The 106,823-nt window shown below is 26.0% G+C and overlaps 10 protein-coding genes across 13 annotated transcripts in view; 6 read left to right on the plus strand and 4 right to left on the minus strand.

Annotated features, from left to right (window-relative positions):
* Positions 1-174: 174 nt before the first annotated feature.
* On the plus strand, positions 175-3,485 carry RNaseZ (ribonuclease Z). 2 transcript variants are annotated; one of them, XM_017902444.1, is made up of 7 exons: positions 175-232; positions 557-656; positions 772-1,477; positions 1,773-2,086; positions 2,212-2,610; positions 2,708-3,051; positions 3,137-3,485. In XM_017902444.1, exons 2-7 carry the CDS (start codon positions 591-593, stop codon positions 3,483-3,485), a joined length of 2,178 nt encoding a protein of 725 aa, XP_017757933.1. In that variant the 5' UTR covers positions 175-232; positions 557-590. The 2 variants fall into 2 exon arrangements, with proteins under 2 accessions (XP_017757933.1, XP_017757931.1); XM_017902442.1 differs by lacking the exon at positions 175-232 and having other exon boundaries at positions 431-656.
* Positions 3,486-5,404: 1,919 nt separating this feature from the next.
* singed (fascin domain-containing protein singed) lies at positions 5,405-10,131 on the minus strand. The gene is made up of 7 exons (XM_017902465.1): positions 10,066-10,131; positions 9,466-9,709; positions 7,703-7,836; positions 7,008-7,297; positions 6,513-6,673; positions 5,828-6,298; positions 5,405-5,610 (listed from the first exon to the last, which is right to left on the minus strand). The coding sequence occupies exons 1-7, from the start codon at positions 10,126-10,128 to the stop codon at positions 5,405-5,407; spliced, it is 1,569 nt and encodes a 522-aa protein (XP_017757954.1). The 5' UTR covers positions 10,129-10,131.
* A 9,335-nt stretch (positions 10,132-19,466) lies between these two features.
* FucTB (alpha-(1,3)-fucosyltransferase 10) lies at positions 19,467-22,286 on the plus strand. The gene is made up of 7 exons (XM_017902427.1): positions 19,467-19,544; positions 20,040-20,079; positions 20,166-20,284; positions 20,707-20,926; positions 21,067-21,256; positions 21,337-21,514; positions 21,813-22,286. Exons 1-7 carry the CDS (start codon positions 19,467-19,469, stop codon positions 22,284-22,286), a joined length of 1,299 nt encoding a protein of 432 aa, XP_017757916.1.
* TBCD (tubulin folding cofactor D) lies at positions 20,829-33,390 on the minus strand. Its single transcript, XM_017902426.1, has 9 exons — positions 32,944-33,390; positions 31,187-32,870; positions 30,819-31,022; positions 30,421-30,585; positions 29,403-29,527; positions 28,974-29,327; positions 28,597-28,899; positions 28,202-28,520; positions 20,829-20,905 (listed from the first exon to the last, which is right to left on the minus strand). The coding sequence occupies exons 1-8, from the start codon at positions 33,283-33,285 to the stop codon at positions 28,239-28,241; spliced, it is 3,459 nt and encodes a 1,152-aa protein (XP_017757915.1). The 5' UTR covers positions 33,286-33,390; the 3' UTR covers positions 20,829-20,905; positions 28,202-28,238.
* A 2,688-nt stretch (positions 33,391-36,078) lies between these two features.
* LOC108549136 (zinc finger protein 800) lies at positions 36,079-40,520 on the plus strand. Its single transcript, XM_017902393.1, is given in 9 exon segments — positions 36,079-36,092; positions 36,421-36,452; positions 36,455-36,807; positions 37,524-37,799; positions 37,925-38,081; positions 38,164-38,304; positions 38,511-38,662; positions 38,736-39,282; positions 39,436-40,520. Coding segments are annotated over 9 exon segments (2,757 nt in total).
* Positions 40,521-75,728: 35,208 nt separating this feature from the next.
* On the plus strand, positions 75,729-80,804 carry Tsp66E (Tetraspanin 66E). 3 transcript variants are annotated; one of them, XM_017902467.1, is made up of 9 exons: positions 75,729-75,815; positions 76,821-76,919; positions 78,831-78,959; positions 79,028-79,102; positions 79,191-79,298; positions 79,385-79,549; positions 79,669-79,810; positions 79,998-80,065; positions 80,561-80,597. In XM_017902467.1, exons 1-8 carry the CDS (start codon positions 75,756-75,758, stop codon positions 80,030-80,032), a joined length of 813 nt encoding a protein of 270 aa, XP_017757956.1. In that variant the 5' UTR covers positions 75,729-75,755; the 3' UTR covers positions 80,033-80,065; positions 80,561-80,597. The 3 variants fall into 3 exon arrangements, with proteins under 3 accessions (XP_017757956.1, XP_017757957.1, XP_017757955.1); XM_017902468.1 differs by lacking the exon at positions 79,998-80,065 and having other exon boundaries at positions 80,561-80,804; XM_017902466.1 differs by lacking the exon at positions 80,561-80,597 and having other exon boundaries at positions 79,998-80,121.
* A 1,656-nt stretch (positions 80,805-82,460) lies between these two features.
* MED14 (mediator complex subunit 14) lies at positions 82,461-91,109 on the minus strand. Its single transcript, XM_017902404.1, has 16 exons — positions 91,054-91,109; positions 90,658-90,963; positions 89,912-90,570; positions 89,457-89,824; positions 88,936-89,358; positions 88,703-88,846; positions 88,470-88,613; positions 87,982-88,154; positions 87,669-87,863; positions 87,259-87,522; positions 86,937-87,183; positions 86,227-86,597; positions 85,986-86,144; positions 85,645-85,914; positions 85,266-85,529; positions 82,461-82,907 (listed from the first exon to the last, which is right to left on the minus strand). Exons 2-16 carry the CDS (start codon positions 90,850-90,852, stop codon positions 82,743-82,745), a joined length of 4,041 nt encoding a protein of 1,346 aa, XP_017757893.1. The 5' UTR covers positions 90,853-90,963; positions 91,054-91,109; the 3' UTR covers positions 82,461-82,742.
* On the minus strand, positions 91,039-92,024 carry LOC108549137 (mediator of RNA polymerase II transcription subunit 14). The gene is made up of 4 exons (XM_017902394.1): positions 91,970-92,024; positions 91,693-91,873; positions 91,282-91,414; positions 91,039-91,173 (listed from the first exon to the last, which is right to left on the minus strand). The coding sequence occupies exons 2-4, from the start codon at positions 91,839-91,841 to the stop codon at positions 91,039-91,041; spliced, it is 417 nt and encodes a 138-aa protein (XP_017757883.1). The 5' UTR covers positions 91,842-91,873; positions 91,970-92,024.
* An 892-nt stretch (positions 92,025-92,916) lies between these two features.
* Positions 92,917-96,348, plus strand: Nmd3 (60S ribosomal export protein NMD3). Its single transcript, XM_017902463.1, has 11 exons — positions 92,917-92,971; positions 93,202-93,336; positions 94,008-94,158; positions 94,220-94,354; positions 94,447-94,555; positions 94,653-94,803; positions 95,056-95,198; positions 95,289-95,440; positions 95,667-95,782; positions 95,859-96,041; positions 96,153-96,348. Exons 1-11 carry the CDS (start codon positions 92,931-92,933, stop codon positions 96,346-96,348), a joined length of 1,512 nt encoding a protein of 503 aa, XP_017757952.1. The 5' UTR covers positions 92,917-92,930.
* A 10,344-nt stretch (positions 96,349-106,692) lies between these two features.
* LOC108549138 (sphingomyelin phosphodiesterase 1) overlaps positions 106,693-106,823 on the plus strand; it is a 4,754-nt gene continuing 4,623 nt past the window's right edge. The window contains exon 1 of the mRNA XM_017902395.1: positions 106,693-106,768. Coding sequence (XP_017757884.1) covers positions 106,699-106,768 — 70 coding nt within the window. The 5' untranslated portion in view covers positions 106,693-106,698. The remainder of the gene's footprint in view (positions 106,769-106,823) is intronic.

Genomic DNA, 106,823 nt, shown 5'->3' on the forward strand with positions numbered 1-106,823 from the left:
CATTTCAATTTTTGTAGCAATTTACAAACCAAAACGTGTTTGCTACAACTAAATATAAAATTAGTTAATCTATAAAGAAATTAAAATTATTTGATTTAATATTCTAGACAAGTAGTTCGATTTAAAAATAAATTCTAAAATCGTGGTTGGTAATACTTTTTTATCTGCGAGATACTATAATCAGTGCACGTGTAACTACGTATGTTGCATATGATGAATAACATCATAAAATGTAGTTATATGATAAAATTTTTATTTTAGTTTTCAATTCTTGGTATATCTATAAATAATTTTGTAATTATTGATAAATATTTATGAATTCATATTAATGCGATTTTGTAATTTGTAAATAATGAGGTTATAATAAAAATTTCTTATATTTTCTAATGAAATTATTAATAAAAATATTATTTGGAAATATTGATACAATTTTATTTTATTTCAAATAGTGTTAGTAAAGTGTAAACTTAATTTAAGTAATGTTTTTTTCTTTTTAATTATGTATTATTTTATGTACGTTACTATTCATATTCATGAGAACAAATATGTATTCAAGTATCAAGTATCCATGTTATATTAATCAACGAACAATGGCATTAATGAAACAAAGGAAACAGGTGATCAAATCCCAGATAAACTTTCAATCAAAATTAAAGGTATATTAAAACAAAGAAGTTATAGATAAAACAAGTAAATGTTATACATATAAATGATATAGTTAGTTTTATGATATCATTAATGATTTTACTAAAGTTTAATATTTTAAAATAGGTAGTAGGAAGTGGTGCACTTGGAACTCCATCTGCTATATACCTTCTAACTGATCACATTAATCATTTATTTAATTGTGGAGAAAGTATTCAACGTTTAAGTCAAGAACATCAATGTAAAATATCTAAATTACATCATATTTTTATAACAAGCTCTTCTTGGAGAAATGTTGGAGGTCTTCCAGGCATGCTTTTAACAGCACAAGCTGGTGGTTTAACAGAAATAAATATTCATGGTCCTGTGGGACTTGATAGTTTTGTGAAAACAACAAAATTATTTATAAACTTACCAGATCTAAAAATCAATTTTAATTCTATTACTGAATTTAAGACATATAGGAATAAAGTAATGCAAGTTACATATGTTCCTATAGTAAAATCTGCAGAAGATATTAAAGACAGTTCTTCAAATTTAGTAGATACAAATTATATAAATGTAAATGGTAAAAGAGTTATTGATAACAAAGAAGAAGAAAACATGCAAGGAGGAAAAAAAATAAAAATCAATCCACGTGTAATATGTTATATTTGTGATATTCATCCGAAACAAGGAAAATTATTGATAGACAAGTGTATAGATTTTGGTATACCACCTGGACCACTTTTGCATAAATTAAAATCTGGACAAGATGTAACTAAAGAAGATGGAACAATTGTTTATAGTAAAGATGTAGTAGATCCAGAAAAACCCATAACCACCTTTATAGGTATTCTTAAAAATTAATTGTATGTTTAAAACATTTTCAGTTTAAATATCATTTTATAGATATCAAACTATTAAATGATTTTGATTGCACGTTTTTATTTATTGAATTTATTTTTAATAATTTATAGACTTTATCAAGAAGAAAAATAAAATTCATTTTGTAGAAAAGAAAGATAACTAAAATTTCTAAGATTTTTAAGACTTAACATATTTATTGTATATTATAAAAGAGATTATAATATATAAGCTTTTCTAATACTAAAATTTTTATTATTATTATTAAAGACGTTTTTTAGTTGTAGAATGTCCTACACGAGAATATTTAGATTCTCTTGTAAATGATCCTACCCTTTTAATGTATCAGCGGAAAGAATTAATGAAAGAAGATGTATTTTGTATATTTCATTTTACTCCTGAAAAAGTATTTACTGAACAACGTTATCAAGATTGGTTAAATGCATTTGGGTCAAACACTCAACATATAATATTAAATGATGAAAATACTTGTATGGGTAGTGAAGCTGTTTATAAGAATCAATATCTGTTAAACATGTTACATTCTGAATTATTTCCTTTACTGAAAGTAGATAATTTTCAAAAGGATAAAGAGGTAAAATATTTATAGAAAAAAATAATAACAAAAGTACTTAAAGATATAACATATATTTAATAGCTTAAAGAATAGTATATAAAAAATATTATGAACCTAAATAGCTGAAAAACTTTTTATTTTAGACTAACAATGATGCTATCCACCGTGCTAGAGGAGGACAAGTACTATGCATACGTCCAACAACAAGTCATTTAATATATGATAGATTTTATAATAAACCACAAATATATATTGATGAAATTTTAAAAATTCCCACCTTTCCGGACGTTTTAAAAGAATTAAAAACAAATATTGAAGAAAAATCAAGAGAACTTAATTTGAGTAATAATCTAGATTATCCTCGAATTGTGATGTTAGGTACTGGTTGTAGTGTACCAAATAAAGTTAGAAATACTAGTGGTATTCTTGTAAGAGTTAATAAAGATACTAGTATTCTATTGGATTGCGGAGAAGGTACCCTTAGTCAAATTATTAGATTTTATGGAATTTCAGAAGGTATCAACATATTATGTACTATTAAGGTATATTATTTATATTTTAAAAGGAAAATTAAATATTTCTTTTTCGTTTCTATCATTATTTTTTAATATAAAAATAAAAAATTAATTCTCTTTTTAGGCTATTTATATATCACACATACATGCAGATCATCATCTAGGTCTTATTGGTTTGTTACTAAAAAGAAAAATGGTCACAGATGAAGTATTGTACTTATTAACACCAAAATGTATAATGCCATGGTTCAATTTCTACAATGATCGGTTTGAATCTATCACAGAACAATATACCATAGTGGACAATAATTCTTTCTATCAAAACTATCATACATTTTCTTTAATATCTGAAATTGAACTTTACCATAAATTGGATATTAAAGAAATAAATACAATATTTGTTAAGCACTGTAACCAATCATATGGTATTGCTATTACTCTTAAAGATAACAAAAAAATTGTTTATAGGTAAGATGACTGAAATATATAACATGAAGAATCAGTTAATTGTATGTGTTAACAACTTCACGAACAAAACTGTGTTTTATTTTAGTGGTGATACTGTATTTAGTAAAAATCTTATACAATTAGGACAAAATTGTGATTTATTAATTCACGAAGCAACCATGGAAAATGGTCTTGAAGACTTAGCAAATCGAAAATTTCATTCAACAACTTCGGGAGCAATAAAAGCTGGAAAACTAATGAATGCAAAATTTATTTTATTAACACATTTTAGTCAGCGTTATGCGAAAATTCCTTCTATTCCGGAAAACGAAACAGCTGTTGGAGTTGCTTATGATTTTATGGAACTTACATTGTCGAATTTACAATTATTACCTCTATTAAATCCATGTTTAAAAGTAATGTTTAATGAATATAATAAAGTAATGAACGATTAAATATACAAAACTTTATTTTAATATTTATTATTAATGACTCTATATTTTATTTCTCTTAAATCAAATAAGTTATAGTCTTTATAACTCAAAATTAATCCTTTTCTTATTTATATAATTCATATAAATATATTCAAATAAAAAAAAACTTTTTGTTATAACTTTGGAAAAATGGTAATGTTAGAAAAATTTTAATAAACAAATGTTTAATAGCAGAATTTATTGCTTACATAATGCATTTAGTTTATCCCGCTTTCCTCAGTATGATAAATAACGTAAATTACAGATAGTTTCGTCGAGATAACGACCTTAATATCAATCTTGTTTATATATAAAAAATAGAGAGCAGATAAAAAATTATCATATAAAAGATAAAAAGCACATCAAAAAATAATTTTTCTTTTTTGTCGAATCAAAATATCAATATGTTCCAAAAATATTGAAATTCGACAAAGAAAAGAAAAATTTGACTTATAAGCTAATCGATAAATTACACGCCCACAAAATTAGTACTAATTGATAATGTTTTAATGTTTCCTAAGCGGGCTATGACATAGTATCGTCATTATTGTTTGTAGAATTAGATATAAAAATGTTTCGACTATTGCTGGTTGCAGCTTACGGAATGTGAATTTCTTATGTAGAAAAAGCGTGATTTCAAATTATACAGATTAATTCGATTATTGCATCGATGTTTCTAGACATGTACACTAGATAGCAAGTTTACACTAATGACATATTTGTGCGTTTATGTTAGTAGCGTATGGTTGAGTTATGAAAAGAAAATATATTTATCATATGGAATGATTATTTTCATCAACCGAAACACTTATGTACCTTACTTGTTGACATATCTCGAAATGTGCTGTCTAGTGTTTGAATTGCTTTATAGGAGTTTAACATTAGTATGGATATTAATATATTAATATGAAGACTAGAAAGCAAAATTTTTTTGAACACTTAAATGATCGGTCAAGTTCTTAGTATTTTTTATTTTGTTATATTTTTTTAATATAAATAATTAACAAAGTACTTTTCATTATTCACTACTTTCACTAATTAAATTATTATAAAACTACCATTTATAAAAAGAAAAAATTTGTAGTGTTGAAGAACACTAAAAATATATTTATAACATTAACAATGAAATAGGTGGTTACTTAAGTTTTAATTAAAAAATAATGAAAAATTTAAAAAGTTTTGTTAATATACATAATAATATCAAAATTTAAGAAACACATAATTAATATTCTGATGCAAAGTTACCGATCAGTTAAGTATTACATATTGAAAAATAAATAATATTTCAAATAACACATTAAATTAAAAAAGGTAAAGTTTAATTTATATAACCAAATATTATTTAGTTATTCTATGACGAACAAATAATAAAGTGTATTAGATTCTTTTCTAAATTATTAAAGTACGATGTAATAATCGCTAATTATTCTGTAAACATGTGAATTATTAGTCTTACACAGTATTTTATGAGTAGAGAAAGTTATAGTTATTAGTATAAAAAAAATTGTAAAAAATTAATTCGACGATGTACTTCTAATTAAGTACTCGGTAGGAGCTCTTTCCGTACTTGTAAATATCATATTAGATTACACTCGAAGCTATAAAAAGGGCAATAAATTTTAGCTATGTTTCTTTAAAAATTGAATCCAATATTTGTATATTTTGTCATTTCATTTTTACCTTTTTCATTTCTTAGGTTAAAATATTAGAGCATAAAATATAAAAGTTATTAAATAGTGTAACAAATTACCCAATTGAAATGTTTATTTTTTTCGTAATCTTTTTTTTTACTAAATTCGAATAGTTATATTTATTACATATAAATTGTTTTAAAGTATAAAAATTTAATTGATTGGACAAAATTTTAAAAGAACATAGCTTAAACATGATCATTTGGTTAATTAAAATTCCCATTTTGTAGCAGATTCATAATCTGTATCTCCAAGATGCAATGCTCCATTTTTTCCTGCAGTAAGATATCTTCCATCGGTATGTTTAATACAAATACGAGAAGGTTCTCGCAATTGCAGGTACAGGCCATCGTAAGGTATATCGGAATCTACGGTTACTCCTTCGCTATCTGCAAGCCAATACTTACCATTTTGGCCTGAAACAAATTTATTTTCACTAAAAATATACTTTTTAAGTCAATTAATTTTTTGAAAATTCAATTTGAATTTAAAATAAATTTATTAAAATACTACTAAATGAAGCATTCTTAATCTTTTATAATAAAAGAAAATTTTCAATAAATCAAAATTATTTAACATACTATGATAATTAATATATAATTTTTAGTTTTCATATTATCAAGTAAGTTTTACCTTTAAATCTTATAATTCCACGTTCAAATCTTTCTACTCTGATAGTCTCATAAATAGCTTTATTGCATTCTAATTTTAAACTAGTTGCGCTTTTAGGTCCTACAAATCCTTGTTCACAACGTAGTACTAAAACAGGTCTGTTCATCAAGTAGAAATAATATTTGCTAGCATCTGAATCCAATCCATTTACAGAATCTGCATTAGCATAAAGGTGACCAGAACGTTTTGTTGCTACAAATTTGCCATTGTTAGCACGTAAAGCTACTGTGCCATCTTCCGATTGCCAAATCAAATCAAATAAAGCATTAGAAGAGCGTTTGTGCTCTGATGCCTGAATTCCTCCTCCTGCTTCAAGACTCCAGTAACGATCTTGCATAGTACGCACATACCATCTTTTAGTTACACGATCAAATTCTAGTTGAAAGGTTTCATGTCCAGAAATTTCATCTTGATTAGCAGTTACATCAACTCCTGAAATTACAATGGATGCAATTTTCCTTTGAGCAAACTATTAAAATTACTTTATGAATTACTTAAAATTTAATAAACTGAAATTAACAATTAAAAGATAAATCTGCTTAATCTAATAATAGCGATTTAAAATATTTTCAATTACATATTATAAGAAAGTGTTAATGTTTTAGGATTTAAAAACAAAGATAATTGAAATGTAAATAATAATTACCTTGTTTCACTGATACATATCGATGATTTAAAGCAGCAACAAAGGAAGCTTGTGGTAATGATTCTTCTAAAGAGAATAATTCATCACGGGTTACAGTTGTTGATCTTGACTTCAAAACAGCCTTGCTTCCAATAGGTGCGAGATATGCTCCATATAAATCTCTTTAATTAACATTTACATGTTTATGCTAATTATATACTTCAAAACAACTACAAGATCATTTAAAGTATAAAGATATATCATACATGAAGATTTGTAATTGGAATTTTGATAAGTTCAAATATAAATAAATTTGAACTATAAGAATTAATAAATATAGTTAAAGATAATGTAGATATTATTAAATTATATTAATACATTTTGTTTATAAATTAACTATAATACATATAATTGAAGTAATCTGTCATGCATCCATACTGATTTATAATTATAATAAAATATTTTTCACTAACATTTATGACATATTATATTATAACATTTATTAATAATTCTAACCTGAGTGCAAGTAATCCGGCATGAAATTCAGCAGCATAAAGACAATCTCTTGTACAAGAATCCAAAAGTTTTCCATCACGTGCCAAATACTTATTATTGCAAGTATGTAAAGCATAGTGACCACCATCAAATTTTGAATGCTCTTGTCCATCATCTTCTACTGAAGAAGGACGAAATTCTAAAGTAAAAAGTGTATCTTCTCCCCAGGGAACTGGTGCATCCACATGAATTTCATCTTGTGTTGCACTTAAATGAGCAAAACGTTTTCTTCCAGCTGATTTTAAATTTACCTGAAATAATACATATAAAATAACAAGGTTATATATTATAATAGTTATTACATTTTATAACAATAATTTTTTTATTACAGACTTCTTAAATAATTTATTTAAAAATATAGTTGTAATAAAAGACATGAAATTCTTTTTTTCCTATCTATATAAAGCTATTTTATATTTTCAAATAAAATTATGTATTCTTTTGAATATACATATAATATACTGGACAAACTACAATTACCATAACATAACTAAATATGAAATTTTTAATTAAAAATTTAGATTTAATTTAGAATCAAACAAACATAGAGCATATTAGTAGTAATAATTAATAAATACAAATATCTATTAATAAGTAAAATAAAAATAAGTAAAACTTTTAATTCATTGTTTTATAACATTTAAAAAATTATTTACTTGAGGTCTAGCAGCAAGATGTACTAGCCAGTATTCTGCTTCACTTGGAGCTTTGGCCATACATTTAAGCTCATCTAAACTAGAACCTAGGAAATATCCCCTTTGAATGTTCTTTAAAGCCCATCTTCCACTTCCTGATTTGAAAAAAGAAAAAATTAAGTTTTAGTACAATTTAACTTATAATTAATAATAATTTAATATGAAAGTAAATAACAAAAGTATTTAATCTAATTATTCACACTATTTTGATATATTAATATGTTAAGTATTTCATACAAAGAAGAAGATAAAAATAAAAAATAATACAAATTGTAGTATAAAATAAGTTGTAAGTAACTATTTCTTTTTTCTTAAACTATTATATGAAACATTGCTGTAAGATGAAATGTTTGCATCTTTGTTATAGACAATATGTATCATAAGCAGAGGTAGATTATTCTCTATAATTGATGATTTAACAATATATAAACAATATATAAGATTTAAATATTTATATTTCATTCAATATTTAAAGATATTTTGATCAAATAAATCACGTGAATTAGGATTGCATCTCACAATCAGTTAAACATTTGAATTGCATTTTATGATACATCCAAATGTCAGAGAAAAACATTGGTTGGTTTGTAAAGGCAAATATCATAATAGATGCAAACAAATGTGTTTAAGGTTATATCTTTTCAGATTTCAAAATCATTGAAGTTTTTTTTAAATGGAATAACTTATAATATTGTGACATGTCTGTGTAATAATGTGTGCATTATATACATTATGTGCATTATGTATGTTATGTGCATTTAGCTCTCCATGCTTGATAACAGTAGTTTTGTCAGCAAAGAAAATGTTGCAAAAAAATTCTAATTCCTCATATTTATTGTAATATTCATGCATTAAAAGCAAAATAATTTTCGAAGTTATTATCATGCAGTTTCTAATGTAACAAAACATGAAAATTTTGAATACTTGTAGAAATAAATTTTCTTCTATTAATTATTCTATCATTGTTATGTCACTATTTACAAGAATTGTTTAATTTTCATAAATCTTTCAATACTCAAAGCTACATGGAAATTAAAGTGTTATAGGTTATTGAATTCATTCAAAAAAACTTTAATGATCTTGAAATTTTTAAAATACAATCTTGAACAACTTTTTTTGTGTCCATTATGATATTTGTTTTTTCAAAGCAAACAATGCTTTCTTCTGATATTTAGTTCTATGATAAAAAGCAAATAAAATATTCTATATGTTCAAATTAAGAGGGATACCCTGTATATAAAAATAATCAAAAACGATATCTATACATTTTTGTACTTGAAATTTTACATTTATGTTATTCTCACTAATAAATCCAAATTTTTAAGGATTATACAATCATTTTGAAATATCTGATATGAAATGGTTTCAAATCTATATGAATATTTTAAGACATTTTAATATCATAAGAAATATAGACATCTTTTTGGAAAATAAATTTACTTTTTATAACTGCATAGAAACAAGAGTCAATTTTTATAAACATTAAGCATAATGATAAAATACATAGCTTTCTTTGTAAATATAATAAACAGTTACTTAATAAATAGTTTACACTTACAGTATATATTAACTTTTTACAATTAACAGAATAAAATTTCTCATATATTTGATATATAAGAAGTGAATAATTTGTAATTTATCTAAAAAATCAAGAATTAATTTAAATGATCAGAATTTAATGATGAAAATAAATTCATACTATATTAAATCAATATATTAAATACCATCAGAAGCTAGCTGTATTTGAAAAGCACAACCAGGATCACTAGGATCCTCTGCTTCGCAAGTAACATTTCCAAATTGGTCCACTGCTAAATACCGATCTAAATGAGATCGAAGATAAACTTGTTGTTCACTACCTTCTAGAGTCCACAACTGCTTTTTCTTTAAACTTGAACCATTTGCATTAATTTTAAATCCAAAAGTTTCAGCTGTAAGATACTTAAATTTTCCATTTATTAATCCAACCTACAATAAATTAAATAGATATTTAAAAATTCAATTTTTAAAATATCTTATTTGATTAAAGTGAATTAATATAATTATAATATATAGCTCAGTAATGTTTATATATTAAATTAATTTGTTAAAACAAACAATACATATTAACCTAAATTATTAAAAGAAATAGGAAATATTATTTCTTAAACTTGTAGTATATAATTCATACAAGTTTTGAGCCATATATAGTTTTTTATAAACACATACTATAATAATTTCTAAATAATTTTAAATTAAGGCAATATATAGCATATAAAAATATGTAATAGTATTAATTTATTCAAAATAAAATATATCGTGATTTCCAAATGGGTAATAATTACCGTCCATCCCGATTTTTCATTTGTACTTTCAGAACCGACATTTTCAGCACTGTTAGCCTGCATTGTTTATTTCAGTCAATCGTTATTCAATAACACGTGTTGTAAAATCTCCTCGAAATGTTTCTGCAACTAAATATAAATTATGTATTTTTAAAACTTTTAATTTACTAAAATAATCAATAATTTATAAAGATTATAATTATTTATATTCTTATTAATAATTTATAATGAAAAATCGCGAAACATGAAATTGTAAATCAAGGAAAAAGTAAAAGATGCGTTATAAATTTTTCATAATAAAAATTAAAAGATATATAAAGTATACAAAATACCTAATTTGTTTATGTATATACGCATTTAAATGCAGTATTTGAAAAAATAGTGTAATAACGGCATCCCATTCTTATTGTAGCGGTAAACTTGTTTTACACGAGCACATAAATTTAATTTTTTTCAAAAGATAATTTGTAAAATACAATCTTTAACTTTGGATATCGTTACTTTTATCTCGAAACTTTTTTCTCTTTCAAGATACATTGTATTTTCAACCCTCAACTTAGTGACTCATATCTACGTGGTTTCCGCCTGGGTGGGGCCAACTTCAATAAGAAAGTGTTAACAGGACTATTTCGTCCTTTATTAACTTTTATCGCCTATAGACGAATTTTATTAATATACTAATTATCTACATTTCTTTTTTAAATCATGGAAAAAGTGTGTTCTACTTTTTACAAATTCTAACGCTATGCGATTGTTATGACAGTTCTTAGATATTATTACACTGGTTAGATTTTTTAAGCATGAAATATATAATTAAATACGTATTGACATTTTTTGCTATTATTTGACTTTTTTATAATTTTATTTCGCCAATTTATTATTCATGTAAACATTTATTTTAAAAAATTTAATGAGAAAATTATTCGAATATTAGATCAATAAATACCATGAAATATTAGTTGTTATAACTTTGTACAATATAATTTAATTCTAATAAATGTAAATCTTAATATTACACTAAATTTTTATAATAAAATTTGTTTAAATAGGAATAGGTATTTTTGCTAAAATATTTGATTAAAAAATCGCTTAATTAAAGTGTAATGTAAAATCAATAACACGATACGAAAGCCAGGTCAATGACTGGCGTTTCATCCACCGAATTTGACAAAATTACTTTTAAATCATAATTAACAAATTAAAGTGACAGACAATCAATAATACCAAATAATAACCATTAAAGATATAAATTAATAAACATAGAATATGAAATAATAAAAACGATAAATAATTGGAATAAAGTAATATTAATATAAAGAGTTTTAAATAAAACCTAATTTAGATATATTTAAAAAATTTTAAATGAATATTTTTAAAGAGTTGAACAAATTCTACATTTAAAATATAATTTACAAATATTATATAAGCTAAATTCTTTTATATAATAATCAATAAATTATAAATAGATAACAATATATTTTTACACATATATAGTTTAAATTTGCAATTTTTATGAATAGATATAGAATATATACGTATAATAAAAATAATAGGATACAAACTCTTAATAAAACGTGAATTTGTTACTAAGTGTATTTGTATACTTACTGGACAAATAGGAAGACCGATATACGTATTAGTTTTGAAAAAACACCAAAAAATAGATACAGGAAAATACGCAAGAGAAGTACAAGTCACGAACGACGAATTATATTTGTCACAACAAAGATACTCAGCAACTGACTTGACTCGCTTGTTCTTCTCAGTTTGTGTTAAGGATCCCTCAGGACTTCTGACGCATGCGCAAAATCTGATTCCACCATAGAATCAGGACTGTCTATAGACTGCAATATTGTTGGAGATATCATAAGATTCTTTTATTTTTTTATTCTTGTAATTATATCTATTAATCACGGTTATTATGAAAATTTTGTAATGTGTTAATATTGGTTTATATACAGTATAGTATAGTTTTGGCAATTGCAATGTGCTAAAAGAAATGGTTACACAATAAATATAAGTGATATAGTGCGTATCTTTACATTCATACGGCCCTGTGAAATTTTACCAGAATATCGCGCGTGCGCCGTTTTAATAAGGGGGTCGTGAACGATAGAGGATATAGAATGAGGAAAAGGTGGGGAATGAGCATACATCGAACTGTCGACTTTCCGGAGGACTGTGAACCGCAGATCGACGACCTTATCTTTGTGATCGCTGTTTTTCTAATGACACTTCACATATTTTTCATCTTCTCTAAATTTATTAATTTCTCTTAATTATTCTTTTAATATAATTTACGCCTCTTTTTTAAGAAGATATGAAAATATCATTATATAAAAGATAATTTATTACAATTTTTATATTAAATACAATATTTTTATTAATGAAATTATAATTTAACAAACCAAATATTATATTGTAACATTTTAATATAAAACATTTAAATCTTATTTAAATAATAATTATTATTATCATTTTTATAAATAATTTTAAACAGCAATAGATAATACAGTTATAAGATAAAAAGGTAATAAATTGAAGGCATGCAAAAAAAATATTTTATTAAGATGTTCATCAAGGAAAAAGTAAAAGATGCGTTATAAATTTTTCATAATAAAAATTAAAAGATATATAAAGTATACAAAATACCTAATTTGTTTATGTATATACGCATTTAAATGCAGTATTTGAAAAAATAGTGTAATAACGGCATCCCATTCTTATTGTAGCGGTAAACTTGTTTTACACGAGCACATAAATTTAATTTTTTTCAAAAGATAATTTGTAAAATACAATCTTTAACTTTGGATATCGTTACTTTTATCTCGAAACTTTTTTCTCTTTCAAGATACATTGTATTTTCAACCCTCAACTTAGTGACTCATATCTACGTGGTTTCCGCCTGGGTGGGGCCAACTTCAATAAGAAAGTGTTAACAGGACTATTTCGTCCTTTATTAACTTTTATCGCCTATAGACGAATTTTATTAATATACTAATTATCTACATTTCTTTTTTAAATCATGGAAAAAGTGTGTTCTACTTTTTACAAATTCTAACGCTATGCGATTGTTATGACAGTTCTTAGATATTATTACACTGGTTAGATTTTTTAAGCATGAAATATATAATTAAATACGTATTGACATTTTTTGCTATTATTTGACTTTTTTATAATTTTATTTCGCCAATTTATTATTCATGTAAACATTTATTTTAAAAAATTTAATGAGAAAATTATTCGAATATTAGATCAATAAATACCATGAAATATTAGTTGTTATAACTTTGTACAATATAATTTAATTCTAATAAATGTAAATCTTAATATTACACTAAATTTTTATAATAAAATTTGTTTAAATAGGAATAGGTATTTTTGCTAAAATATTTGATTAAAAAATCGCTTAATTAAAGTGTAATGTAAAATCAATAACACGATACGAAAGCCAGGTCAATGACTGGCGTTTCATCCACCGAATTTGACAAAATTACTTTTAAATCATAATTAACAAATTAAAGTGACAGACAATCAATAATACCAAATAATAACCATTAAAGATATAAATTAATAAACATAGAATATGAAATAATAAAAACGATAAATAATTGGAATAAAGTAATATTAATATAAAGAGTTTTAAATAAAACCTAATTTAGATATTTATAAAAATTTTTAAATGAATATTTTATTTTAAAGAGTTGAACAAATTCTACATTTAAAATATAATTTACAAATATTATATAAGCTAAATTCTTTTATATAATAATCAATAAATTATAAATAGATAACAATATATTTTTACACATATATAGTTTAAATTTGCAATTTTTATGAATAGATATAGAATATATACGTATAATAAAAATAATAGGATACAAACTCTTAATAAAACGTGAATTTGTTACTAAGTGTATTTGTATACTTACTGGACAAATAGGAAGACCGATATACGTATTAGTTTTGAAAAAACACCAAAAAATAGATACAGGAAAATACGCAAGAGAAGTACAAGTCACGAACGACGAATTATATTTGTCACAACAAAGATACTCAGCAACTGACTTGACTCGCTTGTTCTTCTCAGTTTGTGTTAAGGATCCCTCAGGACTTCTGACGCATGCGCAAAATCTGATTCCACCATAGAATCAGGACTGTCTATAGACTGCAATATTGTTGGAGATATCATAAGATTCTTTTATTTTTTTATTCTTGTAATTATATCTATTAATCACGGTTATTATGAAAATTTTGTAATGTGTTAATATTGGTTTATATACAGTATAGTATAGTTTTGGCAATTGCAATGTGCTAAAAGAAATGGTTACACAATAAATATAAGTGATATAGTGCGTATCTTTACATTCATACGGCCCTGTGAAATTTTACCAGAATATCGCGCGTGCGCCGTTTTAATAAGGGGGTCGTGAACGATAGAGGATATAGAATGAGGAAAAGGTGGGGAATGAGCATACATCGAACTGTCGACTTTCCGGAGGACTGTGAACCGCAGATCGACGACCTTATCTTTGTGATCGCTGTTTTTCTAATGACACTTCACATATTTTTCATCTTCTCTAAATTTATTAATTTCTCTTAATTATTCTTTTAATATAATTTACGCCTCTTTTTTAAGAAGATATGAAAATATCATTATATAAAAGATAATTTATTACAATTTTTATATTAAATACAATATTTTTATTAATGAAATTATAATTTAACAAACCAAATATTATATTGTAACATTTTAATATAAAACATTTAAATCTTATTTAAATAATAATTATTATTATCATTTTTATAAATAATTTTAAACAGCAATAGATAATACAGTTATAAGATAAAAAGGTAATAAATTGAAGGCATGCAAAAAAAATATTTTATTAAGATGTTCATACTTATAGTAAATAAATCACATGTTTCTGACTAAAAATTATTCTAAATTGTAATAAAATTAATTTCACGTATTATTAGTGAAAAATAATAAATTATTTTGTTAAAATTGTAGATACTCTTCGATTGATATTTTATACGATAATGTTTCTAAATAATTATAAGTTGTTATTGATTTTGCCTAATATTTTGTGAAAAATAAATATACTTTTACCGATTCATTGATGTATGATACGAATATTTATTATATTTTCATCATAAAAGGAATACACATTTATGTAATTAAAAATTTAATCTTAATTCCTTAGACAGTTTACAGTTAAACGATATACAGTTATTTCGTCCTCTTTATTTTATGATATAGACTTTCTACGATAATTATTCTTTCTGCCAAAGACTATTTAAAATTTCATCAATTTAAATTAATAATCAGTCCACGCTTTGCTTTAAATCGAATAAATTATCTTTTGTTTAATACGTTTGAAATTAAATTTAAAGCAATTAAAATATCAATAAAAAATTATAAAATTAATATTTTTTGCAAGTCTTTCTTAATCTATGTTTTCATGTTTTTAAATCTATATACAGTTAATTTTAAATCAGTATGTCAATTTAATGCAAGCGTAGCCAATGAAGTATATGTATCCTTTCACAGAATTCAACTTCCCAGAAAATAATTTTAAATGGTATTTCGCTGTATAATCGAAATTCTTTTTTCTAACAGTGCATTTTCATTTATTTACGAAAAATGACATATTCTATCAATATTTTAGATGTAAGTTTGATATTGATGATTAATTCAATATTAATAACGAATTAAATAAGACGCATTAGAAATATAAATAACATGTTGTACTTAATTTTGTCGTACTTAATTTTTGTAATATTATAAATGAATAAAATAATCAATTGTGGCTAACAGATATTGGCAAGATTTATTTTTGATATTATCCGAATTGGAAAAAAAACTAAACGGTAAAATATTTGCCGTCATGGGTGTTCGATTATTATTTATTAAAAATTTATATAAATCAATTGGACATTTAGATTTTAATCTTATTTCATTCAGGAAGTCTAAAACTTTGGAGCGTATCTAACGAGAGGTTTACACTGATTTGATTTTCCTCGCAAATCGCGGACGCAGAACAGTTCTAAATTTTTTTCATTCACGATTAAATTTCAACTTTTAGTCCACGCATTTTATATTTAATAGACAACGATATGGTAATTATTTATTTTCATTTGTCTTCGTAATCGTTAATTTTTATAATTTCACAAGTGTACTTATTTTAAAATTTAATATAAAAAGATTTATTTAAATTAATTGGTATTTATAAATGAAAGTTTATATGGAAAATATTAAAAGGATGTATAACCATAAGTAAATTGATGTACTACTTAAGTTACAATTGTAATAAATCAATATTATAACATTTTATATATTACTATTATAACTTTATAATATATCATAAACAGTTATATATATATAACTCTTTTTCTAACATATTATAAACAATTATATGATGTGAATGAGATGAATTTATGAATCTAACATTTGATATTTTTTAATAGAAACAGATAACAGTTTTATAGTATTCTTAAATAACTAGTTCATTTATTGTAGCAGAATCTGTCTTGCGATAGCCTAGATGCATCTAGCAACGTCGTTAGGGAAACTGTAACTGATGGAGAGAAAGGAAGAATGAATAAAGAAAAAGAGAAGAGAGAGTTCGTTGACCGTCAAAGAGAAGTCAGGAGCGTGACTGTAACCGTGACTGTGATCGTAATCCTGATCGCAACCGTGATCGTAACCATGACCGAGTTGCCTTTACAAATCCTTAGAAAGTTTTGTATGTATTCGCAGACCTATATATATAGTTGTACATGCTGCCATATACATATGACAAAAACTTTACATGCCACTTATGTAACATGCATGTTACATAAATAATATATATGAATATACATACGTATATAAATTTTAGTCTGCAACGATGTATGTCTGTAATTTATTAATATTTTATACATGTTACTTACCGTTAGCAAAAGTCTACTACAATAAAAAATTTTTAAAATCATTTTCAATTTATATTTATTGTATAAATTTTTCACCTATAAAAAGACTGTATTTCCTGTTACAGGTAATTCTGTCTTACTAATTTTTATTTGTAGAGTATTATTATTTTTGACTTTGATAATTAGGTAATATAATAAATTTAGCAACTAATATAGTGCAAATGATGAATTTTATTTATTTATGTATATCTAGAAATAATTCAGTATTTTGAAAATGATGCGACTGTTTTTAATTTTAGATCTCTGGAACATTTAAATTTGTTAACTTTATTTATTATTCAATGTGTAATGCACATTAAAATGTAAATTGTGTCTAAAACATTTCTGTAAAACTATTTCTAATTTCAAAACAAATTTTCAAATCAAATCAAATGAAAAGAATTGAAATTCATAGTAAGATAGGAGATCAAGATGATTGAGATTCATTGTATTTATAAACAAACTTATAATTGAATTTAATTGATGTATATATCAAATCGCAATCTAAAATGGAAAAGCTTAAATGAAAAAGATTATATTTTTAAACTATGTTATTTATTAATATAATTTTCACATAGTTACATGATATTTTCCCATGAAAAATTAAATACAATTATTTTACAATTTTTTTTTTTCCATTATTGAATAATTATTATTCTGTTTTTATTATAAGAAAATGTTATTCCTACATCTACTATTATAAACTTATATTAAATAAACAATTTGAAAATGAATAGATAATCTTATTCGTTTAATTAGACACCATTTTTTCTTTTTTATAAGAACATAATATTTTTGTGCCATACGAACGTTTGAAATGTTACTGTGTTATAAAGTATTAATTATAACTTTAAAATAAATAAAAAATTTGAATTCTATAACGATACTTTTTGCAATTGAATACAATTTACTTATACCACATTATTTCAGACTTCGAAAATTTATATATAATTTTTGAAAAAATCATATTTATTTTTTAATGTTGGTTAGGAACACTATTTATTTTATTTATTTAGGTTTCATAAAATCGAAATTTTTGAATCGATTGAAAAGCACATTTAAAGAACATTTAAAAGAACTTTAGTTTCATGCAATTTGAAACTAGAACGACTAAAATCGGTCCAGTAACTTTTGATGTACATGTACATATTACATTATTTACAGTTATATATAATATTTATTATATTTATATATAATAATAATAGGTTAAAATAAAGGTTAAAATAAATAAATAAATAATACAGTAAACACAATGATATACATAGTATCAATAGTATGAATCATAATATGGTAAATACGAAAATGTACCAAACAAAATAATAGGTTTATTAACAAAGTAAACTACATTATGTAAGCTGCAGTAAGTACAATATGAGCTACTTTTAACAAAAATGACGTATGTGAATAAAGTACGCATTGATAAAGACATTTTTCTTAAAGGTAAAATAATTTCATTGTGTATTTCCAATAAAAACTTGTAAAAAAATTTTCAATAAATATTGCTTTACTATTATTATTATTATTATTATACTTCATTATTCTAGTTTAAAACTTTTACATGATTTCAGTTAAAAATATAAAAATTTTTTATTATTTGAAAAATATTTTTTTTATAATTAAATTTGATAATGCTCTTATTACATAACAACATAGTTTCGATAATAAATAATTTTCAAAATATACGAATTAGTAGAAGTTGCGTGTCTTTTTATTAATTTATTACTTTCTATTAACCTACTAATATATTTTACAAACATTTTAAATAGTATTATAAATGTAAAAGGTAATTAACTGATAGCAGAATTTGTGATACTTAATTATTACATATTATATTTAAATAACTGAAATTATTAATAACGACTTAAAAATAATAATAATCAATTTAATAATAACAATATTAATTGTGGATCATTTCTACATATTTAATTCTGAATTGTTCTAAATAATTACAATGTTGTATATTTTAAATATTAACTATTAATATTTTATCACAAGGAACTTCGATGCTCTCTATAAAAGGAATGATGGAATGATTATAACTTAACCTCAAATTTGATTAAATTTACATTGTGTAATACAAGCTATTTATATATTTACAGTTATGGAATTTGAATGTTTTTAATAAAATAACATTTAGTTTTTATTAAATTTGAGTTGCTATAATATAATATAAGATTTATTATATACTATTAATTGAAATAAATGTATATTCAAAAACAAACATTATACCAAATTACACTTCAATAAAATATTTAGTATACTAAAATATAGAGTTTGTTTAAAAATTTTTTATAAAAAATGTGTAATTGACAATTGGAGGATTTTAATACTTACATATCTAAGATAGAAATGAAATACAATAAATTAATTAATTAATAAGAAATCATACATATAACAAAAATAAATATCATTAAAATTAAATAATAATTATAATATTAAGTAATAAAATGTTATACTTTTATCAGAAAATGTATTTTATATTCACAATGATTGTAGCTTTAACTCTAAGTATAATAATTTATCAGGTATTTATATAATTATTAATAATATGTATATATTATTATATATTTTGCAATATAAAATGTATCACAGTAATTTATTACATATTTATGTGTTAACGTTATACTACAATTTAATTTGCAAAAATAGTTTAAAACAATAAATTATATTAAAAATTATATTAATTTTTATTTGTTATAAATGTTAGAATACCTAGTTAAACTATTACTTTAATATACAATAAAATAAAAATTAGTAAATTGTTTACGAGAATTTTTTAATTTTATAAATGATACTATTACTATAAGTATTTACTATTAAATAATAAATGAATATATAAAGAACTATTAATAATGAAATGTCATTGTATACAATATAGTTTATGTTAATAAATTTATAATCAATATTTTACTGCATTGTACTATAAATAATTGCTTATTAAAAACTATTTTAATACTAATAATTATTATTAATTAAACTGTACGATATCAATTGATTTTTGAAATCAATATTATTAACAGGTGTATTTAGTTCAAATCAACAATAAATCATATAATTCAGGTATATAAAATGACTCTTCAATATTTTTCAAACAGAAGTATTAAAAGAAGAAGAATATTTGAATATGCTTTTTCACATCTTTTCAGAAGCACCTATAATTTTATGGTGGACACCCTTTGGAAATGATGATAAATTACGAAACTGTGGCAATTATCAGTGTTATTTTACAAGCAACAGATCCTCCCAATATGAAAAGCAGATAAAAGTATATATATATTACTATATATATATATAATTTAAATTAAAAATAAGTTTAATATTTCCAGTTATTTTAAAAATGTAAAACAGGATTATAATTACAAATTCAATTATTATTTATATTTTCTATTTATAATTGTTTAAATTGTTAGCATTGAAATAGTCGTAAACTAGTATTTTTAAATACTAAAACTTAAATACTAAATATCTTATATATTTATATATATATATATATATATATTAATATACTTAAATACTAAAATAGTCGTAAACTAGTATTTTATCTTTAATTAAGATAAAATTTATTATTATAAAATCAATTCTTTGAAGTTTATTAAATTCAATGTTATAAATGTGCAAATTATTTATACCTGATATTAAATTCATTTGAAATGACTATTAAAAACTTAAATTCTTTTTAACTTTCAGAGTTTCCTTTTCTATGGTAGCAACTTTCAAATTAATGATTTACCAAAATGGAAATCCGATAAGATTCCATGGGGTCTACTTCACGAAGAATCTCCAAGAAATAATCCAATCTTTGTTCAAGAGAAAACTCTGAATCTTTTTACATATTCCTCAACATTCAGTAGATTTAGTGATGTACCTCTTACTCTTGTAGATCTACCTGGAATTACAGAATTATTAAGTGAATATAACTATTTTCATATATTAAAATTACTTATTTTGTCCTCATTGAAGTATATAATGAAAATTTTATTTCAATACATATTATCTAATAAGAAATAAATCATAGTAGGAAGTTATAATAATTTATGATAATTATAGGTAAAAAATATTTTGTATCCACAAAAGAAAAAACTAGATTAATGCATACAAAAAATCTAGCACCATTACTTTATATACAATCTGACTGTGATACTGCAAGTAACAGAGATATTTATGTAACTGAACTAATGAAGTATATACATATAGATTCATATGGTATATGTTTAAATAATGCTGAACTTGATAAAAGGTAAGAAATATTTTTACATTTAAACAAAATTAATGCTACTGTTTATAACATTTCTATAAAAGAATGTAATTATAATCTAGGTTAAAAGAAAATTATCTTGAAATATTGAATAATGGAGATTTTCTTTCTTTTATTGCCAATTACAAGTTTACAATAGCTTTTGAAAATGCAGTCTGTGATGATTATATAACTGAAAAATTGTGGAGGCCCTTGGTCGTTGGATCTATACCTGTATATTATGGATCGCCATCATTTAAAGTATTAAAATTTTTAACATAATTGTTATTTTGATTGTTTAATATATTAGATTGATTTTTTATATTGAGGTGATAAAACTATTAATTTAATTTTTTTAATAATTAGAATGCAAGTAAACATTTTATTATTTTGTCCTTAATTTCATTAAATATATAAATTATTTGTTTAGAGTGTATTTGCATATTTTTCTTTGTTTTGTGCAAATTTTAGTTTGAAAGCTTATATATATATATATATATATAAATATAAATATTTGTCTAAGATTAACTAATGTAATACACTTTTAATTTTTTTTTAGGATTGGCTTCCAAACAATATGTCTGCTATTTCGATACTTGATTTCAAAGATCCAATAAATTTAGCAAACTTTTTACATAATCTTTCTAATAATGAAACTGAATACAACAAATATTTATCTCATAAATTAATTGATAAATATGAAATAAATAATGAAAGATTAAAAATGGCATTAAATAAAAATAAGGAGTCCAATAAATTTGGAAATTATGTTGAAGAATTCGAATGTTTTGTTTGTGAAAGCATTCAAAAAACAGAGAAAACAAAGATTGTTGATAAAAAACATTATGATTGTCCATTACCAAAAGATCCATTAACACATAAAATTGATCATTCTAATTGGTGGACTCAACAATGGATTTTAGGAAAATGTGAAGCAAAAATATTAAGTTATTCTCTCCAGAATAACCTTACAATTAATATAGAAAATTTTGAAAAAGATAAGATGAAATTATATGATAAAAATGAATGTTAATTTGTATATTTAATGATATAAGATATTGTTTTCTACATGGTGTTCAACGTAACGGGCGCACCGATTTTTGTGGCATTTACGCTAATCTAACAAAAACATATTTGAAATAAAAGTTAATGTGTTCCTTATGGAAAACAAATTATAATTATAAAAATTTCAAAAAATCTTTTTATTCGATAAAAAACTCAGGTCACCTTGACTTTCTTAAATGGCATTATATACTTTTGATGTCAAAACGTTATAGCTGACAAAGAGATGAATTCAACGACCTATTACACAATGACCTTCAAGTCACTTTTAGTTTAGAAATTCGCAGTAATTAAGAAAATAATTTTTAATAAAACGTATATGTAACTCTAGATCAAGGACACTTCGAAAATGAATGTAAACAGTAAACATACATCTTTATCTCTTATTTACAGTACACATTAGTTTATTACAATAACGTTAATACATATTCTAGGATAAATCCGAACTACCGAAAGAGACGGACGAGTATTAATACTTCAAAACCAAAACAAGACAAGACTATGTTTGGTATAAACTAAACAATACATTTGTATTTAGTTTGTTGATGGTCTTAAAGTGATCATTTTTACAAAACGAAAACAAAAATGAAAACTGTTCTTAAAATAACAATGTTACAATTTTTTAACAAATACACAGTGGTTAAATTTTCTTCAATAAATGTTCAAATTATTTTTTCAATTACTGCGAATTTCTAAGCTAATTTCTAAGTTAAAGTTCACTCGAAGGTCATTATGTAGTAGGTCGTTGAATTCATTTCATCGTCAGCTATAAAGCTATAACGACAAAAGTACATAGTGCTATTATTTTATCGAATAAAAAAATTTGTTGTAACTTTTATTACTGCAATTTGTTTTTTTTCAAAGAACATAACTTTTATTCCAAACATTTTTTGTCAGATTAGTGTAAATGCTATATATTACATATATATTATTCCGTATATATATGTAATTATAACATTAGTTGTATATTTGTGTATTTTTTAGTCTTATTTTTATTATATGAATCTTAATACATGATCTATATTTTTGCAATAAAAATAATATCTATAAAAACGATGAAAAATTTTCTAATCCTCATTCCTATTTTAATTCTTAATTTACAATCATTATTAGAAGAGAAAAGAAACCTTAAAGGAAAAATATAGAAAATTTTTATACAGTATAAAATATCCTATTAAAATACTGCACATTAGAATTATATTGGATACATTACTAAAATTAACACTTAAGTCTTCCTTTATTTCTAATAATATATAACATATTTAAGACGTAATTTTAATGATTTTATAAAAAGAATAGAGTGCAACAACCTATATATTTATGATACTTTTTTTTATCACATCTAATGTTATTAGGTCATCCCATAAGTTCGTGCCCGGTATTACTTAACGTTACTCGTTTTGTCTCGCCTTGCATTTAATAAACATATGGATAAACAGATAAAATAATTTTGTATCACGGTTCTGTTCAGTCGAAAGAACACTTTCGAGAGTAAGAAGTCAAAGAGTTATAAGTATTTCATATACTACACCATGTAAAATCATGAGTGAAACGCAAAATTATTTTCGGCATCTGATGTAGAGTTCCAAAAAGGAAACACGGCAAAAGTTGCTTGTACGCAATCAAATAGACCGTTTTTTGAAACACATCGTGATTGGGGACGAAAACTTGACTTTATATATTAATCCCTAAAGAAAACAAAACATTTCGTGTGCAAGAGAAGAACCATCGCAATGAGTTACAAAACTGTTTAAACCCTCGCAAGGTTCTCCTCTCTGTATGGCAGCATAGTGGGATTACCATGGAGTTTCATTTTTTCAGTTATTACTGATTAATCAGACCATTAATGCTGACATTTACTGTACACAGTTAGAAAAACTAAAAGAAAATATAGCAGAGAAACGTGCAAAACATTCAAAATGGGACAATATGATCTTTCACCACGATAACACCAAGCCGCATGTGGCAAAAGGTACATAAAATAAATTATGTGAAATCGATTGGAAAATTCTAACACATCCACCTTATTCTCCGGATATTGCACCATCGGATTATCACCTATTTCGTGCACTACAATATTTTTTAAATAGCAAAGAATATGTCAACACTGACATGATAAAAAATAATCTTGAAAGATACTTTAATCAAAATCTAAAGAAATTTTTTAGCGATAGGATAATGCCTTTGCCAACGAAATGGGAAGAAGTTGTACAATGAAAGAACAACATTTTTTCTTAATATTTAAACGTATGTCTGATATATAATTTTAAATAAAAGAGTAAAAAATGGCATGAACTTATAAGATGATCTAATAGAATATATACCGATCATGTTTTTAATTATGCTTTTAAATTCATTTTACTGTTTACTGAATAATATTCGTTGACTATAACACATTGTCTAAAGTAAGTAATAAGCAATTTGTGAATGATTTGTGTCATGATATAACATAAGTTTTGCATTCTGTCCAACACGAATTCTTTTCGTAATACCCACTTGATCTTTGTAGACTTTCTCGTCTTAAAGATGAATTTGTAAGTAGAGTTGCTCTATTATCGACAATTCTCGAAAAATTTAAATTTTTACAAAAAAGGCCGATTGAAGTAGAAACAAAATATTACATAAAAATGAAAAAATGTATAAAAAAATCTATCAATCGTATTTTATATGTGAGAATATTTGTATGACATTATCTCAACACCTATAATGCGTAGCTACGCCACTGCCAAGTTGAGATGAACAAGCGATGATAAGCGTCATGGCGACAAAACGTCCTGTACTTGTTGCTGATGAATATTCTTTCGATTTGTATTTGTATGGTTTGAAAACCACTTCCATACTTTTGCTGGATGGTTTCTTCATCAGAAATGTCTACAAAATCCGACACTGTACAACAAATTTGTACTACGTAAACAAAATTTTGTAAAAATGGAAAGAAGTTACAAATGTACATCAACACTTTTAAACTATAATGATTATTTATAATCATTCAGAACATAAAATATTGTAGTTATGATCAATGGTATATTCAAGAATCTCTCCCCTATCTTTTAAAACTAATTAGAACTATATAACGTTATCAGTTTCTGGTATGTAATATTTTATTTTTGCTAAACGTTTTTACAAAAATTTGAATTTTTTCAAAACAGAGAGTGATAGAGCAATTCTGCTTACGAATTTGTATTTAGAATGAAAAATTCTCCAAAGATCATTTAATAAATATAGCAAAATGAAAAAAAAAAAAAAAAATTTGTTGAACAGTATTACTTAATCCATTGTGATTCCCAAATTAACTAAGATTCCTAAATTAAGGTTATAATTAAACTGCTTCTTTAATTTTTTCAACAAAAAATGTCTGTAAACCTCGGTGAGATTCAATGAATATACAATCGAAGATAAAATTGATAAACTCAACTTATTCTACATGAAAGTATTGTAATTCAATTAATTTTTCTTATCAACCTTAATAAAATTTTTTACTTTCATCATATTTATGATATTTATATTATTATACATAAATTGTACTAGTAATAATATAGAATGTGATTTATTTTAAATAAAATTAAATAAAAGTTAATAGTTAGATAAAAGAATAGAGACTAATTTTAAATTAATTTTACATATAATAATGTTTAACAATCAAATCAAAAACATAAATTAATAAAATTTTCCTTTATTTTAACTTGTAAGCAGGGTCTGCTCAATTTTATTCACATTATTTTGTTCCAATTTTTAATAATCCTTATTTAAGATAAAGCATTATTGCATGATATTACAGAATATATTGATAGCAATGTAATCTAAAATGAAAAGCAAAAAAAAGAATAAAAAGTTAATTAGAGAAATTGATTGAATTATAATGGTTTTACATAGAATAGAGAATATAGTATAGAATATGTAGTGTATTCAAAAGTACAACACTAATACTAGTATGTAATAGGAAATGAATAAGCACAAAAAATCAGTATGATATACACAAAGAATTCAATTGAATAAAATTATTAACACTCAGAAATAACAAAAAACACCATACTACAAATACATATTACAATAAGCAATAAAATATACGACGTATATTAAACAATAATGAATAAAACAAATACTGTATCTCATAAATATAAATTCTGCAAATGACCATAATACAAAAACAAAATATAAACGAAAAAATATGCTAAATCTGAAAATGAAAGAAAGGTAGAAACAAAATGAAATAACAATAATCACTTATAATATACAGAGCATCTCAGCTAACTCATATCACCTAAATATTACGGCAGACAGGTACCAGATACAATTCGACCTGTCGTGTGAATACTTCGAAAAATAGAAATATCTTCGCGCAGATATTTCAAGAAAGGGTATTAGGAATATTATGCTTATTATCGCCGTTGAATTTGTTCTTTTATGTTCTATAAAGGAAAATGAAAAAATGAGATATTAAAAAACAAATAACGATGACCTTGAAATTTAGGAAACAAAAAGAAATGGCTTCGAGGCTTTAAGTGATATGATTTAGCTAAGACACCCTGTAAATCACAGGTATCACACCACAAACCATCATACAAAATCTATAATGACTAAAATTAATATACATTCTCTCCATATACAAAAATAATTATATTGATTACAATAATAATAAAGGCAAGAAAAGTTTTGTAATAATACATCAATATAAACTTACCTAGTATAACTCATTCATATTAATTTAAACCAGAGCAAAATCTTGTAGACAATTAAAATATTTTTTGCACTATAACAATTTTAAATTGTAACAGTATCAATATACTGATAATAATACTATTCATAGTTTTTAGAATAGTAGATTGTAATCTATGGCAGAGAGTCTACCATTGTAGATAATATGACAAATAAAATAATTAGAATTAAAGTTAATATTATACTGAAATAATGTAGGGTGATCCAACTAAGAGGAATTACTTAAACATCTTTCATAGTAATTGCTGTATGAAAAAATTTCTCGGAACAAAGTTGTGCTATTTCATTGGCCACATTTAACCACGGAAAGAATTTTTTTTCAAAGTTATTTTTATATGAGATTTCAAGATCATTGATATTTTTTTAAATGAAATCCTATATTTCTTTCTTCATATTTTTATACTATATAAAAAAAAAATAACAAATTCAATAATCTTATAAACTATATTATATTTAAATATTAAAAATTTGATATTTAAATATTTAGAAACTGAATAATTGTAACAATATAGTTTATAACAGTGTTGAATTGTTTTTTTTTATGTACTATTAGAATATGAAAAAAGAAATATAGGATTTTATTTTAAAAAATATCAATGATCTTGAAATCTCATATAATAATGATTTTAAGGAAAAACTCTTTTCAAGGTTAAATTTGGCCCTTGCAATATGGTAATTTTGTCTCGAGAAAAGTAAAAATGATATTTAGGTGATCCCTTTTAGTTGGATCAGCCTATACGATATAATCATGAATGCAGAAAAATTTGAAACTACTTGTTTTGGACACTATATCCATATGAATAAATATTATTTTAGATATCTAATAATGTAAATAATAAATTTACATAACATTTTAATGGTATTGTTTGATGTTTAAAGTTATATTAAAATGTATTATAAAAGAAAGAAATAATTTTATGCAAAAAATATTACTATCTTTGATAAATTTATGAGAAAAGATTACAAAAAAAATTTTTTTTGTTTTGTTTTGTTTTTTTGTTATATCAACTATATTCTTCTTTTGAAATTGTTGAAATTATATTTCAAATATTATCTTATATCATTAGACACAAACATAACATTTAGATGTTTTAATTTTGATGAAATGTTTTCTTGATGAAATATTAATACCATAAAGAAATAAGTAATTTATTTCAGAACTCTACTTACCAATTTAGTTAAGGTGTAGCAGAATTTAAGTATAAGCTCAGTTTCTAAATTTATTTTGCAAAACAGGAGCAGGTACTTTCATTAAATCACAAAGATAATTTCTTATGGGACGAAGTTCAGATACTGATTGCTCCCAATCAGTAATGTTTATTTCAATTAGAATTTTAATCAAATCTTGTTCTGGAAGATCCATTTCTTCCCCATAGAGAGTTAAAGCTTCATATGTTCTTGTTGCAGCCACTTTTCGTATACACTTATATTTATGACAAAGAAAAATACTTAACTGACAAAATGCTCTTTTTGCAACTGGTCCATGTACCTACAAAATTTATTATTGTCTTAAAATAAATTTCATTATATTATCTTTTATATTAATATTAGAATGTAATAAATACCTGCAAAAGCTGGCAGAAAACATTTATACTACTAATTAACAACTTAGTATTATTTGTATTTTTTATTTCTTGCTTTAGTAGTATTAAAATTCGTTCTGCAATTTCATTCTCAGGATTATCGAGAACAATCTGAATGCAACCAGAACTAAGTAACCGATCTAAAAAAGCTAATATTGATGTAATCATTCTTTCGTTTTTGTAACTTTCCTCAAAAATATTTAAAATTTTATAACATAAATTTTGTAGACCCAGTTCATCTATTTCTTGTAAATAAGAAAATAAGGAAACACTAGAATATTTAACCTGAAATAATAAAATTATAAATGTATGGAAGATTGAATATTAAAAATGAAGTACAGTTGTTCATATTTTCATACCAAAGATTCACTTAAACCACCAACACTAAATATAATTCCTCGTAAAAGATTCATTGTATAAGGAGGATAAGATAACATTTTAATAAATCGTGGAAAAGTAGCTGATTCCATTCTCCATTCTATATTTTCTTTGCATTCATCATGAGGAAAAATAGTTTTCAATTCCGCATGATATGGAATGTTTGGCAAAGGAGGGTCATTATGAATAAGTGCACTGAAAACAATACCCGCTTGTGCTCGAATTCCATCGATTCTTTCAACAGCTTGTTGAGCAATTCCTCCAATTATATTTGCCATTAAGTTTTCATTTAACACAGAAAATAATTTTGCTTGTGCCACTAAGTTTGTTAACATCTGAAATTATTTAAAGTGTTTTAATCAAAATAATTTACTAAACTTTAATTTATAAGATAAAGAAGATATTTTTACATGCAAACCAGTCATTGCTGCTTCTCGTACCCAGGCTCCTATATCTCCACGACTGTCTATAGTATACTCTTTCAATGCCAATAAATAACAATCATATAAATCATGAACATATGTACTCCACATGTCTAAAAAGTATAAAAATATTACTTAAACACATATAAAAATTATCACATCAAAGGAAAATGTTAAAAAATGATCAAATTTTACATCACCCTGGTACTTAAATTATTGAAAAGTTATTATTATTTAGATCCCAAAGATGTATGAATGTTCACCATTCTTTAAATGAATTAAATGCACGAAACGCGAAAATATAAAAATATTTACAGTGAACAATTTCCAATTCTTCGTTTTATGTATTTTCTACTTCAATTGCTTTTTTAATAACTTTCTCATCACATTTGGAGTAAATAATGGTGCATTTAAACATCTTTAAGATCTAAATAATAATGCCTTATCAATAGCTCAGGTTCTGGAGCGATCCAAAATCTGGCCATTTTTTAACATTCCATAATTATAAAAATCTTAATATATTTAATTTTATTCTACAATATTTAAAAATTATAATTTATACAATATGCTAATATTCGTAAAGTATATTCCAATTTTGATATTATTTAAAATATTACATCGTAATTATTTTCCACAATATCATATTTTGTGAAATTATAATGATTGCTAGAGTAAATAAATCTTAAATTATAATTTTAAATTGAATGAAGTTCAAATAAGTTAATATTATTAGAATATTATTATAGTACTTTATATGTTATGTCAAATATAAGTAATTATAATATTACACAAATATTAAATATATATCATGTGATGTAATTATAATGAAAAATAAACATTATATATATTTTTATTTATTCAGAAGAAGTAATTAAATAAATTAACATATATATATATATATATGTTATATATCTTTAAAAAGAACGTTATTTTTTTGACAAATCTGTTTCTACTACTCTAATATAATTTCTATTGAATTAAATCCTTCATTCAAGAAATAACAAACCTGCTTCTTTTACTCCCAAAGTTTGACAAATCATTATTAATGCATGTATAGCTTCTTTCCTACTTTCTGCCCACTTTAAGGTATTTTCTGATATCTCAGTACATTTAATGAGCGCTTCTATTATGTCTTTTACTCTTTCACAAATTATAAATAGAGGAAAATAACCTAAAAAAATAAATATTAATTAATAAATATCCATAATTATTGATAATTATTAAATTTAAATAGAAGTGTCAATATAGGAAAAGTTTTTGAGTATTATTTAAGCACTAAGTATATTATAAATACTACACTGTGTTAAATGTCATAATCATTGAACCTAATAATAGACCTAACTATATTACTGATTATATTGTAAAATATCTTTTTAACATGAAAACTTTTATAAACATTCTTACCTATAGCTTGTGCAAAACCTATTCGGACAAGTTGATTATTTGATTGTAGATTATCAAGATAACGATTAATAACAATATTACAATCTTGGCTACCTATGTTTGTATAATATTTTCGAAAAAATTCGGTGTGTGCTTCAGCAGCTTTCATCTTTACTATAGACACTTCATGCCCCAAACATTCTTCTAAAAGATTTTGCCAATCACCTACAAAAATTATTTACTTAAAATTTTGTAATATTTTACAATGAAAATATAATTAAGATTGATTTATGAGCAGAATATTAATTATTGAATTTTATGATAACATCTATTTTTATATTATTTACACTTATAATAACAATATTAATTTGTTATGAATATTAACTTACTAATAATTTCAAAGGAAATTGGAAAATTAATAATAGAGCACTTTTTTATGAGTACAGCACATGCTTGTTTCATTAGTTCTCCTCCTAAACCTTTAAATTGTCCTCTTTTTCTAAAAGTGTTTACTATATTTTTTATATTTTCTGCAGCTGATGATCCAATTATATTTTCAATTTTCTCACTACAACAATTATGTAATGCTTCCAAAATTTCAGCAATAGCTAATACTGATCCATGTCTAATATTTAAGTCAATAGAATTTAACATATCTAATAAATTTAATAAAACTGTGTTCTTAATATAATTAGAATCAATAGGTGTTAGATTGAAAAGGGCTTTAGCTGAAAGTTCTCTAATTGCTGTATCCCAGTGTGTAACTTTTCTTGTAATCAAATGATCAATCAGAGGTTTTGTATACTCTTCATATTGTGCTATTTGTGTACTAATTTTTAAATATGCATGATTTCTAACACCAACTTCAAAATAATCAGCAATTGTAAGTATTTCTATTCCATGTGGAAAATTTCCTTGTCTTCCTACATTTTCTTGAAATGCAGCAGAAGCAGCTCTTCTACAATTAATTTCTCTGTCAAAACAAGTAACAATCAATAATGTAGCTGCAATTTCTTTTACATATGGCTGAATAATATCAGGATCATAAGCTCTAGGAAATGACCAACAAATATAACATGCAGCATCCCTAATCAAATATCCAATTGAACCATAAGCTCTTGGTTCATCAAATACAAGAGCTTGAAGAACTACTGGTATTACATCATTTAAACGATGAGGAAGAAGGAGACCACGTCTTCCTAATTCTGCTAATGCTAAACAACCACCATGCCAAGCAGAATCTGATTCTCGACCACAAAAAAGATTTAATACAAATCCTACAACATCATCAGCTAACTCCATTGGTAATCTTGCTGTTATTCTACCAATTCCTTTTGCAGCAGACCATCGTATTGTAATTGCTTTGTCCCGAAGACCTTGTATAAGTTGTTCAATTATATCCTCTATTGTCGATGGAATATCCTGATCATCATGATTGAATGCAACACTTTTACCATCTTCTATAATTTCCATGGTATTAGAATTAGTATTGGTATTAACTATCAGACGTATAGGTCTACTAGTTCTTTGATATCTCCATGAAGCCAATTTTGTTCCTAATAATACCAATCCAATTCTTTGTACAATTTTTATTCCGTATTTCCGAATAAGATCGGCAGGATTATCATTCAGATGGAACTGTAAAACTTTATTTAAAATTGTTTGAGTGTACGGTTTAACATCTTCTCTTGCACTATGTTTTAATATTGCTGCTATGACTGCTAAAGGGCCATGTCTTAAAGGATCATTTTCTGCACATTGTAAGCTCCACATTATCATTTCTCTCAAATATAGTACTTTGACATCTGATCTTGTCAAAAAATTAACAATTAAAAAAACTGCAGCTACAGCACAAGCATCCTTTGATAAACAAAATAATTTGCATATTTTTAAAATTCTATCTATTATTAATGGTTCAGAAATATCATCCAAAATTTCTAAACGTGTAAGTGGAAATGGTATTTTTAAAATTATAGAAAGCCAAATTAGAAGTACATATCGAGTTTCCCATGTCTCTACATCATTTGGATCTTGTTTCTCTAACATTCGCAACACAGGAAGAAGATCACCTACCTATATTAAATTAAATGATATATTTAAGAATTGAAATATAAAAAAACTTTGTAATATTAAAGTATTTATATACCTCATGTGGAAGATATGTAACAATCTTTTTGTATGTTTTGACGGACATAACAATAAAAATATATTTAAAAGCATTATGCCGCATAATTTCTGTAGAATTTGGATCTTCTGTGATACTAATTAATGGTTGTAAAATATCATCCAAATAAGGATCAAGCAGTTGTCTTTGATCCTGATATTGTGATAGAATAAAATTAAATCGATCACGATTTTTCTCAATAAGGCTCGGAGAAAGATCATTTTTTTTTAATTCATTAATTAGAAAAGTCACTTCATCAATTTCTTTGAAAGCACTAAATCCACAACCAATTACTTCTGACTCCGGACAATCATTTAACGCCATCTTTTTGTTCGTAATGTTTCTTATTATTCCGAAAAGCAATTACAAATAAGATTATATATGAAGGCAAAAAATATGAAGAACAGATTCTTTCGAACGATTTCACGAAAAACGATACCAAATTATGGCGCATGCGTGACGGCACAATAAACCTTTTATGACTTTATATAGTTTATTAAACAAGTGGGTTTTATTTATTTGCAATATCTTAATATGAATAATAGAATATTCTATAAAAATAAAATTTCATAAATAATATTTTAAGTAATTATAAAGTCTAATCTGAAACAAATTTATAAACTAAAAATTAATAACATTTGACAATTTCTTTGTGAAAATGATATTTGCAAGAAATGTATAACCTATAATTAAATAATGTCGAAATAAAAGAATCTTATACATAATACAAATATACCTAAATAATTATATACATATATTAATACAGAAAGTTATACTTGTAAAATATTACATGAAATTTCTCAAATAAAAAAATGATTAACATAAAAATATTTTTAACAATACGTGAAATATGTTAACATTAATATTAATTTTGTATTTATTAATTGTTTATAAAATTCATATTTTAATTCAATGAAACTTATTTTTAAAACAATATTTTCAAATATTTATGTTTATCAGTTAAACCTGAACTTGAACAGATATGTCTCTATTCTCTTCAGATATATACATATGTATATATAGTCAATGTATTAATATTCACAATAAAATTCTAAACTTATTTTTTGTCAATTTTATCAAGAATAAATAACATATCATTTCATAAACATAACTGATATTTAGTTTATTTCTAATATAGTTCTTATTTCACTCATACACTTAAGTTTCTTGAGTTAAGAATTATCTTGTGAGTTTTTTATCATAATTAAAGAAGACAGTTAAAAACTTATTAGAAGTAGTATGCAGTACATACTTTTATTATATAAGATAATATATTTTGTATATGTCATGTTTGTAATTATGATTCTTTATTACCAATTTTTGATAAATTTACAAGAAATTAATTTTTTATTTTCTTAAATCTAACACTGCAACAACTAATTATAAAAATAGAAATAAATATTTAAAACCACATAGAGATATCTCTTTTCTTATAGATTCTACATTATAACTTCTATCATATTTCCTTATACATCACCAAAATTGAAATTTAGATTTGTTATTTAAATTAGTTTGATTGCTTAAAAATGAATCTTTCCATTTAGAAAATAAAACCGAATCTACACATATAAATTATTGCTTACAATGTCTTTCATAAAGATTTTATGTCTCATTATATCTATATATTGATAAAGAATTGCAATACCTATACATGGTTTTATGATTCGTGTACAGATATATAATAATATTTAATTTCTTTTTCAGCCATTAATATAAGTATTTTTTGCTGAATATATCTTTTTAATTTTGTAATTTTTTTTTTGTAACTGTATATGAATTTCAAAATAACTTTAATGAATCTAATCTTTTTATTAATTAAACATAATACTGAAAAATATAATTATGTTTAGTATGGTTATCTTAATATTGCAAGAAAATATGTAAAAAAAGGTAAAATGTTTCTGTTTGCCAAGTTTGCTTGATACAATATATTTCACATTAATAACTTTTTATTAAAATCAATAAATAATGGATTATTTTAAATGGTAATTATTATTAGCTTTTTATATATATATATAGAGAGAGAGAGAGAGAGGGAGAGAGAAATGCTTATTTAATTTATCTTTTTATATTGTTAACTATATGTAGTTCATTTAAAAATATAAACAATAATTTAAAAATAAATTATAATAAGTTTTCCTTTTCTGTAATTAACAATTTTGAAAATGTAGTTTTAAAAAAAATTGAAAATATAATGTACTAGTAATTTTAAAGGAAATTATTAAAATCTTTATAGTATTTTTTACTTATTGTTATATTTATTGTACTAATTTTAAAGGCATTTAGTAATAATTGACTGTATTGTTAATACAGTCAAATTATAATAAAATAAGATCAAATTGTAATAAAAGTAATTTTGTCTAGAAATAGTTACTTTAGATAGGATAATATATTTAAAACAATAATAGTTACATATTATTATTAAAGTAACTAATACGCTATGGAAATTATATACATTGGATAATGCATTTACAAATTGTCAATGTAATAAATTTTAACATTCATATATTTTAGAAATGTAGTGAAATATAAATTATTTCTTTGAAATATTATAACATTAATCTGTTTTTTTGTTATTTCCACATCACACATTATGTTATTATAGAGTATTTATTATAATTGTTGTCATGGTTGTTACTTTTATTTTGACTCTTATATAATAATAAAGAGCTTCATTTTAAAATTTTGTTACATTTTAGAAATTCATGTAACATAACCTCCTATAACAGATTTAAAAACAACATAACATAATAATCGTAACTTATTCCTTATTTTATAAATTCATATCTTTGTACATAAATGAATCGCATAATTTATTATTGTGAAGTGTTTAACGTATAAGAAATATTGAATAACAAGTAAAAATGTTTATCCTTGAAGTGAAAGTGCTGCCCGGTACCGTTTCATCAGAGCGGTAGAATCAAGAACTTCGAAGTTTCGGAAAAATGGAGGTCGTAGCTCGATCGAAATCGTGAATCCATGTCATTTAAGAATAGTTAAATCGCGTAATTTTTTCGTGGAATAACAAATTTCTAATATATTTTCTTGATTCCTGATATTTTATTTTCTTCATAAATCCAAAATCTAAAAAGTGAAAACCAATTCTTAAGCAGAAAAATGCAGGAGAGACAGTACATTTCTATTGTATGCTTTTCTCAATACACTTCTAAATCTAAAACTTTCATTCAGTCTTTAAGTATTCTATTTGTTAACAAAAAATAATTATTATTTTTAAAATATAATTTTTATATATAATTCTTTCATTTTTTAAAATAGTATCTTCAATTTTGCGATTATATTTATCTTAATTTGTTTCTTCCTTAAAATATCTAACTTTTCTCTATTTATAATAAATTGTGATAATTAATATGTATAATTTGAATTTCATATATTACTTTCTGTCTAATGAATTTGTCAATATTGAACTTACATAATTTTATAATGTACCGTTCTTTGCAGTTTTAACAAGTTAATACATTGGATGTACAACGTTGATACAAAATGAAATCAATGAAAGCAAAGGCAAGAGCTAGAAAACCAAATGGAAAATTTAGAAAAGTTAAATTTCCTTCGAAAGAAATTACATCTATAGATCCAGATTTATCACAACTACATCCACCAATAGACACAAGTGTTTCGACCTTATATCGTGTGAGCAAAGTTTTAGAAAATGGCAGTGATGAAGTTAGATCTATTCTGGCATATGAATGTGATTTGGTATATGAATGTCGCATATGTCGAAGCCTTTTTAGAAGTTTGGTTAATTTTATTTCCCATAAACGTGTCTATTGCAAAGAAAAATTTGATATTACGTTTGCTAGGAACTCTTCCAACAATAACGATATAGTATGTCCTATTTTATTATATTATTTATATAGAGATAAGATTACTAAAAGTCTATTAAAAAGTAATTATATATCATAATTAAAAGTTATTTGCATAACTTTTAATAATATATAATTGAAATTTAAGTTACACTATTCAATACAAAGTAGATAAAGAGATATTCAAATAATTCAAAATATTATTTTCTCTCAAAATTATATAATGTTTTGAAAATTAAATTAATTTAAAATTTGAAATTATAAAATAATGTCAAATAATAGAAAAATTAAATGTATAGTAGAGTTAAATTATGCTTATCTAAAGATTAAGGATAGTATAAAAGAAATTTCATTTTTTTTTATCATTGTAATATTTTGTTGTCATCAGTTAGCTTTGAAAACCCTAATAATATTGGTACAGTATCTCATTTAATATAGTTTCTGTAAAATATTACAAATATACAAATTAATTATGAATAAATACATTATGAATGTATTTAAGTGGTTTATGAATAATATTTTTGTATTAAAAAGATATATATAACTTTGATTTTGTCATAAGACAAAAATTATGTACAATATATAATTTGAATGTATTGAATATATAATATATAATTGTATAATTTGAATTACTATTACAATTTTATATACACGCACACACACACACACACATATGTTTATATTATAAATGTAAATAAATGTCTGTATATAATATAATATAGTTTTTATTTGTTACAGATATCTACAAGTAAATTGAATATATCAGAATCAGAGAAACATTTCGAAGAACCTTGTGGAAACGATAGAATTTTAAGAAGTCAAGTTTGTAAAGAACAGCAGAAGAAGGATCTTACTGCAGTTGTTAATATGTTACAGAAAAAACAAATAGAAAATTTACAAACGAATACAGGAAACTTATGTTTAGAAACTGTACATCCAAACTCATCAGCAGTTTATCAAACTATTGAATCAGTAATTTCAACAGAAAGTTATACTGACCTAATGAAAGCACAGGTAGTAATTATAAATAATTATTATACTTACAAATAATTAATTAAAAGTGCAATTAATTAGTTATTTTAATTATTTTATTAATAAATTTACATTTTAATAATACATAAATTCTAAATGATATGCAGGTAATGGAATTAAAAGGAATAAGTGAACAAACTGCAGTGTTAGGTTTAAATGGACAAATTTTACAATCTAGTCAACAGATAAATAGCAATGCCACAACTCAAATTCATAATAATGGAGAAATTGGTATTCATGAAAATGAGCTCATTTGTCCTATATGTATGCGTTTATTATTTTTTTGTTATATGTATAGTTATATGGTTTATCTTGTATCATAATTGCAGCATTGTTTAATTTTTAGGTTATGCAAAATTTTCAACAAAAAAGACATTAACAGTTCACACAAGGACATTACACACATCTCACAGGTTATGTTACCCTTGCCCTTGTTGTTCCAGTACATTTGCCAATACCTGGAGTGTTTATAGACATCTCTTTAAAGGTGTGTAAAAAATTCTATAATTTGTATAAAATAATAATCATATAACGATTACATAAATATTGAATTTAATTACATTTATAATTTCTTAAAGAAGCAAATTATAATTCCAATTATGTAAGAAATTACATTAGAAGAAAAATGTTGTTGGAATAAAATTCATCTTAATTTAGAACTGTTTTAATTAAATTTTTAAATGTAAAATACAGTTCATAGGAAATCTAATGAACAAGTACGGAGACTGAGGACACAAATTCAAGAGAAAGCATTTATTAAGGATACTACTGCTGCTGAAGATTTGCAGAGGGAAGATGCCAATAAAACTTTAATGAATAGTGCATTAAGAGTTAATGAAACACAGGTATCTTAATTATTATAGACATATTACAATTGTTATTAAAATACCATTAATTTAAAACAGAGAATTTTGATAGGAATGGATAGATCACTTAGAATCTGATACAGAATTACAGAGATGTGGGGGCTGTGGAAAAAGATTTGATAGAAAAGCAGCTTTATCCTCTCATTTGCAATATTGTCATAGGCGTGTTGCAGCATATGAAAATACAACTAAAATCAAAAAAATAAATAAAGTTCCATTAAATTGTATTTCAAATGATAGTGTGACTGATCCAGAAGCTCAGAAAAATGTGAATGTTCAAGATTCTTCTGTTTCTACAGAAATCAATAATAGTAATGAAACACCTATTCGTGTAGAAGCAGTTGCTAGTTTAAGTAAAGCAGACTGGGATATGTTAGAAAGCGGAGAATCAGTTTCACAAAATGAGTCTAATAGAAATGTAACTAAAGTTCTTACAAATGGAGTACAAGAAAATATAGAAAAGGATAATCTTTCTTCTGCAAGTGATGTTTTTGAACCTGTAGAGATTGTGTATACTAATATAAATAAAAATAAAACTAATGTTGGTAGTAAAAAACGAAAAAATAAGGATAGTGCAAAGAGACTGAATAATAATACAGGTAAAAATGCAAGTAGTCTACATTTTATATTCGTAAGATTTAAACTGTTACAATTTACACAAGTGTATTTCACAAGTTTTTAAGTAAATTATTTTTATTCTGACTTTTATTAATAATATAATATATGCGATGAAAGTATATTCTTATTTCTAGGACATATTGCGAAAGAGGTGTCTGTAGGAATAAGTACAGAACATGTTACAGAATCTGAAAAATTGGATCATGTTTTAACAATGGAAAAAAAAGTGACTTCAATAGTAAATTTTCAAAAGCTTGAGTGCCTCCCATGTAAACGAAAATTCACTTCAGTGAATAATCTAAGAAGACATGCTGCCATTCATATTGGTTGGAATCGTTATCAATGTAAACTCTGTGACTATAAATGTTTTGTTAAGTGTGATTGTATAGCACATTGCAATAAAATACACAATGCTCAAAACAATCGTCCTATTATAGAGGAAATGATAATTCAGATCCCAGATGATCAATATGCGTGTGATCAAAATATTACGTCAAATATGGCAAATTTAGAAGAGGAGATTGATGCTCCAGAAATCGTAGAAGTTAATATCTCTCCAGAACATATGGAACCAGAAGTTCAGGTTGAAGAAGAAAGAATAAATGAAACAGAAACAGAAGTAATCGATAAAGATCCAGTAGTAATAATTGAGAATGGAGAAATTCAAGAGACTTTGAATAATGCTGCTAAAGGACAAAATACACTAGGACTAGACCCTGATCTTAGAAGAATGGTGATGGAAGTTATTTTTGGATCTTCTGAAGTTCATTCTACAAAACAAGCAGACTCAATGGAAACTGTACTTCCAGAAAATTCTAGTTCAAAATCACAAAATATAGAAGCTGTTGAAGCACGATCTAAAGATTCTAATTTAAAAGAAAGTGATACTGCATGTATGCAAGACAGTTCAAAATCCCAACGTCCTATTCGTAATAAAATAAAACCTCTAAACAAGGATTTTATTTATGATCTAAAGGAAGTTACATTTCGTAAAGATTCTTTAATTATGAAATCTTTCAATAAACCACTTGCCAAAAAATCTCCGGTACAGGAAGAAGATAATTTGGAAAGAGATTTAGAGCAACCGTCCAAACGTTTTAAACCTGTACAAAATGATAAAATATCAATTCTTTGTGCAAACAATGCTATAAGCAGATGCGAAATTAAACTTGATAAAGATTTAAAAAATAGTTTTACTTTTTCTCAGTGCCACAGTTAGTTACTAAAAATGCATCACATTGAAGTTAGTGGAATCTATATTGAAGTGAAATAGATTGTTTAAAATTTAAATCACTGTTTTTCGTCTCGGTAAATCAATTTTTAGTAAATCTCTTTTAATTATTCTTCATAAATACCTATATAAATGTATATTTTTTATTAACCCTTTGCATTCTGTACATTTTTATATATATATATATATATATATATATATATATGATCAATATTGTAATTTATCAATAAATTACATAATGACAGTGGATTGTAGAGGTTTAATACTGGTAAATTTAGAATACTTTAAAGTATTGCCAGATCTTTTACTTTTATTGAAAAATTTTAAGAATTAAATTCTTCAATATATTGTTCGCTCAACAAATAAATCGAAACAATGAAATTTTCGTAACGAAACTTGTTTACATAAAAAATCATTTAAGGTATTCAATAATAAGAGGAGAAAGATTAAAAATGTAGATAATTCATTTGTATGATATGTAATACTAGTTATATTTAATGAACATTTTCCGATTTGCAATGTACAATGATCTATACATGTTCTGTGTATTTTAGATTTTTAGATAAAATTTTAGATAAAAAAAAAAAATGGATTAAAATATTTAAAGCAATACAAAATTTAATTAATTTATTTTGTTTCTTTGATGTTAGTTAAATGCAAACAAATGTTTACATAAAAAGTTATATTTAATTTATAATATTTAAAATTAATATAAAATGAATAAATTATACTTTATTTTCTATTTTAAATTAAACGAATAAATATAAATAAATTTATTCCAAATTTAAAAATTTATTGCATTCTAAATTATTACAAATAATGAAATATTTTTATTAATATTACAACTTAAAGTAATATTATTTGTTTAATTTAAAATTGAAAAATATTTAAAATAATGGAATCATCTCATTTGTATAAAATTTTTCATTATGTGTAAATCATTTCTATGCTTATATAATATTGATGAATTATAAATATATGATAATATAAAAACAAGCAGTAAAGTTTGTGAAAAAATATAATTTATATATGTGTATAAATAGAAATTATAGTGTAAAAATTCACTTGGTGAAAATATAATATGAACATATAATGAAACAGAAGAATTGTTATAATCATACTTAGTATACCATAATAAAGTACCTACCATACTTTTATTGAATTTTTGATACTTTATTAATTGATAAAATTAATTTTATCTGTAACATTATAAAATAGTAGAATAACAATGGAATAAAATAATATAAATCTTATATAGAGACGTATCCTGTATATATATATATCTATGTGAAGGCGCAAAAACTTTCAACAGTATGATTTGTCTACATTTAAGAAGCTAACTACTGATTAGTCGACAAAGCTCCTATCAGAGCAAAGTTGCCGCCATTGGTGGGAGAACTACCGCGACAGATACCTGTAGTAGATGCGCGGCAAACAGCACCGAGTGACGATGTTACCTTCCTTGCTTTTATCTTAAAGAATTTATTAGTACGAATGACGCCGGTAAAATTATTACAATTTGATTTTATTATCTTTATAATGGTGATAAATAGTGACGTGGTGTGAAGTGCATTATTTGTATTAACCTTCTAATTTTGTGGAATCTTTCGCTGACGAATCTTAGGTGCGGTATCGTAAACGTAAGTCATCTGTTCTTTTGCTTCTTTCTTTTCTATCTTCCGTTAAGAATTATTCTTCATTTTTGAATTCTCAATAAACATAAAAGTTTCATTTAAATATTCTTTTTATAACAATTACGTTAATTTACAAGGTGATATATATTATTGCCTTTTTATTTTAAATTTAATTTTTTTATACATTATGCATTTTACATAGTTTTTTATAATTGCACGTGAAATATGTGAAATTTTTAAATATCAAATTATACTTGAAATGAGTTGGCATTAGTTGTTTGTATTAAAAAGAATGATAGAATTTCTGAAACGAAACGAAAATTAAACAGATTAATTTACGTATGTGATCGTATAAACTAAGTGGTATAAGAAAATTGTAAGCATATTGATTATAAATATATCGTTTATTTTTATTATCTTGTTATTCATTTTATGTATTTACACATTTTTATAGTTCGTTGCTTATTTGTTTATTGGTTAATTACTTTTTGTATCGTTATATTTTTTTAGTAGTTTTATTCAAGTGAAGCAACAATCTAAAACTCAGTAAAATGAGTTTAATAATTAAATTTCACTGCATGATAAGAATGATTTAAAGTTATAAAATTTAATTATTAATGTACGCAATCTAGTTTATGATACATAAATCAAAAGTTAATATACTATATTCATGTTTTTATATTGGTTTTTAACGTCAATATATTAAAAACAAAGCAAAGATTTTATTTCACTTTGCTAAATTTATACGATGTTTAAATTTGAAATACGTACATAGATTTATTAATATAACTTTTTTAAAATTATTTTTTATTGTCTTTACCTATGTTTCGTTTTTCACATATTCTTTTATTTTGCCTTTTAGAATATTTTGTAATATTGAAATTTTATTACAAAATTTCATTTGTCATTTTGTCCTACGCATTTAATAAAATCATATAGCAATATATATATATAAAAGTATCGACAGTTATAAAAACTATGTGCCTTTATCAAATATGGTGCTGGCATTCCTTTTTAGTCTTATAAAGAAATTAATTTGGTAGTGGCACTTTGAAATCAAAATTGTCCGGTTCATATTCGTTTTGTAACGAGGTGCGCAACTTTCCCTTCTTGGAAATTCTCTCCCTTTTTCTCTATCCTTTTCTCTTGTCTCCTAGTGCCTTCCCCCTCTCTTTTATCGTGTTTATGTTCTACTTTATTTCCACATCTGTTTTTTAATGAGAAAATAGATTTATCGTAATATAATATTTTTCCGTAGTCCTATCGTTTTTAATCAGTTGTACTATATGGACTTGCACTATTCTTTAATATGTATAATGATGTTAATACGTAATTAGTAATATATTATCACATATATATTTCGTTTCAAAGCTAAAAATTTAAAGCTAAATAGTTTTCAAGCATTACGTTATTAACATTTATTTATCGTATTCAGAAAATTATTCGAGTCGATTATTTTTGCATTTAATGTTACACGAAAAAATAAATAAATTTTAATACATATATTTTCTCCTTATGGGTTTTACATTGCATCGACTACGAGATCATTAGCAACGCACATCAGTGTGGTGTTATATTTTTTCATAGATACTTATTTTCTTGAGGTGCTTAAAGGTATTTTTTTATATATTTTTGGTCCGTTAGAAGGTATTACGTTGTATTTCTTATTGAATTAGTTTTACTGCAGTCATATAGCAAATGGTTAGTTAATTGTTAGGAGCTCGATACCGCAGTAGTTAGAAATAGATTGTTTAATTTTTTCGATTACGTATTTGTGAGTGACTGGTGTGATCCATACTTAGTCGAAATGCTATTTTGTTTTTTGTTTAGATTGTGTTGGAGATAAGCTGATAAAAGTCTTTTATGAGGTTGTGTACTTAATACATATAAGTTATTGGAAATATTTGTAATTATTTTATTTTATGTTCTATGTTATATAACAATTATAGTGTATTTTGCGATTCGATTTGTTGAATACAATTAATTTTTTATTTCCTGAAAGTCGAACTTCTGTTGCATCACGATTAAGTTAAAGAATTTAAGGAAGAAAGTTTGAGATAAAATCTTTCCGGTGTAATTATATCCTATTCGTTATCATTACAATCATGATCTGTTATTGTAATTTATTTCATAGCAATATGTTCAAACAATTAAATATATTTGTTCTTTATTCCTTATTTCTAATAATCAAATTATAGAATTACATTATGTAGTGCGAATTTGGAATGGATAAGTTATGTTTACATGAATTATTGTAAACACGATAAATGTTTCTAATCGATAATAATATATAATAATCGATAATGCTTCGTATATATGATATAGTTACGGGTAATTAAAAGTTATGTATGTTAAAAGTAAAAGTAAAGCTATATATTTATTAGAAATAATATTTCAGTTATTTTATCTCTTTTGTTTCCTTTTTTTCAGCAGTTCAATTGTGAAAAATAATAAGCTGTAATGTATAAAAGCCCGAATGTTACGATTAATATTAACGAATGTTAAGATTTATATTATTATTTGGTAATTTATTTTTAGTGGGTCAGATTATTCAATTGGTAATAATACGTTGCATATTTTGATAGATTTGTGTTTCACATTGTCAGAGTCTATTGAATAACTAATTGTAAGATAAAGGCTTTTCGTGATATTTAACTACTTATACTAGAATAACGAGTTTAGTTTGTCGTGAGTTTTTTATGTTGAATCCTATAAAGATGAATTACACTCGCACTAAACTAAAATTATATTTAACGTATTTTATCGTGCGCAAAATTTATATAGATCTTAAAAATTTGTATAATTTTATTCGGAATAGTATAAGTATATAGTGGCTAATTAAAATTAAATAACTTTACAATGCACTGTGTCTTATAATTAAATTATAATGCAAGTAGCTAACGAACGGTTTTGATTGTATTGTAGCTTTATCCTCGAAACAACTTATTACGCTAACCAAGAGTTACGTTAGTTAAATATATCGGTATAGAAAGGTTGTGCTTTATTTTCTTGTAAATTATATTATAACTTAAAAAAAAAGTTCGATATTTCATCTTTTTCGCGAATTAATCGTATAGAAGATACAGCTACTTTATTTGCCTTCGTGTCAATGCGAAATACACAACGACTATAAAATTACTCGATACGAGATAAAAATTTGACAAAATGACTATAATTTTCATTTATTATAACTTTTATTTAGCACCGCTTACGGTGGCACTTAATGGTTCTCTAAAAATAGAAGAAAGATGGAATATCTTTTACAAAGAAATTAATACAAACATATAACTTGAAATAAACATTCGTTCCTGTTTTGATGCGGTTATATCAAAAATTATTTGCGAAACCTAATTTAACGTTGGTAGGGTTCATACGATAGATAGCCTTCTGTACATGTATTGTTCAATCCTGTTTTCACACCATTTTGTATGTTGTTAGTGTTCTTTAAAAATATTTCAAGAAACTTTTCAAATACAAAATAAAACCTAGAATACGAGTCGATTGTTGGCATTGTCTATTTTAGATGATAGAAAGTGGCATTTCAATAAATTATAAGAAAATTTTCAGGAATCTATTGCTTTTTTAGAATTTTGTTGTAATAAATTTGATGACAAATCGAAAATTCTAAAAAAAGAGTAAATTACTTTAAAAATAATTTTAGCATGTAGAGAATTTTCTTAGAATTTGTTGAATTTTAATTAAAGTCGACCACTAAAGTAAACTAGAAGTAACTTTGATACTTAAATTATGATAATGCAATAATATTAATAATTAAATTAAAAGTAAAAGCGTTATTTCATTTACTATAGGCGATAAAAATAATCACGCTGTAAAAATGTGCAATATGCTTAACAATGTGTACAATGTTAAAGGTATAAAACAAACATATCGCGTAAAAAAAAATATTTATGTAGTTTTAAATACGTTGAAACGTAAGTCCTGAAGTATGTCGAAACTGGAGAAAGTAGATTTCCATATATTGCTTTCGAGAAAAAAGACATGTTTGTTCTTCGATGCATTTTGTTAAATTGGTAAATACTGTGTCATATGGTGCCGAAAAGTAGAAACAATAGATAATCCTCTAACAATAAATAATGTAATTCGCTTTCTTTACCTCTTTAAATATACAAAGCATTATACAAAGCGTGTGGATTTTCTTTGAAATATAAATTATTGTAGATGTTTTAATAAATTATTTACATAGATATTAGTATAGATATTTTAACAGATTATTTATATAGACATCATTATAGATTATTATAGATATATTTTTACATATAATTCCTTGAAATAGCGTGGAATAGAATTATCGAAAAAGATATGGTAATTGACCTATAATACGACATAAATAATTTTAAAGGATTAGACAATGTTGGCAAAATTTTAATACAAAATTGCATGTGTAGTAAATCTCAATCTATAGATGAAAGTATAAATGGTAATAAAAAAAAGAAAAGAGATAAAAGAAAAAGCTACTTTTGTGATGAATTGCGTTTCCATAACAACACATGACATGCACTTTACACGACGTCAATGCCCTCGTTATGTTACGTGTGCAAGCTAGCTCGAGTGAAAATATTTTTCTTAGAGATAGTTTTGTCGTATCTTGAGTAAATAATAATCAAGCGCGATATGCATATTTCGTGCCTTAAGAAACGCTATAAAGGTTTCGCGTTTGTAATCTCTTTATATTTGATCATATTGTACTTCGGCCAATTTTTATTATTTTTAGTTTATATAGATGTGTATGTACATATATCACGAATATTTTAAACTGTCAATATTTATGGAATGTGAATTATAGAGCAGGAAAGTCCGAAATTTAATAGACATTTTAATGAATGCTAGACAAAAATTTAAGATTTTGAGAATTTTTATGTATATGTATATAATAAACTTAACGTTATATTTTATTTTATTACTTTAGTAATAGTTTACTAGTTTATTTAGTTTTATTATAATATTATTATTATTGTGTATATTATCAAAAAATTACTATTAATAAGTGTACATACATAAAAATATTACATTCATAATATATGTATATTACTCTATGTGCTTCAATTATATGACAAAATGTTTTTTAAACACAATTAAATTCTGTTGTTTTTAATAAATATTTATATGTAATAATATTTATTATATATATATTAATAAAGATTAAACTGATGTTGTTACAAAACTTATTTACATATTCGAAAGAAAAAAGAATTGTAAATGTAATAAAGAAGTACAGTGGAAGAATTCATTTTATTTTACTTAAGATATGAACACAATTATAAATAGATTTATTTATTTAAAGAATATTTAATGTACGTATAAAATGATACATGCATATGTTCATATATAGTTTTTTCGTTTGCTTGCTTATTTTGTTGTTTTTTTTACGAGATAAAATTTATCGTCGACTTTTAATTTCTCAGATATTTTCCTCCTATTCGTTTGTTCTATTCATTCAAAATCAGCTGCTATTAAGAAAATCCCATATTTTTCTTTTTCAATTTTAATTAACTTAATTTACAATTGTTCGAGTAATTGTTAGTTTATTCATAAGTTGAAATTAAGTTTTAAAGATCTTCGTTTATCTTACGTAGTGCTGGATGCAGTCTTTAAAACTAAATTTGCTGGCTCGAGATGTACGTATATCTAATACTAAAACTAACAAACGGGTCAAAATGACTGGTACCAAGGTTTTTGTATTTTCAATGATTGAAAATGCTTTTCAGTGATAGCTGCTTTTAGCAAAATTAATATTGTCTTGTATTACGATAAAAATGCAATTATATATCATAGTTACTTATTTTCATTATACTATTTTAATTATTATTAATTACATACAGTGTATTTAAATACACATTACCGGTTAGTAATTTTTATTGCTAAAAATAGTATACATAGATAGTAATACTGGAATAATTAGGCATATATTTAATATGTAATATAATTTAATATGTATATTTAAGTAAAAAGCCTACATTATCTATATTATCTTAATCTAGTTCATATTATGTGCAGGGTGAGCAAAAAAGATTTCAAGACTGTAACGACTTAAAGTACTCATCGTGGGAGGATAAAAATATTTAAATAGTAAATAATAAACAATAAGTAATAAATAATAAAAAGTATTTAGTGTAATATTTAATATATAATTAAAATTTAATTCATAATATATAAAATCAATTTGTATTATTTCCGAGTATTCGATTTCGTAAGTGAGTTTCTTTGCAATGAATCAAATGGGCACAGAAGAATTGATTTAGAAGTATATTAGTTCAAGGTTAGTAACGCAAGATTATTATTAGTATTAATAAAGATTACTGCAGAGATGCAAATATAGTACAAATCTTTTTTATTATGATGCACATTTTATATGTTTTACTTCATAAACGTTTGTTTTTATTTTGATCCGTTTATATAAAACATTATTTGCAAAACGTAATTTAACGTTGGTAGGATTCATACGATAGATAGACTTCTATATATATATATAATTAATACCATTAATCTCACTTTCGAAGGATGTAGCAACTTTGATTTTATTGACAAATGAATTTATGTATATCATATAATCGTACATATGTATACGATCAAAGGATAAGAAAAACTATAAGGATGTTCATGGAAATAATCCTTAATAACGTCAAACCAATTATAAATAAATTTTTTAAAATTTTATTACCCTTTTTATGACGGTTTAACAGTAAATAGTTTGTCGTTATTGTCTAATATATTAAAATATTAATTAACCAATTAAACCAACTAAATTCGTTTAATAAACGTTTGAATTGCATTATTATAATAATTTATTTAAGAGTATAGGATTAAGCATGCTATTTTATATAAATTATTTATTATTTCAAGGCTAATTAAATATGAAAAGAAATTCATGTCAAACATAAAAAACCAAGTATCAATCGAATGGTTTACGATTAAAATTTGTAAATTTCGAAGCGTTGAGCAATCACTTTCGCCTGTGAACATGTGAATTATCAGAAAACAGAATCGTTGAGAAAGTGTATTTAAAATTTTCTATTCCGATAACCATTCATATATTCGACGAAAATCATTCTTTTAACTAATCTGCCGCAGCACGAGCACAAAGGGGACTTTCTCCTTACTCGAAGAAGTCCTACTTTGTTAATTTTTCTGCTCTGTGAGCAATTCGAACTCTCTTTACAGCTTCTGTAGAATTTGCTAGCATTTCGACTTGTTGTCCAATAACTAACACCACCTTAGGCACTAGATTCAAAATAGTTAAAAATTTTTTCGTTAAATACGCCAACAGCGTAGACGATAAACATTTCTACGATTAATGATCCATAGCGAATCTGTTTAGAAGCAAAGGTCTAATTAATGATTCATTGCTGTTTCTCGACCAGCTCTCCAACAATGATTTGATGTCGAGTACTCCAATATTAATTTCATTGCTTTTAAATACTCCAATTATATGATATTGAAAGATTAGGACTATGTATGAAACTACGAGCATTTTCGGAATAAAACTCGAAAAGATTCGATGAAATCTGTTTGACATAATAATATTGTTCACTTTAAATAAGCATCACTTCGTTCATATTTATACGTCGTCGATATGAATCAGCGTTTTTCATTTTTCAAACATTAATACTCAAATTGATAAAAAATTTCATTTAATAAATATTCATATTATTTTGCTATTTTTGATATTTCATATTTCTGTTTTGAAGTATACTGTCAACAGTATATTATAAGTTTAGACGTATGATTTTGTATATATATTTCTCGAAATACATTTTTTAAGATAATGAGAAAAAAAATCAATTTTTATAAGAATTCATGCTAGGATAGTGCCTCAAAGATATATGTAGGTTCACTTTTTTTCTCTTTTCTCTTTTTTCCAAGACGATATAAACACTTTTATGTTTATCCCTTTCTTCTTACTTTAGTTATATCTCCAGTTATAATAATTAATCTTTTTTACATAGAAATATGTATAATATATTGCAATTACAGGAATTAGTTGCAAAAATGCATTATTCGCTGCAGTGATTTGGGGTATCCAGTTCTATATCATCGTGTTTTATTCGTTTGCGAAAGATCAGTTTTTTGAGGTATATCAACAAAGACTGTTCATTACACAGTCGATTTTTAAAAAGTTAAATTTTGAAGAAATGATTTTGATAAAAGATCTTCATTTTTTGAGCAATAAAAAGAGTACAATTTAGATTAAAAGTTTACCACGTAAAAGAACAGCGCAATATTATAACATATATCATGAAAATATAGTTTTAAATTTTCATTCATTATAAGTACCTACCTCGAAGAATATTGTTAGTATATAGCTATAATTTTCTCTGTGCATAGAAGTCGAAACACATTTTGATTCGACCTATTTTCAATTACAAATTTATCTAAACCGATAGTGTATATAATAATGCTTAAAGTCGAAAAACCATTCAGATAAGATGTTTTAACTCATTCTCGTGTAAACCTTTTTTATCTCTTGATAATATTTTCTGGACCATGCAAAAAAACAATATTTATTTTATCTTAGCCGAAAGCATACACGAATAAAAAGAATTTTTACACAAATTCGAGAATATATCTTTTCTTCGTGAAACTAATTTTTAGATAAGAAATAAGGCAATTGTAATTTAAAATTTCAATCATTCGCTAAAAGTTCTTGTATGTCTCCTAAAAGGCAATTTTGCTTAAAATAAATAACAACTTTGTATAATTACATATTTGATTATTAACATGTCAGTTAGTATTATTATAAATTCTATTCTATTACGTAGAAATACAGTAGAACCTCGATTATCCGAACCAAGAATGAACTAGAAAAAATTGTTCAATTTCTGAGAAAAAAAATTATTTTCATTTACTATTCATATTTCATAGAATATATACGACTATTTTTTTTGTATGAAAATAGTGTTATTTAATCATTAGAAAAATATAATTATTCAAGCGGTTATATATCAAGATTGGTTCGGATAATCGAGGTTCTACTGTATTAACCCTTCGCACTCCACTGACACCGTTACACAGCGATGTTATTAATTTGTAATTTGTCATTTGCTTTTGTCTTCATTGATAGAAATGAAAATAGTAGGTAACATTATTTTGTAAAGAAATTCACAGATTTTTTCATTTTTTCTTTCTTCGAAACAAAATTTTTAATTTCAGTATGTTTTGTACTGGAAAAGTCTGTTCGATGCCGTTGATTGACAGAATAAAAGAGTTACTCGGAGTGTAAATTGTTAAAACAGATAAAAGCATTATTATAACTATAGGTACACATTAGGAAAGTGTTCGTACAATTTTATTCCTTCGAAATTGCTTATTATTTTGAATTTTATTATCCTTAAAATAGCTTTAAATTTACTTCATTATGATATACCAATCTTATAGTAAAGTTTGCTATAATCACGAATAAATCGCATATAAATCACACTCCTTTAGCTATCTGATAATAAATCTAATTATATTCGATAAAGAAAATTCGAACATTTTTGTGAACGTATATCCCAAATTTGTTAAATAACAAAAAGATCCCGAATTTCTAAAGTTTCCTTCGTTATATTGTGTTTCTTGATATTTCCTCCATAATAATTCAGAATATGCTGTATCGGATTTAAATCCTGAAACTGAGATAGAGAGAAAAGTTGTTTGGCAACATATTATAGTAGATATTCTCAAATTACACGAGCAGTATGCTTAGGATTTTGATTTTGTCAATAGAATCAATCTTTTCTTGCATTTTGTAATTTTTTCATATTATTCTAGAAATTAATATCACGGATATGCAAATATAACGACTAACAAAAATAACACTAAATAGCATTTATAAATGCTAAGCTTCCTGCTTCTGATGATATCACTGATTTCCAAATCATGACAGGTTTCCCTCCATGTTTTACATTTGGGATCGTATTTTTAGTTCCGAAGTCTTACACCACCTTTTCTTCACGCGTTAATTTCTTTTCCTTGGCGTGAAAAAGATTTATAGTTGAATTTTTTTATCTATAAAAATTACGTCTTATATTTCTACGATCTTTTCAATCAGAGGTGTTCTCATCGCGGTCCACGACTCTTATTATGTAAATTTACTATTTACCATTATTATATAAATTTTTATTTATATAATATAAAAATATTTAAATTATGTATAATTATATATAATTTATGCATTATATAATGTATAAATTATTAAATTAATATTAAATTATTATATAAATTTTCCTAACACATTTTACGTCTGTTAGATTTTAACTATTATGAGTAACAAATATTTGGAAGAAAATACGTTAAAAGCTTTTTTATTTTTAGAAAATAGTACATATGTAATACAAATTTCAAGAAAATGAGGTTTTATCCTATCTTATCTCAAGACTTCATATCCCTATATATTCTATCTGTATATTCTACATTCTCTAAATCTCTTCCAGTTTCTTCTTTTATTCATTTCTTATCTTTACGTATTTCGTAATTATCTTCTCCTGTTTTATAATCAATAATTTTTATCTTTGGTTCATCCTCTGCCTCTTTCTTTTTTATCTTGTCCACCTTCTTTTTTATCTATCGCATTATTTTCTCATTTCATTATGCTTCTATTCCATATTTCAGTCTTTCTGTTCCTTCGTATTCTTCTATGAAATACTTTAAAATGGCCTTATTTCTCTCGCACAGTTTGCGTCTCATTTCTACTTCCTTCAAACAATACCTATTGGTTACTTCGAAATTTCTGCACCTAATTTTTGCTATCAATTCCCTTCGTCTCTTGTTATTAAGTATTCTAGTCTGCCTACTAATTTGATAAATTTGTAGTATTCGTTATACCTTGAGATCCTTATCCTTTATTGTAGTTGTGTCTGTATCTCCTTGTCCCTTTCTCCCAGTTTCGCACCTACATCCTTACTTTCTACTTTATCCGCATTATTATTTCTGGGCTAAATCCATATCTTCTCAGATATTCTAATCTTTCCCTTGCATTTCTCATTCTCTCATTTTCATTTTTCCTTTATACATTCCTTCAACCATTTCTTCCGTTTTCATTGCTTCCTCCTCCAATGTTTGTGCTTTTCTTCCTGTTCGTACCCTCATCTTATCTCTCGTTTCGTCTTCTGTAAGACCAAAGACTCCGGTGTGCTTCTTTCTAGGCCAAGACTTCATTTCATGTATTTCCCATAGACTATTTCTATTTCTTCCTTTTCCTTCCGCTCAAGAATCTCTGCTCTGTATAAGGAAAATGAGATTGTATTTTTACCGAATGTCAAAACTAATTTCAAATAAAGAAAAAATAGCGAAATCATGCAATATTACAGAATCAGTATCTAATGTATTAACCCTAGATCACAAACGTTATTCAATATTCCTTAATGCTTTTATTGCCAACCGACCGATATGACGGACCTTATGGTGTTTAATATGAAAACTGTTATTGGCCGATATGTTGACCCCGTTTTATTACATTCATTACGTTCACATGTGTTTCCGGAATAAAATGCAGCGAAAAGAAGATAACTGAATCGTATTACATACCTTTTAAGTTCGGAAATAATAAATAGTAACATTTTTCCTTGGGAAATCGATATTTGCTTCTTTATAAATTTATTTATAAAAACATACATATGAAAGTGGCCGAGGCAATTTTCTTTAAGATTGACAGTGAAGAGATTAAGCATAAATATTCCTATTTTCTTTTCTTTTTTTTTTATAATATTTTATATTTTGCCTTTGATTGACGTTGTTTGATTTATATTATTTATAACAATTTGTATATATTAATGTTCTACGTTTTTTATACAATTCTTTCTTGCAAACGACGGTAAGGTCGTTTTGTCAAGAAGGTCTTGACTTTGATAGGTATATCGTCATTCTTCCTTATTTTGTTGAATATTTGTAACAGAATGTTGTTTTTTCTTATTTAGCCGAGTTTTTGGCATACCGGCTTTAGTATCCGGTTTTTGATCCGTTTCACTTGGAGATTTAGGAATTGATCGAATCCGAAGATTCGTGAGAATATTACGATAATTCAAACTCTTTTTCAACCATAATTCCATTAGTTGTTCGCATAATTTTATCAAGTGTCGATTTCAATAGAATGTTAACTTTCTCTATCATCAATGACAAACGTGGAAAGGTATCAGTAGGCATATGGCCTAAAATAGCTTTCCATCACCACAGTGACCGATGAAACCTAGTTCGTTGTAAAATTTACGAACGTTTGTGTTCCAAGGTTAAAAGTCTTTTACGTTCTTAAAAAAGGAACGATAACTAGCGAATATAAACGTACATATAGTATTATAATAACGGAACTACACAATATAGCAGCACAACGTATTAAGATCCTAGAATGCTTCTAGCATTTACTAGTTTTTCGATTCCTTTTCTCTTAGGATACTATATCTGTAGAACTTATTTTTGGATTGTGTCGAATTATCCGGAACCCGCATCTCGCATCCCTATTATTTAGGATTTCATTTATGATGGCAATTGTGTGCCTTATCTTTATTGCTTTCTGTTTATTTTACCATTTATTTTGTTCACCATGAGTCATTTAATCCCTACTCTTTAAACTACATGTTATAATATAGAAAACCGTTTTAATCCCTTTTTACAAGGAGGAAAGTTAACGCCGAATATATAATAGTATTGGTAAACCGTTGAAAATAGTACACCGAGGGAAGTTTTTTTAAGCAATAATATATCAACAACAACAATGAAAATAATAAAATATATACAATAATCGATTTAATGATATTGATGTATTATAATATTTTGTTGCGTGTATTCTTCGTAAAGTGTTTTAATTAAAAGTTGCTTGTTACCAGGAGGGAATGCAATGGAATAATTATTTCTCCTTTATTTCGTTTTTTTTTTTTTATCAAGATGTAATGGTCACTTTTAGTTTTGTAACCATAATGTATAACATATAACTACATGATTCGAAAAATTAGAGAATATTAGTAATTACTGATTCCTGACACTATGTACTTTGATATACACGATAAGTCACGCAATTATAGTAGTCGGTAATTATTCATTTTTGTTTTTAAGTATCTTAACCTTTTACATTAAAATGACGAATTTAACTTGTCTCGAGTTCTTAACAATTTGTATATATTAATGTTCTACGTTTTTTATACAATTCTTTCTTGCAAACGACGGTAAGGTCGTTTTGTCAAGAAGGTCTTGACTTTGATAGGTATATCGTCATTCTTCCTTATTTTGTTGAATATTTGTAACAGAATGTTGTTTTTTCTTATTTAGCCGAGTTTTTGGCATACCGGCTTTAGTATCCGGTTTTTGATCCGTTTCACTTGGAGATTTAGGAATTGATCGAATCCGAAGATTCGTGAGAATATTACGATAATTCAAACTCTTTTTCAACCATAATTCCATTAGTTGTTCGCATAATTTTATCAAGTGTCGATTTCAATAGAATGTTAACTTTCTCTATCATCAATGACAAACGTGGAAAGGTATCAGTAGGCATATGGCCTAAAATAGCTTTCCATCACCACAGTGACCGATGAAACCTAGTTCGTTGTAAAATTTACGAACGTTTGTGTTCCAAGGTTAAAAGTCTTTTACGTTCTTAAAAAAGGAACGATAACTAGCGAATATAAACGTACATATAGTATTATAATAACGGAACTACACAATATAGCAGCACAACGTATTAAGATCCTAGAATGCTTCTAGCATTTACTAGTTTTTCGATTCCTTTTCTCTTAGGATACTATATCTGTAGAACTTATTTTTGGATTGTGTCGAATTATCCGGAACCCGCATCTCGCATCCCTATTATTTAGGATTTCATTTATGATGGCAATTGTGTGCCTTATCTTTATTGCTTTCTGTTTATTTTACCATTTATTTTGTTCACCATGAGTCATTTAATCCCTACTCTTTAAACTACATGTTATAATATAGAAAACCGTTTTAATCCCTTTTTACAAGGAGGAAAGTTAACGCCGAATATATAATAGTATTGGTAAACCGTTGAAAATAGTACACCAAGGGAAGTTTTTTTAAGCAATAATATATCAACAACAACAATGAAAATAATAAAATATATACAATAATCGATTTAATGATATTGATGTATTATAATATTTTGTTGCGTGTATTCTTCGTAAAGTGTTTTAATTAAAAGTTGCTTGTTACCAGGAGGGAATGCAATGGAATAATTATTTCTCCTTTATTTCGTTTTTTTTTTTTTATCAAGATGTAATGGTCACTTTTAGTTTTGTAACCATAATGTATAACATATAACTACATGATTCGAAAAATTAGAGAATATTAGTAATTACTGATTCCTGACACTATGTACTTTGATATACACGATAAGTCACGCAATTATAGTAGTCGGTAATTATTCATTTTTGTTTTTAAGTATCTTAACCTTTTACATTAAAATGACGAATTTAACTTGTCTCGAGTTCTTCGTGTCAAATCTCACGATTACAAGTAATACTAATTACACGTTCTAATTACATTTCACGTTTTCTAACACGTACAAAATTCGAAGAATTACTAAAATTTGTATCTAATTTTATCGTGGATTGAATAGATGTATAGTGGCTAACTAAAATTAAATACTACTTCAATGCATAATTTTTTATAATTAAGTCGTAATGTAAAGGGTTAATAATTTTTTATTCCGTACTTCATAGACGTTCAAATGGCATGATCAAATGTTCTACATTGTACTTAAAAAATTTAATTTATCATTGCATTATATGCTTCTCTTGATACCAAATAATTTCCGCTCGAAATATTTTTGTCATTCAACGAATAGATTACAAAAAAGTTGAAGCGATATAGTTACGTGACTTATTATGTATATACCTTTTCACTCGATATTCGATAGTTCTTCGAATTTTATAATCAAATATTACATATAACTATTAAAAATCTAATCTTTGTATCTCGATAAAAAGATAGGCTCGTCCTATATACTTATCGATTAATCCAATATTTTTTCTTATGAAATTATTTTCCTTTATGCAATTTTACAAATTTATAACCACGTTTGTTAACCGGTTGTTGGACATCTTGCATCTGTGTAACGAAGCAACGATAAATTAACGCAGACAAATGACTAATGGGAAAATTCCCATCGCAATTTGGATTATTTATGAAATAATAAAGATATAATAAGTTTCATCCTAGCTTTCGTGAAATGCATCATCCGTATTCTTACCTTATCAAATGTTCCTGTAATTATACTCTTTCCTTTTCATTATTGTTATTTTATAAGAGTTGTTCAAAATTTTCATCAAAATGACCATTTTGTAGCTATTAAGATTAATGTAATGCAGGAAAGCAAGGGGATATTTGTTCTTATTCAATGTACAATGTATAGTAGTATATATGGAAGTAACTGAACGTGACCTGGAATCGATGCCGTTAAGTCAACAAAACTCGACGAGTTTCTCTTTTAGAAGTTGCTTAAACCGTAAACGAAAAATAATAGATGATCTTATCGTTAAAATATTTCATACACATTTTTGATTTTATAAACATTAGATTCCGGACAGTAATGGGATTAACTTCCATCGAATTATGTTCGTCGGTTATTCGAAGCCACACGGGCTCAGCAAATTACTATATCCAGTTTATGATTCTACTTTTCCTGTTCATACCGTTTATTTACACATTTCGAGAACAACTTTTGAGAATAACATTTCTAATCGAAAAACGGAGGAAGTGAAATTAATTTATTATTTCTAGATAAAATTCCTCGGATCAATTTCATCCGAAATATTTAAATTTAATTCAATGAACTTTGAAAACTATAAAAACTTGATCTAGTAATTTAGTAAATTAAATGTTTCTAACTTTACATCCGATATTTGTAAATATTTTTAATTTTTTAATTTCTTATTAAATTAAAATTAAAAATTTTATTTTAAGAAAGATATATACAGTAGGTCAAAAAGTATTGTCACACTATATTACAAGATTGTAGATCAATTGTCGATCTCATCTGCTTCAAGTGTTAAATGAAAATCTGAGCATACATATCGTAACAAATTATACAATACATACAATTCTTTTTTTTCTTTTTTTTTCTTATGTAACATGATCTTAAGAAGATGAAAGCAGCAATTGAATTTTCAATGGTCTTTTCGCTTGTTTAAATATAGCTTTGTAATAGGACCAAGGACTGAAGACGCAACCAAACTTTTTGTTCAAAAAGTGTTTTATTTTTAATGCTCTACCACCCTATCGTGATGAGATTCCGGAATAAGGAAGAAATTATATTCAGAGCAGGAAAAAATTGCTTTCCCACCATAAAAACATCCATGTAGAACTCATTGTGCTTTGCACATACATAAACTTTCAATAAGAGCAAAACTTTCTGGTTACATGAATTGTTTTGTAATATAGTGTGTCGATACCTTTTTGATCCATTATGTAAGCAAAAATAGCTTCATGAAATTTGAAGAATTTTTTAAACATTGGAAAAATCGAATTTAATATTATGTATGCGAACTTGAAAGAACATAAATATTTATATATAAGATAAAGGATTACGAATTAATTATAAAATTATAAAATTTATTATTATAAAAATATTATAAAATAATTATACGTTATAAAATAAACACGATAGGTATTTAAGATATGACAAGGAATTTGATGTAATTGAAATGATAAATCCAAACTTAAAGAATGTACACATTAAAATAATTTATGCATTATTCAATATAATATCTTTAGGAATAATCAGTATTTAACCTCTCATACTATTGTACAATAACGAGTCTAAACCGTCGTGAGTTTTTCATGAACCTTATAAAGATGGATTACACTCGCATTCAACTAAGCTTATGTTTAATGTATTTTAATATGCGCAAAATTTGTATAAATCCTCAAAAGTTTTATAATTTTATCGCGAATAAAATAAATAGTGGCTAATTAAAATGAAATAATTTTATAGTGCACAGTTTCTCATAATCAGAATAATCATAGTGCAAGGAGTGGTATCAAATTCCCATTTTCTCTAGTATTGTTGTATTTCTAATAAAACTAAACTTTTATTTATTGTAAAATAAACGATCAAATATATACAGCGGTTTACGAAACTATTCGAACGCTGTATGTATTTTAAGGCAATACCCTAACGGAAATATTCGGATTTTAATGCATTGTAACGTATGTAAAGTATGTAAAGCACAACGAGTTACACATGGATCAATTATTTTCATTTGCAGATATTATTTCACGTGTGTGAGATTATTATTCAAAGTTACAGTTCGATCTTTATCTTTTTTAATATAACTGTATAACTGTATACTATATAACTGTATAACAATGCGAGATAGAGCAAAGCTTTTCCGATAAAAAATGTTTAATTTTTAGTGCTCTAAGCCACCTTTTAGCAAAAATTTCTCATAAGATCTCGTTTAAGAAACAAAGAAATTAATACTTTAATCGATGAGTTTACCTCCCAAAGTCATTTTCTCCAGACAAACAGATTACTCCGTGTGTAACTCGTTATGCTTTAGGTACACGCAGACTTTTTTTAAATCAAAATCTTTTGAAATATAGCGTTCGAACACTCGTGAACTATTGTACGTAATGAATCAGCACACCATTCTGCGAGAAATAATTCACCGCTTCGATAGTAACAATACAATTGAAACGATACTTTGAAATTACAGAATATATAGCCTATTGATTTTCTATGTATTATGAAATTCAATTTCTTCGGGAATAAATTAAAATCACACTTCCATTTTCTCTTGTACCGTTTTATTTACAATACACCTTTATTTGTATCATTTTTCCAATAGTTTTTCTACAATCTCTGACCAAATATATGAATCAGCAGACATTTCGTGAGAAATAATTCATCGTCTCGATGGCAACAAGGGGCGAAACTATCGCAGCTGAAGGGAGAGGAAATCAGCTGAGCGGCTCACGAAATAATCAGGAAGCTATTAGACCGAGTTACATCGCGGTCCCGTTGCAAGTGTCCGCTTTAGCTCTCTCTATCCTAGCTGGTAGTCTAGCTTGTAATACAATAACTGCTTTTATCACTAATAATTTTACGTAGGTTAAATCGATACAGCAAGAAATGTCTTCCGAGATTTTATACCGTTTCATACTAACTGCGAGCTAAATATTTGCATTATATTTAGGCCGTCAATGACTCTAATCGACTCGTAAAGATTGTTATGTCACAGTAATAGTTGGTAACGTTTAATCTTAGTGTTCACGCATATTATTGTTGTGATATTTTCTGTCGATTATTTTTTTACTTTTTTTTTTTAAACGAAACTGCAAGAATGTTGGGGAAGTAGTAGAGAAATGATTATTTGGTAACATCTCATTCGATTGACGTGTCCAACCAATTTTCACAGTTTATAGGGCAGTTTCTTTCGTGCAAAATAACACGAATCATTTTATGGTATGTTAAACGCGTATTAAAGATATTAAATATTAAATACGGTAAAAGATATTTGTCTAAATGTCACATTTTCAAAGTTAATTTTAAAACCACCAAACAAGTTAAAATGGCAGGTTTAAGGCATTTTGCCTTTGCAGTTACTGGAAATATTAATTCTTGTTGATGTAGAGACAGTTTTCAATTTTCAATAATTTACAGTGTTCGACAAATGTCAATAACATACAACATTCTTCCATAAATATCATAGTAGTATCAATTATTTCACGAAAAATTTCTTAAAACTGCATTGTTTTTCAGTGAAAACTTTTATATTGTGAAGAAGCGAGTCGTTAAAAAAATATTTGAGGGAAATTAAATAGAAAATTATACCGTGAATATTTTTCTAATGGACTTCTTAAAACTTATTACAAATATTTAAAAAACATTTAAAAAAATTATTTAGAAAAATGGACGTTCGTTTCGTTATTTAAAAATCATATCTTTTTTGAACTTAAATACATACCCTATTATTCATCCTAACTCTACAGGAAAATATATTCTTTTATTTAGTTTCAAACAAATTGTTGAAATATATAGAACATTTCATTTATGTATATAATATTTTTAAATTATTTGTCATGTTAATAATACGAAATTTAGTCTTCTAACAACATGAAATAGTTTTAAACAAAATTGCATAATATAGAATTAATTAGAAGAGTACAATATCATTCTGTAATTTTACTATTTACATATTACGATGTTTTTGAATAAAATTAAAAATCTCTAATATTCGTAGAAAATCTAGGTCGAGTTTAAATTACATTTCATATTCACGCATACACTCATAAACGTAATTTCCCACTTTGACTGCTTCTCATGTGACTTGTACAAAGGAGAGAATTTTACATAATTAACGATGTTAATGATGGATCATATTCACGTAGTATTCACGTTGGAATACTCCTACTTAGATGTCCCATGTGCGAATAAATTCATAGACAATTACATCATTATGACAAAACTCGAATCCTCGTATTTCACTTTAAATACATCGGTGTAATTTTGATATCATTGTACAGTGTGTACAAAAATGAAAAGATATTTTGCATATAGGCGTATTCTGATGAATGATCCAATAAAATATCGGGGAAAAAAGTAGAATCTTTATTTGCAGACATTAGAATCTAGGCAAGCAATTTTTTAAAGAAAAAATGAACTATCAGTTATATGATTTTAACATCAATACATTTTTCAGCAATATAACATAAAAATAATTTTTTTTTTTACTCATAACATTCAGTGGTTTTTGCTAATATTCGGATATCACGTTATTCGACAAATAATTACTGCTTCTTATTTTTTATAATCTTATTATTGGATTATTTATTACAGAAAACTTTTCACGCAATAAATAACAAATTAAATTAAGTCAAAATTTAATATCGCAAAAATATTCGGACGCTTAATAAATCTGAATTATCTAGAAAATCTAACTAAGATCTAATGAAAATAATTTTCTACAAAAGTTATCTGGATTTAATAGGTCTCTGTTTCGATTATACGTTTTGTGCTGATTAATAAGTTAAAAAATATGTTTTATTAATAATACACTCCAAGTATTATTCTTATTTTAGACAGATTTATCATTGTTTTTTCTACCCATTGGATGGTCCAATATTTTGCATAAGTTTGATCACAAAACTGTACCAAACTCATTATCCCAATTTAATGTATGTAGGATGCTAGGGTTTGAGAATGAGTGCAAGGGAACACTTGGCTGATGATAGATAATAAACAGCAGCCTCGGGTTCAGATCGAATATTTAGGGTGATATCTGGAGTGATCGAGAAAGAAAGCCTGCTTGCGAGAAAAGAGAGACTGCTAGATTTAAATAAGGGTTCAAGGGCTGTCAGGGGACAGTCCTTTATGGAGTTTTTAGCGAGAGTTGACGAGAGAATGTCGGTCGATTGCGTAATCATAGATCAATTATCAGTCTAGTCCTTTAGATTATAACTCGTAATAAATATATATTTTAGAATAAAATAACATCTCTTATTCTTTATATTTGCCAATCAAACAGTATCCCGAGATGTATGTAAATATTTTGACAAATGATAAATGTATTTTTCTCTGGTTTTTCTTTTAATGCTTAATCGCAAAATGTACACATAGTGTTCCGAAACATGTGGGACCCGTTTCAGGAATAGATTCTACATATGAAAACAACAAAAGAAGTTCATATAAACATACGTCCTATTCGACCTTGTTTTCGGGTTATTTTCGAGTTATGGTTTCTTCTTTAACACGTCGTATTTGCTCACCTTCACGGTAAATGTTCGAAATGAGCTTCTCGTGTTCGAACACAAACCTGAAGACGGTTTATCATTGATCGTTTTATCCTTTTCATTTCTCCAAGCAGATACCAAACTCTCTATTTGTAAACAGTGAGGTGAGCATAATTCATTCATTAACATTTATCGAAATAATTATCTCAACATGCAACTCGCCACGACTCGAAAACAAAGTCGAGTAGGCCGTATGTATGTTGATATGAATCCTTTTTATCGTTTCCGTGTGTAGAATCTATTCTCCAAGTAAGTTTCACATGCGCCGGAGCACTCTGTATAGACATGGAAAGCAGTTAAATTCAATAAGTAATCTAAAAACAGCAATTAAACAAGAATGGAAATTTATATCGTTGTAAAAAAACTGTCGAACACTCTAAATTTAGTTATATTTACGTATCGAGTTGGCCAATAAGTCATTGCGTTAAAAACAAAAACTTTAATCAATAATGTATTTTCCATTTTGTTCATTTACATTTGGCCATCTTTCAGGTAACTTCATGATGCCGTTCAAAGAAATTCTTATCTTTTTCGGCAAAAGATGTTCCAAGAACAATTTGACATCGCTGTCAGCAGTAAAGGTTTTGGCATTTAACGCGTTTTATAAAGAACAAAATAAATGATAACCACATGGTGCCAGATCTGGTGAATATGGTGGATGTGGTAACAAATCTCATCCAAGTTGCACCAGTTTTTGTCGAGTTACCAAACTTGTGCATGGTCTAGCGTTATCTTGACGAAACACAACACGTTTGCGGTTCATCAATTCTGAACGTTTCCCTTTGAGACGCATCATTTATTTTATCCAGTTGGTGACAGTGTACATCCGAATTAATAGTTTGGTTCCTTGGAAGCAATTCAGAGTAAACAATTCCTTTAAAATCCTACAACACTTACAACATGATCTTCTTTTGGTGTCAATATCCGCTTTGCTCAAGTTCATTATTTGTTCCATGATCTTTTCCGTTCAACGTTGTTGTAGACGATTCATTTTTCATCGCCTGTTATCATTTATCGTTTCAAAAATGGATCATTTTGTTCACGTTACAACAAAGACTCGCACAACACGCTTAGCGAGGTAAATTTCTTTGAGCTAATGAGGAACCCAAATATCGAGCTTACTAACGTATCTAAGTCATCTCAAATGGTTCTCGACACTTGATTTAGATATGCTAAGTTTTCCCAGCAACCTCTCTAGTTGTCAAACGTCAATTTCAATTCAACTTCGATTGATCTTCGTGAGCGTGGAACATTCCTAATATCAAAATCTCCGAATCGAAATTTTGTAAAACAATTCTGACACTGTCGTATCTTTCAGATGTCTTCGTCGCACACGTCGCATAACTCTTTATGTGATTGCACAGCATTTTTTCCTTTTCGGAAATAATGGTGCAAAATATGACAAAAATGTTCTTTGGAGTTATCTATATCGAAATCAATGTCAAATAAACAATTTTAAAGAAAATTGCAGAAGACTTTTTTTAGAAACAAGTTTAAATCGTAACCCATCAGGATATACAGCGAATTTCCGGTTTAAAATGAAGTTAATTACATTGCAAAAGCTGTATCAACAAGTATCCCAATATATTGGGAGAAAACTCAATGACTTATTGGCCAACCCAATAAATGATAATTCATACCTTTATGTAAATTATTAACCTGGCTCATCGTTCCATTGCACCTATTTTTTGTGTTAACGAGACAAATGTTGCACATAGAATGTAAACAGCGATCGATTTTCTCCCGTGTTATCGAGAAAGAAATAATTTGTAAGATATACAAGGTGTCTCAGTAACGATAGTACATCCGGGAAAGGAGTGATTCTACGTGCAGAAACGAATCGAAGAAAAAGAATAAAATTTTTTGATTGGAAATTTCGTTGTCAAGAAAATCGACTTTGAATATTCACCGAATACGCTGGTATACTGATGGTTCATCCATCCGACAAGGAGAGTGCAAGATCTTCAGGTTACCGATTTAGTTCAACTTTCTGTATATAATAATAATTTATATTTTTGTTTTTTCTTGTGTTTTTAGTGAATAACATTGCTATAGAAAACTGTCCTTCTTGCATAGTATTCTTATTATTTTGTAACAAATATATACTATTACGAGAAAGCGTAAAAAATAAATTTTTTATTAAGAAATTTTATTTACAATTTATTTAAAATTCTGTGTTTTCATGGGCGAAAAATTAATACAATATAAAAAATAGATTAGAAAAATCCATTTCGAATGTCGTCGTTAAGTCACAACGGCATGATTGATAACTATTTGAAATAAATCTGTAGTTAAAGCAATGATAAAGCTCTAATCATAAATATCTCAAAAGCTATCGAGTAGTTGCCCTTATAATGATACATTTTGGTGAACTGGATGACTAAATCTACAAACCTGCAAAGTTTCACCTAAATCAGTGACTCGAAGGACTTGCACTCTCCTTGTTAGCTAAAGTTAAGTGCACGCATACTCGATGAATACTTAAAATCGATTTTCTTCACAACGAAGCTTCAAATGAAAAAATTTTATTCTTTATTTTCGATTTGTTCTTCCATGTAAAATCACCCGCTCCTCGATTGTGCTACCGTTGCTGGGGCAGCCTACATAGAATAATTTGATATTTTCTGTAAAAATTGAGATATCCTATCGTTTCGTTGAATAATACAATATATACCATAATATTGGATTACAAACATTCGTGCACATATATGATTATTATACTTATACATAGACTAATTTAATATTCTTCATAAAATTTGATTCTGTTGCATTAGATTTGGTAAAACATTGAAAATTTTGAGATGCCCTATTATTGTGTTATACGATATATACCGTAATGTTTATTTATGAACGTTCACGTGTAAGTAATACGATAGAAATATCGCATATGGTAAAAATATACTGTACTATATTTAATATTGTAAAAGATCTTTGGTTTAGATCGTGTGTATATTTACACAGAGTAGGTATACAGCTAGTGAGATATTTATTTGTTGATGTTAATTTGAGAAGTAATAAGCTAATAATAAATTATTTTTTTAGTAATATGCATAGGCAAATAATACGAGATATACGTACACTTACAAATTATATTATCTAACCAAAATGCACATATCTCATTGTTGACAATAAATGTCTTTCCTTAACGGGACTATGCCATGTTTACATAGAACATTTTTGTGTTGGACTAAACGAACCCTAATCATAACAATCTGGTTTAAAACTAATTGCATACGATGTGATAATAGCAACTAAACGAAAACGCGTAGTTCTAACTGTCGAGACGAAATAAGACACTATTAACACTGGAACTACCCAGCTACAATACTAAATATAGTATACATAGGTAATAATAATTAAAGTGGTACAATGAAAAAAAATATATACATATGAAATATCGCTATAATAATAGTTTGGCAAAAAATATTTTAAACAAAAGTGTGCTAGTATTAAATGAAATATAATTTTTTCTTTTTTTCATAAAAAACAGGAATAATTTTATACTTCTTAAATACATCTATACATTTCCTCAAAGAACCATATTCTTAAATTACGAAAAAAAAAAAGAAATTGAATTCGATAATTTAATAACATGTTTTATTTCAAGTATTGGACACTATAGTGATGTGATTGCTTTTCGAATTGTCACCTTCAATGTGGTTATTTATAGAGAATATTGATATTTTAAAAACAAATATTTTGACTATCTTGTTGGTTTTAATGTTAACGCTAAACCCGCAAGCATTATTGAACCATGCTTCTTGCAGTGCATTAAATTGTATAGCCAACATTCAAACTATCAATATAATTGTACTTTTTATTACGATTAAATAGCTTATTAAGTTTTATTAAACAAGGTTTTAATATTTATATAATACATGATACTTTTCGAAACATATTCCAACCAGAGACCACTCCCACTGTCTTCATCAGTATCTGTTGTTTCTTCACTATTATTATCTGATAATAGTGTATAAATTCTCGTCCTTCCACCTACGCTCTATTTAGATATTAAAATTGTAAAAATGTTTAAATTATGGCGTAAAGTATTTCACAAAGAATTTCACTGCATAATGCGATCTGAACTGGCTGAAAGACAAATTACAAATGAAAAGGACTATACCTAACATGGTTTATGAAATTTGACTACTTTTGTCTCCTTGTGCTCTAAATATACGTTTCAGTTCTGCGACAGTCGAACACGATACCGATGACATTGTAAACACACTTTGAAGAGCGTTGGTAGTAAAAGTCACGCATACGTGACTCTCGCAGGTAAAGTGTTAAAATACTTGAAAGTCGTGACAATGAAATGAAATTAAGAAAGCAAACTACCGGCACATTCGAAATAGTTGTGAAAAACAAATACAAAGATATTATTAACAAATTAAATACTTGTTTTAGATTCGAACTTCTGAAAGAACCCTACACCTAAAACAACGTACAGTGCTGGACAAAAGTATTGGCACAGCATGGTTGTTGTAGTACAAGTGCTTATAACTACTAAACAAATTGATTTGAAGGAAAATTTTTTTGACATATTCATTTATTATCTATTCTAGTTTATTACATAGGAGGAGCAATAATATAAATACATTGATTCACGAAACAATAACAAAAATGCATTTATTGAACATTTTATGGGTGGAAGAAAGTATTGACACATGATTCTAAATGTAGTATATCCGCATTTGTTTGAAAAGCGAAAGAAATGACAAGTAAAGAGAGAGAAATAATACTAAATTTGTATAAAATGCGAAAATCTTATAGCGGAATATTATAACTTATTAATAAAAGCCGTTTTACTATTAGAAGCATTGTAAAACGATTTATAAATCAATCAGATTTTGATATTGCGAATCGAAGTGGTCATCCTCCCAAGTTATCTGTTAGAGAAAAACGTAAAATTGTAAACGAAGTGAAGAAAAATCCTAAATTAAACTCCTCGGAACTCAGAATGATTTTAAATAAAGAGTGTCAAAACGAAATAAGTTTGAAAACTGTGCGAAGGGTATTAAAAACTGCTGGATATTCTGCGTGTGTTGCACGAAGAAAACCATACACATCGGGAAAAAATCGAAAGATGGTTGAATTTGCCAAAGAATTTATAACGAAGGATTCTACATTTTGGAGTAACATACTATTTTCAGATGAAAGCAAATTTAATATAGTTAAATCCGATGGTAGAATATTAGTTTGAGGAAAGCCAAATACTGAATTGGTTCTACGAAATTTACAATCGAGTGTAAAACATGGAGGTGGTGGAGTTATGGTGTGGGGTTCTATGGCAGCATCTGTGGTTGGTGAATTAATTTTTATAGATGATATTATGGACAAATACACATATTTAAATATATTAAAACAAAATTTATTCAAAAGTGCGGAAAAATTAAATCTCCCGCGGAATTTCTATTTCCACCAAGACCGCGATCCAAAGCACACTGCTTACATCGTACGCCATTTGATCATTTATGATACTTCTCATTCCCTAAATACACCACCCCAGAGTCCAAACATGAATCCTATCGAACATGTCTGGAACGAATTGGAGAAAAGGATTCGAAAACATCATATAACAAGCAAAGCAGACTCGAAGAATGTTCTTTTACAAGAATGGAATAAAATCTGGCCGGATTTTACAAAAAAATTGATTCAATGCCCAAACGATTAAAGAAAATTCTTAAAAAGCAAGGAGGACCAACTAAATATTAATATTTAATTTCAAGCCACTTTTAAACGTTTTTATTCGAGTGTGCCAATACTTTTATCCACCCATAAAATGTTCAATAAATACATTTTTGTTATTATTTCGTGAATCAATGTATTTATATTATTGCTTCTACTATGTAATAAAACTAGAGTAGATAATAAATAAATATATCAAAAAGTTTCCCTTCAAATCAATTTGTTTAGTAGTTATAAGCACTTGTACTACAACAACCATGCTGTGCCAATACTTTTGTCCGGTACTGTATATAGCGACTAAAAAGAAGTATTAGCACGTTATATTACAAGGAAATTTATCTAAAAATGTTTTAATTTTAATGAAAGTTTGTGTACATGTAGAGCATAAAAAGTCCTACATGGAGCAATTTATTTATAGACAGAAAACCTTTCCAAGGGAGCTAAATAAAACCTTAAAGTTTCAGTATTTTATCAGACTCCGATTATAAGCTTTGTTCGAAATTTTGTTGACAATTAAAAATTAAACATTTTTCGTACGAAAAGTTTCGTTGTATCTTGTACTATTAGAAAATTGTATTTAAGAAAGCGAAAAAAGCACAAGAAATTCAATTGCTGATTTCATAGAGTGGTATTGCACTCCATGCTTGGAGTGGTATTACGTAAAAAAAAGTGTTCTCTGTATAATCTATTATGATATATTATACATACTCATAGAGTTTCATTGAAATTAAAAAATTCAAATCAGAATCCTCTAGATAGATGAATTTTCTTATAATATAGCGTGTCAATACTTTATTTTTACCCCAAATTATACAAAAAATTCGACGACAAAATAATATGTCATAGGATTCGCGAAACATTGAATGCAAACGTATCGTTCACGAAGGTCGATGAAAGTATTCAAACACGTAGAATGTAAGAGAACAGAAGTATTTTAATTAATGGCAAAGATGATTCAACTGAATATTAATACAAACTGAACCAGAAGTAATTCTGATTTTCGAATATCTTCCATCTTCGTGAAAGATATGTTCGCACTCGAAGTTTTACAAATTTTTCGAAACTTTCTGCGATTTTTTTCTAATTTTATTAATATATGATTTACCTATATATTCCCAACACTTGTACCGCGCTTTAAACTCAATTTCATTTCGAAAATTCGAGTCCAACGTTATGTCAAAAATTTAAGACTCTAGCTGTTCGAATACTTTCTTAAAATATCGGACCTATTCTACGTTGAAAAACTTTCGTAGAAAGAAAGGAAGAAAGCGCGGGATCCTTGTATATCTGAAAGAACAGCCAATTTTGTCGATATCTATTTAAATAAATTAAATTTAATATAAAAAATGTGATTCTTCTATTATCAAAAAATTCCTTTATTCAAGCATTTTTACCATATATATATTAGCTAAGATTCTATAGTATATTAAATTTAGATTGTAAATTTGACAAGACGAAAGCAGAAAGTCACGATTAACAGTTGGATGGCGAATGACCAGACGACACACGAAGCAGTGTTATCATTGACCCATTGATGAATACCTTGTTTCATATTAGAACTACCAAATCGGTTAAAGTAACTACCAAGCAGTCTGAACTCTCTGTATGGTATATTTAGGTGTGTGTGTTATATATTACAACTCGATAGTATGATCGTTTAAGACAAAAATTTACCTAAAATGTATAAAAATATACCGAATTTATTTTCATCGTATCACTTAATTATTATTTATGTACGTTATATTGAGGTATACATTACAGTGGCGGACAAAAGAAAGTTTAAACGTCAGGTAGTAGAAAGAAAGGTGAAAAGAACACTATCATTTTAGAGGGAGGATTATTCGATAACAGCAAGGAACTCTGCATAAATATAATTACTTTTATTATTATACTACATTTATTATATTATAGTTGGTATAAAAGTTATACCATATAATTGCTAACTCCAAACTTTCTTTTGTTGCCCACTGTACTCATCGATAATTGTAATGTTAAGCGTTGGAGCATGAGTTTAGCAGATTTTTAATTGTATGTCAAAATACGTTCGTTTATGAAGTATAAATACCTGTGTTATCGTGAAATAAATTTATAAGATTATAATATTTGTCAGAAAAAAATCTTCTGACTCTCGACTCTCGATATTGTATCAAAGAGAAAACGAAAGATCTGGTACGATTGACCAAGATTCGATGATTGACGAGTCTGTTTGCGCTTATTTAGAAGACTGCTTTTCCCTTGTATTTATTAACGGCTCATTCGCATACGTTATATTTCTTCTGCAACACATACGCGTACCTTCCTTAACGCTGGAATTACTAAACTAAACGAGTCAAAATGTCTAGTTTCAGTTATTTTATTTTTTCGCGTACCAAAAATGTTTAGCTATTTCTGACGAAACTAATTCTAATTTTTGTTCCCTATATCTTGGTCATACATTCGTAATATATTTAGCTACATATTACATCGAATAATAAGTACTTACTTACTAATAGGAAGTTAGTAACAATTATTACGATAGTCTTAGTATTAATAACATCTCATATTCGCGTACATATTGCAAATAATATGATATTATTTTGATATTATTTTCCATTATGGTATCGTAGATATGATTATACAAAATCATAGAGACGTCCATCTTATATTTTGATAAAAAGAAATTGTGAAATTGTCTTCTCACGTCGCAATCGACAAAGAAAGAAAGAAAGATTTATGTGATCCTGGTGTAAATTTCATGCTCGAAAAATTTAAATGTCACAGAGTTCGAAATACTTGGCTAGATGTAAAAGAAAATTCTACAAAGCCATTGGTAATGTTGGTTCGTAGATAAATTGTTAGGACTGTTACAGCGTTGGATTTCTCGTGCAAGTGCATTCTAAGCTTGCATACTTGTGTGCATTATGCAACGAGGATACGATACATTTGCGGGTACGTTATTGCGTCATCATCGAAAGTTGTCAAACTCGTTGAACCGCTAAAATTAAACAGATTAAATGCCGAACAAATAGCTGTTAATACGACCAGTCAGGTATATAACATTTAACGAGATCAATTTTTCCCAACGTAACAGTAGATTTCGCCGCGGAAAGTATTTCTACTTTTCGTCCTGGTCGAATATTCGAAAAAGTAATTCTGGAGAAGAAACGCAATCGAAATAAAGTAAAAAGCAGTCGAAAGCCAAGAAATAAAAAAGGTCATGGAAAGCGGGATATTAATGCTAGAACTACGAAACCAGTCGAAATAACTTGTTTTTAGACTTTTTGCTTTCACAGTTATTAAAAACATATACGGTGGCTTTTATTAATATTCTGAACATTGCGTTATTTGACAAATAATTACTGTCTTTTATTGTTTCTAATTCTATTGTCGAATTATTTATTTTAAATAGCTTTTTGCGTAGTAACAAATTAAATTATGTCAAAGTTTAACGTCGCAAAAATATTTTGACACTTAACCCTTTGCACTCGAGAGGCGCCCTTCAGTCGCCATTTGATAAAATTTCGAAGCTCGATATTCATAAATATGTCAAATTTCAGATATTGTAACGGTGTGCGAGGTATGGAAATCAAATAATTCTACGTGATAATTATCATGCGATTTCTTATTCCCGCTCAGAAAAATATCGTCAGCCTTGTAACAGAAAATCTTTGAACTCCTATCCTTCTTTGGCCAAAAAATCGTCGAGTGCAAAGGGTTAATAAATCCGAGTTAATATAACCAAAATAGTAATTTTCTATAAAAGTTAAGTATTCCCATTTAATAGGTCCTACTATTGTATTAGGAAATAAATGATCCAACAATGAAATTATAAACAATAAAAAACAGTAATTATTCGTCGTATAACTCGATGTCCGAATAATAATAAAAGTCTCTGGCAAAATTAATGTCAATCTTTATTGAGATAGAAACATCGTTATACAGAGCTATTCATTTTCATCGCGCCACTTTAATTGCCATTATTCGTGTACACATGCTATGTTTAAGTACACGTGTTCGAGTACAAGTCGGTGGTTCTAATGTTAATAAAGAACGGAAGCGATTGGAACTCGAGATAAATAGAATTGTGACAATGTGTATAGACAAAGACAACTAACGAAACTCTTGCTGGCAATGACGACGATCGTTTTAAGCGTTTTAAAATTTCGCATGATACGTTTGAAACGTGGTATATAAATTATAGAGCGACGGTATTGTCTGTACGAGGATTATGAGATGTTGGCGGAAGACAAAACCGGATTGTCAATTGTTACTTGGCGTAAAGAGAAAATCCAAGGGCACACGAAGTCTCGGATGTTCAAGGCTCGTTGGAATCAATTTTCCTTCCAGGCACATGCAACTACTATACTTACGTAATAGCTGCCTTTTCCATTTTCCATTAAAAATTACTTGGAACAATGAGAATTTCGATCAACGTGTAATATTTCCTTCAATTGAAAGTTAAATATATCGATGAATAAAATAATTAAAATTCCATTTATAGCATATTGTTATAGTTAAAATATTAGTTTATTTCTTATTTAAAAGAATATTTATATGAATCCATTATGAATGTAAGTAGTCAATTAATAAAAGATATGCAGAAAATATAAATTTAATACAAGTGTAGTGGAAATACAACTTTCTCTTCTCACTTTTTCATTTTATTTTAATAAATATAAATTGACACTTGATGAGTTTGTTAATAACGAATATCTATAATGAGAAATAGAGTGTACAATTTCAGTTGCAAACAACTGCTTTGTATTATATGAATTATTTGCATTGTAATGTCACTGTATGAATCATGAATAGGTATTAAATCATTGATATCCACACGACCGTGATGCATTATTTATAAAATATTCATAGTGGATATAAAAAGTATTCGTACAGTGACTAATCACGACTAAAATGCTGAATAATAATATTTATTAAACAATACTTTTTAAACAAACATGGTATACCTATTTCCCAAATAGGTGTAGCGTGTTTGTTTAAAAAGTATTGTTTAATAAATATTATTATTCAGCATTTTAGTCGTGATTAGTCATTATACGAATATTCTTTACATTCACTGTAAGTGATGTTCAAGTAAAGTCAGAGCTTTTTTATGCAATCTACACGCTTCTACGATTACATCGATTACATCGATTACTCTGTTAAATCATGTATTAAGACCGTCATTTCTATGAAAGTACTCTTGTTCCTGTACCTCCTCCTTACTTCTCAACCTGTTTTTAAATAGCTGTCACTTTCATTTCCTTTTCATGCACATTTTCCTTCGTAACTTTGTATTTTTCTTTTGTAATCTATGTCTTCCTGGATATTTACATCCGGATGTTTTCGAAACTTAGATTTATCGAACAAGTCAATATTTGCATAACATTTTGCCTCGTATGTATAGTTCGATATTTATTTGGCAAATCATTCTCGATTGTTTTATCACTGTAACACAGTACATATACATATGTGTTATATAACTTCTAAGATATCCATTGAAATATTTTAATTTTAAATATCAATTTGCTTTTCGACTGGTGTATATTATCTAGATAATACATACAAGATTGTACACTTTAAAATATTAAATTATTAAATTTATATTATGCAATATTTTGATAATGTCTATATTAAAAATATTATTAAAATTTAAAATAAATCTGTATACAAATAACGTAAAATATCATTAAATCTATACTATAACAAAAGGAGCGATGGAAAAGTGGAAACAAATAAAATAATAGATAATTTTAAGATATATACGGTATATAGGGTAATTATCTTTAATGTTAGTATCTTATTAACAATTATACAGAATTGATACTTGTTTTGATCGTGTTTGTATTGTAAATAATAATTGAAACAATCGAAACATCGTAATATTTGTGTATCTTAGAAGTTACTATTTGATATATATATTATATATATTCGAGAAATATCATCAAAATATTACTTATTCGATTACAACGAATAAACATACTAGAGACAAATTGCCAGTATCTCAAATATTTTATATTAAAACAATTCGAAAACAATGAAATTTCCTGAGATTAATTCAAAGAGATTTAACAAGATAGGAAGGATACGAAGAAAGACCTTTCCAGTGATTAAAAAAGAAAAGGCTACTAGCCTAACGTTGATAATAATATTGAAATAAAAAATACTCTTTTTGTTACAACAATAAAAAATACATTATACAATTTGTAACAAGTATTAAAATTGCCAAACTAATTAAAATATCTGGGACACGTGTAAACGTATTTGTCACAATGAACAATCTATGGTATTCCATTAACTTTTAATACATTAATACATTAATAGTATCCTGAATAATGATATTTTCTTAGAATCTCTTTGTTCTATCGCGAAACGAGACCATCGCGAATAATAAAATCGAAGGCATTAAAATGTCCTTTGCTGGTTGCTGCATTCGGCTATGAATACAAAAGACGTATTCTTGATTAACAGGAATTCGGCCTAATTCGACCAATTTTCGCAGCTCTTTGTTTCCCGCCTACGATGATTTCAACGACAAATGCGTCGTAATTGAGTAACTGGGGCGTCGCGAAAAGACATTCCGGATAATGTACAATTTTTCTTTCCCTTTGAATGAACGCTCCTCATCGTGTTTAGCACTAGAATTACCAGATCAGTAAAATTAAAAGCAATCCTAGACTTCCTATTATTACGATTAACCGGAAACATTGTAATTGGTTTTTGACAAAATTAATATAGACTTTTATTAATATAAAAACGTAATAGTACACGCCTTTTTATTTTTATCCTGCCATTTTGATTATTATTATCAACGTATGCTATGTTTAATCGCACACTGCAAGTTGGTAGTTCTAGCGTTAATCGCGGTGATCGTAGCTGATAGATATTTAAGATAAAAAGGAATAAATTCTTTGAAAAGCTTACTTTCCCTCAAGTATCATCCGATGTATGTACATTCACGTTTATTCCTCAAATTTGGTCCTATCGCGGATAACGTATCGAAATATATTATAAAGAATACACGACAAGAAGAGAATCGATTTATCGATTGCACGGCCAAACATTCATCTATGAACTGTTATTAAAATAGAATGTGTTATGGCATTGTTAGTTTAGTACGCGGGAGTATTTAATACTGAGCAACATTGACTTTGTTCAGTTACAGATTCATCTCAGTGAACGCGAAGCCAAAATGGGCTGTGCTTCACGGTGTGCCAAGTATTTCCTATGTTTCTTCAATCTCGCTTTCTTCGTAAGTATATATTTTTATATGACTACCGTTCACGCGAATTTTTCATTCAAATATCTCATTCTTACGCTATCTTGAAACTTATTTGAGAAAGAATTAACGCTTTCTATATAGTAAAATTTATTTTAGAATAATGATGCATTATTTGAACGATGGTCACTTGCAATGATAAACAATGAAAATTATGTAATAAATATTTCTTCGTATTTTCTATCGTATATTTCAAAATTATCTTTTAACAGCAGATTGCCAAGATAACTTTATGTAAATTTAATAAACTTAAAAACTAGCGATATATTAACTGGTCTTACTAACTTTCTTTTTCAAACATTTCAAAATATTTAAAAAAGATATATATATATATATTTTCTTTATATATATATGTATAAAGAAGAAGTTTAATAAATCACAAATACAATTGCATTTTCATTCACGTATTCTATTTTAAAGATTACTCGATCTCTTATATATATCAATCAAATATATATCTTAGAATCAATACATGTATATACGCACAGAATATCCCAGCAACGATAATACAACCGGGAAGGGGCGATTCCACATGCAGAAACGAATTGAACAAAAAGAATAAAATTTTTTTATTCGAAGCTTCGTTGTCGAGAAAATTGACTTTGAATATTCATCGAGTACGCGTGCACTTAACTTTGGCTAAGGCGAATGGACCATCAGTAACCAGCGTATTCGATAGATATTCAAGGTCGATTACCTCGACAACAAAGCGTCAAATGAAAAAATTTTATTTTTTATTTTTAATTTGTTTTTTCATGTAGAATCACCCCCTCCTCAGTTGTACTATTATTTCTGGGACACCCTGTATAAATAACTTTGTTATTGATAAGTCGTTAAAAATATTGGAGAACTAAACATAAACGCTAATAAAACAAGTGGAATAGTTTTCACAATGCGTGTAAAGAAGTTTGTTATCTATTGGGAAAAATTAAGCAAAGGTTTATTCGCTTAAAGAAGTAATTATTCGTTTGTTTATAGGTAGCCGGAGGGGCTGCGTTGGCAGTAGGAGTTTGGCTCTTTGCCGATAGCAATTCTTTTGCTGATCTCATCGGCAAACTTGACAAATCAGATATTCTGGTAAATTTTGAAACATTTCTGCTTAGACGAAAGTTTTTAACTGAACTATTAATGAAAGCTTTAGACCATAGTATTTGTACAAATTCTCGTAAAGAAAATTATAGTATTCGTATTAATTTTAACAAACGCACGTGATATAGTAATTTTATCATTGTTTGTGAACAAAGATATAAAAATCCTGAGTTTTATAAACAAAGGTATAAAAACCGTACTAATTTTTTAAAATAAATTAATAATAGTATCAGTTCTAGTACTAATTCTTATAAAAAACAAGTATAAAAATCGCTTTAATTTTCATAGACCAAAATATAATACTAAATACTAATTTTTACAAAGAAAAATATATATTAACCGTTTTAATTTTTATAAATAAAGGTATAGTAATAATACTAATTTTGGTAAACCGAAATATAAGCGTTCTACTAGTTTTTCTAAAATAAAATATAGTTGTTTTAATTTTTTTAAACCAATAAAATATCCTATCTTTTTTAACAGCCTGTAGGACTAACTTTTGTAAACAAAAGTATAGAAGTCATACTAGTTTTTATAAACAAAGATATAGAGTCCTAATTTTGTAGAAAAAGATATAATATTAATAATAGCGTTAATTTTTGTAAAGAAAAATATATTAGACGTTTTAATATTCTTAAAATAAAATGTGCTAACCGGGCTAACTTTTGTATGAACAAAAAAATAGAAATTGTTTTAATTTTCATAAATAAAAGTACAGCAATCGTACTAATTTTTGGAAACAAAAATACCATTCAATTATGTTATTGTAAATAAGCCATAAATTGTTTTTCGTATTGAACAATTTTGAAAAAACGATCAACAATTATTTAGTGGTAAAAGGATTTTTTAAGAGATTCACGCTTCGTTGATTGCAATACGAAAGCGTTGCCAATTAGTTAACTAGCGAGAAGAATATATCCGGCACTTTCTATTCGCAAGCTCTTATCACACAGATTTTCGTTTTCATTTCTTCGCATTTACCATGAAACATATATAGTATATAAAGTTATTTTAAATAAACAAAAGACTGAAATATATATTTTAGAATGATTTAAGGCAAGTAACTATGTTTTTTAGTGACTATTTTTTTTTAAATTGTACGTTAATATGGTATGTTAATAACATAATAACATTAAATATATATATATTATTCTTAATGTTAAATGGGTTTAATTTAAATAGGTCTGCAACTAATATTTCAAAATAAAAAAAGTAGCTACTTAGTATTTTAGGAAAAATACATATCAACAGTTTATAGAATATATAAAAGAAGAAACTAAAAATATATGTGTATGAGAATATGTATTATATGCAATAAAAACACAATATGTATTAAATTTAATTACATACTAATTTTCAAGGTAGAATAACGATAGAATGTTCAATGTACTATTATGATAAGCTTAATTAATTTTTAGTAAAGTAAGTCTAAATACAATAATTATTCTAATGTATATGTTGTTGTGCATAAAAATGAAATCTACTCCAAAATTGAGTTCACTAAAATGATATATAAATTTAATTGAAAAATATATTGTATGATAAAAAAAATTAATTTGAAATTTACTTACACTGTTGTATACAAAATGGGGTATGAAATACTGCGATATCTTTGGAATAACTTTTTTTTGTGTAATTAAAAATTGTTTTATGTATCCTTCATACTTACAGAGAATATATTATTGATGGCATTTTATATTTAAAATTCTATTTTATTTTAACCAGGTGGTATGTATCTTTATATGTATAAGATACATTTATATGTATAAAATATATAATAACAATATTTCATCTTGAAATAAACTTAAGCAAAACAAAAGTGTTAGAAAAATTGTTGTAATAGAATAATAATATGGTAGTGCATTGATTGTCAAATTAAATTGATTTACTCTGTTGTAGAACAAAACGGATACAAATGTCATCAGGATAATTTCATATATCCTGATTATAGTAGGAGCATTGACCTTTCTGGTTAGCTTTCTAGGATACTGTGGAGCAATGTTTGAATCTCGCTGTCTTCTTTGCGTTGTAAGTGTTTTTATAGATAAAAAATAAAATTTTGATGAAACACGATACAACTGAATTTTTAATTATAGTACGGTGTTCTTATTCTCCTGGTTTTGATCCTGGAATGTGTTGTAGTAGGTTTGGCTTTTGGTCTTAAAAGAGATGTGAGTTTTTCTCTTGTATCATAGTTTATGATAATGTAAATTCTAATTTGTAATAAAAACTGATATTACTTATTTGTTATTTTTCCAGGCAGAGCAAAGTACACGAGATTTTCTTAAATCTACGATCAAATACTATGCCAGTAATATTGATAAAACAGAAACAATTACAGTAACATGGAATGGTATAATGACACAGGTTATTAAAAATTTATAATTGAATAAATTTTGTTAATTAAATTTGCAATTAATAAATATTTAAAGAAATATATTTCATGGATTCAGCTTCATTGTTGTGGAGTAGAAAATTATTTGGACTTTCGAGAGAGTGCAAACTGGACAACTACAGATAAAATTGTACCTGAAGCATGTTGTATAAGAGAGAACGATATTTTAAAGGATCCATCTTGCCCTATCAGTCCCACTTCCAATAATTCTTACTATGAGAAGGTAAAAAAATGATTTAATTTAATTTAATTTAATTTAAATCAATAAATTTACAATTAATTTAGTATAAGAATCATTCGAAATATATAAAAGAACAACTAAAAACTATACAAATATTTTAGGGTTGTTATGGTGCAATAATACATATAATTGAAGAAAATGCAGCAATAGTAATCGGCGTTGCGGCTGGATTAGCATTTGTCGAAATCCTGGTTATTATTTTAGCTCTGTATTTGGCATGCTGTTACTGGCGACCACAACACGGTAGGCTTGCACTTCTCACTGACGCCACTTAAGTGATACAAAGAATTTTTTCACAGAAATATCTGATTAAAGTATCTAATATAAAGTTCAAGATAATAATTAAAATATATCCTCTTTTGCATTAAAAAACATTTAAAGAAATTTTTAAGTATTTCTTTAGGAGATTAAAATAAAAACATTCTTTTAGCTTGCATCGACGTATCGTCGAAACAGGCTTGGTGAACAACAATGAAAATGTTGTATTTATATTATCACGTAAGACTTAAAAAGTTAAGCATTTTATTTTCAAATTGTTTTTAATTAACCCTATTTCGACCACATCGAGTTCTGTTTAAATTGAAAGGAAAAGAAAATTATTTTTATATTAATTAAATTATCAGTATTACTATAAATATTGAACAAATTGAAAAGAATAAATATTGAAAGAAGAATTAAAATGTTTGTTTACCTTATTTGAGTTGCTATATATCTATTATTAAAGTTTGTAATTAATCAATTAATTTTAATAACTGCAATAATATTATGTCGAAAATATATTTTTGTTATTTGTAAGGTCGTATATAAGTAAAGTTATTAATTGACAAAAAGTAAACTTATTCATGAAGTAGATCTTGTACACATATATAATAGTTTATTAAAACATTTTTTGTATTCTAACTATTTTTTCGGATAGTCTAATTGTAACGAACTGGAGCAGTTCACGCAATCATTTGTCAGTTCATATCGCGCACAAAACATTTTCGTTTACAGTTTTAACTTGTTGGTGCTGCTGTTGACCACATACACTAACAGCGAGCTCTTCATACCTTCTTGGCTTCTTCCTTCACAGAAGTGAACCATTGGCTTAAACTAACTTGAAACTAGCCCAGGACATTTATTCATCATCTATTTTAGTACTATATATTTTAGTACTTTTTTAAAGATATTCATGAAATTGAAAATGTTTATTAAATAATAATGAAATATTTGTTTATAAATGTTTTATAATGATTCAAACGCATAAATTTTAATTAGAGTGATAACTAAAAAGATATATAAGATTTCTAAATGAAATTGTTCTATTTTTTCAAACAGAGTGCTTAATAATTTAGTTAACAATATAATTAAAATATTAATCTATTTAATAAAAAATTGTTCACTTTTTAAAACAAACCAGTACAAAACCAAATAAACAGTTTACAAGCAAGACTTTATAGAAAAAGTTACATATGCTTGCGTTGAACTACTTTGTATATATATATTTAACATAATTAACACAAAATATTGTACTGCATTATTTTATTAAGTTGTATTTACTATTATATTACATTAATATGTATAGATAACACATATTATAATCTCCCTGTTTATAAAATAACAAAATGTATAACGAAAATTTGTAATGTTTTATAATGTATATTTTACATTATAATGTAATGTAAATGTATAATGTACAAGAATCGTGATAAAGATTTTGTATTCTTTGTAAATTTGAAAATTTTTTCCTAACTCCTTTTAATTTTATAAAAAAATATATACTTTTCTACGAATTATCAACCAGAGGATATTTTATTAGTAACATGTAATCATGTTTTATTAAACAAGTAATTAACAGTAATTAAAGAAAAAATCACCTTGCGATTCTTATAAAATTCCATACAAATGTTTCAAAAGTTATATAAAAAAAAACGCATTTAATAATTTATAATAACATTATTTTTTTAATGATGTATAATTAATATGTTACTGTAAATATTTTTAAATTGAATAAAAATATAAAACATGTTTATTCAAATAATCAATACACTATCTTATTCTTGAAGATTTAATAATATTACAATTCCAGTTTCTAAACGTAATTCGGTTGTTTTATAAGTATAATTTAAGAAAGAACTATTTAGAAATGAAATTTTACAATGAACATTTTATATGCTGCTAAAAAAGATCATATTATGATGAAAACAATATGTTATTATATATTATTGAATTTGTTTTAGATATAAGATGGTATCAATAAATACGTTTACTGAGTAAATAACCTTAAAAACTTTGATATTGTTTTCATTAAAAACGTTTAATCATACAGTCATGATTTTGTTAAAATTTTTACAGTTTTAAACAGCACCAAAGATACTGTTATGATATCATTATTAAAGGTGCTTGTATAGTGGAGAGAATATATAATTACAAACATATTAAGATAATTTAACTTTAAATTACATATAAGAATTATATTTATTACATGAATAATCTTAAATTATTATTGTATAGTCTAATTATAAAGTTCATTAATCCTATATTTGAACTAGTATCACAGTCACTGTTTTATAATAGAAAGAATGTTTTAGTTGCCATAATTATTTTGTTCCATAATTTACTAAATTGAAAAATGTTATAATTGTCTAAATATAGAAAAACATAATGATTGAATCTTTCATAAAAAACAAATAAACCATTATAAAATGTTTAATATTGTGATAGTTTATCTTTCAATGTAGGGAGAGATTTGTACTATAAAAAGATTTACAATACAATTTTCCTTGTAGTCGATGTCCTGAGTATAATAATGTATAATTACATAAAGATATAAGATCATTAAAGGATAGATGGAATTTATTGAAAACAAATTGCATTGATTTATTAAATTATTTAAAAATGAAATTTGGTCCGTCTATCCTCAAATCTAATATTAACACTGTTTCTGTAATGAATATAAGTTCTTATAAACAGTGTTTCATCATTAATTTCTTTTTACAACTACAGTTTACAATAAGAGTTTCTACAAAATAAGCTTTCTCTATGTAACAACTCTCCTACAATTCCCCGTAATGGTCCGTTGTATTAAAAAATTAAAGAGAACTATACATTCATAAAACGGACATTACAATTCGGTTTAATTGATCCAGGTCGACTGATTCGGTAAACTGAGGGGGTTAGGAGAGTAAAGCATGTCCTATTGTGGTGGTCCACCCATTATGCCCATTGGAGGCATACCTTGAATTCCATATGGTGCCTGTGGTGGACCTTGATTTCCAGCCATGGGAGAATGCAATTGCATTGCAGGACTTTGTATCTGTTGTGTTGGTGTTACCTGTCCACCAGCTGGTGAAGGAACTACCTATAGATTTTCAATCATACAATCATACAATTAATGGTTATTAAAAGAAACTTATTATCATTGGTATTACTGTTTTTTACTTTACATGCTACAATATAATAAAATAAACTGTATATAAAAATTAAATGAAAATACATACAATGCTGAACAAAATGAGTCTTATAATATAGATACTCAAAGTTATTAAAAAAAGAGATTTGAAGAAAAAATTGTTGAATATATTTATTTATTACTCATTCTAGTTTATTATATAGACAAAAATTCATAATATAAATAAAACTATTCACAAAATAATAACAAAGATATGTTCTTAAAACATTTTATAAACAAAAGTATTGGCATAGTAATATTAATTGTAACTAATTATTAATAGTTTTAATATTTTATCAATAGTCCTTTCCTTTCAGAACTTCTTTTAAATTTCTGTTCACTGAATGGAGTAAATCTTTTATATATTAAGAATACAATAGTGTTCTATTCTTACAAGAGAAGATTTTTTAAATCAATTTTAGTTTTTTATTTATTGTTATATGTATTTATCATTGTATTCTTATGTTTCTTGATTTATTTTTTAATTCAGTTGACATATGTTCCAATAACTAAAACTAACAGACAATTCACTACAACTATTTATAAATAAAATATAGAAAACATGAAAAGTTAATGATACATTGTTCATTATATTTTTGTTTTAAAACTATTGTTCTTTTATAAAATACTTCAAAAACATATTGTTATTATTTTGCATATTATTTCATATAACTAATGGCTATTTATTACATAATAAACTAGGATAGGTAGTAAATATAAATATGTTAAACATGTTATACATTTTTCTTCAAACTATTATTTTTAATAGCTATAAGCATTTATATCATAACAATCATACTATGTTAATACTTTTGTTCAGCATTGTATGATACAAATTATAAACATATTTTCTTATGTTTAGTTGTTTTTACAAAATAACTATCAAAAATAATTTTATAAATAAATGTGCCTACAATAATTTTAAGATATTTTCTACTTTTACCGATGTATTTTTTCCCATAAGAGCATAATCTATATATAAAAATAAAAAAAGATATATGAAGTTTTGTTATGAATGTTTCATTGCGTAGTTTATCATACGATTATCAATCATTTTAAATGTTTATATTTCCATTTCAAAATATTGTATTTATATATTGATACAGGTTTGAAATCAATTGCATTATATTATGTTCATAATGGATATCGACTGCAATAAATTTGAAGTCCAAATTTCTTAAGAATTTTACAAGCAATGCAACTGAATTATGAAATCAATGTATTAATTCTTTATATATTGTTAGAAAAAAATAAATACATATTTCAAGCTGCATTCAAAGATAAAATATTTACAGAAAAAATTTCATGTAATAATTTGTCTTATTTCAACTTGCAGATTATGCTCTTACAATTTCTGGAGGAAAATAGGAAACATCTTGTATACCTACAAAAAATTTAATATAAATATTAAGTGTATTTCTATTTAAATTTGATCTTCTAATTTTACTGAAATAAATTGGTATACAAACAGAATAAAACATTATTAAATATCTACTTAAAGAAAGAGATCAATACAGAAATATTAATGTGTATACCAAAGTATAGTTATTTTTAACACTTTACTGACCGGCAATTTCGAGTCAAACTCGATCCTTGTGGCAGGAAAATTTTATGCATTTTAATCTAAGATAAAAGCATCGAAATAAACTTTAATATACTTCATTTATATATCATGCATTGAAATGGCATTTATCACATATATTTAATAATATAATAATATATAATACTCGTTGATGGTCTGTCTTAGTGTTCTGACGTAAGAACACAAATATACTCGTGACCAGTCAGCAAAGTGTTAATATTATTATTCTATTAACAATAGTATGCAGAATTCATACTTTTACTACAAATATATAGAATGTTATATTTTTATTATGTCTATATTACATAACAAAGTGAAACACACATAGAACTGATATGATGACTAGATATTAAAATCATAACCAAAGCCAATATCTTCACAGTTTCAGTTCTTTATAACTATCATAGAAAATAGTTTTTTAAAATTGTTTCAAAAACTGAAATCAATATTACAAGTTTACACATAAATAGTTTTTGATTATTTATCTTTAAATGAGGAGCAACTGCCTCATGTCCATCAATTAATGAATACTAATTTCACCCTTAAAAATACTTACAAACAATGAGTGTTACATTCATCATAGGTTTTTATCAACCACTCACAAGTGTTTGTAAATTAATTGCATGATTGCAGAAATCCAAGCTTAATACTTTGGAAATTTAAAGATTATAAAATGATCTGCTTACCTGAGACATAACTGGAGGTTCTGAAGGAAGAGTTAAGTTAGCTAGTAAATCTCTCACTGCAGGAAAGAGAGAACACTCAGACTGATTTGCACCATATTCGGCAAATCTCTTTAATTGTAAAGATGCTGCTGCCATTGCAGAAGCTGGACTTGGATCCCTTTTTTCTGCTAATTGTGTTACATTTGTATTAACATCATAAACTAATGGTAAAACTAATGATGGTGTCTCGCCTTGATATGGCAATCCAATTCTTGTTATTTGTAACTATAACATACATTGATAACAAGTAATATAATTATAGTATAATAAATTAATAATAGCAATTTTTAATCTATAATACTATATTTCGATTTCAAGAAAAGTTATTAAATGTACTTACAAAGAAAAGAATTTTATTTCTGCAAACTAGTACTGCAGCCATACCAGTAGGTACAATTGGTGTTCCAGAAGGAGGAATCCTTAAACACCATTGTACATTCCACTTAAGTTGCTGTTGTTGTGCTAATCCAGGTACTAATTCCAATTTCATAATTTGTACAAAATCTTTTAAGACATTGAATGGAACATTTAACATTCTACCAAAACCAGAAAGTGTATTTGGTTTATATGGTGGTGCAGCTGCTCTCGTATCAAAAAATTTTTCTATAATCTGTAAAAAAAAAATAGCACAAAAGAAAGAGAAAACAAAAGAAAAATTTTAATCATGAAATTAAACATTACTTGTAATTCTTCAAGTGTCCATTGATCTTTATGTTCTGGAAGAGGTTGTACCTTTATATGAAGAGATTGCAAATGTTGTGGATTTAAACCAACGCGACATTGTAAACTTTCTACCTTAAAGTGTACAACTCCTGGTTCTGTACTATTTATTGCTGTTAACTGTAAAGAAATTATTTCATATAAAACTTTATATATAATACATCCAAAATATACAAGATTAAGTAAAAAATAAAACTCGTACACAATCATCAGTTTGTATAAATCTTTGAAATTGTCTGCGCATATAAATACATCCTAAAAATCTTTCAAGTGGTGAAAGATCAGGACCAGGAAGTCCAGAGGGGTGTGGTGAAGGACAACAAAGCAATTCCAAAGCTTCGTGAGTTAGCAATGTAGGTACAGCGCCTGCCCACGAACGTTGTGGAAGTACTCTTGAAATATGAGTTCCAGCTTTATGATCCGAAGCTTGAGGACTGTGCAGGGCAGCATGTCCTGGACTCTGTGCAGGACGTGCTGGAGATGGTCTAGGTACACTAGGTGATCCTGGCCAATTAGAAGCTGCTGGAGAAGCCATACTCTGTGAAGATGGAAATGGACTTCCATCTATGTGTCCTAAATAAATAAACATTTTTTTCTTATAAATTTATTTGTCTTAATTATATTATTTGTACTATTTGTTAATAAAAATTAAAAATTTATTCTAGACATTTTAATCATAAATATTTATTATTTGTCCATTCCACTAAATAAACCCACTAAATAAGATTATATTATAATTTATATTAATTACAAAAACATTTAATGAAATAAGTACATAATATTAAAACAAAATGAATAGTATACACATATTTTTCATATATTATATTCAAATACTGGTAAATTATTGCTATAATTTGTAAGCAACTTATACTGTAATAAAATTTAAACTTTTAAGTAAAAGCCATTTCTTACCAGTCTGCATGAAAGATCCTGCAGGAGAATGTCCTACTTGAACATTACTACATGGCCCTGGTGAAGATGTTGGCATTAATCCAGCTGGACTAGGAACATGCATTGGATTTAGAGGACTATTAGCAACTAATCCAGAACCTGGTGAAGGATGTGGTAGCATATTAGGTGTATTTGGTGGTAATGATGGTGGTGAAGCCAAATTAAAAGAAGTAGCTGGACTACTTCCAAAACTTTGATGTTGATTTGTCTGAAGGAAATTAACAATAAAAAGAACAAAATTTCTTAAGGATTTATATAGTTTTGAAATAAATATAAAAACTACCTGTGATATATTAGCAGTATGTGGACTAGCTGGAGTGTGTGGGTTACTGCCAGAAGGTGGAGTTAAAGGTGGATGAAACCTTAATCCATCTCTTTGTTGTGCAGGTGATTGAGGCCCACTTCTATGGTGACTTAAAAAACCTACATTTCCACTTCCACTACCACCATCACTATCCATTGTCACTGGAGAAGGAGGATTGTCATCCTCTGATTGAGATCTTCTACGTGAAACTGCACTTTCATCCACATATTTCGATAAAAAGGCCTGTACAAGTAAAACAAATAACAATAAAAATAAATAAATAAATCACACAAAATATATTATATTATAAGGTATAAAGTAAATTTTATAAGAACCATATATAATTTTTTTGAAAGATTTTATAAAAAATAAAATTTAGGTATTATTACCTTAAGACCTTGTGTTGGTGTAAATTCATCTACAACGTAACTTCTATCAAAACGGCTATACGCTCCATCTCGTAAGCTCACTAAACCACTTCCTCGTAGACGAAGTTCTAAACAATACATACCTTGATACGCAATTCTGACTAGAGTTACACACTGTGGCATAATAGTGAAAGTTTGTACTGGTACTTGAGGTCTCTATAAAAGATATAATAAAATAATAACAATAGATGATAATATCAATATATACAATATTCAATAAACAAAAATTAAATAGAACAAATTTTAGGAGAAATAGGTAATTTAATAATCATACCGAATTATAAACACAAAGTTGTGGAATTGTAGGTAATTTGCTAATTGATGTAAGAGGTTGAAGTGTTTCATGAAGAATATGTATAAGTTGGGCTAAATTTCTATGTCTGTTCAAATGAGCCTCAAGTTGTTCTTTCATAATTGAATGAGCATTAGTAGTAGTACTAGTTGGACCTACATATTAATAAAATTTTATAAATTAGTAAAAATATATGAAATTAATCCAGTGTATACTGAGTTTTGATATATAATAAGTCATTAATTACAAAATTAGTGATTTACTAATGACAATTTATTTATATTATATCGATAACATTTATGATTCTGATTGTATTGATCTGAATGTTTATTTCTGTATTGCCTTTAATATAATAAATTTTCATTGATAATCTTTTTTATCATATTAACAAAAATTATTAGAAAATTATATGAACTGAATAAGAAAAGAACACCCAGTCTAATTGATATAAGTTAAAAAGTAATATTTACTTTTTCCAAAAATCAATTTAAATGCTTTATCATTGGTACTCCATTGTACAGTAACAGTAGCTCCACGGTTAGGGCCATAAGTTAGAATTAATTTACTATAGTTGTATGATTTTATACTAACCATATTGCGTAGGTTGTATTTTTCTGTAATACATACAAAATTGAAATTAATAACTTGAATTACAAGCAGCTTTTAAATTAACATTATTTTTGATTAAAATTACGAACTATACCCATTTTAAAATATTCTGCCAAATCATGTACAATAGAATAAAGATGAACAATTTGTGCCCAATCATTGAGCAATGCATCTACTGTGCGTGATACAGTATCTGCTGTACCCATTTCGTATTGAAAATATACTGGTCTTCGTAATCCTAATACAAATTACATCAATTACTTACATATAGGTCATTTGAATATTTGAACATATTATTTATTTTATACTTTAACATTATTGAATTACCTTGTTCTTTTGGATGGCTGCTAGATAAAGGACTACCATAGAATACAAACTCAGCCATCCATGTTTTAGCCATACCTTTCCCCTGAACTCTGATAGAAACACTGAGTAATCTTTTAAGAAGAGCATACCAGGCACAACTAGTACTTATTCCTGGAGAAGGAGCAGGTAGTTGAACCAATTTTAAGACTAATGCTGTAGCATTTGCCTCTACTTGAAGTCCTTGATGAGCTATATCTCTTCTAGTTAATTCTTGTGCTAATGTTACAAAAGGTATCCTTTCATCACAAAGTGCAACTACATGTGCTAATTCTGGAATAAAATATGCAGGTTGTTTGGATCTTCTATTTTGTAATGTAATACTGGCATCAGATCTTCCACTAGGTCCTGTACTTCTCCGTTTAACACTACTTGTTTCAGGTGTTTCTGTAATGTATTAAATACAATATTCATTCATTGTTTTATTAAATAAAAATATAATACTATTATTACATTATAGTATTATAATGCATTAAAGAACTGACCATTATCAACACTGGTGAAAGGCCCATGAGTTATAACAAAAGTATCAAATTCAATTAAACTTTGAACTTTCAAATACATTTTGGGGATTTCCGTCTCAATACTATCATCATGAGGATCATCTTCTATAGAACTATGTTTTACTACAGCAAGATAAAATGAACATTCAATTTCACATGGTGAAGTTTCTTTTTCTTTAAATGCCACTATTAAAATTACTGTAGGATGACGGTGAAGTTGAACAAACATACGATGTCTACTAATTTTCGACATTGGATGATCAGGATGAAGAAGAACTGGCAAACGTTCGTGAGAAGTTGCCGGAAGATGTTGTAGTGTTTTTTCACACCGTCTTTGTGTTATCCAAAATCTGTAATATCCAATAAAATAGGATGCAGTAAAAATTAAAATAAAAGTGGAAAGGAATTAAATGAAGCAAAAATTTAAAAAATATTACCTAAGTTCTGATATTAAAGTTGGAAGACGAGAATGATCACCATTTAAAGCAGCAGTTAATTCAGGAATCAAAGGAACTTCATATTGAGGTACATGGCATTGCAACATTCCAGTATGTGTATCAACAGTAACTAATAAATGTTCTGCTCTTAAACAAGGTTGCAAAATTGGAACAGAGAGAATTGCAGGTGAACCGGCTAAAGTACATTCAACATCTTTCAACATTGTTTGCAGCTCCTGCTTCAAATCTAATAATCTACTTCTAGTACGTACATATATTGTATGCACTAACAGACATTCCATTGATAATTGATCTGATCTAATTGCTCTATCTGCTATTTCACTTTCTTTGCTACCTAAGGATGGAACATGTACTATTGCAAGAGGTCTTGCAGGATCATGTTGATCCACCTGCACTGTTAATTTATATCCCAACTCTGATCGAGGATCTTTACTAGTTAATTCTCTCCAGTATGAGACAGAAAGACATTTTCCTGATGTATATTCATCCACATGAATATGATCATCGAGCCTGTCTCGTATTAATCGTAATGTCTGAGAGTACAGTACTTCTAATTGGAGTGACTGACAAAAATAATGTAAGATATGATAAACTTCAGATAATGGATTTGAACTTTCTGCCAACCTCGACTGGACCACCTTATAATTAAAATTATTTATCTTAATATTGCATAGTTTAAAAAAACCAAATTTAATAGTACAATGATTTATTAAAAATGATAATACTTGATGTACGAAACGAGTTTGCAATGAATGCACCAAAGCTTTTCCATCTCCTGTTTCTCTGTCTGAAACTAAAATTTCCAATTCTAATAATCTCCAAGGTACTGCTGGACCATCTCCCATTACTGTAAGTGATACTGAAAATTCTTGTTCCACAAGAAATGTTACTCTTCCTGCTTCAATCTTTAAATTGCGCATTTGTGGAAGCAAATTTCCAGTAACTAATCTGTGTTGAATAACTTGATTTAATCTTTGAAGTGTACTTCTTTTCTCTGCTGGTGTAATTGGATCTGGAGGAACAATTCTTTCCTATTAAAAGAACATATATTTATATAAATAGTTCATAATTTAAAAAATTATTTACTAACACTTTCATAAATAGTATTATATTAAAATTACTCTTATGCATGCTGGTAGACGACTATATGTTCCAGTTGTAAGAACCTCTACTGCAGCAACAAGCATATCAGCTGTATCAACAAAAAGCAGTGACTGCTTGTCTAAAAAGGCCATTATGTGCTATCAAAAAAAAATGTCATTAGTCAATAATCATTTAACGATAATACCAGTTATTAAAAAATTTTTAAATATCATAATTAAATGTAAATATATTAATTTTTAATATACCGCAGATTTATCAACTTTGGAAGCACTGTTAGCCCATTTAACTAATGCTAATAAGCGTACGTATAATTGTCTAGTTCTGGCTGAAAAGTTATAAATTTCTATTTTACGTTCCATATCAGTTTTCCGAGGTAATCTGTAAATATATAATTTGTGTAAAAAAATATTTATATGATTTTTATCAATTTATATTAAATTATATCAAGATATATTAATAATCTACTACATTTATTAATAATGTATCAGACATATTATAATATATTTATGATATATAATTAAATATATATTCAATTATATTCAATATGTTAACTTTTATTATTCTCATGTTATTATTATTTAATACCTTTATTATATAAATATTTATTTAAGTTTATTGTAATTTAATTAATAAAAAATATATGAAGATTTTCTTACAATTCAGCTAAAACTGTGAGTTCATGATAAGTACGTTGTATAATGAAGTCAATAAGCATGCCAAGGGAAATAGAACCACCACGATTTCCTTCCTGTGGGATATTGTTGGTTACAGGAGTTTGATGTCCCTCTAAAGGCACTGGAGCCATTTTATACTATATTATAATTAACAAATCTAAAACTTAATTAAACTGATTAGAACATAAATGTTTATAAATAATAACTTGGATATCAAAAATATAATATTTGTAGATTATGTCATATATGATATACATACATTATGATACTATATTATTGCAGTATTAATATTTGTCAATTGATTTACATTAATTAACTTCAATATATTGCAACAAAATTACAAATAATTATTTGAATGCATAAAAATGAGAGCAAAATTGATTACTCATTTTTATAATAATATATCTGTCAAAAATAAAAATATATTAATAATGAGAAGTAAATAAAAAAAGAAACTGATATTAAATGAACATACTCTCACCTCTAACATTTATCTTTCGATCGTACACACTACAATCATAAGATAGTGAGTGAAAGCAGCTCCTTTTGAAATACATCACAAACTTTAGAAAACTAGATAGGATACTTTGGTAATGTTTTATTCAAATTATGGTATATTTCAAATATTTTAAATTCATACAAATCTAAATGTATTAATAAAAAATTCAATTAAAACAATATATAAATTCTACTTATTTTATTTTTGCATTCATTAATATAAATGTAAAAATAAGAAAAAGAAGAATTTTAGAACTTAATTATTGAAATTTATTATAAAAACATTTTGAAATATCATAAATTATTTTAAAACATGATATACATTCAAAATTTATAAATTCAAATATTATATAAATATGATTTTTGGGAAAATTTGATATTAAAATATTATTTATTTTTCTTTTTAAATTTTATTTAAATTGTAATAGCAATACCAATTTATATGAAAGATAATATATTTATTGCAATTTTTTTATATAATATATTCAGACAATTAAACAATGGCTTAAAATTATAATTTCTTACTGTATGAGTATCGAAAGTTTATAATAGATGATAATTTATCTAGATGAACTGCTTTAAACCTGAAGTTAGTAATTTCACGTGTTTGCAATTAAATAGTATATGGTATTATTAATACCATATTTTTAATTTAATTCAATTAATTCTACTGAATTAAACAAAATTATTCATAAAATATTGTATAAAAATAAACATAAATAATGGATGTATTGAATGAACCTATTCGACAAGAATCTATGATGTAAGTAACTATAACCTCAATAAAATTTAACAACAATTTATACAAAGTAAATAAATTTTATAATTTAATTTTTAATCTAAACTTCGTCATATTTATGACTTTTGGAAAATGATTAAAATAGGCTGTTTAATATGATTTATATATTAAATGTATTATTTATATTTAAATAATATATGACTACATAATGTTATCTCATGTGATTAAAAATGTGATTAATACACAATTTCTAGATTATGTTGTATTTGCGGTATTAATATTGAACCAAATCCAGCAAATATGTGTGTGGCATGTTTAAGAACTCAAGTTGATGTTACTGAAAACATTCCAAAACAAGCAACAATCCATTTTTGTAAAGGCTGTGAAAGGTAATAACATAATTTATACGTTGTACTATAATTATTTTATAAAATAGACAAATATTTTATACACGTAATATCAAAAATATTTAAGTCTTAAAGTTGCAGTAAATATTTAAAATGTATAATTTTATTTGTTACATATTTGAAAACTGCTTTTTTAACTTCAATTGTGTATGCCGAACATTGATTATTTTAAACATTTTTTATAATTTTATATTATAAATAATGCTATTCATTAATATTTTTTATCTTATTAAATAATAATTTTTAATCTTTTTAATATAAAGAATTACTATAGTATTGTTGATGATTGAGTTCATATACACTTATTATCTCTAAATACTTATTAAAACTTTATTGTGACTTTACTGTTATCTTTTTTATTTCAACAAAATTATAAAGTGATCTAAATGACTCGCACATTAAGGTTAATGCTTTAAGAATATAGTATTATAACTATATTTCCTATTACATCTACATGTAATTTATACTGCTATAATATACTAAAATATTGATGCCTAACACTGATTTCACAAAGGGACTAGCATTAAGTACTTAATTTTTTTTATATTTCTACAATCACCTTCCTCAAGAAAATCGTGAAATAAGAAAACATCTTATATTATCATATATTTCTTTATTTAATTATAAGACTCAGAAACTAACATTTTCTTTAGATATTTACAACCACCTGGTGAATGGATTCATGCAGCATTAGAATCTAGGGAGTTACTTACATTGTGTTTAAAAAAATTAAAAAGCTTAAATCGAGTGAAATTAATTGATGCTGGATTTGTATGGACAGAACCTCATTCTATGAGATTGAAGGTACTTTTTATTTAATAATATTGTACCAAAAAATTATTTCATTATTATATTATATCTTCAGGTAAAACTAACAGTACAAGCTGAAGTTATGAGTGGTGCAATCTTGCAACAAATATTTGTAGTTGAATATACCGTGAATCATCAAATGTGTAATGATTGTCACCGAATAGAAGCAAAAGATTATTGGCGTGCTTTGGTAAAGCTTGTATATTAATTATCTCTTAATAGGAATAATTTATTACATTTTACACTTATTTTGTAATGAAACTAATAATTTACTTGTAATAGGTACAAGTGCGACAGAAAGCGACAAATAAAAAGACATTTTATTATTTAGAGCAATTAATTTTGAAATATAAGGCACATGAACAAACTTTGGGCATAAAACCTATTCATGGTAATAACTTTGAATTATTTAAAAATCTTAGAAAATAAATTTCTAATCTTTTAATTACTAATAATAATAATCTTAAAATAATCATGTATTTTTACAGAGGGTTTAGATTTCTTTTTTGCAAATGAAGCAACCGCACGCAAATTGGTCGATTTCCTTTCAAGTGTTATACCATGTCGTTATGATCATTCTAAAAAACTAATATCACATGATATTCATAGTAATATCTACAATTATAAATTTACATACAGGTAAAATTTATGTGTATTAATAGATTGATTTAAAAAAAAGTGTTACATTTTGTAGCAGGAATATTTTAAATATTATATTTTTATTTAACTATTTTTTCATGAATCAAAATTATTTTTTATACAGTAATGTGAAAATATGATAAAATCATATAAAAGTTAAAATAAATTTAATTTACTTTAAACCAATACAATATAATTTTATTTATATATTACAATTTCTTTTTATATAATATGTTATGGTTTATTCTATAGTGTGGAAATAGTTCCAATATCAAAGGATAGTGTAGTATGTCTTTCAAGAAAACTGAGTCATCAACTTGGTGGAATAAATCCAATTTGTTTGGTACATAAAATTACAAATCATATACATCTAATAGATGTATCGACTGGGCAAAGTGGGTGTGCTTTTTTAAAATTTAATATTTATTCATTTAAAACTTAATTTAACTAAAATTTTATTCATGACATGTTATGTATCTATTCAGTTGCAGAATTAAATGCTACACTTTTCTGGAGACATGCTTTTAATAGTATTTGTAATCCAAAACAATTAATAGAATACATAGTAATGGATATTGAGCAAATTAAATTTAAGGACAGAAAATTTTTTCCTGGACAAGGAACTATTTCAAATAAAGTACGTATGAAATAATTTTAATATTCTTAATATTCTTTATCAAATATAGTTCTTGCAAGAGAAAAACACTTATTTATAAATGAAATCTTATAATAAAAGCAAGCTAATAATTATAAAATTAAGTATATAGAGATTATTATTATAATCGTTAGAAAAAGGTCAGAGAGAATTTTTTTTCATGATATTCTACTTCATTTTTTAATTAAAGTAATTTTTTTATTTTCAGCATGGAATAGCAGATGTATGGGTAGTTAGAAGTTGTGATTTAGGAATAAATGATAACTTGATTCATACACGTACTCATCTTGGTCATCTCTTAAAACCTGGTGATACTGTTTTAGGGTATGGAAAAAAAATTAAACATTAAATAACAAATTCGAAAGTAAATAAATAATTAAAAGGTAATTCTTATGTTCAGGTATGCTCTTAATGAAAGTAACATTAACGACGAGAATTTTGACATGCTGAATAAAGACCTAGTACCAGATATAATTCTAACAAAGAAGGTTTATACATATGATAGAGTAGCACGTCGTCGGATGAGAGCTTGGAAATTAAAACATATGTTACAAGATAATGACAGTATGACTGCAGATAATAAGTAAGTTAATTTTTTCTTTAAATATAAAAGTTTCTTTAAATGTTTAAAGCTAGAAATATAGTAAGAGTTATTAAAAGATTAAGATTATAATTATATTGTAATTTATTTTAGTGACTATTTTGAGTTTTTGGAAGATATTGAAGAAGATCCAGAAATGAGACAAAATATAAATATTTTCAGAGATCATAAGAAACCAATTCCAGTAGATACTAACGAATTACCTGATTCTAGTTGTCCACAAGTCACTTTGGAGGAAATGCTTAACGATCTTGCTATTGATGATATTGAACTACCTTATATTTTGTAATAATAATTTTAATAAAACTATAATAAGAATTGCTATTAATTTTATTAAACATATTTTAATGACATTTCAAATGTTTAAAAGGCTTATCATAAATGTTTATTATCTTTTCTTAATATTTAATACTAAAATATATAGTACTTTTAGTACTAAAATATATTTTATTTTATATCTTATTCTTATATCATTATATAAGTAAATTGTTTTCTCTGAATTAGTCTTTATCTTAATACTTTGAGTTTCCAAAATACGTAAAATAGTAACTAGTAACTAAAAACAGTTCATCAAATAAATTATGCATTTAATTTTAATGACTGATTCCAAATTTTTATTTCAATGACTTTGAAACCAATAAGACTAATTTTTCTAATTTCTGTTCATTACCCATAAATATGTTAATTTCATATTATTTTGCATTTTGACTCTTTTAAGCTAAAACAATAAAACTGCATTATACTGTTCTTCAAACATTTATAACATTTTTAGTTTACAAAATGTTTTTAGTAAAAAATTCCAACTTCAATTAAGGATATAATTTATTTTCATTTTTTTCATTATCTTTTTTAATTTTATTAAGAATTTATTAAGTATTTCAATTATGTTTTCGATTTTGATAATAAAATTATTACACCAGACTTTATGTGAATGCCTTATCCATAACGGTTCAGAAACCAATACAATAATATTATACTTAATAAAGCTTCTGAATATGTTTATCCAGGATTGAGGAGGCGAAAGAGTACTATTTGTCAGCACTATTAAAGTTAAGAGTCCTATTGTTAAATAAATAAAGTCTAAATTCGATAAAGTTGATTTTTGGTTAGATCGTTTTCCACAATACCTTTTAACGCACTTGGAGATGATTTGGAAATTATTTGTATTTTATTATTACTTGAATATTGTGGCGTATGAGCAATGCATGAAACATCGTCATTCATAATAGGGACAACGTACATGCAAATGTGTTTATAAATAAGTAAATAAATTTCTTCGTGTTTTCTCTAGCACAAAAACGTTCTGTCATAAAGGGTTACGATAAAGGGTTATGATAAAAAATATACTTTACCATAGTATACATACATACATACGTCCTGTAAAAGTTACTAGCGCGACATGTAAGTTGTGTCACCATTTTTTAGGCATTTCTGATAGTATTTAAATACTATAGATAGATAGTAAATAGATAGTAATTAAAAAATATTTCGGATGAAATTGTTTTAGTATTTGATGGTCTATCTCATATTCTTAAATCTCAAAAAATGTTTTTTACGTAAAAAGGTCAAAGTCACCTTGACTTTTTTAAATGGTACTATATGTTTTTGATGTCATAGGATTGTTGCTGACGTCGAGGGGAATTCAACTATACTATGACGTTGAAATGACCTTCAACTCGAAAATTTTGTACAAACGTCTAGAATTTCTGGTGTGGCTGGTTGCTGCTAATGAAGGGGATCTGAAAATTTGTATGAAAATTATGTAGACAGCCTAAAAAATGGTGACAGGACTTAACACGTATACCCTGTACGTATATTTGTTAATTTTTTTATCTCACACAGACTGCACTGACAATCATTAGCGTATGAGATGAAAACATGTATATTCCTTAGTAATATTAAAAAGAAAAAAAAATTCCATTTATATCATCTTTTTTCTGTCTATTTTACGGAATGTTGCGATTGCTACGAGTCACGAGATTTGTAAATGCTATATAGCGTAGCATAATATTATAGTAGTACTATATATAGTTTATTATATTACCTTTTATCTGTAATGCTCTAAAAAATATCGAATAATCTGCAAAAATACATGTATTACAACAACCAACATTGAAGTAGATAAAGACTTCAATTCAAGTGAGGTATGTAATAAGATGAAAAATATAACGATATGTTTCATTGTCACTAGATTCTAAAGATTAAAGATATAGAAAACATAAATAGTAGATTAATTAGACATGGAAATAAAAATAAAAAATGTCTCAGAATAATAAGGATGTTTCGAAGAAGGAATATTTATATTTAATTCAAAATATCGGGAAGTATGGATGAATAAAAATGTTCGCAACGTTCTTATGGTCAAATAAGAGTTTGACCTCGTATATACAGTATATTTTATAACAAAAATTCAGAAGTGAAAGGACCTCTGAATGCATAGTTCATGCCTTTAGATATCTTTCTTCTAAGGTGTATTAGCCCACAAATCACAAACAGATGAATAGCTATTACAAATACATATGTAATAAAAGGATATACAGTGGATGAAACAAGCTCCCATTTGGATGACGTTTCTATCTGTGAAATATACGTGTGACGGGTAAAATTAGGAGAGAAATTAAACCTAAAATTATGCAGATAAACTTAAGATTATCGATATAAGACAATTCGTGAATAAAGTCCGAAATTTAATTAAAATCATGCTCGTTCAATGGATCAGGCAGAGTTCAATGTAGTAGTACCAACAATTTTTGTAAATATCGTGAAACTAATAAACATTTCGTGCCTTAGAATATTGTCATCGTTTTTTGGGGGTTTTTCAAATTTTATCTCTTAGTAAAGGGACATTAATTTTTCAAGTTCTCCTGGTCTACATGTCTTATTGATGCTAAAATACAGCGTTTTGGAACTTTTTTCTTTTTAGTTTTTTTGAATCCGAAAAAAATAAGTTGATTTAGGGCTACTAAAATCATTAAAGTAAATTTTGACCTTAACTTATAAAAATTAGCAGTGAAATCAACTTCTACACGCAATACCTAGTCTTAATCGAACCTATACAGTTTTAGACAAAACACGTTTTATTTGGATAAAATTCGCAACGAGCATAATTTAGATTAAATTTCGCAGTTTATTCACTTTTCATACTTTTGTAATTTATTGCTAATAAAAGATTTTAGTTTTTTAAAAACTGTTGTTCTTTTCTTTTAGACCTTAGGATTTGTAAACTTATCTTTGCCTAAGCTACGTTGGGTAGAAAGTGTTTTATCCAGATAAAGTCTGAAAAGTATACGATTTAACCCTTTGCGGTCGTATGTCTACTCTCAGCCACCAAAGCTTTTTTACCATTCTGGTCGTATGTCTGCTCTCAGCAACCACAGCAAGGAACCATACTAATTTTGTACTGTATTCATCCATGTATCAGTTTACACTTTCGAATAGCCGACCGTAGATGAGCGGACGCGGCAAGCTGACACCGGCTCATTTTTTACCCACATCTAAATTTTTACTATACTTGCTTTGCATCTAACTTTTTGGTGCAGGATATTATCTAATAATATTTATAATATGGGAAGGAGAATAGTTTGTTTAAAAAATGTAAAATTTTATAAATATATTTTTTATTTATGTGCACTAGATATATACAATGTATGGGCAACTTTCACCGCTGCCCATTGCCTTCTGACGGGAGAAAGCCCTTCGTTGGAGTTCTACTTAGGAAGACATCGCCCAGGTCCAAGGATAACAGCCACAGATGGGGATGCTTAGACGCCAAGCTGAGGCGTTTAGACCGAAGCTCAGCCGAAAAGGCTACGGACACGTGAAGGCCGAGGCGACGGAGAGGGGACACGCCCTATAAAACAGCGAGAATGCGTTTTTGACGCACTCGCCTACCAGCATACGACGAAAATAAAACACTTACCTAGCAGCAAAACGACTCTTTATTAAATTCTCCTACACTAACTTTCTAAAAAAAACCGTAAAGTGGCATAAAAAATATTTTTCTACTTATTACATTTAGCAATATATTGTATACTGTCCCATAACAAAATTCTATCGGTACGAAATTATTTAACGAATTTCATTTGACATTGATGTGAGAGGAATCTTTATTTTTCATGGCATCACCTTACATCGAGATCTATTTTTGCTTCGAAGAAAATTGATGGAAAGCTGGATGGTTCCTCGAAACTAGGCTGAATTACGCAATGGGCTGGTGTCTGTTGAAGGGTTCGAAGGGACACTTTCCCGCAGTTCACTGTGCATCACAGAAAATCTCGAGCCCCCGTTTATACCATTAAGAAATTTAAAATATAATTAAAAATAGAAGTTCTTGTTGAGTATTATTAACCCCATTATACCACATTGGTAAAAGAAAATCTACAAAAATACTTACGAGGTAGAAGGGCAGTGCAAGGTGGAAAAAATAATTCGATAGATTTTCCGATTTGTTTAAAAGATAGGCATTATGTTTCAAAAAAGCATATTATCGATAATATATAAAATATTTTAGAGTGGAGTACATACATATGGACTGTTTATTTTGAAAGTGGTGCAAATCCATTTTCTGTTGTTTCGAAAAAATTAAAGATTAGCATATTTGTCAATTAAAAAATATAGGTTAATTATGTCAGGTCTAGTAATGTTTCTACTAATTTATCAATATATAGTTTGTTCATATAAATTTTAGGCGAATTTAACTAAAGTAATATATATTTACGGTCTGCAAATGGAATTACATCACTTTCATAATTAGTCAATTATAAAAATTATTTAATTTCAATTTTGAAAAATTAAATATCACTTAAAATATATTTCGTATAAATTCAATTTTGTTCATAAATAATAAGAAGAAATAAAATAGGAGTAGTATTTTTTATTTTAAACGTTAATTATATTTATCTACGTTAATTATATTGTTAAATTTAACTTAAGATATTGGTATAATTTTTTTATGCTCTTCATGTGGCAGTGTTTTGAACTATTCATGATGCATAGGAGGTATATAAGGTAATAACTGCTCCATATCCTTATATTTTTCATATTTAATAGCCTTGGCATCGCGATACAAAGGCGCTAAGGCGATTTTTTCAAATTTTTTCGGCATTCAAAAACAGACATGTAAATGATAAATCTAAAGTCTTAAATTCTATGTTCTCCATTGGTGTTTTATACAAAATAGTATACGGTTCCCTTTACAAAACCTCATCTAACATATTTCCAACCAATTTACATTAGTATTTCTTCTTATCTGTTTTTTAATTACGTTTTGTAGATTTTTTGTTGAAACAATATTTTTTCGTTTCATTTCGTGTGAAATAAATTTACTATGTTGTCTACATTGTTTTATAACATCATAATAATCCTATGAAAATTGGACTTACATCACTTTCATAATCAATGACTACGCAATTTCTTTTATCTGCCAATTTTAAATTGAACCAGGCATTGGCATTTTTTAAGATATTAAATACTAACTAGTTATATATAAACAGTTTACAGTAAATTAAGCATAAATTAGATGATATCTCATTTTTTTTAAAAATGGAGTTTCACTACTTTCAAAATAAGCGATCTATATGTATGTTTTTATTTTTCAAGGTTATCTTTGTTATTCTAAAGTAGATATTACATTCTTATGACATGGAGATAATGAGATAGAATAAATAAAAACAAACACAATGACGTTATTATATAATCTTTAATTAAAAATCAGTTTCATTTTTTAGCCTTCATTATTTGATAAGATAAATATCGAAATGCAACATGTGATAATTGTCTTAAAGACGTATTTTATAAAATCTGAAAATTAAATAAAATAAATAAAACTTATTCCTATTTAATGTAGTGTAATAAAAGTAGAATGAAAAATTTAATGATATTTAGTACACTAGAAAAAATAGTTATGTATTTATTATATATATGTTTCTTCTTCTCCTTCTTCACCACTTCTCTTGTGAAGTTTCTCTAAATTTTTTCCTTTTTTTTTAATATTATATAATCTTATCTTTTTATTTATTTATATTTATTATAAATCTACGGTAGAAAATTGAAAATTTGAAACGCTAAATATGTATGTACATGTATATGAAAGCTTCATCGAGAAATTAACATCAGTCAATATTAACCAGAGACATTCTAAAAACGAAATATGTATAATATACATATTAACGTTGAATTGTTTATCTCTAAAATAAATAATTAGAACCGAATATGTTCTAAAGCTTGTGGCATTATCGATATAAATGCAAATACGTAGGAATATTTAAAAATTCTTAAATTAACTGCACCTAAAGCACTGGTTCTTAATCCGTTCATCGATACCTTTATCACAACTCCTAAGGGAATTGTGAAATTTTTCCTCAGAGATTATGGTACTTATCTTTAGTTCTTCACTTTTAGTATTTATTTCTTATCAGATAAAATGAAAAATAAAATTCAAAACACGCTCCGATTACGTTTAACTGAGAACTTTTCAGTATTCTATACCGAATATTTTTTGTATATATCTACATTACATTACAATTTGTATTTGTATCTCATTGTTAGCAAATCATTCTACCGTCGTGAATAAGGGAGAAAACTTTGACGAATATGTATTATATTGATTAGTTATTTTAATAATTTCGTGTCTGTTTATGCATGTATTTTTTCCAAATTACTTATGATTTAACATTTACAAAGATTAGGTAGTGTTTCAAAGTTGAAATTAAATCGTAATGGTTGGCGGTTTCCTAATTTTAACTAGTTCTAATTATATGTCGTGTAAAGATGTCACCATGAAAGGGTTCTGAAGAAATATATATTGCTTGATTCCGTACAAAAATTCCTATTGCCGAGTCTACGGCAACAACTTTCAACCTCTTTCATCTCACATGTTATAAATTAATTACTAAAATTTTGCAATACATCAAAAAATATATTATATGACATAAAAAATAGGTATAATTATGATTGATTTATAAACAAAAAGATAACAACAATAATAACAATAATAATAAAAATAATAATAATAATAATGACAACTATTATGATAATAATGATGATGATAATCATCTATCCTTTCTTGAGATCGATAGCCCGAACTAAATATTGTGAATTCAAAATTCTTACAATTTACTAATTAAAAATCACTTGTCCGATACTTTTATTATGCCTTTAGCGTTCCTTAAGTTATTGTTAAAAGGCATGAAGATGATATCCTATTTTACAATAAACAAAATTCGGTATGAAGTTTTCTTTGAATTTAATTATTTGGTCACTGTACTAATACAAAAAAATTTTTTAGTTATAGGATATTTGCTAGTGAAGGACACGAAGACTTCAATTATAATAAACTTTGTTAATATTCGTTCTTCTCAACATTTCTAGTATGTAATGGTTCTAAGCTAGAGCATACTTTTAAAGATAGTAATTTGTTCGACCATATTACAAATCAAATTATAATATTAATTTGATTAATAACATTTATGATCTAAATAATGTAATATATAGCATTTATTTAATCAATAATTTGAATATTAGTAGTAAATATTTAATATCAATATTTATCAACATTTTATAAAAATGTAAATCTATTTTTCAGGAAACGATGAATCAAAAAATTCTCAATTTTAAATTAATTAAATAATTTTTGCTCTTCCTTTATATTTATTAGTTCACATTACGTAATATTTTGTTGGCATTATTTTGTTCAGAAAATTTTTGTTGGATCTGTTTACGAAGAAAATCGGTCAGTCAAAGAAACCCAGCTTTCTTAGATCTGCTATCGTAAGTCAGCATAAATATAGTATTTAATACTTCATTGAGATATTAATTTTTATCAAATTCTATATAAAAAGTTAATAGATTATAAAATAAAAATTAAAAAATATATTTTCATTTTTAATTTAAAAAGTAATATCAATCACTAACATCAAACAAACATTTATAATCTTCCAATAATAAAAATAACGTACTGTGATAAGAAAGAAAGCACATTTTGCAATCTTCTCGAATGTAACAAAATAAATCATATCTATACAATTAACATACTTGGAGATAAATTACTAAGATATTGTTTATGATAATCATCTCAATCACTGCAACAGAAACAATCTTTTATAAAAATCATAAAAACGTATAAAAAATATGCTTCTAGATAAATAGAGTTAATAAAGAATGTGTTATCAAACTGTGAATACAATTAATTTCATATATTTAATTATAATCTACTACGTTAATATCAACAGCTAAATTTCATTTACATTTTATAAAAATAAATCGAGTAAATGTATTTAGTGAAGTAAAATTACATTTGATCAAATATTAATAAATATTACAACATTTACATTTGTCAATAGCAGAATAAAATCATAAATTAAATATATTTAATGATAATTTAACTACTTATTCATTGTCAGAATTTCGATACGAATTTTAAAATTTGTGTTAAAAATAATTTAATCGTGTATATGATTTAATAACATTTTATTTTATACTTCTGGAATAGAAGATTTAGATAGATAATAATTTCAAGATTTAGATAGATAAACAACATATTATCGAACTGTTAGTATAATCTGAATGTGATTTCACAATGGAAAGTAAACTAAAGATGTCCACAATAACCGTCTTCCATTTGAAATGTTATATTCGATTCAATCGATATCTTGATTGAGCTTCGTGACTAAGAAATGTCGCAACTAATGTCTTCTTGAGATGTTTGCTTTTCAAAGATTGTAGAAATTTCCTGTTGTTAAGAAATAATTATAAACTCAAGAGTTTTGATATTATATTTAATTTAATTGATTATAGATTAAATATTGAAAATCGATATTTTAAGTTGCCCATTATGTATATTCTTCCTCCATTTCTAATACATTTTAAAAATGATACACGATATGACAAATTATACAAAGTCAATTCACCAAAAATATAAAACTTAAAAGTGTAAAATAATTGAAAATTAAACATTTTTTTTCAGCTGAAACGATGTATATATAATTTTATTGTCGTATCCATTCAATCAGATAATAGTAAACAAACAATCAAACTGAAGTATTTAAAAATTATTTTTTATTAATTCAATAATTATTAAATTATTCTGAAATACCTTGTACATATTTTCAATTAAACACAATTCTATTATTTAGCTTAAACTGTCCCCAATGAATTAACTACCCATTACACATAATAATTAATTACCCGATTTAAAGTGACTCTATATATAAAAGTTAATTCATATTAAATGTATTGTAAAAAGCGTGGTTGACAAATTATTGCATCTTCATAGTTAATTATGTGCTTTTACAACTATGTTCAACTTTAACTATTTATCGATGTATCAGTGCCTGTAAAAGAAAAAGGATCGATAATTTGATTTCCAATTATATGTGTTGCATGATTGAATACCTAAAAATATTGGTATCATTTTTAAATATTTTTCAATCAGATGAAATATGAATATTTGGACTGACAATTGAAAATTAAATCATTGACCCGGATTCTTCATAAGCAGCGTTGTACCGATAATTCGTTAAAATTTTGTTTATTCCAACGAAAAATTTACAGAGTTATTAAAAGGATATTTTACTTGAAATTTAAAAGATTTCCTAGTTTGGCGAAAAAAAATTATTTTAGCTTTTGACAATTATGATATAGTACTTTTAAATAATTGATATCCTAATTAAATCTATCGTATTTAAATAGTAACCACATTTTACCTTTTAGGTTTACGTTTTTATTATTAACATTACATTTTGATGGTACTAGTTTTCTTGTAAATGGTCGTGTAAGGAACATATAAAGGTCCTTAATGAATTTTTTTGAAATGGAATCATATATTTCTTATTGCATCATATCTTGATATTCTTTACGAAAAAGTATTAACCTATTTATATTAAAAAATCATTAATTTAGGTGATATTTTAATTTTAACCCTATTTACTAAGAACAATAAAATTACAATATCACCTAAACTAATAATTTTTTAACATAAATCGAATATATTTATGTATATTTATAAAATAAATAAAATGAAATGCATTCACAAGTACGCGTGATATTTAATAAATAACGAAAATAAGACATCTGTTCCCATAGACGTTCCGTTCCAAGAATGTGCTGGAGTTGCTGGTATTTAGGGGCCGGAAAAGGTTAAAATTAAAATAACTGCTAAATATTTTTTAGATCGAAGTATAAATAAAATCATACACGCTAATTTGATAAATTTTAATTATCAATTTATTCGGAAACAAAATTTCAAAGAGAACTATGGTATTTTATATATTTAGTTTATTTTTATTACTTATAGAATCTCATCTGTATAAGAAAATTGTCCCATTAATTCATTATTTTCTAGAAACATTTTAAAAAATATCAATTTATATAGAAGATAACTTAAACCCTTAACTTAATTTCAACTTTAAAATTCAAACTATATTAAATTACATATGATACAGGACATAAAACTATTTACGTTTTAACTATTTCTTAACAACAGAAGTTCATTCTATAATCTTCGAAACAATGATTTAGAATCATCAATTGCAACATTTATCAGTACAAAAAACTCAAACAAGATAAAGAAAATTGAAAACGATTGGGAATATATCGGATTAAACGCAGTATTAATGTAAAGTATATACGAGAAACAACGAAAATGTGGTTCTGGCAATTAATTTTAAGTGTACTAGTTTTATCTACTGGTGGTATGATCCGAGACTCGAAAGGTAATATAAAATAATTAGTTTAAAATATTTAAAGAAATATTAAATAAAAATATAT

Source organism: Eufriesea mexicana, unplaced genomic scaffold, assembly GCF_001483705.2.
Source record: "Eufriesea mexicana isolate 0111107269 unplaced genomic scaffold, ASM148370v2 scaffold1824, whole genome shotgun sequence".
NCBI lineage: Eukaryota > Metazoa > Arthropoda > Insecta > Hymenoptera > Apidae > Eufriesea > Eufriesea mexicana.

Bases quoted from the DNA above. Each gene is read 5' to 3' on its own strand.
- RNaseZ (XM_017902442.1), top strand. From the start codon at position 534: ATGAGAACAAATATGTATTCAAGTATCAAGTATCCATGTTATATTAAT. The intron at 657-771 runs GTATATTAAAAC...ATTTTAAAATAG, and splicing joins ACTTTCAATCAAAATTAAAG to GTAGTAGGAAGTGGTGCACT. The intron at 2,611-2,707 runs GTATATTATTTA...TTCTCTTTTTAG, and splicing joins ACATATTATGTACTATTAAG to GCTATTTATATATCACACAT.
- singed (XM_017902465.1), bottom strand. From the start codon at position 10,128: ATGCAGGCTAACAGTGCTGAAAATGTCGGTTCTGAAAGTACAAATGAA. The intron at 6,674-7,007 runs GTTAGAATTATT...TGTTAATTAAAG, and splicing joins GCCGGATTACTTGCACTCAG to AGATTTATATGGAGCATATC. The intron at 5,611-5,827 runs GTAAAACTTACT...AATTTGTTTCAG, and splicing joins TGGAATTATAAGATTTAAAG to GCCAAAATGGTAAGTATTGG.
- FucTB (XM_017902427.1), top strand. From the start codon at position 19,467: ATGTTATACTTTTATCAGAAAATGTATTTTATATTCACAATGATTGTA. The intron at 20,285-20,706 runs GTATATATATAT...TTTAACTTTCAG, and splicing joins AATATGAAAAGCAGATAAAA to AGTTTCCTTTTCTATGGTAG. The intron at 21,515-21,812 runs GTATTAAAATTT...ATTTTTTTTTAG, and splicing joins ATGGATCGCCATCATTTAAA to GATTGGCTTCCAAACAATAT.
- TBCD (XM_017902426.1), bottom strand. From the start codon at position 33,285: ATGGCGTTAAATGATTGTCCGGAGTCAGAAGTAATTGGTTGTGGATTT. The intron at 32,871-32,943 runs GTATATAAATAC...AATTTAATATAG, and splicing joins TTACATATCTTCCACATGAG to GTAGGTGATCTTCTTCCTGT. The intron at 30,586-30,818 runs GTAAGAATGTTT...TTATTTTTTTAG, and splicing joins AGGTTTTGCACAAGCTATAG to GTTATTTTCCTCTATTTATA.
- Tsp66E (XM_017902467.1), top strand. From the start codon at position 75,756: ATGGGCTGTGCTTCACGGTGTGCCAAGTATTTCCTATGTTTCTTCAAT. The intron at 79,103-79,190 runs GTGAGTTTTTCT...TTATTTTTCCAG, and splicing joins CTTTTGGTCTTAAAAGAGAT to GCAGAGCAAAGTACACGAGA. The intron at 79,550-79,668 runs GTAAAAAAATGA...CAAATATTTTAG, and splicing joins ATAATTCTTACTATGAGAAG to GGTTGTTATGGTGCAATAAT.
- MED14 (XM_017902404.1), bottom strand. From the start codon at position 90,852: ATGCGCAATTTAAAGATTGAAGCAGGAAGAGTAACATTTCTTGTGGAA. The intron at 90,571-90,657 runs GTATTATCATTT...TTTAATTATAAG, and splicing joins AAACTCGTTTCGTACATCAA to GTGGTCCAGTCGAGGTTGGC. The intron at 88,847-88,935 runs GTAATTCAATAA...AATTTGTATTAG, and splicing joins CAGCCATCCAAAAGAACAAG to GATTACGAAGACCAGTATAT.
- LOC108549137 (XM_017902394.1), bottom strand. From the start codon at position 91,841: ATGGCTCCAGTGCCTTTAGAGGGACATCAAACTCCTGTAACCAACAAT. The intron at 91,415-91,692 runs GTAAGAAAATCT...ATATATTTACAG, and splicing joins CTCACAGTTTTAGCTGAATT to ATTACCTCGGAAAACTGATA. The intron at 91,174-91,281 runs GTATATTAAAAA...TTTTTTTGATAG, and splicing joins CCAAAGTTGATAAATCTGCG to CACATAATGGCCTTTTTAGA.
- Nmd3 (XM_017902463.1), top strand. From the start codon at position 92,931: ATGGATGTATTGAATGAACCTATTCGACAAGAATCTATGAT. The intron at 92,972-93,201 runs GTAAGTAACTAT...CACAATTTCTAG, and splicing joins ATTCGACAAGAATCTATGAT to ATTATGTTGTATTTGCGGTA. The intron at 95,441-95,666 runs GTACGTATGAAA...TTTTATTTTCAG, and splicing joins AAGGAACTATTTCAAATAAA to CATGGAATAGCAGATGTATG.